General features: G+C 36.7%; 13 protein-coding genes and 5 non-coding genes across 23 annotated transcripts in view; 9 read left to right on the top strand and 9 right to left on the bottom strand.

The window, feature by feature from the left end:
- The window catches only part of ZTL (Galactose oxidase/kelch repeat superfamily protein), a 7,780-nt gene extending 5,226 nt beyond the window's left edge, over positions 1 to 2,554 (top strand). The window contains exon 2 of the mRNA XM_023681714.2: positions 301 to 2,554. Coding sequence (XP_023537482.2) covers positions 301 to 1,909 — 1,609 coding nt within the window. The 3' untranslated portion in view covers positions 1,910 to 2,554. The remainder of the gene's footprint in view (positions 1 to 300) is intronic.
- A 1,420-nt stretch (positions 2,555 to 3,974) lies between these two features.
- On the bottom strand, positions 3,975 to 6,897 carry LOC111799232 (small ribosomal subunit protein eS8). 2 transcript variants are annotated; one of them, XM_023682692.2, is made up of 6 exons: positions 6,799 to 6,897; positions 5,801 to 5,849; positions 5,638 to 5,710; positions 4,721 to 5,051; positions 4,434 to 4,603; positions 3,975 to 4,305 (listed from the first exon to the last, which is right to left on the bottom strand). In XM_023682692.2, exons 2-6 carry the CDS (start codon positions 5,802 to 5,804, stop codon positions 4,224 to 4,226), a joined length of 660 nt encoding a protein of 219 aa, XP_023538460.2. In that variant the 5' UTR covers positions 5,805 to 5,849; positions 6,799 to 6,897; the 3' UTR covers positions 3,975 to 4,223. The 2 variants fall into 2 exon arrangements, with proteins under 2 accessions (XP_023538460.2, XP_086981261.1); XM_087125135.1 differs by lacking the exon at positions 6,799 to 6,897 and adding an exon at positions 5,932 to 5,979 and having other exon boundaries at positions 5,801 to 5,812.
- Positions 6,898 to 7,751: 854 nt separating this feature from the next.
- TRNAA-CGC (transfer RNA alanine (anticodon CGC)) lies at positions 7,752 to 7,824 on the top strand. The gene has a single exon. It is a non-coding gene; the product is annotated as a tRNA-Ala (tRNA).
- A 1,059-nt stretch (positions 7,825 to 8,883) lies between these two features.
- On the bottom strand, positions 8,884 to 23,974 carry LOC111799125 (transcription initiation factor TFIID subunit 4b-like). The gene is made up of 14 exons (XM_023682533.2): positions 23,340 to 23,974; positions 23,132 to 23,240; positions 21,981 to 22,501; positions 21,508 to 21,603; positions 20,505 to 21,380; positions 20,008 to 20,129; positions 19,794 to 19,881; positions 19,578 to 19,710; positions 11,949 to 12,004; positions 11,817 to 11,873; positions 11,559 to 11,699; positions 11,064 to 11,129; positions 10,756 to 10,981; positions 8,884 to 9,359 (listed from the first exon to the last, which is right to left on the bottom strand). Exons 1-14 carry the CDS (start codon positions 23,376 to 23,378, stop codon positions 9,187 to 9,189), a joined length of 2,703 nt encoding a protein of 900 aa, XP_023538301.2. The 5' UTR covers positions 23,379 to 23,974; the 3' UTR covers positions 8,884 to 9,186.
- Positions 23,975 to 25,952: 1,978 nt separating this feature from the next.
- LOC147792007 (uncharacterized) lies at positions 25,953 to 26,709 on the bottom strand. The gene is given in 1 exon segment (XM_087125589.1): positions 25,953 to 26,709. A coding segment is annotated over 1 exon segment (555 nt). The 5' UTR covers positions 26,508 to 26,709.
- A 1,327-nt stretch (positions 26,710 to 28,036) lies between these two features.
- LOC111799132 (Afadin/alpha-actinin-binding protein) lies at positions 28,037 to 36,354 on the bottom strand. 2 transcript variants are annotated; one of them, XM_023682543.2, is made up of 17 exons: positions 36,137 to 36,354; positions 35,988 to 36,016; positions 35,707 to 35,818; positions 35,500 to 35,597; positions 34,823 to 34,919; positions 34,655 to 34,744; positions 34,497 to 34,559; positions 34,336 to 34,410; positions 34,192 to 34,257; positions 34,024 to 34,101; positions 32,936 to 33,046; positions 32,784 to 32,861; positions 32,586 to 32,705; positions 31,667 to 31,710; positions 31,534 to 31,591; positions 29,543 to 29,616; positions 28,037 to 28,361 (listed from the first exon to the last, which is right to left on the bottom strand). In XM_023682543.2, the coding sequence occupies exons 1-16, from the start codon at positions 36,167 to 36,169 to the stop codon at positions 29,584 to 29,586; spliced, it is 1,185 nt and encodes a 394-aa protein (XP_023538311.2). In that variant the 5' UTR covers positions 36,170 to 36,354; the 3' UTR covers positions 28,037 to 28,361; positions 29,543 to 29,583. The 2 variants fall into 2 exon arrangements, with proteins under 2 accessions (XP_023538311.2, XP_023538310.2); XM_023682542.2 differs by lacking the exon at positions 28,037 to 28,361 and having other exon boundaries at positions 29,348 to 29,616.
- A 5,397-nt stretch (positions 36,355 to 41,751) lies between these two features.
- Positions 41,752 to 49,700, top strand: LOC111799127 (NADPH--cytochrome P450 reductase). Of its 2 annotated transcripts, XM_087125244.1 has the most exons (19): positions 41,752 to 41,943; positions 42,013 to 42,354; positions 42,483 to 42,542; positions 42,675 to 42,751; positions 42,865 to 42,922; positions 43,052 to 43,135; positions 43,221 to 43,257; positions 45,192 to 45,261; positions 45,373 to 45,567; positions 45,639 to 45,731; positions 45,905 to 46,130; positions 46,227 to 46,310; positions 46,399 to 46,550; positions 47,351 to 47,447; positions 47,717 to 47,866; positions 47,961 to 48,038; positions 48,196 to 48,318; positions 48,403 to 48,516; positions 49,542 to 49,700. In XM_087125244.1, exons 2-19 carry the CDS (start codon positions 42,028 to 42,030, stop codon positions 49,620 to 49,622), a joined length of 2,106 nt encoding a protein of 701 aa, XP_086981370.1. In that variant the 5' UTR covers positions 41,752 to 41,943; positions 42,013 to 42,027; the 3' UTR covers positions 49,623 to 49,700. The 2 variants fall into 2 exon arrangements, with proteins under 2 accessions (XP_086981370.1, XP_023538302.2); XM_023682534.2 differs by having other exon boundaries at positions 41,753 to 42,354.
- Positions 49,701 to 60,208: 10,508 nt separating this feature from the next.
- Positions 60,209 to 62,290, top strand: IAA33 (indole-3-acetic acid inducible 33). Its single transcript, XM_023682550.2, has 2 exons — positions 60,209 to 60,681; positions 62,055 to 62,290. Exons 1-2 carry the CDS (start codon positions 60,260 to 60,262, stop codon positions 62,131 to 62,133), a joined length of 501 nt encoding a protein of 166 aa, XP_023538318.2. The 5' UTR covers positions 60,209 to 60,259; the 3' UTR covers positions 62,134 to 62,290.
- A 6,238-nt stretch (positions 62,291 to 68,528) lies between these two features.
- LOC147792006 (uncharacterized) lies at positions 68,529 to 68,891 on the top strand. Its single transcript, XM_087125588.1, has one exon. The coding sequence runs from the start codon at positions 68,529 to 68,531 to the stop codon at positions 68,889 to 68,891; it is 363 nt and encodes a 120-aa protein (XP_086981714.1).
- A 9,537-nt stretch (positions 68,892 to 78,428) lies between these two features.
- XRCC3 (homolog of X-ray repair cross complementing 3 (XRCC3)) lies at positions 78,429 to 79,551 on the top strand. The gene has a single exon (XM_023682549.2). It carries the CDS (start codon positions 78,568 to 78,570, stop codon positions 79,447 to 79,449), a length of 882 nt encoding a protein of 293 aa, XP_023538317.2. The 5' UTR covers positions 78,429 to 78,567; the 3' UTR covers positions 79,450 to 79,551.
- A 1,491-nt stretch (positions 79,552 to 81,042) lies between these two features.
- On the bottom strand, positions 81,043 to 86,396 carry LOC111799134 (uncharacterized). 2 transcript variants are annotated; one of them, XM_023682547.2, is made up of 6 exons: positions 86,055 to 86,396; positions 84,939 to 85,053; positions 84,128 to 84,736; positions 82,914 to 83,019; positions 82,571 to 82,638; positions 81,043 to 81,259 (listed from the first exon to the last, which is right to left on the bottom strand). In XM_023682547.2, exons 1-5 carry the CDS (start codon positions 86,135 to 86,137, stop codon positions 82,574 to 82,576), a joined length of 978 nt encoding a protein of 325 aa, XP_023538315.2. In that variant the 5' UTR covers positions 86,138 to 86,396; the 3' UTR covers positions 81,043 to 81,259; positions 82,571 to 82,573. The 2 variants fall into 2 exon arrangements, 1 of the variants encoding a protein (XP_023538315.2); XR_015421590.1 differs by lacking the exon at positions 81,043 to 81,259 and having other exon boundaries at positions 82,605 to 82,638; positions 84,099 to 84,736.
- A 1,193-nt stretch (positions 86,397 to 87,589) lies between these two features.
- Positions 87,590 to 87,663, bottom strand: TRNAV-CAC (transfer RNA valine (anticodon CAC)). Its single transcript has one exon. It is a non-coding gene; the product is annotated as a tRNA-Val (tRNA).
- Positions 87,664 to 88,508: 845 nt separating this feature from the next.
- TRNAV-CAC (transfer RNA valine (anticodon CAC)) lies at positions 88,509 to 88,582 on the bottom strand. Its single transcript has one exon. It is a non-coding gene; the product is annotated as a tRNA-Val (tRNA).
- Positions 88,583 to 94,790: 6,208 nt separating this feature from the next.
- On the bottom strand, positions 94,791 to 109,712 carry LOC111799128 (SET domain-containing protein). 2 transcript variants are annotated; one of them, XM_023682535.2, is made up of 12 exons: positions 109,573 to 109,712; positions 108,486 to 108,575; positions 107,299 to 107,427; positions 106,707 to 107,004; positions 106,424 to 106,542; positions 105,438 to 105,570; positions 98,311 to 98,387; positions 97,043 to 97,240; positions 95,993 to 96,182; positions 95,712 to 95,884; positions 95,509 to 95,606; positions 94,791 to 95,393 (listed from the first exon to the last, which is right to left on the bottom strand). In XM_023682535.2, the coding sequence occupies exons 1-12, from the start codon at positions 109,588 to 109,590 to the stop codon at positions 95,243 to 95,245; spliced, it is 1,674 nt and encodes a 557-aa protein (XP_023538303.2). In that variant the 5' UTR covers positions 109,591 to 109,712; the 3' UTR covers positions 94,791 to 95,242. The 2 variants fall into 2 exon arrangements, with proteins under 2 accessions (XP_023538303.2, XP_023538304.2); XM_023682536.2 differs by having other exon boundaries at positions 95,509 to 95,600.
- TRNAV-CAC (transfer RNA valine (anticodon CAC)) lies at positions 102,692 to 102,765 on the top strand. The gene has a single exon. It is a non-coding gene; the product is annotated as a tRNA-Val (tRNA).
- Positions 103,031 to 103,104, top strand: TRNAV-CAC (transfer RNA valine (anticodon CAC)). Its single transcript has one exon. It is a non-coding gene; the product is annotated as a tRNA-Val (tRNA).
- A 941-nt stretch (positions 109,713 to 110,653) lies between the features above and the next one.
- LOC111799137 (uncharacterized) lies at positions 110,654 to 115,220 on the top strand. Its single transcript, XM_087125118.1, has 5 exons — positions 110,654 to 110,906; positions 113,204 to 113,288; positions 113,609 to 113,722; positions 113,829 to 113,930; positions 114,957 to 115,220. Exons 1-5 carry the CDS (start codon positions 110,824 to 110,826, stop codon positions 114,999 to 115,001), a joined length of 429 nt encoding a protein of 142 aa, XP_086981244.1. The 5' UTR covers positions 110,654 to 110,823; the 3' UTR covers positions 115,002 to 115,220.
- Positions 115,221 to 128,303: 13,083 nt separating this feature from the next.
- LOC111799124 (protein SUPPRESSOR OF MAX2 1) lies at positions 128,304 to 132,501 on the bottom strand. The gene is made up of 3 exons (XM_023682532.2): positions 130,763 to 132,501; positions 130,050 to 130,359; positions 128,304 to 129,961 (listed from the first exon to the last, which is right to left on the bottom strand). The coding sequence occupies exons 1-3, from the start codon at positions 131,971 to 131,973 to the stop codon at positions 128,378 to 128,380; spliced, it is 3,105 nt and encodes a 1,034-aa protein (XP_023538300.2). The 5' UTR covers positions 131,974 to 132,501; the 3' UTR covers positions 128,304 to 128,377.
- Between the last annotated feature and the right edge of the window lie 9,616 nt (positions 132,502 to 142,117).

The following is a 142,117-nucleotide window of genomic DNA, read 5'->3' as shown; positions in this document are numbered from 1 at the left end:
GATGAGTGGAAGAAGAAAAAAGGAAGGGCGGGTAGTCTTCAAGTTGAACCTAAGTGTGCTTTGTGATGGTGATAGTGTTTTCTTTGATGCCATCCTCCTAAGGATGTGATGGAAGGTGGAGAAAGTGGATTCAAGGATATCTTGTGTGGACAAATTTTTCATTTTTGTTAGTAGGAAGCCCGGAGGAAAAATTTCTCCGTCTGCCTGTATTTTATCGTTACTAACCATGGTGATCTTTTCTATTCATACATATTATACACTAGATACTTGATTATTAACACATTTGGGACGTTCTTGCAGTCGATTCTTGCAATGTAGAGGTCCATTTGCAAAAAGAAGGCATCCACTGGTCGACTCTTCTGTGGTTTCAGAAATCAGAAGATGTCTAGAGGATGGTACTGAATTTCAAGGAGAGTTGTTGAACTTTAGGAAAGATGGAACCCCATTGATGAATAAATTGAGGTTAACACCTATCTATGGAGATGATGAAACAGTAACTCATGTTATTGGTATCCAATTCTTCACTGAAGCAGATATTGATCTGGGACCTGTGACCAGTTCTACAACAAAGGAATTAGCGAAGTCATCTGATAGGTTTCGGTCTGGCCTTTCATCTTTTCGCGTTACATCTGTTGGCGACCGAAATATTTGTCGTGGTGTATGTGGTATTTTTCAAATAAGTGATGAGGTGATATCCTTGAAAATACTTTCACGGTTGACACCCAGAGATATTGCGTCGGTGGGATCTGTTTGTAGGCGGTTTTATGAGCTGACAAAGAATGAGGATCTCTGGAGAATGGTCTGCCAAAATGCCTGGGGTAGTGAAACAACACGTGTTCTAGAGACAGTGCCTGGTGCGAAAACTCTTGGCTGGGGCCGGTTAGCGAGAGAATTGACAACTCTTGAAGCTGCTGCCTGGAGGAAGCTGACCGTTGGGGGATCTGTCGAACCCTCACGATGCAACTTTAGTGCATGTGCAGTTGGTAATAGAGTTGTACTATTCGGTGGGGAGGGTGTTAATATGCAACCGATGAACGATACCTTTGTACTCGATTTAAATTCTAGTAAACCAGAATGGCAGCATGTTCAAGTTAGTTCTCCACCTCCTGGTAGATGGGGTCATACTCTTTCTTGTGTAAATGGTTCTCATTTAGTCGTCTTTGGAGGTTGTGGAAGACAGGGCTTGCTTAATGATGTTTTCTTGTTGGATTTGGACGCAAATCCTCCTGCCTGGCGTGAAATATCTGGATTGGCTCCTCCGCTTCCGAGATCATGGCATAGCTCCTGCACTCTCGATGGCACGAAACTGATAGTCTCCGGTGGATGTGCAGATTCAGGAGTACTCCTTAGTGATACCTTTCTGCTTGACCTCTCAATGGAGAAACCCATATGGAGGGAGATACCTGTATCTTGGACTCCTCCCTCTCGGTTGGGGCACACGTTATCTGTGTATGGTGGGCGGAAGATTTTGATGTTTGGGGGTTTAGCAAAAAGTGGACCTCTTCGGTTTCGATCAAGCGACGTCTTCACAATGGACTTAAGTGAGGAGGAACCATGTTGGAGATGCGTAACTGGAAGCGGAGTACCGGGTGCTGGAAACCCAGGAGGGGTAGCACCTCCGCCTAGACTGGACCATGTTGCTGTGAGCCTCCCACGTGGAAGAATACTGATCTTTGGCGGGTCAGTTGCGGGTCTTCACTCAGCATCACAGCTTTATCTGCTGGACCCAACAGAAGAGAAACCAACATGGAGGATATTGAAAGTACCTGGACGGCCTCCGAGGTTCGCATGGGGACACAGCACATGCGTCGTAGGGGGATCAAGAGCAATAGTCCTGGGAGGTCAAACTGGAGAGGAGTGGATGCTAAGTGAGCTTCATGAGCTATCATTGGCAAGTTCTGTGATCTGAACTGATGAATGAAAGAGACATGAATTGAGAGATTGGCAGAAATGTTGTTGGTCTGGTCAGGACTCTGTATTAAAAATGTATGTTCCAAAAGTGCTGCATCATATTCTTGTAAGGAAGGAATTGTTCTGACTCAGAATAAAACTTTAAATTCAGGTTGAAATGAGCGAGTGGATAGCGGTTCGTGTGATCTGTGTATGAAGTATATTCTTGTTCTTCTTCCATAGTAAGTAGTAGGGGGTTAGAAGATAGGTTTCAATGATCATATTCTTATTGTTATAAGAAGAATGTTTTGGTCCAATTCAGATTCAATAGGGATTTGGAAGAAAGAGGGATTGAGTGAGTGAGTGAGTGTGTGAGTGAGTGAGTGAGTCCATGTCGATCATGTCTTGTCTGTAATAACTTTGTGCTCAGGTTGGCCATCTTCTTCTTATTCATGACCTCAACAAAGAAGATCTGTAATAACTTTTCTGCTTTGCTGGTAGAGAGAGCCATTGAAGGAAGAAGGAAGAAGCTGTAAAAGTAAAGTAACAACAACAACAACAACACTCTGCTTATCTTATTTATATATCTTGCTTTTTAGCGCAGGGCCTGTAATCGACCTTTTATCTACCTTTTCTCTATATACAACTCACAATCATCAGCCCTCTTCTAAACTTTCTAACCAAAACTTCATTTTTAATCTTTTTTTCATATCGACCAGCTTACACGCAACTCAACTCATATCACCGAACATTGTCTGATCTTATTACGATTAATTTATATGGAAATTTGTAGAAAATTAAATCTTAGGTAGGTGACTACTTTGAATCCATATTTCCTCTAATTTTTTAAAGAGTAGATTTTCTTTAATATGATCATTGATGCTGGGAGTTCGGATAACATATTGTCCATGAGGATGGTGGATCAGTTAGGGCAGCTGCCGTTTTAAGTTAGGGGGCTCTGACTCCGGAAGAGCCCTATCGAATTAGACCAAAAAGGGCATAAGCTGTGGCAGCTACCCTTTTAAAGCTTTTAAGTCAGGGGCTCTGGCTCTGCAAGAGCCCTATCGAATTAGACCTAAAAGGGCATAAGCTGTGGCAGCTACCCTTTTAAAGCTTTTAAGTCAGGGGCTCTGGCTCTGCAAGAGCCCTATCGAATCAGACCAAAAAGTTGTGGGCTTTTTTATAGATGTTGAGGAGGTGAGTCAAATGGTGAGAAGGTGAGTCCGGGCTTTTTTATAGAGGTGAGAAGGTGCCCCCTTGGAGATGGGGAAGTAAAAGTCGGACTCTTGTGTGACGTCGTCGGACGTATTACATATCCTACTCGGAAGACCATTGTTATACAGGTAGTGTGTTACCTGTGTAGGGAGAAGACCGATTGACTTTTAATGGCAAACGCGGTTATTTCTATCATCAAACTTTGGTTGTTTAAGGAAAAAACATGTTGGCATACCATTTTTGGATGTGGTGAAAGAGTCCATAGAATGCTATGTTTTGATAGCAAAGGCCACTAGCAGAGACGATGCGAGGATCGATGGAGCTTTAAGAGAGAGGAACAGAGTCTTTGATATCAATCATATATATAATTGACATATATAATTGTATTGAGACTTTGATATCAATCATATATAATTGACATATGTTGGGTAACTATTTTTCTGTATATTGTTTCATGAAATTTCAAAATCATAAAGCAATCAAGCGATCATGTGACACTAGTGCTCGTGTAAATCACACAACTCAAACTCAAACCATTAGTGACACAAAAACTCCTTAAAAACCATTTTTTAGAAAACTGGGTTAGAAAAAGTTCTGAAAAAAAAATGTTTTGGAAAACATTATGAGAAGGTAAATGTCATACGCAAATATAATAATACATTATGAGCCAAATTGTATTTGGAAAGTATAAAATCAAAAGTGGCTAGTAGTCTTGCACCAACAAATATATAAAGAAACAAAATAAAAGAGGTGCAACCACAAGTTATAGGGCTTATATTATACATTCACTTTTGAATTAAAAACAAATTAGTCATAAATTCTTTCTTTATGCGGAATTTCCAAGTCCATGCATTACAATTGAAACCGACTAAAAAAATACTGTGATGAATTAATTGAAAAGCGTCATGCATAGGAGTATTGTAAACAATTAAACTTTAAAGCTTTTAAAGCTAATAAACAAACTGTTGTTAACATGAAAATCACTAAGTATTGTAATTAAACTATTACCAGCAAAACTGAAGTTCCAAAATAGCAGTTTCATCTCAGCTGCAATCATTGGCGTCCTACGAAGAATTAGGAACAAGAAACTCGAGCCGAAAAGAACTCGACAACAAAATCTATGAAGCACCAGCTCCTTTACCCTTCTTCCTTTGGAGCTTCTTCATGTAGAATTCAAGCTCCTTGCCTTCCAAAATATATCTGTCAAAAATTTGCAAAGCCTCAGGCAACATAAACCAAAAACTCTTCCCCACGTTCAATGATTTTGCTCAACATGTTTGAAAGAACACAAGAGAATCAAGAATCGTTATGAGATTCATAATGCTTACCCATCTGCTCGGCCACATTGACCAGGTCTTGATGAGATACACGCCATCAAACGACCACTGTTGAATTGTTCTTCGATGTGTGGCTCAAGGTTACGGTCCTGCTGACGTTTCTCTATTTTGCGCTGCACGTGGTTACTCTTCTTTACCTCCTCAGTGGCAGCATCAGCTTCCTATAAACCATTAAAATTAAGTTGTATTTTGGAACAAGTTTTGTATCATAAATATTAAGAATGTCGTATAATTATCCATCAAAATTAGGTTGTATTTTGGATCAAGTGTTGCTCTACCTCTTCCTTCTTAGAAGATGTTGTGGTCTTCTTCTTACGTCCAATATCCACTCCATAATGCTGAAGATACCACTGTTTAAATGGTGCTGCATCAACTTGAACGATGGCACTCTTCACCAAAGTTTGAGTACGAACAAGCTCATTATTAGATGCATTGTAGACCACATCAAGAATACGGGACTTTCTAGTCACAGCCTCACTACCCCAAGAGTAGTTTCCAGTATCAAGCCTAAAAGCTCGCCACTTCACATTTCCCCCACGAACTCTAATCCTCCGGATTGATTTATCACTGGATATCTTGGTGTTGGCAGGTTGCCTGCCGAGCTCATACCTTTACAAACAAAGGGAAAGATGCAATATCAAAAGGACTGCAAACATGAAGAGAAAATGAAAGTTGTACCTTGAATCAACATAAATTTTTCTGTGATGGTTGAACTTTCAGTACCAAAGCATAATAAATATAACTTACTGAAGGAAACATTTCGACTTTTACATTGTAAAACATCAAACTGTAACACAGCACAAATATTCAAAGAAACTAGGTTTCTACATCTATAGGAGAAATTATGCTGTTCATTAAACAAATGTGAAAATGTAACATGGGACGAGCAATTTATTTAGAACAGAAATATACAAAATTCAACCAGAAGAGATTAGATAAAGAATGCAGATTAATCGAGATTACTGAAATATATATTGGAAAAGATAACAAACAACGAACTCTTGCCACCACTTACTTCACCAGTTATCCACAAAAATAATAATAATAATAAATATCTCAGCTAAACCTACAAATTACCGCAAAAACCAAGAATAGAAAGAAAAGTACAAAATTTTTGTTGATCAGTTGGCAAAAAATGTGATAAAAGCAAAAACTGATATCAAATTGCACCCGGCTAAACATAAGTGGTAATTACTTTCTCTTCTTCCTCCAGGCTTTCTTCTTGCCTCCTGTGGCACGCCTCTTGTGCATAGAATCACGAGAAATACCTAACAACAAAAAGTCCTCCAAGATTAATAAAAAGAAACAACGAAAAATTGAGATATGTAGAACAATGAGGAAAGTTGTGTTTAACATACCCATCTTGGCAAGATGAGAGCTCTTGTCGTGAAGAGCTGTCTAGGGTTCCTGAAACAAACATCAAATAGCTCTCAAACCCTAAAACCATACACTTCCAAGGAAAACAAGAAAGATATAAAGAGCGGGGAAAATCTATATGAGATGAGTTCAGATTTGAGGACAAAAGTAGATTTCCTGAAGAGGCTATAGGCCTCCATATATTTTTCATTTCATAATCTATATTCTTAGATTGGCCAAATATTTTCTAGGGTTTAGTTCTACAGTATAAGAGGTCTTTGTTATATTGGGTCAAGAATGCTTTCATTGATTACTAAGGCTTTACACAGGTTAGATTAGATTCGTCTGGGAATATAAACATGATCGAACCGTTTATAGCAAACCGATGTCCCAACCCAACCCAAAATCAAACCCACACATTACAGTAAGCCTTCTCTTAAAGCTCCAAATATCAGAAACACCAGAGAGCACTAATAACTATTACCAAACTTAAAAAGTTCTCCAACTTCATTAAGTCCATCAAATTAGTAGTTACCTCGGAAGTTATAAAAGTTCTTACATCTTCAGAATAATAACCTCCGATAATACAACCAAACTAACAAAAGCTAAGGAGAAACTAATCAGATCTCTGGAAAGTTGATAATCCTAGAACCAGTCTAAAGCTGGAAATCAATAAGGAAAATGAACAATTGCAAAGAGTATCCAGAATGTCAAAAACAGAAGAATTAAACCAGGCATTCGCCAAAACCACCATTCTCAGTCTGGACAAAGTACTAAACACCAAATTACCTAAAATCGCATCGGTATTAAAACGAAGCAGCGATAATAACCATCAAATGACACCGATTACTAATAAATCTCCAATATTTAACATTGAAACAACATTCTAAAACAGTGAGAATGAGAGACGGAGCAAAACAAACATCCAATTGTGATTGCAACAACAGAAATCCAATAAAAAAACTTGAAAAGAACAAAACGCATTCAATCACGAACAAACCTTGAGCGACCGAGAGAAGCCGAGAGAGAGAGACGGAAGAGAGATTGAGAGGGGTTTTGATGCGGCGTGGGTTAGGTTTAATTAGCCTTCGGTTTGGGTTCACTCTGTTCTTTTCTGAATGGGCTGGGCTTTCCGTCTATCTACGCTTTCGGGCCTTTCAAAGTCAAAGTCAAAGTCAAAGTCAAATCTTGATAGAGATGTTCATTTACTTCACAGCCCGGTCTCGGTCTTGGTCTCGAGTAGAGAATTTCCATTTAAATGGGCAACGAGTAAAGGAATAGGGAGCGATTTCTCTTCGTTAGACAAACTGGGTTAGGGATGGAGATTGTATTCTTCATCCCGTCCACCTTTTTTTCCTATACAAATAATTGTATATTTCTTTATTATAAATTATAATAAATCAATTTTTTTTATATTTTCTTGATATTACGGCTTATTATACTTTATTTTGGCTAATAAATTTAAATTTAAAGTTTGTGAAATTTGGGTTAAAACCATGAATCGTGTGAGTTTCTTATAAAATATTATTGCATCTATCGTTTTAAAACTATGATTGAAATTATGTGCAAAACTATATTGTAATACTAAAAATGGATAATATATTACGTTATATTTTTATTTACATTTTCTTTATATTATAAAATAGAAATTATGAACAACTTTTTTTTATAATATATATATAATTCTATGTGAGTACTTGATCCCACCAAAATAAATGGAGAATTTCACGAGAATATTTATTCATCTCTACTTAATATTTTTTAGATTTTTTAAAAAAGATTAAAGATATTAATTAAACGTTGAAATGTTTAAGGTATTTTTATTAAATTAGCATATATTTTATTCGAAAAAACATTAAATCATATATTTATTTAACTTCCATGGATTGGAAATATTGCCATTCAAAATTTATTATATTATAAAAATGTATAAATTTAATAAAATGAACAAAAGGGGGTGTAGCTCATATGGTAGAGCGCTCGCTTCGCATGTGAGAGGCACGGGGTTCGATTCCCCGCACCTCCAGAATTTTTACTTTTTACTTTTTATTTTCACATTTTTCTTGTACTAATTTAATTACGTTCCATTTAATTAATGCGGCGTGTCGCGCACGTGCAGCGAAACATACAAGACGTTAATTAATTAATTTATTCATTTTTTTTCTTTTAAAATATCAATTTCAGTGCAAGGAGACGTTAATAACTTGAATAAAAAAATAAATAAATTATAAAACGTTATTGGAAGAAGATCATTTTTTTCTGGTTTAATTTTGTTTTAGAATTAAAAGTTTAATTTCTCAATTTTCATTTATTTTTGTTTAGGGTTGTCAAATAAATATTTAATTTTCAATTGTGTCTATATGTTATTAACCCATTCAACTAATTTTATTAAACATAAAATTCAATTTTACATCTTACCTATCAATTAATCTAAGTTTGACAAAGTTATAAATCGGGAAAAAAAAAAAAAAAGTTAGTTATTTCTTTTTTCATTTTTTTACCTAAAAGATTGAAGAGATAAGTCAATTTTTACACTAGATTTAAGACTTCATAATAATATAATACAAATGTTTTGTTTGTGTTTATTACTATTATTATTATTTTTATTACAAATTTTATAACACAAAAATAAGACTTAATAATAATATAATACAAAGGAACAAAAGTATTATTTTTGTTACAAATTTTAGTTCATAAGATAAATTTTCATTCATAAAATTTGACAACTTTTTTGAAACGTGACGGAAGGATTTTTCAATGCATTTTGCAAATAATAACCAAAATAAATATATTTTTAAAAATACAAACAAGTTAAATATACAATCATCAAAATAATATCTAAAATAATAATACAAATAAAGTTATGATCTCCAAATTTATAATTTTTTTTTTTTTTAATTAGGAAAACTATTTTGACTTTTTTTCTTCGTGTGATACAGTTTTTTTCTAAGTAGATTACTTCCGTTCTTGCTACCTATGTTTACAAAAAAAATATATATGTATAGTAAAATTGTAAAGGAGTGCGTGTAAAAAATGGAGTGATAGAGAACCTCGAGAGAAAGAATAGATGTCAATTACAATTGAACCATTTTAGTCGTATTAGTGGACTAGAGTAGGTGCTAAAAGGTTTACAAAGATGACTTTTTTTTCTTCTTAATAGAGTGTTCCCAAACTCCACTTTTTATTGATTCAAAGGAACTTTTTTCCCCTTTCCTTTGAAAGATCTGCGCAAACTCTGAACAAGAGTCTCTTTAATCTGCACAAGATCTTGAGAAAGTCCTTTTGTGATTGTTATAGCAGCAGTTATCAACTTAAGCAGTTACCAAGTTTATCATTATATGAGTACCTCAATTCTGCAAGGATGCTAGTTTCCTCATTGTAGTCGATTCTATTCGTCGGTTGCTTCAGCACGAACTCTGTTGTATGAACGATACAATGTGGTGGATCTACACATCTGGGGTTCTCTTTGTAGAACAGCAATGAGATCTTTGACAGAAATACTACGAGCCACCCTAGTTTGAGTTTCATTGATTTGGGTGCTACCAAAGCTTCTGCTAGTTCCTGAGCAAAATCAAGATGGATGGAGTTAGAAAGATGAGACACTCTAAAGCACGAGAAAACTACATTGGTCCCCTCTAACGGGGATGGATGAAATTTAGAAACATTCTCCCGCATTGATGGAACCTAGACACATTCAAGGCAATAGGTGATTGCTTTGGGGGTTTTGTGGACTATGCACATCAAAACTCTTCCCTTATTGTATGCTTAGAAGTTGCAATTAAAGTGCGTTAGAGATTTTGAGAACTTGGGAGAATGAACCAGAGGGAGTAGGGGGAAGTTTGTGAAGACAAACAAGATATTGAGGTTATCTCATGAAGATAGTCTCATGGAACGTTAGAGATCTTAGTGCTCCCTTCAAAGAGCACTTGTTAAGGAGTTCTTAATTAAAGTTAACCCCGGATGTTGTGATTTTTCAAGAAACCAAACGAAGGGAGGTTGATAGGAGGCTAGTGAAATCAGAGTGGTCTTCTAGAAGAATTGATTGGGTTGTCCTAGATGGAATTCGCTCTTCAGGGTATCTTAATCATGTGAAAAGAGGATTTGCTATAGTTGAAGGATGTTGTCCTAGATAGAGTAACAAAAGGAATGAGGTTCAATGATTTCATTCATAGCCTTAAGTTGTTTGATTTTCTTGGTCCAGACAAGGGGCTAGGCCCCTCGAGCTACAGAAAATATTGATTCCTAGACGTGGTTGGGTTGGCTTAAGCTGTTGGCTTTTCTTGATTTGCACACTTGCCTTCCCAATAAGGTGGATGATTGGTTGTTGGAATCTTTGGATGGCTGGAGGCTAAAAGACAAAGCTGGGATCCTTTGGAGATTCGCTTCAAGAGCTCTTTTGTGGAGTTTGTGGCTGGAGAGAAATAGAAGACTTTTGAAGATAAGTCTTCGTCTTTTGAGTTTTTTTGGGATTGTGTACAGTTAAATACCTCTCGGAGGTTTCATAGCTATAGCAAATTCTTTTGTAATATCCCTCTCTCCATTCTTTGGATTGGCAAGCTAATTGTATGTAGTTCCTTGGGTGGGGGCTTCCTCATCCAAATGGGAATTCATGATTGTTGTCTCTAAAAACAAACCTAGTTATAATGGTTGGATGATGAAAGTCCCATATCGGCTAATTTAGAGAATGATCATGGGTTTATAATCAAAGAATACTCTCTCCATGGATATGAGGCCATTTGGGGAAGCCCAAAGCAAAGCCATGAGAGCTTATGGTCAAAGTGGACAATATCATACCATTGTGGAGAGTAGTGTTCATCTAACAATAAATTCCACATCATTTTATGATGTCCCATGCGATAACTGTGGTCCTTTCTTTTTTTCTTTTTCTTTTTTGGATTACATGGGTGGCAAAGTGGACTATATAAGCATGTGACTTTAAGGTGTGACCTTTTCTCACCTTCTTGGTTGTCCTTCCTACGTCTTCCTGCTGCTGATGAAAACTTACGGACAGCATCATTCCCTGACTGAGAACCAGATGCTGAATTCATTCTACCTTCACGTTTCTGTCGTGCCTGCTCAGCCATAAGTTGCCATTTTGATAGCATGTCATCTCCTCCAAAAGCAGCACGGGCAGCAACATTTGCTGCTGTTGTCCGCATTTTATCGTCCTCCTCTTTGTTTGCCTAAACCACAAAAGAAATCAACACAAGATTCCTAATCAATCAAAAGGTCATAGTTTAGTCTCAAGTGGTAAACTCTCAATACCTTAACTGATTTCATTCGACCTTCATCTTTCTCCTTGTCACCAGCAACCCTCTGATCATCCTCAGGCTGCATCAGAAAAGAAAAAAAGTTACAATCTTGCAACTGAAAAAGAAGTAGAAGAAGAAGAAGAACACATCCCGAGGTAGAAAGGGAAAGAAAACTCTTTTCAACCACACTTGCTGGAAATTATGCTTGGTACAATTATTATATTGTCTTTTGACATACCACATCCCATAAATATTTGACAAACGAGCTTCGCTTTGCAAAACTATAGGCAATATTTTTTTCAATAAAAAAAATAGAGAAATGATTTTTGAAAAAAATGAAGATAGAGAATTAAAAACCTACATCAAACAAATAGAGACAGGCTCATCAAATGTACTGCAGTTTTTCCTAAATCCTACGTTTGATAGCTATACCACGTTCTTCACATGAAGGATGCAACTGTACAGCCCTGGTTAGACTGTAAGCAGGGAAAGCAAAAGAAATGCTAACATCATTAAGCCTTCGGAGTTCTTCTCCTTCACCCCGTTTCTTCTCCCATTCTTCTCTGGCCTTTTGGTTAGCTAACGTGATTTGTTGTCGAACATCTGAAGTAACAAGTGTTCGGTGCCTTGGTTTCTCGGCGTCCACTCGCTAGAGAGATCAATAAAAAGTATGAACATGCAATAACATACAGCTTCCGGTAATATAGTACAAAACTGAGGGAAGCACAAGAAAAATAGAGTTGGAAATGAAAGAAAACACACCGACCTGCTTAGACAGCCTGATTAGATTACTAATAATCCCACGTAATCTTTCCTCCACACACTGAATATACAGTTACCGTCTTTAAGGCTGTTAATACTTCACCTGAAAAAATGATCAGAGCGACTAGCATCTTACCAATGAGAGACATCTCTCAACCTCATTGTTCATGCCCTTCAAACCGCATTTAGCAACTGCCACATACAAACACACCAATTAGCATTTAATCAACCACTGTAAGAATGATGTTCATTCTGCTCAGTTAATGCAAATAATATATATGTGAGACAATTTGATTGATGTTTGAAATTTACAAAAAAAAAAAAAAAGTGTTATCTATGATGCTGATAAAAGATCTTCCCAATTAACAATGAGGGAGGTGTGCTTATACACCAAGAAATAGCATGGTAAACAATGTTGTCGAAGAGCCAAGTATGAGTTTGTGTCTTTTCCGTGAAAACTTTGATTTCACTCCTTCCAAAGATTTCAAAAGAAAGCCATAATGCGGTTGGACTATAACATAATCTTTGGATTTTTAAAAGGATGGTACGTTGAGTAAATCTTTGACCTCCCTAGAAAAAGTAAGGTGTCATCTACAAGTGTTGAGAATATTTAACCAAAAGTTTAAGCATAAGTACATTGCATAAACAGATAATTTTGTGATTCAATGTCTCGCTTGAATAAAAGGCACCAATTGGGAAATAGAGTCAGGACATTCTTTTTTTCTTTTTTTTTTTGTAGATTTTCATTTATGCCTAATGGCTTTGTGTACAATTTTCCGTTGGGAAAACTTCATCTTTTTTCGTTGATTTCATTTCAATATTGTCTTGCTAGTGTGGGGTTTATGAAATTTGACTTTTCCTCCATATCCATCATCAAGAGTCCAGAGTCCGTCAGCACTAAGAAGTCATTTCGATGAGTCTACTTCTTGGGATAGCACTATTGGGGCAAGGTCAAGGCTTAATTCAACTCACTCTAATGCTTCGTTGTCTTTTAGAATCCTACCAAGTTGTAGGTCTCAAAATTTGTTGTCACCTTTCCATAGTTCTTTAATTGTAACCACCTTGCAATGTGAGAATCTGTACAAAAGAGGATACCGCAATGATAGCGTGGTGTTGTCGATTCAAGGGTTAGTCCAAAAATATGTATTTCCTTCATCTCCCACCCTATGGCGAATCCAGTTGGTGATGAATTTTTGGTGCTTTCTTATAAACTTCCATTGTTCTTTTGCCGAAGGAAGGGGATCAATTTGTACACGAAGTAGGAGAATATTCCGTTGTTATAAGAACAAGGTGGTGCCTTCATGGAAATACATCCATATCCATTTGGTGAGGAGGCCTCTATTTTTCTCCTTCATCGAATATAGACCAAAACCTCCCTTGTCTGGCAAGGGGTTGATGATAATGAAGTAGTTTGTGGAAGAAATGAAGCCTTTTATCCACCCCTTCCATTTTGAACCAAAACCTTTTGTTACAAGAATGTTTCAAGAAAAACCAAAAAGCTCATTTGTCGAAGGCTTTTTCTATGTCAAGTTGAATGATTGTATCTTTTGGTTTCTCATTTTCCATTCATCGATAAGCTCATTTGCCAGAAGGGATGCATCTAGGATCTGACGTCCCTCTACAAAAATGGTTTGTTGTCTAGTGATCATGTAGGGAGGATCCTTTAGAGGCGTTCTGAAAGAACCCTTGCTATAATTTTGTAAAGGCCGGTCGTAAAACTTATGGGCAAAAATCAGCAACAGAATCGACATCTATTTTCTTCAAGATCAAACATATATATATATATTGAAAATTCCATTATGAAGAAAAAAAAAATCCTAAAACACTCTCATGATATCGACTATTAGAACGTTCCAACATTTTTTAAATAATTATGAGGTAAAACCATCCGAGAGTTATGTCAGTGTCCAACAACTTTACTGCCTTCCAAACCTCTTCTTCAGTGAATGCAACCACAAGGGAAGCTGATTGGCGGTAATCGATTGGGCTCCAATCAAGATCGTGGGAAAATTCAGTGAGGGAATCGACTTTTGAATGTAAGGAATTATAAAAGAACACAAACTTTGAGACAATCTCATCCTCGTTAACTAAGCTTTTGCCACATATCAAAAGAATTTACATAATAGTACTCTTTTGTTTGTTTTCTGCCATGAAGTGATGGAAAAATCCGTAGTTTATATCACCCTCCCCAAGCCATCTTTGTTCACATTTTTGTCTGCAAGATTGTTCTTCCTTTTCTGCCAATGGTATGAGTTCGACTTTCATGAGCTTCTTGTGTGTGTATTGAGCTAGTGTAATAGGGTCGGTTTCCTCCATTTGGTCAAGAAGAGCTTTTTGTAAGGATCTGGTTTCTTTTTCTAGAAATACAATGAAGACCTTATTGTTTCATTTCTCGATGAATTCTTTGAGCCCTTCGAGTTTGTTAAAGAATTTGTGCTCCATACACAAACGAAGGGGCGTGTTCTTCCACCAGTATTCAACCATGGGCAAAAAATCAGTCTGCTCTAACCACATATCAAAATGGAAGGGCGAAGGGCCTCATTTGAATCAACCCATAGAAAGCACAATGGAAAAATGATCTAATGTCGGTCTGTTAAGTCATTGGACTCCTACATTACTAAACTTTCCTAGGAGACCTAACCAAAAACTTGTTAATGAGTGCCAGGGTGGACAGGGATCTGTTATCCAGCCAAGAATAAAGACCATACTAAGTGGAAGATAAATGAGATCAGCTTCTCTTATGAAATTATTGAAAAGTCTCAATCCCCTTATAACTTTTCCACTAAATTTTTCATGTGCCCATCGATAGGTATTGAAGTCACTGGCCAACATTCAACTTTTGGGCAAAAGCAAGAAAGGTCCTACAATTCCTACCAAAAGACAGGTGCTTCTTGGTATCTGCAGGGATCATAGATCCTATGGCCCCTGATCCATAACTGTAACCGTCACCCAAAGAAACATGTGTGGTTAGAGTGTACAGACATTTGGCGATTTTGGAGATGATCAAAGTTGGATTATTCCACATCATTAAGATCCCCTTGATGTTTGGAAGTATCCAAAGATGTCCTACCTATATGTCTAGCACACCAAAGGAATTTAACAATCAACGGTTGACAAAATTCAATTTTGTTTCTTGAAGAATCTCATTGTAGGATTGAATTTGAGGAGGGTCTTGATTGTTAGACGAACACGACTCTCCACAATGGTATGATATTGTCCACTTTAAGCATAAACTCTCATGACTTTCCTTTGGGCTTCCCCAAAAGGCCTCATTACCAATGGAGAGGGTATTCTTTGTTTATAAACCCATGATCATTCCTTAAATTAGTCGATGTGAGACTTTGATCATCCAACATTGATAAGGACTCTCCTGCCCGTCTCCCAAGCATTTAACATTTCAAGAGATGATAATATAAAAAATAGTCTGGGTCACTCGATTGAGTCATGTTGGATTTATCATAATTGACGTTCGAGAGGAGGCCCACAATCTCTATAGTCAATTTGGCTCTGTTTCTTGACTGTAGTGGGCCTTTTCTTTGTAGATGGCATTAAGCTCATGCCGTGTTCTTTTAGGCATGGTGCCAGAATTTAGATGGTTGCTATTGTTGTGAGTTTCACTGAGATCAGAGGACTTCTTATGCCTCTGTTTCGCTCTATTTTTCTAGAAGAACAGTGTCAAGCTCTGTATTTAAGAGGATAATCTCTGGCGGTGGGAGAGAATGATTGGATAATCCCGCAAAATGAGATGGAGGGGAGTGGGCGTACTCCTCGTTGGAGTCTAGGTGAGGCCAAGGGTGGAAAATTTTGTTCCTCGGACTAGGAAAGTTTTTTGGTTTTTAATGGTGATGATGTCACAACTTGTGGATTGGGAAAGAAAGAGGTAATAAATGTTGGAAAGAGGGATAGTGAAAGAGATAGGAATGGATAAATTAGATGAGTGCTGCAGTGCTCTATTATTGTCTACTGACTTGGATGCTTAGAGGGTTACACAATTCCAGTATAGCTAATACACTGTACCAGAAATAGTAAATCATGCAAATCTAGATAAATTCAAATCTACTAACAATCTCCTAAAATCTCCTAAAATCTTGGTAGTTTGAATATTTGAATCATATCTCAACTACTTCAAATCATATCTTCATTTTGAATACTTTGAATCATATCTCAACACTCCCCCATGATTCAAAGTTGCAGATGTAAGTACAGAGCTTTTCTTCTGACAAGGCCTTCGTAAGTATGTCTGCTTTAACCCGTACATTGTCTGTCTCAGCTTGTATACCTTTGTTTCTTTGTCTTCCTTTATTAACCCGTACATTGTCTGTCTCAGCTCGTAAGTATGTCTCCTTTATGAATCCCATGTTTCATCTTTCTTAAAGGACTGCATCTCTACTGCCATGGCTTTCTTCCCGTCTTCTTTTTCAGTTGCTTCTTCATAATTCATAGGGTCTGAAACAGTAAGAGCAAATTGACATGATGCATATATGTCAGCTAAAGATTTATACTTCCTTGGAGGTGTCTCATCTGAAAGTTTTTCAAGAGAAGAATTACTGTTCAGTGATTTTGAAGATGATGAATTTGACACACTTTGTGTTGCAGTGGATGCACTGGGAGATGCACTGGAGTTGACCCTTGTCTCTTCATTTGGGGAAATTTCAACTGTAATATTTTGCTGCTCCTGTTCTTTACTCCAATCCCAACTCACACTTTCATTAAATATATATTTTGCTGCTCCTGTTCTTTACTCCAATCCCAACTCACACTTTCATTAAATATTACATCCCTTCTAACTAAAATCTTTTCACTGATGGGGTTGGGGGTTGTATAATTTATATGCCTTTGATTGAGTACAATAGCCAATGAAAATGCATTTTTCAGATTTTTCATCAAGCTTTTGACGAATTTGAGGATGTTTCAAAGTATAAGCAACACAACCAAAGATTCGTAAATGACTTACAGATGGTTTCCTTCCATGCCATGCTTCATAAGGAGTTCGATTCATAACCGCCTTTGTTGGTGAGATGTTTAATAGATAAACAGATGTTGCTACGGGTTCGGCCCAAAATTGGTTTGGAAGTCTCCTTGCTTGTAACATACTTCTTGCTATCTCCACAATAGTTCGATTTTTTCGTTCAGCGATTTCATTCTGTTCTGGAGTGTAGGGAGCTGTTAATTCTCTTTGGATGCCCTCTTCTTCACAAAAGAGATTGAAATCTTTAGATATGAACTCGCCACCTCTGTCTGTGCGAAGAACTTTAATGTGACAGCCACTTTGGTTCTCTACCATAGCTTTAAAAATCTGGAACTTCTGAAAAGTTTCTGACTTATGCCGTAGGAAGTAAACCCAGCTCATGCGACTATAGTCATCAACGAATAGTAAAAAGTATATACTTCCACCCAAGGACTTTGTTTGCATTGGCCCACATAAATCAGCATGAATTAGTTCTAGATAATGTGAAGCTCTTTTAGCTTTTCCAACCGGAAAGGACTTCCTAGTCTGCTTGCCATAAATGCATCCTTCACATAAATTAGTTGAGTCAATTCTTGGTAATCCGAAAACCATACCTTTATCCCTGAGTATTATCAGGCCGTTCATATGAAGATGTCCATATCTGAGATGCCATAATGTTGAGTCATCTTTCGTGCTAGCAGTAAGAGCAAAATCCTCCATGTTAGAAATATCAAGTGGAAACATCTTATTTAAAGTCATGTCAATTTGAACTTTATGGCCTGATTTCTTATGCGTAATGACACAAGTGTTGTCATCAAATAGAACAGAATGCCCTCTGGTCATCAATTGCCCAACACTCAATAAATTGTACCCTAAATCAGGTACAAATTGAACATTATCTAATTGTTTCATCTTACCATGACTGGTTTCGACATTTACCGTACCTTTTCCTTCAACTTGCATCTGTTTTGTATTTCCAAGTTGCACCTTAATCTTTTGCGTCTCATCAAGCTCTTTGAATAAGGATTTTGTGCCTGTCATATGGTTCGAGCATCCGCTATCAACAAACCATAAGTCACCTTTTTGCGGATTAGTATCCATGCACGCCACAAACAACTTTTCTTCTTCTTCTTCATTCTCTGCCGCAAAATTCATTCGTTGATTTTTATACCAACAATCAGATTTTGTGTGCCCATACCTTCTACAATGGTAACATTGTATGACATTCCTTTGTTCATTGAATTGTCTCTGTCCATCACTTCTCCATCTACCCCTGTTATCACGACCACCATGGAAGCTGCGAAATCCTCCTCTTCCACGACTTCTACCTGCTAAATGAATATTTTCTCTTTCGTTGTTTTCGTTGTTGGTTGTCTCCTTCACTTGTAGTGCCTTTTCTTCGTTCCTTTCTGATGCTCTATTGATTCTTGCCTCATGAGCCTGAAGTGAGCCCAGCAGTTCATCAACGGAGAGTATGGATAGATCCTTAGCTTCTTCTATGGCAGCCACCACATGGTCAAACTTTGGATCCTTCACTTGTAGTGCCTTTTCTTCGTTCCTTTCTGATGCTCTATTGATTCTTGCCTCATGAGCCTGAAGTGAGCCCAGCAGTTCATCAACGGAGAGTATGGATAGATCCTTAGCTTCTTCTATGGCAGCCACCACATGGTCAAACTTTGGAGTTAAGCTTCTCAACACCTTTGCAACAATTGTTTCGTCTGAAATTTTCTCTCCATAGGTGCGCATCTGACTGACTATTGTCATTGTTCTGGAAAAATCAGCAATTGATTCGCCATTCGTCATGAGCAGAGTTTCAAAATCACGTCTTAGAGATTGCAACTTCACTATTATGACTTTTGAATCTCCCTGAAACTCTTTCTGCAGAATTGACCATGCTTGCTTTGATGTGGTTGCTGCTGCAATTCGTGAAAAGATAGTCTCATGAACTGCTTGCTGAATAATGAATAGAGCCTTGGCATCGTTTTTCTTGGTTTCTCTTAGTCTCTCCTTTTCTTCTATTGTGGGTTCTAATAGATCAACAAACCCGTGCTCCACCAAGTCCCATAGCTCCTGCGATCTGAGCAAGGTCTTCATCTTGATGCTCCACCAGTCATATTTCTCACCATTAAATTCTTGGTTTCTCCTAGTCTCTCCTTTTCTTCTATTGTGGGTTCTAATAGATCAACAAACCCGTGCTCCACCAAGTCCCATAGCTCCTGCGATCTGAGCAAGGTCTTCATCTTGATGCTCCACCACTCATATTTCTCACCATTAAAGATTGGTAACAACGGTGCAGAGGAAGAAAAACCAGCTACTGCCATTTTTGTTTTGTGAAAGAAAATAATCACTCGCCCTCGTGTCGAACGAACCTGGCTCTGATACCAAAATTGTTGGAAAGAGGGATAGTGAAAGAGATAGGAATGGATAAATTAGATGAATGCTACAGTGCTCTATTATTGTCTACTGACTTGGATGCTTAGAGGGTTACACAATTCCAGTATTTATAGCTAATACACTGTACCAGAAATAGTAAATCATGCAAATCTAGATAAATTCAAATCTACTAACAATTTCCTAAAATCTTGGTAGTTTGAATATTTGAATCATCTCAACTACTTCAAATCATATCTTCATTTTGAATACTTTGAATCATATCTTCATTTTGAATACTTTGAATCATATCTCAACAATAAATAGTATGTTAAGATGTGTGGTTGTGAAGATCGAATAGTGAGGTGGGGAACGGTGGCCTTTGGGTTGGGCGGGGGAGGTGAACAGAACAACAACTGAATATTAATTAAAGAATTGGACACTCACTGATTTCCACCAGCATTTTCTGCAATGGGCCTTTCTGAAATAGTAGTCTCTCTTCTTCTTGTACAACCTTTCGTGATGCTTCAAAAGCTCGACTATTTTCCTTTGCACTAGAAAATAGTTGTTCTTCTTCTTCCTGGTCAAAACCAGACATTTTTTAAGGATTCATGTTTTTTAGTACCAACTGCAACTAACCATTCATGAAATATGAGATTGTACCTCAATATTAACTCCACTGACTACAGTGACATCGTTAAGTTGTTCGATGCTTTGATCCGAAAATGCCCCAGATAGTTTTTGCTTCTTACTGTTGGGTACACGTCAATTGTATTTGAAAAGATTGATGTTAATTGTGAATAATGACCCATTTATTTTTAAATGTTCCAAAACAATTTTCACTTCCTGGATTTAAGACGAGAAAAAGCAGATTCACCTTGGTAGGGGTGGTGAAGAGCCAAGTGTTTCAAGAGGCTTCTTCTGGCCAACGACTGCTTTTATTTGAGGTCCCCTATTTTGCATTCCAGGAGTAGCTGCAGAAGGCACCTGAGAGCTTAACTGCAAAATAAAATAATAATAATAAAAGATTTAATTAGTCTACAAACAGCTGATACATCATAAGAGCAAGCCAGGAGCATAAGATTGAGCGATGTACATTCTTCACGAAGATATATAAAGACAAAGCAGATCAGGTACATATTCAACCATTTAATACATAACTTAAATAATTTATTGCAACAGAGAAGATTATGCTAGGAAATGGATGAACCAGGTAAAGAAAGTTATAACATGGAAAATGAAATATTAGGACAGAGATTCAAAAAGGGATAAGATTACTGCCTGTCATAAGAAATATACAGTCGAACATAAGCATGCAATTTTGACTTTTACATAACTAAATGTAGGACCAACGTACAATCTAGCAATGCATACCACAGCATTAGAGTCATGTAGAGAACTGGCATCAGAAGAAATGAAATTTGCCGTGTTGGAAGATGTTAGAGGCATAATATTGTTTATAGGAAAACCCATTTTAGAAGTTTGTTTGTCAAGAGCGTCCTTCCCAATTCCAGGGGTTGTTTTAACGTGTTCAGCCTGCATGCTAGAAACAGAAGACAATCCCTGCAAATTTGAAAGTTGGGGTTTGTTCTGCTCAGAAACCTGACCAGAAGATTGTTGTTTAATGTAACTCATCGATGACAAAGGGCCTGTATTCTGCTCTTTACTTATTGAGGATTTCCAAGAAACTGAATTTTGCTGTGCAGTTAAGTTGTTGTGCAAGTGTGGAACATTTCCACCCTGCACTCGCTTGGAATCATTTATGGTAACTTGCCTGCCAAGATTAGGAGCCTGCTGGGGAATTTGCTTCACGTGACCCTCATGAGTTTGGGGTTTAGAAGACAATGAAGAGGCATTTATGCTAGACCCAGTATACGGGTGGTAATTACCACTGTTTCCATACATGGAAAACGATTTCTGTTGTAAGTGTAGCTTCTGCTTCTCGAGTCCTGAAACAGGAACTGAGGAGCGTTTCCTTTCCTGAATGGTGCCTGAACTAGATGAAGTCCATTGATTTACACCATCAGGTCGCTGTTCGACTTCTCGTAAAGATTTTATATTCTTGTCTATGGCAGGGTTCCATGAACTACTCTGCCCTTGGGATGCTGAAGAAGGTATGTACGATTGAACTGCAGGAGAATTCATGCCTTTCTGATGAAGTCGTGCAAATGGTCGTGAATCAGAGAAATTTGGTGCACCGGGACCCATAGATGGCATTCTAGGAGCAGGTTGCCTTACTGAAGGTGGAGGCTGTAAATGAAAAGGTTTAAGACAGGAACCTGAGGAAGGTAACAAAACTTACGGACAGACTCTGATTTAAAGTAATCAATATATACATAATAAAACCCTCATGACAATAAATCAAGTTAGTGCTGACCTGAGATTGTACTTGACTAACTGCTAATCTAAGCATCTGATTGCCCACAACACTCCTGATGCACCGGACAAAATCATCTTTGTTCATTTCATTCCTCTAAAATACAAGTTACAATTATATGAGGCAGCCTATACAACAAAGAATTATCCAACCATTTTTTAAGATATGTCAGAATTTAAAAAGATAGAAAAGAGAAAGGCACCATCACACGAACAAGACCCCATGTATAGAGTATATTCTGAGGGTACGTACCAATAGACTCAATATTGAACGATGCATTTATAAAGAGTTGACTTAAAACCTGCATACTACGAAGGAATATGAAATGACACAGATCAATGTGGTAAATAACAACCCTACTACTTCTCCAGTTAGTCCTTCGCTTAGGGCGGATTCTTAACATCAAACTTAAATTTTACATGTGACGTGACAGTTATAAGCAATAACAGAATGTCCTCTACTCGTGTACTTACTTTCAATTTGTTGAATAAACTCTGAAGTTGCATGCCTCTGTCTTTATCAAGCTGAGGCATCAATACAGGCATCAACGAGGCAAAAGGTACCTGTTTGCTACGACTTAATGAGTTATTTGCCTGTTCCGAGACCATTGCGTCCTGATTACTCATCTTTTGTAACTTCAAGTATTGAGATTCATTGTCCGGGTACTGCATTCTGTTTGAGTTATTCATGAGGATTGGAACTTGTTCAGAAACTTGCAGTTCTTCTGTTTGAGAAAAGTGAGCAGAAACTTGTTCTGCCTCCACTTGTTCACGATCTGCATGGGGTTGGTTCTTTGAAGCTCGGAGGGGGGCAGCATTGTGTTGCTGCTGATTTTCAGGTACTGATGTACATCGCTCTGGTTCCATCAGAGATGAATGTTGTTCTTGCTTCAAACGAAAATTTTGATCTAGTTGGACATGAGATTCAGTATTTTTATTTTGACTAGAAGCTTGTAGCAAGAGGCCAGAAGAACCATTGTTCCCTCCAGAGAAGGCTACATATTTAGTCACAGATATCAGATCAATTTCAATATGAACACCCAAAGCCACTCAATGGAAAGTTTTATGCTTGGGTTCAAGCACATTTTTTTATTACAGTTAGTGCAAATTTTCATCATTTACTGGGAAAAAGAAGTGCAGTTTGAGCAAATATATGACAGCCAGTATAAGATTGGAGGAATTGAAAAGCCAGAAGAAAGCTCATTATAAGAAAATGCGTGAAAAAAAGTGGGAACCTAAAATTGCAACATTTCAAAATCAATGGTAACTGTGAAATCTTCCCAAAAGTTTCCACCAAAACAATACTAAAGCGGCCATTTTCTCGCTGATTTGATATCCAACTCATTGGAACCAAGACATGAATCATTTTAACTTGAGAAATAGCAATTTATATACCACAGGAAAGGCATTATACGTGTATTTAACAAGAAACAATTGGATATCCAGGTAAAACAAAATTTGAACCTCCAAATAATTAAAATCATAGAAAATTTCTTTCATAGACAGCACATTTCCGCAAATGCACATTTTGATATGATCTCTACGAGTCTTAGCCTCTCTTGTTATTTATTCTGACCAAGATCTATGTACAAAAGTTCAACTTCTAAGTTTATGCTGAAGTATACCTGTATCTGATGCATTAGTCTGGGAAACGGTCGGAACATCACCTTCTATCTCTCTATTCGAGGCAGCCTGAAAAGCCGCCACAGCTGCACCTGAATGCATTGTTTCATCCTGTTCATAGCCAAATGTCCAATATGATAAAGATTTACAAATGATATCCCCTCAATCCTAGGATAAACATTTACACACAAGCAATAAAAGATACAAAACCTCGTCATCTTCCAGAAGCTTCATAATATAGGGGTCCATAACAAGCTATATGTGCAATCAACCGGGGTCACTTTACCTTGCTAGCAGGAAATCCAACAATATAACTTCTAAAAATTGCTTAGAAGATACTGCTTTGAAAAGTGCCTTACACAACAACAAATCTACTTTCTCTGAGGAAGAAAGACAAGATTAAACAAATTAGGATGATACTAAAAACGAAACCTAGTTATTTCTATTCATCCCATTGCCATTAGATAGAAAACCAAGTTAGCTAGCTTGATCTGGTTTATATAATTACAATTGAATTTCCAGTTGATTAGCAACATTTGCAGTTTAACATAATACAAGTTTAGATACCCTGAGTTTATACCATCACAAGAAGAGTGCTCAATTTAATCCCGTGATGCCAAAAGAAGAAAATTGCTAGGAATCTTAGTAGGGTAAAATTAGGAACATCAAAAAGCCAAGTCATTAGTTAAGGAGTTTGTCAATAGAATGATAAATAGAGTATGTTAGAGGCTTTCGGCAAGCAAATTTGAACGGAGAGAATTCAACCACTTGAATGCTTGGCCCTTATATTATTCTTCGGATTCTTGGTATGCTATTTCTTCCATGAAGCAATAATATATTTCTAATTCCTCTCCAACTTTTTTCTGAGTTACCATTTCCAATTCAGGTTATTTCTATCAAATTGGTAATAAAGCGTGCCAGTCCTTGAGAATGGATTCAGAATCTAGAAACACATCGCTGGAATAGTGCAATATGCGAAGGAATTCTTCAGATATTTAACATCAATCAAATTGAATAAAACAGAGGCAATGACAGCTTTCACAAAAGATTGAAAGCAGCTAGAAGAAACCTGTGTTAAACGAACACGACTCTCTACAATGGTATGATATTGTCCACTTTGAGCATAAGCTCTCATAGCTTTACTTTGGATTTCCCCAAAAGGCCTCATACCAGTGGAGATAGTATTATTTGATTATAAACTCATGATCCATCCTAAATTAGCTGAGGTGGGACTTTCATCAACCACATGTATTCTTCAAGAAAAGAAACTCCAATTGGAGAAGTGAAGTGTAATCACTACTCTTCAAGAAGACAACCAAATCAGCGAAGTGAAACACAGATGAGATAGAAGGACGAAGGTGAAAGAGAACAAAGTGATTCACAATGGTAAAAAGAAGAAACACGCTGAAGAACAACAGAAAGATTTGAAGGAAAACAAGCGAAAAGGAGAAATAATCAATCGATGATCAAACAACTAAACGCAAAGAAGAAGAAAAAGAACCAGAATTCCGCATAGGAAAATTCAAAACCAGCCATAATCTAGAGCGAGTCCAGAGAAAACAAGCAATAGGAGCACATGGCTGACATGAATATTAAGAATCAAAATCGAACGGCCTGGAAGAAAAAGAGTTGAATCTTCAGAAGAAATGGAGATACCAGCGGCGGAGGGAGAGAAAGATCCGAGACGCTTCCCCGTGTTTGCAGAAATGGAACCACCATTGCAGTTTGCAGAAGAAGAAGAAGAGCTTCTCGCGCCAAATTTCTCCACTATTAAAAAATGACATCTTAATAAATTTAATAATATTTTTTAAAAAATATATAATATAATATTTAACTTAATTTCTAAATATTTAAAAGATTAATTAATAAAAAAAATTTGTATTTTATAATACCTTTAAATTTTAAAAAAATAAATAAATAAATAATATCTATACATTTAATTTTAGAAAACTATTAAATTTGTTTCAAAATACTCTTTAGTCAAAGAGCTTTAATTTTGTTAAAAAATTAAAAAAAAAAATACTTTTATGCTCAGTTACGGTTCAAAAAATACTCATGAAAATTTAAAAGTTAAAAAAAAAAATTATTATCGTTGATGTCGGTTAAAGAGGAGAACAAAACATCATTTTATAAGAGTGCGAAACCTTCTCTTAGCAGATGACAATATCTACTCGCGGTGGATCTGGGTTGTTATAAATGGTATCAGAGCCAGACACTGGACGATGTGTCAGCCTTCTCGTTGTTCCCTGAAAGGGGGTAGATACGAGGCGGTGTGCTAGTAAGGACGCTGGGCCTCGAAGGGGGTGAATTTGGTGGCGGTCACACATTGATTGGAGGAAGGAAAGAGTGCCGGACGCTGGGCCCGAGTGGGGTGGATTGTGATGTCCCACATTGGTTAGGGATTGTGATATCTCACATTGGTTGGAGAGAAGAACAAAACATCATTTACAAGTGTGTGGAAACATTCCCCTAGCAGACGCGTTTCAAAGCAAGCCTTGAGTGGAAGCCCGAATGAGAAAGTCCAAAGATAACAATATCTGTTAATGGTGGATCGTTACAATTACGGATAGAATTGATATTAACTTCAAAAAAAAAATATTATTGCTACTATTTTCATTAACATATTCGGTTTTCTCAATATTCATACCAATATCTACGAGTTCAAGATATTTTTCTTACTATATCTATAAATGAAACATGAGTATAATTCAACTAGCTAAGATATATATATCTTCGACCAAAATGTCCAACAAAAGTGTGGGTTTTTATGGCAACATCAAGCCAAAAGACAAGAATTTTATTGATTGATATTCTAAATGTTTCCTAGCAATGATAACACGCTAGAATTCGGTTAATTTGCCAACCATTACAACTCAGACGTCGTCGTACAGTCAACGACTCGAGGAACGATGATGGTTATGAAGAAGAAGACAAAGACAACGACGGCGACGACGACATAGAATCCCGAGACGACGTCATGAACTCACAAACAGAGCTAAGAAACGAAAACGTCTCCAACTTATCAGAGTGACCAAAACGATCTTCATTACTATAGTCAATAGTTCTAGCTCGGGCATCTCTCCTACCATTCTTCTTGCTTCTCCTCCAAAACCGAAGCCTTATCAGGGGTCGAGGTCGGGTTTTCGGTTGTTCGATGCACGGTTTCGGTAACCCGAGACTGAGAACCGCCGGGGGAGGGGTGAGGGGCGGAAGCATGTCTTGAGGGGGTGGATGTTTGGGAGTTCCTGGCTGTGTTTCCCATTTGAAAGGGACACCTTCAGGTGTTCCACAATAGTAAATGCTGCGAGATGAACAACCAATTGAAGATGTTCTTGATATCACTTTGTTCGTCACATCCCAATGAAAAGTTGTATCCATTTTCTCTTCTTTTCCCAAGAAAATGAACAGAATTTGATTGAATTTGTGTGGGGATTTGGTTTGTTTTATGGGAATTTGAGTTGTTTTTCAAATTTTTTGTGAGATCAAGGGACTGTTCTTGGTGTTCTTTATATAGAGAAATGTGGATTCAATTGGAAGAGGCTGATTTTAAGGATTTTGGTGAAGTTTCGAGGCACATGATCATGTTCTTATGAGGATTAATTTGTAAGTTATAACATGTGTAAAGTTTAGTTTCTTCCGAATTTTTTCTCTTTTCGGAATTTTAATTTCGACCCTAAAAATAAAATTTGACGTTTGACTTTTGTGATCACGTTTCTCGATAAATCAATCATCTAAGGCTATAATTTTATATCATTTAAAAAAATACTATAATCAATTTTTAGTCTAGAACTTAAGTGTATCAATTTAGACCCTTCATTGAATTTCGTCGAAAAAACGTTAGTTCACACGTGAAAATTTATAACGTTATCAACGGAACCCATAAACTGTCATGAGTCAATAAATTTAGGCTCTCAGTTTGAGAATCGTTCATGCATTAATTATCATGCTCGACCCTGGAGGAGCATAGGGAATGCGTAGAGAATTTTTGGTGGAGCGGTGAAATGCGTAGAGATCGAAAAAAACACCAACGGCGAAAGCACTCTGCTGAGCCGACACTGAGAGACGAAAGCTAAGGGAGTGAATGGAATTAGATACCCCAGTAGTCCTAGTAAACGATAGATACTAGAACCTAAATTTGAAAATCGTCTAAAATACATTAAACTTAAAAAAAAAAAAAAAAAAAAAAAAAAAGTTAAAAAATCTAGAACCTAAATTTGTAAACTTCTTAAAATATCTTTGAACTTAAGTGTTTAAAAAAACACCCTTAGTTTCAAAAATATCTTTAGGGTTGTACCATATTTATAAAATAGATATAAAATTTTAAAAGTAGTATTAACAATTTTACGTTTATAAAAAGTTCAAAAAAATTTTCATTATGGACAAAAACCGTTTAATGACACCTCATATTATATCCAAACTTTTTAATGTTACTTTTGAAAATTAATAAGTATTTTCGAAAGATAGTATTGATAGTAAAAATAGTTATGAATTAAAAAAAAAAATTAAGGGTATTTTAGAAGATTTTAAAGAATATATTTAATGATATTAATGAAACTTTTAAAAACTAAAAAATACGCTCAACTTTTTAACACAAAATGTTAACGGTTTCCCTCCAAAAGTAACGGTAATAATATTTTTGAAATTTTTTTAAGTTTAAGAAAGTTTAAAGATATTTTTATTAATTTAACCTTTAAAACTTGTCCCAAAACAACCCTACATTCCTGAATAATATTAGCTCGCAATTACTCAAATACTTCACACCTAAAATTGGATATTAATTAACTTAGCAATCAAAGGTTGAAAATTTGAACCTCAACTAAGTGTTAGCATTTCCTAAGTATCTTATTAAAACAAAATAACCTTAATTTGTAATATAAAAATCTAGATTTCATAAGCATAAACTTAAGTTATAAACCAAATACTACCTATATATTAACGTCTTTCCTTACGCAAAGGCTCAAAATAAGGTCGAGTCGGTCACCGAAGAGGAAATTTTTAATGGTTGACCTTCATGGGTTTTGACTTTCAAATGTTTGAAAGTTGATTAGGTTAGATGTAAGAGTCAAGAATTTAAAAAGGCCAAAAGGAAAGTGGAAGAAGAAATGACCTAAAACCAAAGCAACCCTTACTTACTTTTTCATATTATATTGGAGACCCTTCTTCTTCTAGTTAAACCATAAAGCTTCAAATGTCTGTCTAAATGCATCCGTTTTCCATTTCCTTCACGAAGGCCTTGAAGAAAATCAATATGCATTAAAATCAAATACATAAAAGTACAAAATTTCACAAAAATAGTGCATTCCAAATCAATATTTATGTTTATTAAAAAAAAAAAAAAAAAAAAAAAATTGTGATGTTTTTTAATTTTTATATTTAGGAAAGGAATAAAAGTATATTAATTACTTGGGTTTAACCTTTTTTTTTTTTCTTTTCTTTTTTATCTAGATTTTTAGGAACTTTATGAAACTCTAAATTTCTGTACCTTAAATATTCTATTTCTAATTTAATGATATTTTGTGATGTCCCGCATTGGTTGGGAAGGAGAACAAACCACCATTTATAAGGGTGTGAAAACTTTTTCCTAGCAGACGTGTTTTAAAGCCTTGAGGGGAAGCTCGAAAGGAAAAGCCCGAAAAGGATAATATCTGCTGGTGGTGGGATCTAGGTCGTTACATATTCAAAACCCAAAATTTTATCCATTTAATACGGATAGGCTGGCATCTACCCATAAGGTAAATGAAAAAAAAAAAGACACCATCATCCAATTATTGCTAAATAATCTATGCAAAATGGGTAACAGAGAAAAAAAAACAAACAAACAAACAAACAAACCCATTTTTTAAAATTAAGCTTATAAGCGAATTTCTTTGTTTTATTATTTATTTTCAAGTGTTTTAAAATTCAAACAAAGTTTCGAAAGTTTAAAAAATAGTTTAGAATTTGAAATTCAAATATTTTTTTTCATAAAGATAAAAACCAATTTAAAGAGATAGGTGAAAAAAAAAAAGCGCATAAAAATAAAAAATCAAATGATCATCGAACCGAACTTAAACAATAGAACAAAATGAACTCAAATCAGAGAACGGGACTATAAACCGAGAAACCGAGCCACCGATGGTTATGTTAGTTGTTCATCCCCATTTCTAAGCATCCTATACAAGTAACAAGGCTCTTCTAAAAGGCTTACTTTCATGGTTTGTCCTATAAAATTTAGGAAATGGATCAAACAAAAACGAAAAAAATAATTTAGATGAAAATCGTGAGGAAGTCGGGAGCATTAATAATTTAAAAGGGGGAAGCCACATACTAATTACACTAGTAATTAAGGTTAGAGCTATATATGACTTTACTGTGTGTATCAATCAAACAAGTAGAACAGGTTAAGAATTGTTATTCAGTAAGATAGCTCTTACTCGTTTGCTTGTCCCTGCGGCCACTCAACTCTACAAATACTCTATAGCCGCTGAGCTTGTTTGTTTCCTACTCCCTGCACGTGTGACCACAAAGAAAGAGACCAGTTATGCAAGCAAAAACCAAAGCTAAAGAATGTGAGAGGTTTAAAGGGCCAACAGAAATACAAACGAGCGCTAATTACAAATCAGTGATTTCGATTCTCTATAAAGGACCAGAAATGCCTTGCTTACGTATAAGATACACTAGAAATACTAGAAATACAAATGAGTGGGGAGAAGACATCGTCTATAAGATATACTAGAAATACAAACGAGTGCGGAGAAGATATCGTCTATAAGATATACTAGAAATACAAACGTGTGGAGAAGATATCGTCTATAAGATTATACTAGAAATACAAATGAGTGAGAAGAAGACATCGTCTATAAGATATACTAGAAATACAAACGAGTGCAGAAAAGACATCATCTATAAGATGTACTAGTAAACGGTTGGGTTGCAACGATGAGAACTATGGCATCAACTATGTTCCGGGAATTTGAATCTCATCAGGTAACAAACATTCCCACATCTTGTAATAACTATAACTATACGACGTTATTGATATCGAAATAATTTCAGTTCATTCACAAAGCACATTTGCTAACTATGCATAGACACGTAACTTGTCGCTGTAGCTAAATCATCTATCATCTAAATTAATCTCATGGGACAACAGTATGATACCACGTTTGGTTGCCAAAAAACTGGCAAGATATTAAAATCTAGGTAGATATCTACCATGGACTGAATTCGTTCTCGATCTCGTGGCTCTTATTGACAAGTCAAAGTTTGGTTTCTTCAAAAAAGAAAAAAAAAAAAACCTATACTTGAAATTTACTCCATCTTGAGCCCCAAAATCAATTCTTGTCCACTTGATTCCTCCTACCCACAGAAATCAAGCCCACAACTTAATATTTATACATCCTCTCTTAGAAATGAAGTAGGCTAAGTTGCCACCTCTATCCCTCACTTCTATCACTGAATAAGTCGAGAAACGGTATGAATAAAGCCATTGAAAAAGAATCTTGCAACTAGGAGAAGGGATTAGTGCTGCCACGTGAACCGAACTTAGGCTTACCAAACTACGTGCTTGTTTGGAATGACTTTCTAACTGCACTGATCTTTTTTGTTTCACTTAAAATACCTTTTTAAGCACTTAAACAGTTCTTCCAAACAGACTCTCTATCTCAAATATCACTAAAAACTGAAGATGGCGCCAATGCACATATAGTCATGGAATTCAATGCAAATCTGGAAGATGAGGGGTCAAGAGGTTTTCATTCCAGGGTAACACATTCCCTTAAATACTGACTGCTGAGGCTATCAATGCCGTGTATGGGTTCGAAGATTATGTGGATAAATGCTCTCACTTTGTGAAAGTTGTGATTTAGGATTGGGAAGAAGTTCTAGGTTGTAGAGCTGTAGAAGTGGAAAAATAAAAGCCCCAAGGTGGGGTTCATTTTACACCTTTTTCTATCATGCAGCTTTGCCACAAGACTTCCGAAAACTTGTTTTCCATTTTTGTATGGGAAATGGCAAAGGCGAAACAGATGGTAGATTTATTGATGTTTGTAACTGATAAACATACTTTTAGAAATAAGGCAATGGTAAAGTATTACCATAAAATATATGTTAAGAAAGAAATAATAGAATTATCAAATGGGATGATAGATGGTTTAAGATTTTGTGGGAGATCAGTTTTCTTTCCTTCTTGGAACCCCATACAAGTGTTGTTTTATAACTATAATCTCTTATCTATTAGTACCAAATGAAGGCATCTATTGAAACTCTTTTGATCTTTTGCATGAACAGCTCATTTGATAAATGAAATGGTACCCTTTTTTCTTAAAATATATGTGCACACAATGAAATCAAATACTAGTTGGGTTTTAAATTTGAAGAAAGAACCACGAAAAATTTGTCTGGTTGAAAAGAATCTGAGTGATACCTCATTGGGGGATGAAATGATGGATTCTCTGCCAGAATCAAAAGGGCCATTGAGACTCCTGCAAAAGTGTTGGTGGTACATCAATTTAAGCCCAAACTACATTAAGAAGAAGTATGAGGAAATGTATGAATACCTTGGCCTCTCAGACTTGGCAAGATGTTTAGACATAATTGATGCCTGAAATAAAAGCCAATTTGTACAGCTAGTGAGTACTAAAACTTTAGCTTCTCCAAAAAGGATATGAATATTTTGGTTTGATAAGATGGATAAAGGAAAAGTATATGGCATAGCACAAATTAGGCAGAAGAAAGAAAGTCCAAACATTATCTTTATGACCTAAATATTCAGAGAAAATTGCAGTCTAAATGCTAGTGTAAAAGAATCTCTTCTATTTCCAGACGAGCAGCAGCTTTACCAGCACACCAAATGCAGAGAAACATAAATTGCACTGATTTGGGTAATGTAAATAGCTTTTCACGCTACACGAACAGTAAAAAATGAAGAGGCAAGGCCTCAAAATATTCAAATCGCAAATCTTATAATTTACGATCAAGTCATTCAATATTTTCTTTTTTAGAGGATAAATTACCACATTTAAATTATGTGTCAGATGTATTAATCCCCTATCCCCTTCATCTGGAAATTTTAGTTCAAATCCTTCGTTCCGGGGTGAAAGATGCCTCTTCTTTTCATTTATTACGGTTCTTTTTTCACGAGTATTGTAATTGGAATGGTCTTGGTACTTCGAGAAAATTGATTTCTTTTTTTTTTTTTTCAAAAAGAAATCAAAGATTAGTCCGGTTCCTATATAATTATTATGTATGAGAATATGAATCCATTTTCCTTTTTCTACGTAACCAATCTTCTCATATACGATTAACTTCTTATAGGGCCCTTTTGAATGAATATATTTCTATAGTGTCATAAAAACATTAACAGATATACAAAGTCTAAAAATCTTCACTTTTTTTTTTTTTTTTTTTTCTCTCTTGAGAAACATACAAGTTAGGCGCATACAAATTCTAATTTGCTGAGAAATAAAAATAGAGTACCTGCTCCTGGATTATGCTCCTTGCCTCTACAAGTTGTGCTTCTAACTCAAGTTCCCTCTCGGTAGCTTCAGAAGTAACTTCAGATTCTTTCTGAGCATCATGCAGCTGACCCATCCGCTCCTTCAAATTTCAAAATACTATTACTAACAAGCACTCGCCTGTCTAGAAGATAGTGATGTAGAAGGAAAAACAAATCACCTTTATAGAAGCCATCTTATTTCGAAGGTTCTCTTCAATTTTATCTCTTGCCATATGAAAGGGAAGGTCAAATACATCCTGCAATAAAACAATACAAGTGTTATTACCAATGCACCAATCAAGTGAGCACATAAGCATAGTTCAGCCCATACCGTCCTCCCACCAAATGGAGACTGTGCACCTTCACTTTCAACTCTTTCATTAACTGTAAGGGGCTGCTTCGGTAGTCCATTTGGAGCATTTAGGAAATCCCGCATATCGACCTGCAAATCAATGCACAAGATAAACTGAACTCCCATTGGCTTATACGTCAAAAATACATATGGAAGACACAAAAGCATAACTCAAAAAACATACCAAAAAAGAAAAGAAAAAAACAGAATATATGAGTGTAACCAACTAAAAAGATGTATGTTACGAATTCAGAAAATAAGGAACATGGAATTATCAATAGAAGGGAGAAATAAAACGAACTAGCAGAAGTATTTTAGAAATCAACTAAAATAAGTGGTGTACACACACAAACTACCATCATTTATAATTTTTCTTCTTTCTATTTTGAAGAGATGCCAAGTTTTCATTTTAAATGAAAGAATACAAAAAACAGAAGATTCATGAGCATACAAAATACAGACTACACCAAAGGAGCCAAGAAACTAGCCATACAAAAAAGGAATCCAATCCCAAATAATAAGACCAAACAAGTAATTACAAAAATCCTCGGAGACTTGCACCCAAACAGAAGGGTTAAGCCTCACTAGCGACACCTCCAAAGCCAAAGACCCCAAAGGGTAGCAAAGAAACCAATCTGCCACAAACCCAACCTATAGCATGAAATGGTGATGTAAGAGAGGGACTCCATCATAAAACTGCACTCCCTGCTTCTGACAATGCTAACATCAAAAAGCTGGAAAAGACTATCCTAGCACCACTCTCGGTCCACCACTGCAGATCCAAAAAGGTCCACCACTCTTCTTGTCTCACACAAACTACTATCATAGTGATCCAAAAAGGTCAGATGTCCTGTATATACCAATGAGGTTCAAAAGTACTAGACCAGCCATACACTTATATAAAAGATCAAAAGAATGACTGACAACCTCAGTATTATAAAAACCAGCATAACAAATTGTAGACGTATTTTGTGCCCTTATCTTATTGCATGCGCACCATTTCAAAATTTATCGGATAAGAAGTTCAGTAAACTAATAGTACAAATAGTTATGAAATGGCTGCAAACCTGCATTGAACGCAACAATGCCTTTAAATCAGCATTCTCTGACATCAGTTCTTGATTTTTTACTTCATAAGCATCCACCTGAAGGAGAAATATTTGTAAGAATATTAAATCACTAAAATTCAAATCAAGCTCTTGTCCAAATCTTTTAAAAAGAAGAAGTTCACATACTATCTTTTTATAGAAATCATTATCAGTCTTCTTTCCATTCCATGTTCCTCGTTGTCGTCCTTCTTTCTGCTCATATCATAAAAGCCATTGAGTGACTGAAATGATCCATTATCTCTACATCATTAATAAATAATTAAAATATACCTGTAGCAAATTCATTATCTCCATTCCTGATCTAGATTCTTTCTTTTTCTCCATTAAAACTTGGTTTAGCCTTTCCTGCAGACATACAACAGCTTCTCTTTGTAAATATTAATCTTCTCCAAAAAATCAAGGACTGAAAAACACCATAGAGCCTATCCCACCTGCAATTTGATATACTCTTTTTCTTTCTTCTTCATCTCATGTACTTGTTGAGTCCTTACTTGCTTTGGCCATATAAACAGAAAGTATATTTCCTCATCAATACTTACATTATCACATAAAAACCAGTATCTATCTCACAGTATCCAACTACCCTAACCTGATTGCCAATAACCATTCTTTGAAACTCATCCTTTTCCTGCTGTAGCTTTTCGATTTGGGCTTTAAAAGCAGCCTTCGCTTTGGCTTCCTAATGAGAAAGAATTTCCTTGTAAAATAAGAATAAGAAAGAGAAATGATATAATTCAAAGAAGTTCTGAGATTGTACTGTTCGCGTGATTGTGGCAATCTCCCTATCTTTAGCTTGTATTACTGAATCCAGCCTCTCAACTTTAGTCTCCAATCTTGATATGTCTGAAAGTAGTCTGTCACAAGAGATATAAACAAATAGAAAGATAAGCTGATAACAGTATTTCAAGGGGTCATGAAGTGAATTAGAATAAGATATTCCATTTCATATAATGGACATAAAAAGTCGTCAAAATTTAGAATGAAGACAAGATAAAGATTAGATGCAAAGATGTGGATATCCTCTGGGTGAAAATATTGAATAATAAGGAGCTAACCACTTCAAATGATTTATAACTACATAAACAGAAAGCTTTCTAGACCATTTCAAATGACTTGATAAAGTAAGGAATGTGTTGACTATATGAGATTATTGTCTTTTTATTTTCTCTTCTAGGGTTTTGGTATGTAAATCTTTCAGTAATTGTGAGCTATCTCTGAAATGTACCAATTGGAGGAATCTTTTGTTAACTCTTTTGGTTTCGTAAGTTGATACTAGTTCCATTTCATTTATCAATTAAAATGTTTCCTATTAAAGCAAAAGTACTACCAAACAGAGCATCTTTTGATAAATTTCACAGAGACATATCAATATATTCATTAATTGAAGCGCTTGGCGATGTCAGACGCTATACCGACTCCACAAAATGCCATTACCTTTGTCTCTGTTCATTAGCAGATTCCCTAAACTCAATGTCACGCTGCCTCTGCTGAAGCAAGAAATATATACAATTGCACGTCCTCGCAATCGACACCTACAGATTTCAGTACGCATATTAACCGCAAGACAATAGCGCTAAACAAGCCAAAAAAAACTGGAAAAACAACGAAACCAGCTTATTGACTAAAAGGTCCAAAACAAACCGGATCATTCGAGAACAGATCGAGTGAAGCCGGAAATCCAAATGTGATAAGCGTCTGGTTCAAATACTTTGAACAATGGTCCAAGTTAGTGACATCCGCAAACGTATGGTCACTAAAGCACACACAAAACCAAACATCAACAAATTCCGCCAAAACACTAGTCACATCAGCAAAAATCGTGAATTAGACAAAAAATAAACAACACAGAGAACAATATGCACGTATAAACAAGTTCCGCAACAAAAACGAAGTAAAAGCCCTAAAATGCAGAGGAAACTCACCCGACCGAGTAGATAGACTGCGGAGATTGCTGTAAAAGAAGAAGAAAAACACATAAAAAGCCAGAAACAGAGTTACAAAAAACAAAGAAAAAAAAGAAAGGAAAATACAACTGGTGTATCGCAATGTGAGAGTTTGCGGAGGATCTTACTCTGAGATCGAAGTCTGTTTCGGTCGCTGCCATTGTTGAGAGCTTCTAGAGAGAGAGAGAGAGAGAGAATTATTGGACTCGTCGGAACATGGAAGGAGGAGGAGGAGGAAGATGGGATCAGGTGGATAGATCCATGGCGGGGCAGTGGAGGAATTTTAAAGAGAGAAACATGAATTATGGAGTTTGAAATGAAATGAGGGGCTGGTAAAATTTTCCGTTAACGGACATCGTTTCCTTTTCTAGTTGTACTACACCGTGGGTATGGGGTTTCAAATTATCATGTGCGGTCACATTCACTGTCTTATCCTACACCTCATTGCTTCATCTTCATTTCGCAAGTTGGGGCTAAAAATAACAGTTAGTTGAAGATAGAAACCAAATATTTTTTTATAAGGGTACGGTAACATCTTCCTAACATACCTATTTTTAAGACGTCATATTAACAGCGATATGTAATGGGTCCGAACGGATAATATCTGCTAGCGGTGAGCTTGGATTATTACAAATGGTATCAGAGCTAGCCCCCGAATGGTGTGTTAGCGAGGACGTTGAGATCCAAAGAGGGTGGATTGTGAGATCCCACATCGGTACAAGGGTGTGGAAACCTCTCCGTAGCAAACGCATTTTAAAATTGTCAGATTGACGGCGATATGTAACCGGGTCAAAGCGGACAATATCTGCTAGCGGTAGGCTTTGGTTATTACAAATGGTATTAGAGCTAGCCCCTGAGAGGTGTGTCAGAGAGGACATTGAGCTCCGAAGAGGGTGGATTGTGAGATCTCAAATTGATTGGAGAGAGAAACGAGTCATAGTGAGGGCGATGGGCCTCGAAAGGGAGAGTGGATTGTGAGATCCCACATCGGTACAAGGGTGTGGGAACCTCTCCGTAGCAGACGCGTTTTAAAATTGTGGGGTTGACGACGATATGTAACAAGCCGAAGTGGACAATATTTACTAGCGATGGGCTTGAGTTATTACAAATGGTATCAGAGTTAGCCCTCGAGCGGTGTGCCAACGAGGACATTGAGCTCCGAAGAGGATGGATTGTAAGATCTAACGAGTCATAGTGAAGGCGATGGGCCCCGAAGGGGAGAGTGGATTGTGAGATCCCACATCGGTACAAGGGTGTAGAAACCTCTCCGTAACAACGCGTTTTAAAATTGTGGGGTTGACGACGATATGGCGAGTCAAAGCTGACAATATTTGCTAGCGGTGAACTTGGGTTGTTACATCTTGTGAGATTTTTTTTTAAAAAAAACATGTGAGTGAGAACAAAGTATTAAGAATTCACATCTATTTGTGAGGATAGTTTTCAGAAATAATTATTATAATAATTTTGTTTAATTAAAGAATAATTTTAATAATGTTCGTTATTATTAATTTAACTATACCATTTCTTTAATGAGATTAAACCATATTAAAATTAATTAAAATCATGTTCATTTAATATGAAGAAATTTATTGGAGGATGAAAGTGAAATCAATATTAAATATTAAACTTTGTGCGGGAATTAAATTATAAAAATTATTACAAATTTGACACTTGATGACCCTGACATCCTCCTATGACATGATTAAAAATTTCAAGAGATCACCCAATATAAAATTACTTCAATTAAAACACGTTTAACTATGAAGTTTTTATGATTGAACGGTCGAAAAAGGAAGGTAATTTTGTTGATATTGATATTAACTTTTCGTTCTTCTAAGCTTTTTTTTAGTCATCTTATCCTCAAGATCACTCTCGTTTAGATGTGATGTTCATTTAATCGTGTATCCCTCATTTACTCAGTATCACAATAAAATTTTTATTTTTAAAATATAGAAACTAAATTCTTTTTTTTATATTAAATTTATAATTTAACATTAAAAAAATGTTTATAATATGGATTAGAGTTAATTAGCCATATATATTTTAAAAATGATTGGTAGATGGAGAGGCAACAATGAATGCAGCCCACGTGGAAGAATAAGTTTATATATATATATATATATATAGATATAGATATATATTTGGGAAAAAAAACAATTTTGTACATCGACCTTTTTTTATTAGTTTAATTAATTTAGATCGAACAAATTTTTGTCTTCAAATTAAATTTGGGATGCACGTAAATACATTTGAATAAATGAGAGATATGTAATGAATTGAAATCACATGTGAATAATAAGAGGATAGAATAATTAAAAAATACTAAAAATAATTGAAAGTCACTATCTATATCAATAAAGAGCACGTTATTTTTCGATAACTCAACCATAGGAACTACATGGTTAAACGTTTTTTACTTTGAGCAATTTTACGTCGAATGACCTCCTAAATGACTCGTGTTGTTATGTTGGGATAATCTTCACTCTCAATAAGTGAAGAGTAGGTAACGTAATTTATCGTAAAAGATACAAGAGAATGCTAGGCCATCAAGTGGAATCTCGGGACATCAGGTGACAACTTTAATCCCAAATGTCGAGGTCATCAAATAGAATGTCAGGACCATCAAGTGACAACTTCAAATCTCAAATACTGATCTAAATATCTAAATACTCGTCTGGTTAGTTACAAAAAAATAAATAAATAATAATAATAATAATAAAAGCACCTATCCACCACGTGTTGTTACAATTAATAATAATAATAATAATAATAATTAAAGATTAATTATTAAAGCAGCCATAATACGGTGGAGGGAATTTCAACGGGGTAGTAGTGCGTTATAAACCATAATTCAACCCTTCCTTCAAAGTAATGTTCCGCATATCTCATTATTAAATTTAAAATATTTTCAAACTATAAATTAAAACAAAAGCAATCACAAAAAAATAATAATAATAATAATACAAAAGGTTACGTTTTATTAATTACAATGTTACAAATTAAATAAAATTATATATTAAAGTTAAATACTCACTCCAAACTAACACAGATCTTTCCAACATGTTTTGTCTTAACTCACGGTCTTTTTTATGAAATTTTTTCACAGGTCGTATAACATAAGATTATTGCAAATGTAACAGTTCAAGTTCACTATTAGCAGACATTGTCCGCTTTTACCCGTTACGTATTGCCATCAGCCTCACGGTTTTAAAACGTGTCTACTCATGAGAGATTTCCACAATCTTATAAGGAATGTTCTGCTCTACTCTCAAATTGATGTGGGATCTCACACTTCACAATCCACCTCTCTTGAGGGTCTAACATCCTCACTGACACACCGCTCGGTGTTTGACTTTGATATCTTTTGTAATAATTCAAGTCCACTGCTAATAAATATTGTCTGTTTTGGCCCGTTACGTATTGCCGTCAGCCTCAAAGTTTTAAAATGTGTGTACTATGAAGCGATTTTTACACTTTTATAAGAAATATTTCACCGAACATAGATTAATTTACTCTATTTTAGAAATATCATAAGAAATGAGAGGAGAATATTAAAAAAAATGATATTTGATAGGATTGGTAAATGGCGCCAAAAAAAACACGTAAAAAGAAGCGAAGAATAGGGTTAATTTTTTTTAAAAGGAGTTACCAGACCCGCTTTTCCGGTAAACGAGGCACCAAAAAAGCCCAAATTTCTTTTTTAAAAGTCATCTCCACGTCTTTTTCTCCTTTCTTCTTTTCCACTCGTTTACCGGCTACCGGTTATTTATCCTGTTTTGTTTTCACTCCTGGTCCAATTTCTGCCCATCCATATGGTTAAATTATGGTCTCCTTTCGGTAAATATCTTTTTTAACGTAAGGTTAAAAAAAATATATTTTTAGGGTTAAATTTTGAATGAAAAACTTTGATTAATATTGTAACAATAATTTTAAAAAATATTAGAAAAATATTTTGAACCAACCTTTTATTTTTAGGTTGAGTTGGGTGGTCGGGTTGTTTTTTTAATTATTTAAAATTTGTTAATTATCTACCGTGCATATTACATCAATAACTAAAATCTCATAAAATCTAAATATCACACAATACTATCATTAACATTAATTACAAATATTAAATATTTTTAATTTTTATAACAATTTTAAAAGTAAACTTGGGTTAACCCGACTAAAAAAGTGTGAATAAGTGTAAGTATACTGATCGATACAGAAAAAATAATTATTAACGAGTCTTAAATTCTCATATTTACATATTTTAAAAAATTATATTGATTCTTTTTAGAAAAAATAATGATTTGTTGTATAATTAAAATGTGTTTTTGAGGGTTTGAAATAAGAGCCTAAATGACTTGATGTTAACGTGAGCATAACTCAATTCTAATTTACATGTATTATTTCTCTTGAAATTGAAAGTTTAAATCTTCGTCTACAAAAAAGTTTTATGTTTATAAGCATTTATAGAGGAAAAAAAATTTTTTACTCTAATTTTGTCTTGGTTTCAATTTTGAGTATTAAGGTTAGACTTAGTTTTAATTTAATCTCGCTAATTTAAAATTTTGATTAAGTTTTTTTTTGTAATGACTCAGGCACACCGCTAGCAGATATTGTTCTTTCCTTTTCGGACTTCCCCTCAAGGCTTTAAAACGCATATGCTAGTGAAAGGTTTCTACACCTTTGGGTGTTTAGTTCTTCTCCCTAATCAATGTGGGATTCTCACAATATGTCCAAAGAGGACAATATCGGCTAGCGGTGGGCTTGAGCGTTTACAAATGGTATCAAAGCCAGACACTGGATGATGTGCCAACGAGGAGGCTGTTCCTCGAAGGGGATAGACACGAGGTGGTGTGCCAGTAAGGATGCTGGGTTCCGAAGGGGAGTGGATTTGGTGAGGGTCCCACATCAATTGGAGAAAGAAACAAGTGTCCGTGGGGACGCTGGTCCCAAAGGGGGTAGATTGTGAGAATCCCACATTGGTTGGGGAGGGGGAATGAAACACCATTTATAAGGGTGTGAAAACCTTTCCCTAGCAGACTCGTTTTAAAGCTTTGAGGGGAAGCCCGAAAGGAAAAGCCCAAAAAGGACAATATTTGTTAGCGGTGGGGCTGAGGCGTTACAAATGGTATCAGAGCTAGCAAGGAGACTCTTTCCCAAAGGGAGGTAGACACAAGGTCCATTAAGGACGTTGGCCCGAAAGGGGTGGACCCAAAGGAGGTAGACACGAGACAGTGTGCCATTAAGGATGCTGACCCACTCCTTCCCAAAGGAGGTAGACATGAGATAGTGTGCCATTAAGGACGCTGGCCTCAAAGGGGGTGGGGACCCAAAGAGAGGTAGACACCACCAAACAGACATGCGAGTAAGGACGTTGGCCCCAAAGGAGGTGGGGATCACGTAGACACCAGACAGACAGTGTGCCAGTAAATAAGCTGGCCCAAACTTTCTAAACTTATTGCTATTTTTAAAAAAAAATATTAACCAATTTCCTTCCAATTAATAGAGTATATTTAAATGTTTTTGAATAATGTTTAAAATTTTATTATATTTGTGGGTGGAAATTCAATAATTATCAAATCATTTTCTTGATCGGAATGGACGGATCTCGGTCGGACGGATTGCGATTGGCCCATTCCTTGGAGTTTACCGATAGTGGTTGGGTCGGTTTGACTCCTCCGGTTTGGTAAGCGCTTCTTAATTCGGTTCACGAGCGCGATCCTAATAAACCCATCGTTCTCTCTCTCCCCCATTTCTCTCTCTCCTCTCTCTCTCTCTCTCTCTCTCTCTACGTACAGCCAACGACCGGGGGAGAGAAGAAGAGAAAGGAAGTTTCATCGTTCTTCCTCTGTTTCTCCGGCCACTGTTTTGCCCTCAGTTTGTAGCTCTTTTTCAGTTTCTCGTTGGAATCCGGTGCTATTATCTTCTCGTCTACCGGATTCCGCAGGTTTTTTTTTTTTTTGTTTTTGATTTTCTTCGTTTCGTCTATTTCCGGTGTTGTTTTGGCTGTATGCAGTCGGAATCCAGGTCGATGAAAGTCTCTACGTTGGAGCTTATATCGGCAATAATCAGGAAGGCGATGGATCCGTCGCAGGATTCGTCTGAATCGGTTAAGGAAGTAGCTACTCTAATGATGGAGAACAGAGAGTTCGTCATGATCGCGACTACCTCGATTGCTGTTTTGATCGGCTGCGTTGTGGTTCTTGTTTGGAAGAGATCCAGTAGTCAGAAGCTTAAATCGTTCGAGCCGCCTAAGCAGTTGATAGTCAAAGAGCCTGAGCCTGAAGTTGAGGATGGCAAGAAGAAGGTCACTGTCTTTTTCGGCACGCAGACTGGCACTGCTGAAGGCTTTGCAAAGGTGTGCTGGTAGAAACACGTGTTTGTACACCGAATATGGATTTTCTTTTTTCTTTTTTGGGGATTTGGATTGAATTGTTAGGTTATGCTACTGCTGATGGTTGATTTTGATCTGATTTTGGTAATTAGGCTCTTGCTGAGGAAGCGAAAGCTCGATATGAGAAGGCGACTTTTAGAGTTGTTGATTTGGTATGCATGACCTGTTTTTTTTTTTTTTTTTTTTTTTTTTTCGTTTTCTGTCAGTCTTCGACTGACATTTTCTAGATTCTGATTAGCTCAAATTTACACGTTGCTCATTTTGGAGCTGAACTTTTTTCTCAGGATGACTATGCAGCCGATGATGATGAGTACGAAGAAAAGTTGAGAAAAGAGACTATAACTATTTTCTTCTTGGCGACGTGAGTTTCAACTTTCAACAGCACTTTCCTGTCGTTTGTGTTTCTTTTCCTTCTTTTTGAATCTTCCGTTGGGCTTTTTAATTTCCCTTCCTTATAGTTATCCGCGCCTGCAGATATGGGGATGGGGAGCCAACGGATAATGCAGCAAGGTTCTATAAATGGTTCTCTGAGGTATATTCTTTTCTTTCCCTTAACTTTTTGTTTGTTTGGTTGATTTTGCATTATTCTACTCTTCAAAGTTTGATTCAATCATTTGTGTGTGTCTTCTAGAGCTACTGTTGATTTTACTTTATGTATCAGGGGAAGGAGAAGGGAGAATGGATTTCAAATCTTCAATATGCAGTATTTGGCCTTGGTAACCGGCAATATGAGCATTTCAATAAGGTTCACTAGCATGAAAATGTTCAATTTTGGTATCTTTGTTTAATGAATTTGGAGGCTCTCCCTTGATTCGTTTCGGTTGAAACAGATTGCATTAGTGGTGGATGAACAGCTTGCCGAGCAGGGTAAATTACCATTTCCTTTTAACTCCCTTTAGTCAAATACATGTGTTAATAAAGTACAGAAGCATCTTTCTGTCAGAAATAAAAGGCAGAGAAATCTTAGTCTTATGTAATGGAAAATGTGTTACTCAAATTATCTTGTGGTTGAGAGGGTTTGTGTTGCTCTTTCATGCAAAAATTGTTTTCAAATCCACCACTATTGTTTAACCAACAAAACATCAATGTACCTTCTCTAAATAAAAGGTCACCATCTCAGCTAATTCATCGAAGAACACCAAGGTAGAAGTGAATCTCACCAATGTCTTGAGGCTATAATTCACAAGTAGCAAAGCAAGTGCGAACACCTGACACCTATCACTATAATGTTGGCAATGTAAATAGAATGTAAAGTTCAGGAAGTTGATACCCTCTAAATATAAATGGCGCCTCTCAAGCTAGGCATTTGGTGGCTATCTAAGTCCAAATGAATCAATTTGATTGTTTTGAAGGTCATGCCATACATTCATTTGGGCCTTATCATAGTATAGCTGCACACCCATTCTATTTTTGACTTAAAGAGGACTCGTTTCCTAGAGTGGAAATTGTGGTCAAACAAGACGATACCATTCCTTTTAGAAATTTTGCTCTGAGTGGGGAATAGATCAACTTAAATGTGAGCCTATTAGAATAGTGATACCATATTAGAGAATGAATAATCTGTCTTAGTGAGTACTGCAGATATAATCAATCCATGTGCTATTTATGAAATAAATAAAACGTACAAGAGAAACTATGAGAGAAAGGCAGCCCAACAGCTAATGGTGGTTACAAGAAATCCCTCCAATTTGGCCAAAATATCAGTTGACATCAGTTGAAGAGTAGTTACATAAAGATCTACTTAGCATACCCAAAAAGTTGTTAAAAAGAGGATGCTGTTCCGAAAAAAAAAGAAAAAGATCTCTTTTTTAGAGAAAAAAATCTGCCATTCTTTTGGATTCAAGTGCTCTAGAGGAAGCTTACAATAAAATTGAGCCAGAAGACTTTGGCTTTCTTCTTAAATTGATGATTTAGACAATGAGAGGCAAGTTAGGCATTCCTTGAAATCCAATACACCAAATCAGCCAATAGAAAACAACAAATTCCAGAACTTTGCGTCTTGATCACAGTGAACCAGGAGATGATGTTGAGATTCCTCATCTTTCTTACTGATGAAATATGGAGGGATGCTGAGGTGAGATTTATCCTTTGTAATTTATCACAAGGCTTCATACTTTCAAGGAGAATTTCCCAGATTAAGAATTTCACCTTTTTGGGTAGCTACTGTTCCAAATGATAGAGCATAAAGGGGTATCTAACACTCTTTTTGGAAGAGTTAAGATCTTGGAGGAGGGAATTAATTTTTCATTTCTTAAGCTCCAGATCTGCAATGTCCACCTACAGCACGTCTATTGAACTGCTTAGTACATAACTGCCGTAGATAGGATAGTTATTGATTAACATAATATGTAAGTGTAACTACACCACCATGGATTAATCTAATAATCAAAGAGCTGTAGCTTGAATGTCTTTATGAAGTAGTAGTAAACTCATATCCCTTTGGGGTCTTTGGATTCATAGTTTGTCAGTTGCCTACTTTGGATATGAACCATATATGAGTTTCTTGATGGTACATGGAAGATGATCAATCGTATGAAAAATTTTCAAAAAATGAGTCAGGTTTAGAGGCTTATGATTGGAGGAAAAGTAAAAGAATGTCTAATTATAACTAGTCTAATCAAACTTGCAGTATCATATAAGCATGCGTCCACAACCTATCAAACTTACAAACCAATGAAAGTTGAACTGAAAAAATAGTCTTGAAATTTGATGGCTGTCTAATTTCACGATGTATTACATATTTTGGAGCTCTTTGGCACTTTCTGCATGAGAAGCGTAATATATTTTGTGTGTATTTGCAGGTGGAAAGCGTCTTGTCCCAGTGGGTCTAGGAGATGACGATCAGTGCATTGAGGATGATTTCACTGCTTGGTATTAGGAAACACCAATAATTGACTATTACCTCATAGCAGTTGACATTCCTCTTTATTCTGTTTTCATGTATTGGAAAATGACCCAGTTCACTGATTCCTGTTCTCTTAGGCGTGAAGCATTATGGCCTGAGCTGGATAAGTTACTTCGAGACGAGGATGACTCTACAACTGCTTCTACCCCATATACTGCTGCTGTATTGGAGTACAGGGTTGTATTCTATGATGCTGCAGATGTACCTGGAGGGGACAAGAGATGGTCTTTTGCAAATGGTCACTCTGTTTATGATGCCCAACATCCATGCAGGTACGTTATAAGTGAATACTTTGGATTTGTTTTTGCGACTATCATCTTACTTACGGTATTACCATCTGCAGGTCTAATGTGGCCGTGAGAAAGGAACTTCATACTCCTGCATCAGACAGGTCTTGCACCCATCTGGAGTTTGATATTTCTGGCACTGGATTGACGTAAGTTATCTTGCTTGATATATATTTAAATATGTATTTCTATTATTTGCCTAAAACCAATGCTGATTGTTCTGATTTATTGGGAGCTAACATAAAAGAAGAAAATTAGTTGTAGTACGAGATATTACATTGTCATATATTGACTCTATTGTGATGTTTTTTTTCTTCATCAGATATGAAACTGGAGATCATGTGGGCGTTTTTTGTGAGAATTTGGATGAAGTTGTGGAAGAGGCTCTTCGTTTACTTGGTCTTTCACCTGAAACATACTTCTCTATCCATGCTGATAAGGAAGATGGCACACCGTTAAGTGGAAGTTCATTGCCGCCACTATTTGCACCCTGCACTTTAAGGACTGCATTGACTCAATATGCAGACCTCTTGAGTTCACCCAAAAAGGTTTTGATTTGGAGCTCTTGCTTTATGATTTCTAATTGTTACTTTTTCTTCTTTATTTTCTTTTCTTACTTAATTTTTTTTTCTCTCTTTTTGCAGTCTGCCTTGGTTGCTCTAGCTGCTCATGCTTCTGACCCAGCTGAAGCTGATCGATTAAGGCATCTTTCATCACCTGCTGGAAAAGTACCCTACAAGTAGTTTGATTGTGTTGGAATCTTCTCTAGTACTATTCATTCATAGATGTGTTACCTTTTCTTTTCAACTTTAATAGGATGAGTATTCTCAATGGATAATCGCGAGTCAGAGAAGTCTACTTGAAGTTATGGCTGAATTTCCATCTGCGAGGCCACCACTTGGTGTTTTTTTTGCTGCAGTTGCCCCACGCTTGCAGCCTCGATATTACTCTATATCTTCTTCTCCAAGGTACAAATTTTAAGGTTGAAAGATCTTATTACTGCTTCATTTAATGATAAAAGGCAGAAAGTAGCTCTAACTCGAAATGGATAAAAGGTGAAATATGTTTTTGTGAAGTACGCCATGTTCCATTCTAGTCATTAGGTTGTGGTAATTATTTTGTAGGTGAACCTAGCTTGGTTCTTTATATTTTCATTGTTAAAATTCGAGAAAAAGAGGACAAAGAACTTGATAAGCATGAATGGTGTTTGAAGCTGTGTATAAAACATTTAATATTACTCAAGGGGGCAGAGCTTGGAATCTTCACAAAATTGTGGTCATGTTATGTGTGTATACTGCTATGCATGAAAGATCGTAATAAGCAAATGAAGATTTTTATGCTTACATAAGATAAGCTATTTGAATTAATGAGATGATAATTGAAATAAGTGGTATTTATTGCTTCTCTTACTACATAGAAAAAACTGCTGCCTTGCATGTCCCTAAAAGCATTGAAATTATAGTTATGGACAAGAGGCTGTTTATTTCAAAGTGTTGTCTCGACTACTCCATAACATCAATCTACAATAAGTAGTGATACCTGCTTGGGGGCCTTTTCACTTTCCGTTACTACATTGCGTAAAATGGGTCCGTAGACATTGGAAACACCTCTAGAGCACGAATAATTCGTAGAAATTAAATTCATACTTTTACATAAAGATGCTTCGAAACTTATATTAGTATACTATTTTCAATTTTATATTAGTATTTCTTTCCTTTCCCCTGCATTTTTCTTTTTTTAATTGAACGTTCTGGAAATATATTCACAGGATGGCGCCATCTAGAATTCATGTAACTTGTGCATTGGTCAATGACAAAACACCAACAGGACGAATTCACAAAGGTGTTTGCTCGACTTGGATGAAGGTACTTCAATTGATTTTTTTTAAAAATTATTATTAGTATTTTGTTGAGATGAAGATAAGAAAGAAACAGGCTAACTGCAGGGGAAGAGAAAACACCTGTCCCTGGGGGAAAAAAGTCCTTACAATCACGAATAATCATGGAGAAGAAATTATAATAAAAACTTTTACTATTTCTTTAATGTGGATATGAATTTTAAGTGAAGAAAAACCACTGCTTATGTTTAGCATACATTGGGGAAGGGATATATTTCTGATAATATTTCTACGCAGAGTGCTGTTTCACTGGAGGAGAGCCAAGCATGCAGTTGGGCACCCATTTATGTTAGGCAATCGAACTTCAAGCTTCCCACAGATTCTAAATTGCCCATTATTATGATTGGTCCTGGAACGGGGTTGGCTCCTTTCAGGGGGTTCTTGCAGGTTTCCATTATTGCACTTGTTTTTATTTACTGAATTGATCTTCATGCTATACGCTGTTAGTTTGTATGAACCTATTATCACAATTCGCTTGCAGGAAAGGTTAGCTCTTAAAGAAGCTGGTGTAGAATTAGGACACTCCATACTGTTCTTTGGATGCAGGAACAGAAAAATGGTAAGTGATGCTCGAATTGATTTCAAGACAGCTCCACCATTGTATTGGATTCATGGTATATGTATTTCGGATCGATAACGAGTTTATATAAACCCACTATTCTCTTAAGGATTGCATCTATGAGTACAAGCTGATATAAACTGACTGTTCTCTCTAGGATTACATCTATGAATACGAGCTGAACAACTTTGTTGAAACTGGTGCACTTTCTGAGCTGATTGTTGCCTTCTCACGTGAGGGACCCTATAAGGAATATGTGCAGCATAAAATGGTTGAAAAGGTGAACTTCAAAACCCCTTTCTACCTTATTCAAGAGTACTGAGTATGCCGTTAGAGCTACATGCTAAACCTTCTTGTTCTTCAGGCATCGGAAATCTGGAATCTATTATCTCAGGGGGCTTACATTTATGTTTGTGGTGATGCGAAGGGCATGGCTAGAGACGTCCACCGAACGCTTCATAACATTGTGCAAGAACAGGTTTCTTCATTACACTCCCTTATTTATTCTGTTTACTGTTTTGATCAAAACATATGATGAAAATTGAGCCACTACTAATATGAATGTGACCTCCAACTTTATTTGTTCCCCTTTTGCACACTTGTTTGGCCATAATAAGAGCTCAACTGCTCAAGAGTTACATTTCTATAGCCTTGACTAGTTCCTCATCTTGTCTATCTCAATGAAATCTTTTGTTTCTTATTAAATAAAAGATTACCTGCATATATTTTGAAAGATCAGTCCAGTTAGGATCTTATTTAGTTCCCTGGACCGAAACGATCAAACTATTGAGATCTGGACCATCTCTTACTATTAAGAAGCTTGATCTTGTTATTTTGAAGTTATTCTTTCTCGATATCCTTTGTCCGAAGATTAAAGAAGTGATTGTTAGGAACCACGACCTCCACAATGATATGATATTGTCCCCACTTTGAGCATAAACTCTCATGGTTTTGCTTTTGGTTTTCCCAAAGGGCCTCATTTCAATGGCGATAGTATTTCTTACTTGTAAACCCCATAATATTCCCCCTTTAATTAGCCAACGTGGGACTACTTCTCACAATAATCTTCAACAGTGATGAGATAGGATGCAGACTGAGATCAACTAGTCCACGAATTTTCGTTGAGTCAGGAGAGGGTGCAGGAAATAGAAATGGCCAATGCTTTTCCCCTCGGAGCCAAAATCTTTCTTTCTTCCCCATAGCAAAGGTCTTTCGTACAAATTACCCAAAAGTTCGTTATAATCCGATCCAACAATAGGGATTCGTAGTAAAACTAGAGATCCTCTAGAGATGTAGAAAGATGCAAGACACTATGCCAATCATGATGTGAAAGTTAAACTCGTCCCGTGGTCTTCATTTCCTAAGGAACTCTCTCAATCACAATTTTCCGCCTTCCTCGTTCCCCTGGACCTAATCCAATCGACATCGGGATATTCATGATTTTACTTTGTAGATTTGTGTTTTTAACTCTTTCTAATCAAATTTACTTGTACAATCTTCCAGGGATCTCTTGACAGCTCCAAGGCAGAGAGCATGGTTAAAAATCTTCAGATGAGTGGCAGGTATCTCCGTGATGTGTGGTAAAAAAAAAAATTCAATTCGTGTAAGCTTTGGATGGATGTGAAAATTATGGAAATTAAAAAAAAAAAAAAAAAAAAAAAACTATTATCTGTGTCAAGTAAATGAGTTCTTGGAACAAAAATAAAAAATAAAACAAGAAAAGAAAAGAAAAAAGAAGGTGCCTTCCCGTGCTTATTGAAGGGCGTAATTAAGGTAAAGCCTTAAGAAGCTGCTCATTATCATGGCAGATATGTCCGTGATTCATTTTTTTTCTTCCCTTTTGTTAACTCTTCTCTCCTTAGGATTCTTTTGTTCTTCTAATTTATAGACATAATAAGAGTATTATGAGTAGTAATAGTCCATGAACTCCTGATTTTCCATGTGAGAACCAACTAAGATGGTTCTCAAATGACACACACATATCTATTAAGCTCAAATTTACTCAATCGTGCTGAATCATAATTGCATATACTTATTATTTCTTTGAAGTTCTCGTGTTACAAAATAATGTTGCTTGTTGTGTTTTTATCATTACTCAACAATAATTGACATATACTTGTTTCTTTGAAGTTGTTGTGTTAAAAAATAGTGCTGCTTGTAGTGTTGTTTGGCAGAGCTCAACAATAATTGACATGTACTTATTTCTTTGAAGTTAGAGGTATATTCCATATTTGTCGGGTTAAAAAAAAGTGCTGCATATCAACGTCTCTTAAGAACACTCGGATCTCGTCTTTACATTGTCTATGTTTTGGTCAGAAAATATCTTGGTTTTCGATTCCGTGTTATTTTTTTCTCGATAGTTTGTCAGCCATCTTATATCATTTCTTGCATACTTTTAAGTAAGTTAATGGGGGCATTTACTTGATCCGACCCTAGACACTTGCTTCACTCTACAACATTTGATATTGGAATTCTTTGTAGAAATTTAATATCTAAATTTTTGGATTAAATTAGAGATAGAATTTGATAAAATATTCATTCCACTGTTTTTGGTTTCTGTTTTTCATTAAAAAAAAAAAAAAAAAAAAAAAGAAGAAGAAGAAATAGACATGTTTTATATATATTCAATTTTGGATGCTCATGTAAATTCCAAGATTTTACAGTGAAATATTTACCTTATAAATTGTTGAATTTTTAGTGAAATAATTTGGTTGTAAAGTTCGTCATGTAAGAGACGTCAACACACAGAAGCCAACACGTGAAGTCTTAATTAGCATCAGATTGACAAACCTCCAAACTCTTGACATTGACAACCCCACTGTGTCATCATTTTTAAATAGAAAATACGTGGTGTTCGTTCGAGAAAGCTGTCGACAATAATACTCTAATTAGAGCGTATTAAAGCATTGTAGTTTATAGGTTATTTAACGTTAAACTCGAGCAATATGATCGTGTTTTTATATGAATTGAATAGTAAGACAAAACATAATTTTAGTCTTTAGACGTTCATATAAGTAACCATTTAGTTCAATATTAAAAAAATCGTAATAATTTAATCATTTCTCATGAAAAATAACATCAAAATTAAGGGTTAGTTCGTGAATAGGTAAAAAACTTCCGGCCTTTATGGTTTATAAACACATATTTTTGTCTATAATCAATTTATTAATCTAAATTTACATCGAAAAATAAAAAATTAATTTATTATAGAGTTGAAAGTACATCAATTCAGGGATAAATTAATAAAATGTCCATAACTTTATACTTTTATCTAAAAAAAAAAAAATATTCTTAAATTTTGAGGAGTTTCGAGTTTGGTGGAGAGAATTGAAAAGAAGGAAAGATAATGGGATGGATAATATGGGCGAAGATAACAAAACAAAGAGTGATGAACTAGCTGGAGGCCTAGTTGATAGGTGTCTAGTGCAATAAATAAATCACAGAGGGAGTAAAGTGCAATAAAGGAACCACACAGGGAGTAAAGTGCAATTAGGGTTGGGACTGTTTTAATTAAGAGAATAGAGGCCACACCCATGTGGCCCTTTTCTCAACCCGAACACGTTTCATCACAACATAAATCAAAGTCGTTACTACATGCATATTAAAACCAATCATAAGACATTTTACGGTGAAAATGTGTTGTTAAATCTAAAACAAAGTTCCACATGGACTTGTCGTTATGATTATCTGATTAGATAGTGCACTTTATTTCATGCTTTAATTTTTCGATGCGTCTTTGCTCTATATCAAAGTTCTACGACCGGCTACTACTTCACGTCAGTATTCTTTTTGATAGGTTTTTTCGTGATATAAGTAGATTGCGTTAGTGATTGGAACGTTGCTTTGGTGCATGGAATCCATTCGTTTAGCAAACTTTAATTCTTTCAACTTGGTCAAGGTCATCCTATTCAGAACCTTATAAATGGACGTTGTTATTGGCTCAAACTTAATACTAAAATCAATTTCTCATTTGAGTAATCTTGAAAATTCCTTAGGGAATACATCTAGTGCCGGTGATACTAGTCAACATCATCCGAACACCTTGATAGATCAACATCATTGTTTTCAATGTAGAAACCATCTTAATAACAGCTTTACCCCTCGTCCCTTAAACTTGAAGCTCAGTTGGGTTGATAGTTTAAACGCCACCCTTTTATGATAATAATCGATGTTGGTCTAGTTCTCAGTCAATCAATCAATTTCTAAGATTACGACGAAATCGCTTGTATTGAAGACTAACGATGTCACATTGAGTTCTCAACCTATCGACATGTGGTGGAAAAAACACTCTTCCTTGTTGATTTTGTGTTAATCTAGACGTCTGAGTGGGACTGGTACCACCCATTGAACTCATATGTCAACAATCAATAGTCAAGTGGTCTTCCATTCCACATGAATAACATACCATGCTTCCAAATATACATTGTCTTAAATAGACACGATCTACCATACTGACTGCCCTATTGATAGTACTACACCTATCTTTATGCTGTGAGCTCGAAGCTACTTGATCAAACTTTCTTTTCTACCCAAATGAGAAGCTGTTCAAGTGGACGCCTTAGCAACTCCCTCGACTCTGACTCAGTTCGTGTGGCTTCCTTCTACTTGACTTGGCTAAATAACTCTGAATGGAGTTTTAGACACTATTCTACCATTTTGAACCGTTATAAAACCATTTTTGACAAATTTGGAAGCATTTGAGGTCAAGATGGCTAACAAATTTGTACAAACGTGTACACCATGATGTGATACACGTTCCTTTCTTTTCATTGGTTTATGAGCGTATGGGCATGCACTAGCCGTAGCTCGTAGTTCAATAACAACTCATTTATCTAAGTGTAAAATAACCGATTGTTACAATAAACTGAAAAACTCGAATTTGTGAATAAGATTTTTAAATATTATTTTGAATTAACACGTAAAAAACGGACATTGATAATATTATTCAATACAGTAACGATTCTTATTAAAATTCAGTTCATTTAATAACGTTTCTATTGTTTCATGCATTATTATTGTCATTTTATAAGTCCAAAAATTAGAATATAGCCAAAATCATATAAAATACATATATTTTGTATTGATTACTTCATATTATATTTAATATAATTTTTATTTATGTATTTATATATGTAATTAATTTTTTGTTTTTTTTTAAGTAGCAAAATGAGACAAATCCACCAATATGGTGATTGCCCAAAGCAAAAGGCAATTCAAACTCAAACAAAAATAGGTTCCTACATTACATGTGTATCTTTTTGTATTTATGTGCCTTATTATAAACCGAGCATAATTCAATTGCTTAACATATATACCATTAACTAAGAGGATCATATGTTAGTTTACAAGCCTTTTCTTTTATAATACTTAAAATAGGGATGTTTAAAAAATTCGATTATGTGAAAAACTCGATCAACTTAAACTCATATTGTGATGTCCCGGAGTGGTTGGGGAGGAGAACAAAACACCCTTTATAACAGTGTGGAAACCTTCCCCTAGTAGACGCGTTTTAAAACCTCGAGGAGAAGGTCGAAAGGGAAAAGCCCAAAGAGGACAATATCTACTAGCAAGCAGTGGACCTGGGTCGTTACAAATGGTATCAGAGCCAGACACCGGACCATGTGCCAGTAAGGACGTTGGGCCTCAAAGGGGGTGGATTTGGAGAAAGGAAAGAGCGCCCACGAAGACGCTAGGTTCCTAAGGGGGTGGATTCCCCTAGCAGACGCGTTTTAAAGCCTTGAGTGGAAGCCCAAAAAGATAAGCCCAGTGGACCTGAATCGTTAAACATATATTTGAGTTAGATTATAAATTTATTGAGTTAAGTTACATGGTAAAATATATATATTTATACCTATATTTATTTTACTTTTATTTAATTTCATAATAATTTTTTTTTATTATTTGTTCTCTAACCATTTTTAAAAACAATTTTTTACTTATAAAAAAACAGGTAGTTTTTCAAAATATATACGGAAATTAAGTTACAAATTTTAATTAAATATTTGAAAATAAAATAAATAAATATATTTTTAGGAACCACGGTTCACTTTTCTTTAAAAAAAAAAAAAAAAAAAAAATTGAATAAATGACTAAAACCTATATTTGGTGCACAGGAACGAGTCTAGCCAATTACCGGCTTAGGCTTTTTCGAGAACACCAGTAGGCACGCCTAAGTGGGTTCTCCCATATTTTCGGGCGACTAAACTTTGGTAGGTCTAAACACCAGAAACAACATGCAATAGACCAATAAGTGAAGCCTTGTCGGAACATCGGGTTGGATGAAATACCATATAGATGAAGGCTAGAAATTGCCGAACCAAATGCTCCTCCAGAATGACCAGTAAAACTCGAACCAACACAACCCAAAAAACTTATGATTGAGTTGAGTTTGAATTTAATATTCAATAAAAATTATTTGAAATGAGAAATCTACCGGTCGAACAATTAGGATGAGTTTCAAAAATATATGAACCCAACTCGACCCAACCCACAAACACCCTTATTACTGGTAGATTAAATTAAAATTATAAAAATTAAAAAAATTAAAAAAATTAAAAAAAAAATATAAAAAATATATAAAAAATCAAAATTAAAAAAATAAAATTAAAAAATTGGATTCCATCCCCGACCGTGTATTGTAAAGGTCAAAGTACGAACCGTTCGGCGACCGCAACGGAGCTATCTCATCATCTCCTCTCATGCATTTTATTTTAATAATTTTATTTATTTATTTTATATATTTATTAATTAATATTTTCATTAATTACTTTTGCTTTTCCTTCACGCACTTTGCTACAAATCCCATAATAATATATATATTTTTTTATTAATTATAATAATAATTTTCAAATTAATAACAGATTCGCCGTACACAATTTCATTTAAAATAACAAATCCACTTATTATTTAATTAATTTTATCTACAAATTAATAATAATAATAAAAAAAAAAAAAAAAAAAAAAAACAAAAGAGATCAATTCGTGTCTAATCTAGACAACCATTGGTGACTCTACGATGGAGTACATGAATATGAGACAATATAATAAAATAATAATAATAATTAATGTGTGTTATTATATCAACTCGGTGAACTTTCCGTTCGATCCGTAACGTATTCACCATTCCCAAAAAGTTTCATGTTTCATATGAAATAATTATTAATTTGTTATGCAAGCTAGCTCTTTGAAAATTTTCGTAGGACACCGAAAAGATAATGTGTATTGAAATCTAGAGCTCCATAGTCTTGTATCATGAGCTCGAGACATAGGTTCGGTTGACTGTGTTGGGTTGAGTTGTGAACCTATTTGGGTTTTTTGGGTTTAGGGTTGGGTTGGGTTGGGTTGGGTTGGGTCGGTCGGGTTGTATAATATATGTTACATAATAACTAAAATTTTATAAAACTCAAATATCAAACATTCGTGATTCACAACATATAAGTGAAACTTGTTAAACGTCAAATATTTTTAATCTGCATGACAATCTTAAAAGTAGGGTAGATTATGTTGAACTGTAAACCCTTCAACTCGACCAAAATAGTTCCAAGAACCAATTCAAATTTTTTATTTATAAAATATTCAACTCAACTTAAACCGAAATATATATAACCCAACCCTTATGGTTTAGGTTGAGTAGTTTGAATTGTTCAGATCATCCTATCCCCCTACCTGATAGTTATATGTTGTAAGCCGTTGTTGTTGCCTTTTTGCTTGCATTACATATAACACCAATTTCAATCTCTTAAATCTTGCTTTCAAAACTCTCTTTCGAAATCTCTCTACCCTCGTTTTCTAAAACTTTCTTCTTGAACTGGGGCGAGAGGCTGAGCATACGTCGCTTGGCCGTAGGCGCTTAACTCACTTGTTGCTGGGAAGTGAGTGCCACACAATCGCAAGTTCGCTGTAATCAAAAGTATGATTGTGTAGTCATATGAACATTTCTACTTTTTGGACTATATTTGTACGACTTAATTTGGTTGCATCCAAACTTTTGTCGTATAAATTGAGTTATGTTCATATTGACATTTTCTGCTCATCTTAATTAGATTTGAGTGAAGTGAACGATTATTTTAATATATTGTTGGTTAGAGATTTTAGGTAATATATTATTTTATTTTTGGACAACCTTTTTAATTAGTTGTTAATTAATTTTAGTATTAAATTAATTAAAAAACAGCCTATTTTGCATTCACAAGCAAACATACTTTCATCCACCCTTCTTTTTGTATAATATTATATGATATATAATATGATATAATATGACTACTTAGCTGTCACATGTTCAAGATTTTTTTTTTTTTTTTTAAATTTTTTATTTTATTTACTTTCCCCATGATTTTTAAATATTATAATAGTAATAAATAAGTATAGAGTTATGATGGAGTTCAAATAATTTATTAGTTTATTAAAATAAATAAACATGATATGCAATTTTACTTCGTATTGTTCTCGATCAAAATTTAGAATCTAGATTCGGTACCTGATTGTTAAGAGTGAAGAATATCCACATGTTCATGCACCTGACTCTCAAGCTTGCTCTCATTCGGTTGTGGTATCGGTTCATTCATGTTCATTTGCTTTACTCGAGTGTCACATTTATGTTGGAATTTTGAAATTAGAACCATCCAACACCTCCCCTCGAACAAAGTACGCCTCCTATTTCTTTTGGATTCTATTGACATGGCTAAGTTTAGGGAATGACTCTGATACCATGTTAGATGAACACGACTCTCCACAATGGTATGATTATTGCCCACTTTGAGCATAAGCTCTCATGGCTTTGCTTTGGGTTTCCCCAAAAGGTCTCGTACCAATGGAGAGACTATTATTTGATTATAAACCCATGATCATTCCCTAAATTAGCTGATGTGAGACTTTCATCAAACAAATATAAATATGGTGACCTTATTGGTTCTATTAGAGCCCTAATCTCTGAAAGCCCTAATTTATGACTGAACCACATATGTATCTTAATTGGATCAAGCACGAGATTGCTCTCCCATGTTTATGATTATATATGTGTCTCGCCACATAATTAGGTTTCTACGATGGGGCTTTAGAGGGTCTCTAAGTAACTTCTATTAACGGTGAGTTTATTATGATTGACTCACATATGTATCTTAGTTGGTTCAGGCATGAGGTCGTTTCCCTCTTGTTTGTGATGTTCTTAAGTTGTCGTAACGAGGTTATTAAAGGGTTGACAACTAACCATTAGGGTGAGGAGTCTATTATGACTGCCCTAAATTACGTGTCTTAGTTGGTTAAATAGTAAACTAGCTAATTGTACATCTAGATCAGTTAAGCCTATATAAAGTAGCTTTTATGTTTCATGATAAGTATGAATGGACGCTTTAAGACCCGTAATAAAAGGCAACAATGTTATTTTTAAGTAATTGTGACCATTGAGTATGGCATGTGACAAAGGTGATGGGTCATTGGGGACACCGATAGACTAGTGGTTCGTGCTAGGTTAGTGGTATTTATCTATGTTTTTCTATTATACTTACTTTTTCATTTTATAAATATAACGATGTAAAATCTTATATAAATTATCACCTATGATTTTAGTTGTTTTAACGATATTCTAAACTTTAAATGTGATGATAATCTGAGTCATATAATGAAAGGTAATGTGACCATGTCGTAGGGGAATGTCGAGGCTATCAGGTGTCAAATCCATCGTTTTCACTCTTAAGAAGTAGGAAGTAAATAACGTGACCATGTCGCAAAGGAATGTCGGGGCTTCGTAGGGGAATGCTGGGGTCATCAGGTGCCCTTCACTCTTACGAAGTAAGGAGTAAGTAATGTGATCATGTTGTAGGGAAATGTCGGGGCCTCACAAGGGAACGCCGGGGCCATCAGATGCCAAATCCATAGTCTTCACTCTTAAGAAGCAAAGAGTAGGTAACGTGACCATGTCACACGGAAATGTCAGGGTCATCAGGTGTCAAATCCAAATTCTTCATTATATATATATATATATTTTTTTAACACACTTTTTGTGGAATGTTAACAAGTATTAATGCACCATGAAATGTAGGGAGAAACGTGACCTAGAAACTGAGTTTTGCACTTTAGATCACCAATTGGTTTGTTTAAACTATAGTTTAGATAAACTTATTGTTTCGTTTCATTTAGATCTGTTTGGTTCGATTCAACTGGATTAGTTTGAATTCCATGTTAAGGTCGGTTTACTCCGATTTTCCTTGTTGTAAGCAAAAATTATATAGGATGAGACTCAGTTTAAGGAGGATTAGAACGGTGTACCTGTTGTTTCTCTCTGATTCGAGGTAAGACACTTTTCTGTCAGGCCGTTAGGTATGTGTACATGTGGTTGTTCTATGTATCGTATTGTAATTTTTCATGATGTCATGCATACTCGTAAATGATATTTTAAATATGGTGGGATATTTTTCATGTATGAAAACTTCAAACAATTACCCGTGCATGAGAATTGTACCACATCTTTCTCATATCTTATTGGAGATTGTGCTACTGTATTGCGATCTTTACTTAGACTTCTCATCTGTGTGTCCGAGAGTTGACCAATTTTGAACGGTTTATCGGTTCCAAACATAACATTAATTTATGTACTTATATTTCAACCATTTTTATTGACCATGTCATTAATGAGCATTAAGCATAGTATTTTCATTTTGATGTGTTTTTGGGAGTTGACTAAGTGAACTAGGGTTTGTTGGTGTTGAATTAAAAAGGCAAAGAAAAGTAAAATGGTTTCTTTCAAAACCCTCGGCCTCAATTAGAGTAAAGTCTAGTAGTATTCTACGTAGTTTTTTTTGTATTCTATTATCGATTGATCTTAATAAAGAGTGCAAGTGTTTACCACAAAGAGTTGTGTTCAATACTAATAGAATCCTCACGTATCGACTAAAGAAGCTGTGAGCCTCAAAGGTATTGTCAAAAGTAACTCAAATGTCGAACAAATGGTGTATTTTGTTTGAAAACTCAAGAGAAGGAGTCGAGCCTCGATTAAGAGGGGGCTGTTCAAGGATTCCATAGGCCTCAAGGGAGGCTTTATGGTGTATTATGTTCGAGAGGAGGACGGTTGAGGATTGTTGGGAGAGGAGTCCCACATTGACTAATTAAGGAGAAGATTATAGGTTTACAAGTAAAGAATGCTATCTCCATTAGTACGAGGTCTTTTAGGAAAACCAAAAGCAAAATAATGAGATGCTAAATGTTCGTTAATTTATGCTTCACTAAATAACAAATTTAACCGTCCTTCAAAATTATTTTTAATAGAGGTGTTCAAAAAATTTAATGACTCAAAGAATACGATGAACTCAACCTAATTCAACCCATATGGTTCGATTTAGATCATGAACTTATTTTGTGTTGGGTTGAATTCAAATAAATGAAACTTTATGGATTGAATTGAACTAAACCAACCCAAATTTATTGTTAATTTTAAAAAATATATATTTTTTTTCAAATCACCGTTGTGTCCAACCTCGGTCTTTTTTGCACAACACAAAATAGTTAATTGAACCGCTTTGGCATGACGTACGCATGGGAAGGTTAGCAAGGAAAGGAGAAGACGAGGGATGTTGAGTATTATGGTCTAATGGAGAACTCAGACGAGAACATTGGAGGAACAAAACTCAATATCTCGTTACACTTCAATGACGCTACAAATATTGAGTAAGAAAGATGAGAGAAAAATGGCTGGCAAGGTCACTTTCTTATCCGAAAACGAACGCCACTAGTTCTACTACGAGCTTGCGTCTTACACCAAGAAGAATGTCGTTTACACGCTAAACTTGCATTGACAACGTCATATCCAACTAAGAAAAGGAATGCCACTAGTCAACCAATCTTAGTTGCGATAAACGCTCTCTTGCACCTATCTTTATTTCTACTTTAACTCTTTTATACATACACATACCCGAAACTATTCTATATACGTATATTTATTTAATTTTATAATTATTTATTCTTCCTATAGTAAATTTTAATTAAATATTTAAAAATAAATAAATAAAAGAAAGGTTGAGAATTACTTGGGGAGGTTTGAAAAATTGGGTCGGTTTCCGACACCTGTCTGACTCCTTCCCGACATTTGTGCTCTCTCTCTCTAAAAACCCCATTTTGCCCTTTCTCTCTCTTGTGAAAACCCCTTTTTGCCCTTACTCTCTCTATAAAAACCCTTTTTTGCCCTTCACTAAACGAACCCATTTCTTCATTTTCTCTCACAAGCTAAACCCATGAACACCTTCCACTCTCACACACAATCCCCAGCCGCCGCCGCCGCCGCCGCCGCCGAGTATTTCAAGATGAGGCGGTGGCCGGAGACCCAACTGGGTCCTCCTCCGCTGCAGCAGCAGCAGCAGCAGCAGATGGAGGAGGAGGAGGAGGAGGAGGAGGAGGAGGAGGATTTCGCGGCGGTGATTCCGCCCGTGACGGTGGTTCTTGAAGGGAGAGCGATCTGCCAGCGGATCAGCCTCCACAAACATGCAAGCTATGAGAGCCTTGCTAAGGCTCTTAGAAGGATGTTCGTTGACGACGATGACGGTGGCGAACCCTCCGGTGACCGGCAGCTGGACTTGGCTAACGCGGTTCCCGGTCATCTTGTTGCTTATGAAGATATTGAAAATGATCTTCTTCTTGCCGGTGATCTCAATTGGAAGTCAGTACTCTCAATTTCTCTGAATTTATTTATTTATTTATTGTTTAATAAAAAATGGGATTTTTAGAATTAAAATTTTATATAATACATTAACAAATTTTTATTTTAAAAAATTCTAAATTTTAACAAATTTTCTCTATTTATAGATGTGCTTTAAATTAGGGTAATCTAAGGAATTATTTGATAAAGGATTTAATTTTTTATTTTTAAAAACTCAGATGTTTGTTATAAAATTTCTTAATTCTTTTAGATTATTATTGAAATTTAATTTAAGATTTTAAAATACCTATAAAAACTCATAGAAACTACTCCAAATTCTAATTTTCACCTATATTATTCATAAAATAGTCTTATGGTTAGAAATTAGTAAGAGATTGAGGCCGTGAAACAAAGTCCAAAAAAGACCATATCTCCCTAGGGAGGGTCTCGTCACAAATAGTATCAGAGCATTGAGGAGGCTGTTTCCCAAAGGGTAGACATGAGGCAGTGTGCCAGGAAGGACACTGTCTCCAAAGGGGTGGATTTAGTACACGAGGCAGTGTGCCAGTAAGGACACTGTCCCCCAAGGGGGTAGATTTAGTACACGAGGCAGTGTGCTAGTAAGGATATTGGCCCCAAAGGGGGTGGATTTAGTACACGAGGCAGCGTGCCATGTCCCGTGCCAGTAAGGACACTGGCCCCAAAGGGGATGGATTTAATGGGGTCTCACATCGATTGGAGAAAGAAACGAGTGCTAGCGAGGGGTGAGCTCTGAAGAGGGTGGATTGTAATGTCGCACATTGGTTGGGGAGGAGAATAAAACATCCTCTATAGGGGTGTGAAAACCTTTCCTGGCAAATCCAAAGACAACAATATCTGCGAGTGGTGGGCCTGGGTCGTTATTAGAGCATCGAGTAGGCTGTTCTCCAAAGAGGGTAGACACGAGGCAGTGTGCAAGTAAAGACGCTGGTCCCAAAAGGGGTGAAATTTGGTGGGAGTCCCACATCGATTGGAGAAAAGAGTGCGAGCGAGGACGTTGAGCCCCGAAAGGGTGGATTGTGATGTCTCACATTTAGAAGTGTGAAAACCTTCCCCTACCAAACCGTTTTAAAGCATTCTCGAAAGGGAAAGCCAAAAAGTACAATATCTCCTAGCAGTGGACCTAAGCCGTTACAATATCAATAATGTCATTTTTTTTTGTGTTTAAACGATTATGTGAATGAAGTACGGGTTGAAAATTGGCTAATTAATGCAACTTCTTCGTCTTAATCTACAAAATCTCGACCCTTTTATCGACACATGGATAGCTAATTATCACATAAATTGATTAATTTAAAAATAATGTAAATAAAGAGAATAATTAATAACATGAAATTTATGTGTGTGTGTGACAGTGATTTCGTGCGGGTGGCGAAGAGAATTCGAATACTTCCAATAAAAGCAAATTCAAGGAGGGGAAGAGGAAATAATTAAATTATATATTTTATGACAAACCCATCTCTATTATTTAAATATTATCTTATATAATTATCATTTCTTTCATAAAATATGAAAGAAAATAATAATATCTTTTTTTTTTTTTATTTTAAATTAAAAATGTTATTGAATGCTTCCTTGTAACCAATCTCTGAGCATAATATATTATAATATATAATTTTATATTTTTGTATTTTAGTTTTTTTAATGGTTTAAGTGTATATATAGATTATTTTTCTTAATTTATTTTTTTTTAAATTAGGATAATGACGTAATAAATATTTCTGAATTTGGATAAAGGGTTTCAAATCTTTTCTCGAGAAAATTAATAGAACTGTTCTAGGTAAAACAAACTTAATTTTTAGAGTTATTGAGTTACTAGAAATAACGATGTATTTTGTTGATATAGATAGTAACTTTTCATTCTTTTTAAGCTTTTATTAGTCATTTTATCGTTAGGATCGCTCTCGATGTGGTTCTAGTTCATTCATGTAAACCTCCTTCACGGGTCACGTCGTTTTTTTTATTTGAAAGTTAATAGGTTGGTCTATAACATTTAATGAACTAATTAAGCTTTATTAATAAGTAGAACATAAAGAAGGCCACCCTAAGTAATTCTACCGAGTCTAATAATTAAATTTGAAACATATTTAATTAAACATATATGTTTTTAGGTAAGCATTTTAAAAATCTTGAACGGAAGCTTGAAAGAGAGTCTAAAGAGGACAACATCTGCTGGCGGTGGATTTGGGCCGTTACAACCATACTTGTAATTGTAATATATGTCATCCACGCTCAAGCATGAGATTTCGTACTTGATTTTTTGTGCGAACAATAATGCATGCACTAACAATTCTATACACATACAATATACATCAGTTGTCACGTAATATGAATCAAATCTATCCTATCTGGTCTTAACGTCGTCCATTAGAAGAGCTATTAGAAGAGCTACTTACATTTAAAAACGACCACAAAATAAAATTGGATCGTGCACTAGGTTCTTGCACAGAAAGTGATTACTATCGAATGATGTCATACCCCATGATGCACAGAAAGTGATTACTATCGAATGGTGTCATAGCTTTGTTGGCCAAGAGGATTAATCAATAGTTAGTTCCACTCTTTATGTTTGAACCTTAGTAGGTACGGAGGGAGATGCCAAGTTAACTCCGTAAATTGTGAAAATGACCAAAATGCCCCTCATAGATGACTCTTACTTTTTTTTTTTTTTCACTATTTTGTTATTTTTTTAAAAAAAATCTAAAAAACAAAGATCGAAAACTATTTTTGAGTACAATTTATGAATCAATGAACAGAAAAAAGTGATAATTTGGTTAGAAAAAAACAAAATTTGAGACTCCCAAACAGAGAATAAGGATAAGCATAGCATGTGCTTTAAATATATATACTGTGGATTTGTACGTATATAAACAGCCTTTTAATTCTCAACTTATAAATGTTTGCTTCCCATTTCCATCTAATTATTTATTTCATTAATTGTTTGTATGTGGATCTTATAGCCTCCTTTTTCTTTTCATCCCAAATGCTATTATTGCAAAATAATACATAAAAATGCTCCGAACCTTAAACAACCAACATGAGTATAGCTCATCAGTGATTATGCATTAATTCTTTGACACTCGAGTAAATGAGGGATATATGAATGAATCGAAGACCGCATCCGGATGAGGGCAGTTTTGAGAATATGATGACTAAGAAGAACTTGAAAGAATTGAAATAAGTTACATCTTCATATTTAAGTATCCTTAGCTCGGAGCAATTTTATGTTAGGTGACCGTCTATGAGAGTAATCTTCACTCTTAGAAGCGAGAAGTAACGTGACCATGTCTCAGGTCAATGCTAGGGCCAATAGGTGTCAAACCTGAATTCTGAATCCCGAGCATGAGTCGTTACAAATTCATTTCAACGTCATTGAATTGGAGAAAGTCTTTCTTTAATCAATCAAACCTAACTAGTAAAAAACGATAAATTGTTGTGCTAAAAACATGAAAGAAAACTCCTTTTTCACTGTTAGAAGCGGGAGTACGTAATGAGACCATGCCTCAGGAAAATGTTAGGGCCAGCCATCCGGTGTCAAATCTGAATTCCGAATCCTGAGCGTAGGCCCTTACAAATTTATTTCACTGTCATTGAATTATAGAAATTATTTCTTTAATCAATCGAACCTAGCTAGTAAATAAACAATAAGTTGTACTAAAAACATGAAAGAAAAGTCATTTTATACTCGTAGAAGCGAGGAGTAAGTAACGTGACTATATCTCAGAGAAATAGTGGGTCGTCAGATGTCAAATCAATTATTGCATACTAAACTATTATTTAAATTATTATAAAATTGAAAGTAAAAGAAGGACTAATTAGCAAAGTATTTCAAATTTCAAGGAACACAAAAGATGGTTCCTATAATATAATATAAAAAGAGGGAGAGGAGGTGCCTAAATTTGTATGCCCAAGAGATAATTAAAGTTGTGGTCCTTCTAAAGTTATTAATTCAACTTTTCCCCATTATTATTTTTAATACATTACAAAAGACAAATGGCTGTTCATTTTGTGGTGGAGGTTCTTTTGGGTGGCCATTTTTCATCCATACGTAAACTATTTCGAGGGGTAAAATAGTCTTTTTTTCAAATCACAAATCACCGTCCTTCGGGTCCTAGCGTTCTTATTGGCACACCGCCTCATGTCTACCCCCTTCAAGGAACAACGAGAAGGCTGACACATCGTTCGGTGTCTAGCTTTGATACCATTTGTAATGACCCAAGCCCACCACTAGCAGATACTGTCCTCTTTGGAGTTTCCCTTTCGGGGTTCTCCTCAAGGCTTTAAAACATGTCTGCTTGGGGGAAGGTTTCCACACCGTTATAAAGGGTGTTTTGCTCTCCCCCAACTAATGTGGGACATCACACTAAAACTCTATCGTGACTATTCTATGGCCTCCATAGCAAATATTGTCAATCCTTGAATTTACATGACTACGGTGGGATCTAAAACCTAAAATTGGATTCATTTTTTTCGATGTGCATCACTTCAATACACATAGTTTTATGTACATCACTTTCAAGCACACATAAACCTACTACACAAGCATCCCTTTCATAACTCCTTAAGCCTCACTGGGTAATGTCACTTTACAATCAAACTTATCAAAACTTGATTGAATGACTTGGATGCAATCTACAACAAGAATTGCTTGAAAACTAAGAAATGACAAAGATAATGCTCAAATTTCTAAGGGTAAGGGTGAAAGTCTCAATTTGAGAGTTTAAAAAATCTATTTTTACGTACTAATTTGTTGGTATTTATAGTCTCTATAAAATAAACCTCCAACTCTTCAAATGTCCATTAAAAGAATTTAGTATGAATTACTCTATTATATGTAAAAGGAGAACAATAGTGGGTACTATGAGTGGTACTAGTAGGTGGATTAAATCCATAAATAACTTAAAAACGAAAACCATGAGTAGTACTATGAATTGTTCTCTTATATGCAAAGTCTACCAATGACGAATATTTGTCCCAAGACTAATATTCTTATACATAATAGCCCTAAGCAATGCTACCAATATTCTATTAACCACCTCGCCCCATCAATTTGAGGATGACATGTAGTTGAAAACAACAATCTCGTACCCAAAAGTGGCTTAAAATTTTAAATCTTACTGCTTTCCTCAAGAATAAGCTAACAACATATTTCCTATCATTGGTTTTGTTACTGCAATAAAACAAGTCATTTTACTAAATTTGTCTACAACAACAAGAATACTCTTTACACATAGGATGTCGCAAACCAATTCATAGATATATTAGTCCAAGATTTATTAGGTACAGTATACAATTCATTTGGTTGTGATCTAAACTTAGCTTTTTTACATTTAAAACATTGACTAAAAAACTTATGAACATCGTGCTTCATTTCCGGCTAAAAGTAGTGTTCATGCAGTATATTATAAGTTTTATTAATTCTAAAAAGTCCCATTAAGTCACCTCCATATGCTTTTTTTACAAACAAATCTCCTATAGAGCATTCAGAAATATAAAACTTACTTTTCTTAAATAAACACATAGCAATCATTCACCGCTTTTTTCGCGAGACAAGTTGCATAAATAGTTCCAAAGTCTTGGTTATCTCTGTATAACTCTTTAATATTCTAAAATCCAATAATTTTTGCACTCAAAGAAGTAAAGAGATTGTACATTATAGCTACCATATTATCTTTACCTTCCTTATATTTGATGACATACAAAAATGTATCAATAAACTTCATCAACTTTGCATGCCTACGATTTAGTTTGCTTTGACCCCTAAGTTACTTCAAGCATTCATGATTAGAATAGGTCACAAACTCTCTCGGCCACAAGTATTGCCACACCTGAATGTACGAACGGAAGCAAACAAATTTTTATCATAGGTATGGTAGTTCATGTTGCTCCATTTAATTTTTTACTAAAATAGATTAAGGGCTTTCCATCTTGCATCAAAACAACACCTATGCCGTCGCACTCGATTTCAAAAGTTTTATTAAAGTTAGGCAAGACCAAGCAATGGTGCATTGATTAATTTCTTCTTAAGCTTATTGAATGCATTCTCTTGCATTTTCCCTCATTTAAAAACAACATTCTTTTTCACTAAATCATTCAATGGTGCAACTATGATGCCCAAATCTTTTATAAATCTCTTAGAGAAGCTAACTAAACCATGAAAATTCTGAACTTCACTTACATTTTTTGATGTTGGTCAATCCCTAATTGCTTTAACTTTCTCTATTTTTACTTCTACTCCATTTTTACCAACTATGAAACCAAGAACATTAATTTTTTGCATGATTAAAATGAGCATAAAGTTTCTCTTTTCTAAGTATATGAAAACTGACTTAACATGCTCCATGTCACAATCGCCCTTTCTTGGCGGATTTGGCGATTGTGCGGCACTCACCCTCAACACAGAGTGAGTCAAGCCAACTTCGGACCACGTTGCCTACAGTCGGACAACGCGCGTTTAAACCTTGGGTCCCGTTTTGAAGAGAAGATTTTAGAAAACGAGGGAGAGAGGTTTAGGAAAAATAGTTTTGACAGCAAAAATGCAACAACAACGGCTTAAAAAGTATATAACTTTTCTGGTAGGAAGAATTTGACAACTAGTCGTGTCCCCCCTATAGTACATTTTGAGGCATTTCATGTCTACCAGGCGTAGCCATGATTTCGCCGAAACGTCATACTCTTCAAGAAAACAAGAAAGAAATAATACAACATGAAAGCGGTAAAAGAAAGTAGTAAATTAGTACAAGACAAGGGTTTCGGCGTGTCACGGGCATGCGGCCATGGGCGACTTGGCTTGGTTGTCTACCACATACTATTTCAAAAGGGATTTTTTCTGTCGACGAGCTTTGTTGGCAATTGAAGCTAAACTGAGCAACATCAAGCATCTGTACTCAATTCTTCTGTCGCGCATTGATGAAATGACGTAGGAACTCCTCAAGCATATTGTTGAACCTTTCAGTTTGTCCGTCAGTTTGGGGGTGATAACTCGAAGAGACATTTAGGCTCGACCCCAATAGCTTGAACAACTCTCTCCAAAAGGTCCCTGTGAATCACGGATCGCGATCGTTAACAATGCTGGTGGGAATGCCCCACAACTTGACTAGGTGTCGAAAGAATAGTTGTGTGGTCGTTTCAGCAGAGCATGACTTAGGGGTTGTTCGTTATAAACTTGTTTTTTTTTTATTTTTTATTTTGCTCCATAAGCTTTTGGTTAAAAATAGCTATTAGTATTTATTTTATTTTTGTTGTTTATTTCGGCATAAAAAAAGCTGGAAATAAAGGAAGAGTTGGTGGAAGACTGGAACTAGTTTCTAGGGAGTGAAATTAGTTAAAGAGTGGTTGCTGATTTGTAAGTAGCAAGAAATGTGTTATTTTTTATATAAGGAAAATGGTGTGAAGTTAGTAAAACACCACAAAAAGAAGATAAAATTAATTTGTGTCTTCTCTCTTTCTCTCCTTCTGTTATTTTCTTTCATTTGGTATCAGAGCTACAAGATCAAGACCTGTTTTGTCAAGAAGGGAGAGAGATAAAAAAAATGAGACAGGAATCGAGTGACAGGAGCCAAAGCACCGGTGCGATAGAAGATGATGCCTCAAACGGAGTGAGTGTACGGATTCAAAAAAAGGAGGGATTTGTCACACTCAAATACCGGATGTTGAGCGATTAAGATGGAGGTATTTATGATGGCACAAGGTGTTTGGGAGGCAATTGAATCACCTAAAACAATAGATAACCACAAAGATAAGTGGCTTTAGCAGCTATTTATCAAAGTATTGGAGAAGATACGTTGCTAGAGTTGGGTGCTAAGAAAACGGCCAAAGAAGCCTGGATCATGTTGAAAAATATGAATCTAGGTGCAGAAAGAGTGAAAGAAGTTAGAACGCAGACTCTCTGGCGGGAGTTTGAAGTGTTGAAGATGGGTGATTCAGAAAGTATTGATGAGTATTCTGGAAAACTCACAATTATTGTCAACAAATTGAGAGGCCTCGGCAATGCTGTGGATGATGTCCAAATAGTTAAGAAACTTCTACGATCCACCTCTGAAAAGTTTCTTCAAATCACTTCAACGATTGAGGAGTTTAGTGATCTCAAAGCGAAATCCGTTGATGAGATTATTGGACCACTCAAGGCACATGAAGAAAGGTTGCAAGGGTTTGGAGAAAAAGATGAAACAGTTCTCCTCACTCGTGCATAAAGAAAGGGATGAGAGAATGCAAAATCCTCAAAGAAAGAATGGAAGGATCAAGGCAGTTCCAGAGGAGGCAGGGGACGGGGTCGTGGAAGATGGAGAGGTCGTGGGAGAAGCGACTGGCATCGAGGAGATGAAGGAGAGTCACAAACTCAGAAGAAGAAATTTGAAAAAAGTAAAATTAAATGTTACAGGTGTCAGTAGATGGGACACTTTGCATCAGAGTGTTCCACAAAAGACAAACAACTCAACTTGATAGAGATGCAAAAGGATGAGGAGTCTTCATTGCTTATGATAGAGGCGTGTGAAATTAGAACTACACATGACAAAGAGGCTGATTTTGTGATGTTGAATGAAACTATAGTGCCGCCACTCGCCAATATTGGAGCTGAAAATTCCTGGTACCTAGATACTGGAGCAAGCAACCACATGTCAGGAGAAAGGAGGGTGTTTCGTGAGCTCGCACATCTATTGTTAGAAAGGTACGTTTCAGTGATAACTCTGTAATAGACATTTGTGGTCGAGGAATAGTGCTCTTCAAATGTAAAACTGATGAGCACTTGATCTTATCACAAGTCTATTACATACCTGTTTTCAAAAGCAATATAATAAGTTACGGACAACTGGACGAGAGTGGAAATAAAATTTTCATAGAGGACAATGTGATGAAGATATATGACAAGGCCAAGAGCTTGATTATTATGGTGACAGAAAATCCACAGATTGTATGAAGCAAAGTTGAAGCTTGCGTATTAGGTGTGTTTAATGGCAAATATCAGTAACAGTGGTTGGCTCTGGCATGCGAGGTATGGACACCTTAATTTTCACTCTTTAAAGCAATTAAATGACAAAAGAATGGTTGACGGGTTGCCGAAAATCACCCAGGTCAATCAATTCTGTGATGGGTGTTTAATTGGAAAGCAGCATGCGACTCATTTTCCGCGAACAACATATCGTGTGAAGGAGTCATTGGATCTTATCCATGGAGATCTATGTGGACCTATTTTGCCCATGACTTATGGAGGTAACAGATATTTTATGTTACTGGTTGATGATTTTTCACGATTTATGTGGGTGTTTTTGTTGAAAAACAAGAATGAAACACTGGTGGTATTTAAAAAGTTCAAGATTAGTGTGGAGGTAGAGAAAGGCAAGAAGATTAAGAGCTTTAGAACGGACCGTGGAGGAAAGTTCGTATCTATTGCTTTTAAAGACTATTGCAAGAATGAAGGCATGAAGAGATTTCTTACTGCCCCATTTTCACCACAGCAAAATGGCATAGTAGAAAGGCGTAATCGAACGGTTGTAGAGATGACCAGATGTATGTTAAAGAGCAAAGAAATGTCTACAAAATTTTAGGAAGAAGCTGTCAAAACTGCCGTGTATATTCTAAATAGATCTCCAACAAAAGGAGTTGTAGATGGTACACCGTATCAAGCTTGGTTTGACAAGACACCGAAGGTTTATCACTTTAAAATCTTCGGGTGTCTTTCTCATGCCAATAATACATATTCACACCTTCCTAAACTTGCTAATAGGAGTGTGAAGACAATTATGTTGGGATTTGAAGATGGAACCAAAGCTTACAAACTATTGGATCCACAAAAGAACAGAATTATGGTGAGCAGGGATGTGTTGTACGAAGAGGAGAAAAGTGGTGTTGGGAAGAAATCACAAATGGTGATGATGAACAAAGAGAAACTTTCACCGTTCAAATTTCAGAAAAACAGAGGAGAACAGAGGAGAGGAATATTGAACAAATCGAAGTTGATCTAGATGAAAGGCAAAGGAAAAATTCATCCTGAACTTTATCAACGCTAGACAGTACCTCAAATGCATCATCATCAAGCTCATCGACGCTGAAAAAGTTCAGGTCAGTTCAGGTCTCTAGGATGGAGTGGGCCTTTGCTTTCTTTCTATAGAGGAACCAACCTCATATGAGGAAGATGCTAAGAATGAAAACTGGAGGAATGCCATGAAGTTGGAAATTCTCTCCATTGAAAAGAACAGAACATGGGAACTCACATATTTTTCGAAGAATCATAAAGCAATCGACATCGAATGGATTTTCAAATTAAAGAACAATCCAGATGGAGAAATCATGAAACATAAGACGAGACTCGTGGCAAAGGGATATGCAAGCAGTTTGGTGTAGATTACAGTGAAGTATTTGCACCAGTGGCCAGGTTAGAAACAGTGAGATTAATTCTTGACTTTGCAGCTGTTATTTTCCGATAATCGGCGAGGGAAATCCTTTTCTTTTCGGTGAGAGGAAGTCGTTGATGGGAAGTTGTTGGAAGAAAATAAAACGCGTAAAATAACAAAGATAACAAAGAGAGAGAATTGCTGAAATTTTGACTGTGCTTAAAATCAGGTGGTGAAATCTTGATTTACCTATTTAAATATAACTTATCCTAAAAATGGCGGGAGAGTGGCAACTAAATCTATGCCACTTCCTACAAAATTGCCATCTAAAACTTTGGTAATCCATTCGACGTGTTTGTCAAATGTTCTTAGGAGGTATTCAATCAACTAATGAAATCGTGTGAATCTAAATAAGGAAAAACTCAGGTTTTATCTAACAGCAGCCAAGCACAATAGCATCTCCACCATCTTGCACAGCCAGAGCACAGATCCAAACCAACTGACTTGATGATTATTTGGAATATACTTCCCTCCCATCGATCTCTTGGGAAATTGATGTCGCCGTAACAGTCAGGAAAGACTAAAGATTCATGAGAGTGAACTGTCAGTCAGTCCTCAACATTCTTTCTCGTGAACTGGAAGTCAAGACTATCTGATTGATTGAATTATAGATTCTACTTGAAAGCCTAGAACGGGGAAATACATCACATGGATGTGAAGACAGCTGTTCTGAATGGCGAGTTAGAAGAGGAGGTGTATGTTGGTCAACCAGAAGGGTTCGTTGACAAGGAAAATCCAAACATGGTATTAAAACTACATAAAGCCTTGTATGGATTAAAACACGCTCCGAGGGCTTGGAATTTTGAACTTGAGCAATGTTTGCAGTAACTTGGTTTTGTTAGATGTCCACAGGAATATGCTCTCTACAAGAAAATTAATGAAGTTGAAGCAATGATAATCGGCACATATGTGGATGACTTAATCATAGCCGGCTCAAACAAACAAGTTATAACTCAGTTCAAAGAAGAGATGCAGCAGAAATTTGAGATGAACGATCTTAGACTTTTGAGCTATTACTTGGGTATTGAGGTACGACAAAGTAGTGAATCAATCACTTTATGTTAGGCTGGATATGTAATAAAGATCCTAGAGAAGCTAGGAATGGGGGAGTGCAATCCTTGTTCGATTCCCATGGAACCAAGAATGATGATGAGCAAACATGGGAATGGAGAACTTGCGGTTGACAAAACACTTTACAGAAGTGTTATTGGAAGCTTACGCTATCTGGTTAATACCCAGCCCGACATAGCCTGCTCAGTTGGTGTGATGAGGAGATACATGCAGGCACCAACAACTTCACATCTCACAGCAATAAAACAAATATTGAGGTATGTGAAATGTACTCTAAGTTTTGGTTGTGCTTATAAGAAGCTATCGAATGTGGAGCTGGTAGGATTTAGCGACAGTGATATGGCTGGGGATATTGATGATAGGAAGAGTACAACTGGAGTGTTGTATTATTTGAGAGTAAATCCAATCACCTGGGTATCACAGAAGCAGAAGGTGGTGGCTTTGTCGCCATGCGAGGTTGAGTATATAGCCGCAACTGCTGGAACGTGTCAAGGAGTATGGTTGGGCAGGATTTTGAGTTACATCAGTCAACTGCAAGTAAAACTCAAGCTTAATGTTGACAACAAGTCAGCTATAGCGTTGGCAAAAAATTCTGTTTACCATGATCGAAGTAAACACATTGATACCAGGTTCCATTTTATTCGTCAATGTGTGCAAACTGAAGCTATTGAATTGGAATATGTAACACAATGAACAGTTGGTGGATATTCTGACAAAGTCGTTAGCAAGACAACGGTTCCTGGAGTTAAGAGAGAAGATTGGCGTGAAGAAAGTCGATTCAGCATAGTTAAACAAGTTTAGAGGAGTGATTGTTGGTTATAAACTTGTTTTTTTTTTTTTTTATAATTTATTTTGCTTCATAGTTTTTGGTTAAAAATAGCTGTTAGTATTTATTTTATTTTTGTTGTTTATTTCTCCATAAAAAAGGCTGGAGATATCGTGACGGGAAGAGTAGAAGCAGTGGAAGAGTGGAACTAGTTTTTAGGGAGTGGAATTAGTTAAAGGAGTGGTTGCGGATTTGTAGCAAGAAATGTGTTGTTTTTTTATATAAGGAAAATGGTGTCAAGTTAGTAAAACACCACAAAAAGAATATAAAATTAATTTGTGTGCCTTTGCTCCTTCTCTCCTTCTGATATTTTCTTTCAAGGGTTGGGATAAATGTGTCATATTTGGAGAATTTGTCAATGATGACCAAGATGGACTCCATTTCTCCTACCTTGGGGAGGTGTGTGATAGAACCTAGAGAAATATTTTCCAACGATTGGGACAGGACCGGTAGAGGTTCCAGCAGTTCCGCAATTTTGTTTCGTTCAACATTGTCTTGTTGGCAGATAAGACAGGTCTTTGTGAACTGTGTCGCATTGTCGCGGAGGTTCGACCAATAGTACCCTTTTTTAGGAGGACGTAGGTTCTCTGCCACCCATTGTGGCCCGTCCACAGTGTGTTGTGGCATTCTTTAAGTAGGAGTCTCCTCAAGTTCCTCGGACGAGGACGTAAAGACGATTTCCTTTGGTGAAAAGTAAATTGTCTTCGACCCAAAACTGGCGAGTCTTCCCCTCTCTGGCTAGCTGCATGATGGCCTGGGCGGCCGTGTCTTTGGCTAGGTGTTCTTCGATACTTTCTCGTATCATTTCACTCAGCTTACTTGCTTTTAGATGATCAAACATGCACAGGACCGCATGTTCGCTCTTCTGACTTAGGGCATTTGCAGCTTGATTTGTTTTACTTAGCCTATGATCGAACCAAAAGTCAAATTCGGACACACATTCTTGCCAACGCGCTTGTTTTGACGATAACTTGGGTTGATCAAAGAAGTGGCATATGGAACTGTTTTTCTGTCTTGACTACAAACTTAGCTCCAATGAGGTACTGTCTCCAAGCTCATAAACAGTGGACAACGGCTAGCATTTTTTTCCTGGATGTTGCGTACCTTTTTTCTGCCTCATTTAGCTTTCGACTCTTGGATGCAATCGGGTGTCCCTCTTGCAGTAGGGCGCCCTTTAGGGCAAAGTATGACACATCCATCTCGACTTCAAAGGGTTTCGTCACGTCGACAATCCCTAAAACTGACCATTCCATCATGGTGTTCTTAAGGTTGTCGAAGGCTTCTTGACAACGTGAAGTCCAACTCAACTTGTTTCCCTTCTTTAGTAGTTCGGTCAAGGGCTCTGCGTGCTTCGAGAATCCTTCAACGAACCGCTAATAGTAATTTGCTAACCCAAGGAAGGATCGCACTTCTGTCACTGAGGAGGAGGTCTTCCACTCCTTGATGACTTTGACTTTCTCCTCTTCGATACCTACCTTACCTACTTCTATTATGTGTCCAAGAAAGTTGATTCGCTGTTGCGCAAACACGCATTTTTCCCTCTTCACATATAGTTGGTGTTCTCTCAGCTTTTCGAAAACTAACCGCAGGCGGTGTTCATGCTTTTCCATGATGAACCTGTAGACCACTATGTCGTCCAAATAGACTACCACAAACTTATCGAGATACTCGTAGAAGACTTGGTTCATCAAGGTGCAGAATGTGGGAGGGGCATTAGTCAATCCAAAAGGCATGACTAGGAATTCAAAAGCCCCATATCTAGTGACGCAAGTTGTTTTGGGTTGATTTCCCTCTGCAATCTGAACTTGATAGTATCCCGACCTTAGGTCGAGTTTTGAGAAGTACTTCGCGCTATGTAGTCGATTAAACAAGTCGGTAATGATGGGTAGAGAGTACTTATTCTTGACAGTGATTTTGTTTAGGGTGCGGTAGTCTATGCATAGGTGAAGACTCCCATCCTTCTTCTTCTAAAATAACACTGGGGCTCTGTAGGGGGCTTTCACAGGTATGATGAACCCGGCAGTAAGTAGTTCATCCAGTTGCTTTCGTAGCTCTGCTAACTCAGGTGGAGCCATTCTATAGGCGTTCTTTGCTGAGGGTTTCGACCCCGGTATCAGTTCAATCTCGTGGTCTATGCCTCGACGAGGTGGTAAGGTTTTTGGTAGGCTCTCTGACATTACTTCGCGGTACTCTTCTAGTACGTGCTGTATTTCTATGGGAACAAATTCAATCGTTCCTTCAGTTTAAACCACAGGGATGACCATGAACATTGGTTCGTTACGTGCAAGACCACTTTTAAATTGGAGCGCTGAAATCATCTTGATTCCATCGGACTGTTTGATGCTTGTCTAGACAATAGTCGAGGTTGACCCTGTTATGACTAGGCATTTAGCCAAGGGCATGGGGATCACCAAGTTCCAATAGGAATTCCATCCTGAGTACCACATCAAAGTTGTCCATTTTCACAATTACAAAGTCCACCGAGCTACTCCATGTTCCTAACTTAAGTGTAATCTTTCTCACTATTCCGAGAATCGGTAAGCCCACAAAGTTGATGACCTTCATCTTCCCTGAGTCTCGATGTCATTTGATGTTCAACCGATTAGCTTCAGTCTCGGTCATGAAGTTGTGGGTGACTCTTGAATCGACCATCGTACTCTTGGCCAACTTGTGATTCACCCACGCTTCCACATACATGAGACCTTGTTCGATCGACTCTCTTTGCTCCCCGGTCTATTTTTGAAGTGCGAATAAGAACTTTAGGGCTCCAATCAAAGGGGTTTCTACGTTCAGCATTTTTTTTGGCTTCTTCGCCCTCGGATTTTGCATCTGCGTCTGAGTCCAATGCGGCTTGAATTGCCTGTAGTGATACCCTCTTTGGACATTCATACACCCTGTGGTTCCCTCTACATAGGAAACAAGAGAGAGGTGGTCGATTGAAGTGGTTCTGAGTGTGAGTCCCCTTGCCTAAGACACCAGTCCCTTGTTGGGGTTGTCTTGTCTCTCGTCCTCCGGTCTTCGATTTGTCTCCTCCTACCATTCTGGAGGGATTAGAGGTATGGTTGCAATTACCTCCACTCGATGAGGTTTGGTTTCGCCTTGTCTCTTGGGACTGTTTGTTGTTCAGATTGAACAGTCGTTCAACCGTAGCATAGGCCGTGGAGAGATCTTCTATGTCGTGTTCATATAGTTTGGAATTTGCCCATGGCTTCAGTCCTTCTGTGAACTGGAAGATCTTATCTAGCTCGGACATCTGTCGAATGTCCAACATGAGTAACGAGAACTGTTTGACATACTCTCGAATGCTACTCGTGTGTTTAAAGTCTCGTAATTTCCTTCTGGCCATGATCTCAACATTCCTTGGGAGAAATTAAGACCGAAGCTCCTGTTATAGTCTCTCCCAAGTGTCTATTGTGCATCAGCCCTCTTGGATGTCCACGTACTTCGAAATCCACCACAATTTCGCATCTTCAGCCAGATGCATGGTGGCTACGATGATCTTTTCTTCCTCTGTCTTAGTGTCAGTCGCCTTAAAGTACTGCTCAAGGTCAAAGATGTAGTTCTCTAAGGACTTCGCATCACGAGCCCCAGAGAAGGGCTTGGGCTCAGGAAGTTTGACCTTGTTGGGTCGCGTTGTCCTCCGAGCAGGGTCTAGATTCTCTACCGCCCTTACAACAACGTTTACTTTGGCGCTAATGTCCGACATTTCTACCCTAACTACGTCGAGAGCTGCCTTCACATCTTCAAATAGCTCAGTGACCATCTGAAACATCCCTTTTTGGGAGCTATCTAAGCCATGGACTCACTCCTCAATCAGGCCAGCAGAGTTTGTCGAATTGTCTTCTCGCTCGAAACCACCATTCTTTGTGGTTTTTGTTTCTAGGTTTTCTATTCGGTACATTATTTCTTAAATGGGCAATCCATCTAACTGACCTGTTATTGCATCAATGACGAGGGTCTTGTCAGCAAGTTCCTTCACTCGCTTTGTCTAGAAATCGAATATTGTCGGGGACTTCCCGCAAGTATTACGTCTGTTCTTCTATCTCGACTAACCTGTCGACGTGGGACTTATTCGACTACTTGGTCATAGACATGTCTACCGATTACTTTGGAGCCAACTAGGCTCTGATACCAACTGTCACAATCGCCCTTTCTTGGCAGCGGATTTGGCAATTGTGCGGCACTCACCCTCAACACTGAGTGAATCAAGCCAACTTCAAACCACGTTGCCTACAGTCGGGCAACGTGTGTTCGAACCTCGGGTCCCGTTTTGAAGAGAAGATTTTAGAAAACGGGAGAGAGAAGTTTAGGAAAAAGAGTTTTGAAAGCAAGAATGAGAGAGAGATTGAGAGTGGTGTTATATAGCATGCAAGCAAAAAGGCAACAACAATGACTTAAACATTATATAAATTTTCAGGTAGGGAGAATTTGACAACTAGTCGCATCCCCCTATAGTACATTTTGAGGCATTTCATGTCTACAAGGCATAGCCATGACTTCGCCGAAACGTCATACTCTTAAAGAAAACAAGAAAGAAATAATACAACATGAAAGCAGTAAAAGAAAGCAGTAAAGTAGTACAAGGCAAGGGTTTCGGCGTGTCACGGGCATGCGGCCATGGGCGACATGCCTTGGTCAAGCATGACCATGACACTCCACATGCTCAAGCAAAGTCTTTGAATAAATTAAAATATCATCAAAATATACACTAACATATTTTTCCAAATATTATCCAAAAACGTGATTAGATTAATTGATAAAAATTGAAATTGTATTCCAACTCTAAGCATCAATACAATTTTGTAAAATTGGGGCGGAAGAGGAGAAAACAAGACCTTGTAGACATGATCCCATAAAAAAAATTATGTCATTATCAAACTCTTGTTAGAATATGCGATATCACAATCCACCCACTTCGGGGCCCAGTGTGCTCACTGGCACTCTTTCCTTTCTCTAATCGATATGGGACCACCCCCAATCCACCACCCTTTGGGGCCAGCGTCCTTACTGGCACACCACCTTGTGTCTACCCCCTGGCTCTGATACCATTTGTAACGACTCAGGCCCACCGCTAGCAGATACTGTCCTCTTTGGGCTTTCCCTTTCGGGCTTCCCCTCAAGGTTTTAAAATGCGGAAGGTTTCCACACCCTTATAAATGATGGTTTGTTATCCTCCCCAACCAATGTGGGACATCATATAAGATATGAACAATCTATAAATAAAAAAAAATACGTGTGGATAAGAAGATAAAGAGATTTCCAAGTAAGACTCATGACAAAGAATTGAACTTCTTAAGAAGGTAGACCGAAGATATTCTTAAATTATTATTTTTTATATGATAAATAAATATTCAGAACTTTCTTTATGAAAATAAATCTAAAAATTAAGTATCAATTTTTATTATATTATGACAAAATATAATCGTTACCAACTAAAATTTAGAAATTAATAAATTGGCGCTAAAACAGAAATTTATAAATTGAAAAAATAAAAACAAAAATATATCATTATGAAATGGAGGGAGCCCAAAATTCAAACCAAACCCGAGCTCCGCCCTCTCGCCCTTTCCAGAATCTGAAATGACGCCGGAAAATCTCCTCCATCTCCTTCAAACCACTCAAAAGTGCACCTTTGGATGTCCGATCATCGACCGCTCCGTCGGCGGCGGCGTCGTTTGCAACTCCCTCACCGAGATTGTCTCCGAGAGCGGCTGCGGTAAAACCCAGCTCTGCCTCCAACTCTGCCACTGCGCTCAGCTCCCCCGTTCCCTCGGCGGCCTCAACGCCTCCTCTCTCTACATCCACACCGAATTCCCTTTCCCCTTCCGCCGTCTTCAACAGTTCTCCCAAGCCTTTTCCTCTTCATACCCCCAATTTCCCAATCCCTCCGATCACATATTTGTCGAACCTGTTCACTCTGCACAACAACTGTTCGACATAATGCCTAAGATAGAATTCTTCCTTGCAAATCGAGATTCCCCTTTGCCCACCAGGCTCATTGTGATAGATTCGATCGCAGCATTGTTTCGGTCTGATTTCGATAACACCCCGTCTGATCTCAAGCGGAGATCGGCTCTGTTCTTCAAGATTTCTGGGAAGTTGAAGCTGTTGGCTAAGAGGTATTCTTTGGCTGTGGTGTTGACAAATCAGGTAGTTGATTTGATGGATTCATCTGATGGTATAAGTGCATTGAGAATTGGGAATTTGAAGTCTCTATGTTCATCGGGACGACGAGTTTGCCCGGCGTTGGGGATCGCTTGGGCTAATTGTGTTAATTCGAGATTGTTTTTGTCAAGAAATGAGGAAGTTGTTGGAGAAGGTGATGGGGTGGTGAATGGTGGTGAATTAGCACAAAGAAGAACAAGAAGATGGCTTCATGTTGTTTTTGCACCTCACTTACCTAAATCATCTTGTGAGTATGTAATCAATAGACAAGGAGTTGTGGGAGTTGAAAGCCAATGACCTCTTCCTTTCCTCCTTTCAACTTGATGGAAAGCTAGTTTTGTATGATCCATGTTTAGATTGTGTAAAGTGATTGAGTTATAAAAATTTAGATTTGTTTTCTATTCGTAAGTTGATGAAGGTTAAGTCAAAAGTATGATAATAAGGAGAGAGAAAGTACTATTACGTATAAATCTTCTTAGACAAGGTAAAGGCCACGCCTACTTTAAGCAAATATTGTCTTCTTTGTGGTGTCCTGCTTTTTCACTTTAAAATGCGTCTGCTACGAAAAAGGTTTCACACCCAAAAACATCCTTATCGTTCTCCTCCCCAACCAATGTGAGATTCTCACAATCCATCCATCTTCGAGGTCCAACGTCTTCGTCGACACTTGTTTCTTTCTCCAATCGATGTGAGACCCCACCAAATCCATTCCCTTTGGGGCCCAGCTTCCTTACTAGCACACCGTCTCATGTTTACTCCTTCGGGGAACAGCTTCTTCGCTGGCACATCGTCCGGTGTCTGGCTCTGATACCATTTGTAATGGCCCAGGTGAGACCCCCACTAAATCCACTCCCTTCAGGGCCAGCTTCCTTACTAGCACACCGCCTCGTGTCTACCCCTTCGAGGAACAACTTTCTCGCTAGCGCTGGCACATCGTCCGGTGTCTAGCTCTGATACCATTTGTAATGGCCCAGACTCACCACTAGCAGATATTGTCCATCGTCCGGTGTCTGGCTCTGATACAACTTGTAACGGCCCAGACTCACCACTAGCAAATATTGTTATCTTTGGACTACTTTCCCCTCAAGGCTTTAAAACGTGTTTACTGAGGAAAGGTTTCCACACGCTTAAGAGTGTTTCATTCTCCTCCCCAACCCAATTATGAGCGAGAAATGTGAGAATCTAAAGACAATGGAAAGCGGAAGATGAGAGAAAAATAAAATAATTCTTTTTTGTCAAAATCGATCTTGTCATCAACTCAACTAGGAGTTCCTAATTGAAAAGGTACGTCGATGACCTTATTTTTATGAAAATAATGATACATCGATAGAGGAATTAAAAAAAAAAAGTGATGACGCAAAAGTTCGTAATGAGCTCAATTTCATTCCATCTAAAATCAGACTTTTACATGCAAATCACGAGTAATTCATCTACTTCGACGACTTAGGATACCACTTTTTTCTTTCATATAGAAAAAGAAACTTCCTTAAGTTAAAACGCCGTTGAGACTTTTTTCAACTATGCCACCTTGTAAGTAATTTAACTATTCTCACGAGACAATTAACTAATTACCAAAACGACTGGCGACATTGATCCTAAGTAGGTGGTCGTCATGACTTAAACTAACGTTCCCTTAAAACTTTTTATTATTTATATGACTCTTATTAATCGTAGTTTCAAGCCTTTCGATCGTGATTAAAGCCCACTATCATTCTCATTCAATCTTGTTTCTACGTTAGGTTAAGAAATTAGACAATAATCGTTCATCCCCACCTCACGTTTACTCTATTTTTCAAAACGTTAAAAAAATAAAAAGAAACAAACGGAATTGACTATCAAATAAGTTAGTTCTTCGACAAACGAAAAACGAGAACATTATCAAATGGGTCCGGTGGCAAAATAAATAATTGCATAAGCCTGAATCCTTATTTACACTGGCAAGTTCAATGTAATATTTAACCATTCATCCAGACATTTGCACTTTACAGCCACAACAATAATGAATACATACCTTATTTTCATGAATTTTGAGGTTAGGCATGGCACGGAAGAGCTCAGAAGAACATGAATGTGTTATGTTATCATTCCCCAAACGCCTGTTCAACACCTGTAGAGAAGCTCCAGTTCATGAAAATAAACATAATGGGCTCAATTCAGAGGATGAAAATGGATGTAAGTAATACATTGATCATGAATATCAATTCAAGAATCACGGAACAATCGCTTCCTTTCAGATGGATGAGTCTAGACTCGAAAAGGATTCAAACGTGCACACGTGTTCGAAACAAAGGCGGGTTGTCAGATGGTTAATGGTTGGTGATGGGGAAGCCGGTGGTCGGTGAATTGTGGCTTTCTTCTTGTGTACCTCACCAGAGTATCCAGATATGTGAGATCTCACATTGGTTGGAGATGAGAATGAAGCATTTCTTATAAGGGTGTGAAAATCTCTCTCTAGTAGACGTGTTTAAAACCTTGAGGGAGAGCCCAGAAGGGAAAATCCAAAGAGGACAATATCGGCTAGCGTTGATGGGCTTGGACTGTTACAAATGGTATAAGAGCCAAACACCGAGCGGTGTGCCAGTGAGGACGTTATGCGGGGTAGATTGTCAGCTCTCACATTGGTTGGAGGGGAGAACGAAGCATTTCTTATAAAGGTGTGAAAAACTCTCCTTAGTAGACGTGTTTTTAAACCTTGAGGGGAAGCTTAGAAGGGGAAGCTTAGAAGGGAAAGCCCAAAGAGGACAATATCTGCTAGCGGTGGGCTTAAGCTGTTACAAATGGTATCAGAGCCAAACACCGGGCGGTGTGCCAGCGAGGACGTTATGCCCCCAAGGGGGGTAGATTGTCAGCTCCCACATTGGTTGGAGAGGAAAACGAAGCATTCCTTATAAAAGTGTGAAAGCTTCTCCCTAATAGTAGACGCATTTTAAAACCGCGAGAGGAAGCCATAAAGGAAAGCCCAAAGAGAACAATATCGGTTAGCAATGGGCTTGGACTGTTACAAGATATTAAAGAGTAGAGGGAGAACCAGCCACGTATCTTGTTTTCGGAAGTGAATAAAGCGGGTTTCTACATCTTTGTTCCAAGAAGAATTTGTAGGAAAAAGGCTCATATGCTAGAGTTTAGAAGGAAGTGGCCAGCCAATTGAGAGCGTTCCAAGTTATGAACAGGCTAAGGGACGCTGTTCGCATCGGCTACCATGGTAGCAGGTCGAAGGCTATCGAAAAGGTTTCATGGTCTATGACGATTGCTCATTTCAAGACATGGGCAATCATAATTCTTGTTCGTCAACGACGATTCGATAGTGACTAATAACAGCTACAATAGCACAATACCAATAACATCTCTCTTAAATTATTCAAATACTTACAATATGGAGAGGAATTTATTAAGCTCTAAGACAAAAATAAGTACATACCTGTTACGATCGAAAATGTTGCGTGTACAATGGACTCGAAGCTCCAGCCGAGTAAAAAACAATGGGCACTGCAAAGGAAACCATCATCAGCAAGATTTGCATAAGGAAACCGAAGCCATTTACGTACGTACAAATCTCATAACCAAAGATTAAAATATCGATGTCGATATCAATATCAATTTCGAACAACACAACTAATATACTTAAATTTTGTAACTGTGGAGATATCCGTTAATCTTTATATCGATATCGAACCCTCCCAAGTATAAATATCTACATGTAAATAACATACTTAAATTTTGTAACTGAATGCTTCGTATCCTCGAGAAAATTAGAAACTCACCGATCAAGAATATAGTCAACATCAAAGCAAGCGTAAATCGAATAGAACATGTAAGCTGAAGATGCCAGGGTCGGTATATTTGTCGCTGCTGACTCCAACCGAAGAGCTGAAACAAAATGTAGTTACAGTTACATTTCATTTGGAACCCATAAGTGCACAATTACAATGAATATTTGGAAAGGGATATGTTATTCTCAACCCATAATGCAAATAAAATGGAAGAATATGAGTTCATGCCTCATAATTTCATACAATAGTATGGGTAACCTTTCTGTAACAGCCAAGCGAAGCTGATATTGTTCTAGTTGGGCTTTCCCTTCTGGGCTTCCCCTCAAAGTTTTAAAACGCGTCTGCTAGAGAGAGGTTTCCATACCCTTATAAGGAATGTTTCGTTCTCCTCTCCAACCGATGTGGGATCTCACAATCTACCCTTCTTGGGAGCCCAACGTCCTCGCTGGCACACCGCCTCGTGCCTAGCTCTGATACCATTTGTAACAGCCCAAGCCCACCGCTAGTGGATATTGTCTTATTTGGTCTTTCCCTTTCGGGCTTCCCCTTAAGGTTTTAAAACGCGTCTGCTAGGGAGAGGTTTCCATGCCCTTAGAAGGAATGTTTCGTTCTCCTCTCCAACTGATGTAGGATCTCACAATCCACCCCCCTTGGGAGCCCAACGTCCTTGCTGGCACACTGCCTGGTACCTGGCTCTAACACCATTTGTAACAGCTCAAACCCACCGCTAACAAATATTGTCCTATTTGGACTTTCCCTTCCGGGTTTCCCCTCAAGGTTTTAAAACGCATTTGCTAGGGAGAAGTTTCCACACCCTTATAAAGGAGTGTTTCGTTCTCCTCTCCAACCGATGTGGGATCTAACAATCCACCCCCCTTGGGGGCCATCGTCCTCGCTGGCACACCGCCCGATGCCTGGTTCTGATACCAGATATTGTCCTATTTGGGCTTTCTATTCTGGGCTTCCCTCAAGGTTTTAAAACGCGTCTGCTAGGGAAAGGTTTCCCACACCCTTATAAACCGACGTGGGATCTCACACTTTTTTCCATTGCAAGAAGAACTTATAGCCCTATCAGTTTCATTATAAAGATAACAGACAAAAAAACAACTAAAAATTCTGTTTCCTATCAGAAAAGAAATTTAAAAACTAACAAACAAACAAACAGAACCACGTTACCAGATTCAAGCAGCTCCCTGAATGCTCACCTGGGAAAATTTTCCACATCCTCTCTTCAAGAAGCCCGATCCCGATTTTCCTTTTTTTGTAACTTCTAAACTCGAAAAAGACCGTTTTCTTTCGTGATTTTCATTCGTAATTACAATTCGCAGGTCAGGAGCAGTCGGTGGGCTTGCCCGTCTTGCCTTCGTGGTTGTATCCATTTTGCATAGTGCATCATCTACTCCACCAAGACTTTCTTTCATATCTACAGAATTAGCAAATTTGCCACCCTTCATTTTAAAGGAATTACTCGAGCTGCAGGAAGAAGTACGATTAATTTCTTCAGTTGCTCGTTCACGTGTCTCAAACGTGTAACTTTTTGCTGAAGACCTACACACAGAGGATTCGGTTTTCGCACTATGTGGTACTTGGGATATTCCAGAGAGAAATGCAGCCAAATCATTACATTCTTCTTTATTTAGATTTACCCATCGAAGAGGCCGCTTGCCAACTTTGTCATAAGATTCTCTTAAAACAGCTTCAACATGGGAAATTTGATTTCCAATGGCTGCAATACACATTCTATGTCGTTCCAACGCATGTTCTTCACTTCTAGAACGATAGCTAACTCCGACAGCTTTTTCAAACTCTTCCAGCTAATTGGCGACAGGAAAAACAACACAGAATTATGATTATAAATCAGTGTATAAACATTGTTTCACTAGAAAATATGACTCGTGCATATCATTTTAAGAATCCTAATTACCATCCCATTGGATTTTGGAAGATATATCAGAGTTTATGATGGCAGTAAAAGATAGAACAGATGCATTTGTTGAGTTCAATTCAGTATCCAACCTGCCATTTGGCTGTGCCAAGAGCCGTTTGTACCTCCCGGCGGAGTTCATCCAAATCATCAGAATTTAGCCCCTCTCTTTTCTCTCTTACCCATGTCCTGAATGCAAACTCCATTCTGAAATAAGAAACCAATAGAAGCATCAATACACGAGAAAGAAGCAATAAAGAGCCACGGCACAACCCAAGCCCACCTCTAGCAGATATTGTCCTCTTTGAGCTTTCCCTTTCAGGGTTCCCCTCAAGGTTTTTAAAACGCGTCTGCTAGAGAGAGGTTTCCACACCCTTATAAAGAATGTTTCATTCTCCTCCCCAACCGATGTGGGATCTCACAATCCACCTCCCTTCGGGGCCCAGCTTCCTTGCTAGTACTCGTTCCCTTCTCCAATCGATGTGGGACCCCCCAATCCACACCCTTCGAAGCCCAGCATCCTTGCTGGCACACCGCCTCGTGTCCAACCTCCTTCGGAGCTCAGCCTCCTCGTTGGCACATCGTCTGGTGTCTGGCTCTGATACTATTTGTAACGGCGCAATCCCACTGCTAGCAGATATTGACCTCTTTGGGTTTTCCTTTTCAAGCTTTCCCTCAAGGTTTTAAAACGCGTTTGATAGGGAGAAGTTTCCACATCCTTATAAAGAATGCTTCGTTCTCCTCCCAACCGAGGTGGAATCTCACGGTCATCTTTTTTACTAACCGAGGTGGAATCTCACGGTCATCTTTTTTACTAGCTAAAGTTTAATGGCCTAGGAAATGGTTGAACAAATTAAGAAAGCAGTAGGTTCCCCCCAAAACCCCAGTAAGCATAGGGCACCTTCCCAAATGCAGCAAACAGAGAAGAAAACTTCGTTGCTGGATTAATTTAGAATCATGAACCAACCATCACTATTGTAGAAACTCAACAAAAACACAGAACATAAGCTTCATCCTCTTGAAAAACATACACAGAGAGAAGAAGAAGAAGAAGAAACTAAAATTAAGAACACAAAACAACCGAAAAAGATCATACACAGACAATTCCAAACTCACATAACCATTTCCAGAATCCTAAAAAATTCCACAACAAATCAATCAGACATCGGCGGAAAAACCCCAAATCAAACGAAAATTGAAAAACGTACGTATCGGCGGATTCTTGGACTTGCTCGGCGGCAGAAAAGAGCCCATCCTTCTTCCACAAATCGAAGCGATTTGCATCTAACATTTGTGGGGGGAAAAAACAGAGCAAAGATGATGAAACAACGAAGAATAAGGTGTAGAAATTCAAATATCAAAATCCCAACATCAAATTCTGTAGCAGTAAAAAGCAAAAGGTGTTGATCGTTGAGCAATTCCTCTGATCGGTGCTTGAGCGAAGCAAGAACAGAGACGAATACAAAGAGCCAAGGCTCACACAGACGTGAGACAACAATGGAGCTCTCTCGGTTGTTGATTCTTTCCCGCACAATTCCCCACCCCACTTTCTAAAAAAAGCTAATAATTAATAAAAAGAGACTGAAATTTATAAATAAATAGCTCCATAATAGTCCTCTGTGTACGGACTTAGCTCTCATGGGTTTGCTCTGTTACAAACCTAGATAATATTCCAAAATTAGCTTTCATCATTCAACACACTTAGCTCTCATGGGTTTGCTCTGTGACACTTAGCTCTCATGGGTTTGCTCTGTGACAAACGTAGATAATATTCATAAATTAGCCAATGTGAATGGCACTGTGAATTTAACTTTAATTATAAATTTTATTTATTAAATATGATTCGAAATTAGCTTTCATCATTCAACACACTTAGCTCTCATGGGTTTGCTCTGTGACACTTAGCTCTCATGGGTTTGCTCTGTGACAAACGTAGATAATATTCATAAATTAGCCAATGTGAATGGCACTGTGAATTTAACTTTAATTATAAATTTTATTTATTAAATATGATTCGATATACCGTAACAAAGTCAACACGAACATTATAAATTTTTTTTTCAAATATGAGAGTATGAATTAATGCTTTGAACTGGAATCACATTAGTGTTTTTATAAATGTTTGAGCCAGACCTCTCCAGTTGAGACCTTAGTGTAAGTGTAAAGTGATGTGATAATCAACTACACCACCCGAGTATTTAGAAATTTTATAAATGTCGGAGCCCAGGTTCAAACTGGGGGCCTCTAGTATGTGAGACTGCACACGACCTACACGAGGTGAAAGTTTGAATTAATGCTATAATGCTTTGAGCTCGACAGGTTCGAACTGTGGGCCTCTAGTGTGTGAGTCCGATCCAACTACACCACCCAGAAAGGTGAAAGTTTGAATTATTGCATTGAACTCGAATCAACACTCTTATTTAGAAAAGAAGGTGAAAGTCCGATTAGAAAACCAAACCTCATTTTCTTAATGTCTGAGCCCAAGTTCGAACTGGGGACCTCTAGTGTGTGAGACTAGCGTGATAACCAACTACACCACCCAGACCGGTGAATTATTTAGAAAAGAAGGTGAAAGTCCAAATTAAAAACTAAACCTCATTTTCTTAATGTATGAGCCCAGGTTCGAACTAGGGACTCTTAATGTGTGAGACTAGCGTGATAACCAACTACACCACCCAGAGGGTGAATTATTTAGAAAAGAAGGTGAAAGTACAAATTAGAAAACCAAACCTCATTTTCTTAATGTCTGAGCCCAGGTTCGAACTGGGGATCTCTAGTGTGTGAGACTAGCGTGATAACCAACTACACCACCCAGACAGGTGAAAAATTGGGGACCTCTAGTGTGTGAACTACACCACCCAGACAGGTGCACCACCCAGACAGGTGAAAAACTGGGGACCTCTAGTGTGTGAGACTGACTAGCGTGATAACCAACTACACCACCCAGAAAGTCTGAATTATTGCTTTGAACTCTGAATCAACAGTCCTTTTCTATGAACTCTGAATCAACAGTCCTATTTAGAAAAGAACCTTTGATACTTAAATTGGAATTTGCAACAACTACAAATGAAATACAAAGGTGAAAGTCCAAATTAAAAACTAAACCTCATTTTCTTAATGTATGAGCCCAGGTTCGAACTAGGGACTCCTAATGTGTGAGACTATCATTGTGAAACTAGCATGATAACCAACTACACCACCCAGACAGGTGAAAGTTTGAATTATTGCTTGAGCCCAGGTTCGAACTGGGGACCTCTAGTGTGTGAGACCAACACTCTTATTTAGAAAAGAAGGTGAAAGTCAGAATTAGAAAACCAAACACTCTTATTTAGAAAAGAAGGTGAAAGTCAGAATTAGAAAACCAAACACTCTTATTTAGAAAAGAAGGTGAAAGTCAGAATTAGAAAACCAAATATCATTTTCTAATGTCTGAGCCCAGGTTCGAACTGGGGACCTCTAGTGTGTGAGACTAGCATGATAACCAACTACACCACCCAGGTGAAAGTTTGAATTATTGCATTGAACTCAAATCAACACTCTTATTTAGAAAAGAAGGTGAAATAGAAACTCTTATTTAGAAAAGAAGGTGAAATAGAAACTCTTATTTAGAGAAGGTGAAAGTCCGAATTAGAAAACCAAACTTCATTTTCTTATTTTCTTAATGTCTGAGCCCAGGTTCGAACTAGGGACCTCTAGTGTGTGAGACTAGCGTGATAACCAACTACACCACCCAGACAGGTTAAAGTTTGAATTATTGCTTTGAACTCGAATCAACACTCTTATTTAAAAAAGAAGGTGAAAGTCCAAATTAGAAAACAAAACCTCATTTTCTTAATGTGTCTGAGCCCAGGTTCAAACTGGGGACCTCTAGTGTGTGAGACTAACGTGATAACCAACTACACCACACAGACAGGTAAAAACTTGGGGACCTCTAGTGTGTGAGAGTAGCGTGATAACCAACTACACCAACTAGGCAGGTGAAAGTTTGAATTATTGCAGAAAAGAAGGTGAAAGTCCGAATTAGAAAACCAAACCTCATTTTCTTAATGTCTGAGCCTAGGTTCGAACTGGGGACTTATAGTGTGTGAGACTAGCGTGATAACCAACTACACCACCCAGACAGGTGAAAGTTTGAATTATTGCATTGAACTCGAATCAACACTCTTATTTAGAAAAGAAGGTGAAAGTACGAATTAGAAAACCAAACCTCATTTTTTTAATGTCTGAGCCCAAGTTCAAACTGGGGACCTCTAGTGTGTGAGAGTGTGAGACTAGCGTGATAACCAACTACACCACCAGTGAGCGTGATAACCAACTACACCACCCAGACAGGTGAGCGTGAAAATCAACACTCTTATTTAGAAAAGAAGGTGAAAGTCCAAATTGGGCCCAGGTTCGAACTGGGGACCTCTAGTGTGTGAGACTAGCGTGATAACCAACTACACCACCCAAACAGGTGAATGTCTGAATTATTGCTTTGAACTCGAATCAACACTCTTATTTAGAAAAGAAGGTGAAAGTCTGAATTAGAAAACCAAACCTCATTTTCTTAATGTCTGAGTCCAGGTTCGAACTGGGGACCTCTAATGTGTGAGACTAGCGTGATAACCAACTACACCACCTAGAACTCGAATCAACACTCTTATTTAGAAAAGAAGGTGAAAGTCCAAATTAAAAACTAATAGTGTGTGAGACTAGCGTACACCACCCAGACAGGTGAAAGTCTGAATTATTGCTTTGAACTCGAATTTGAAAACCAAACCAAACCTCATGTGAAAGTCCGAATTTGAAAACCAAACCAAACCTCATTTTCTTAATGTCTGAGCTCAGGTTCGAACTGGGGACCTCTAGTGTGTGAGACTAGCGTGATAACCAACTACACCACCCAGACAGGTGAAAACTTGGGGAGCTCTAGTGTGTGAGAGTAGCGTGATAACCAACTACACCACCCAAACAGGTGAAAGTCTAAATTATTGCTTTGAACTCGAATCAACACTCTTATTTCGAACTGAGGATCTCTAGTGTGATAACCAACTCACCACCCAGAGGTAAAAGTCTGAATTAATGTTCTCTAGTGTGATAGCCAACTCACCACCCAGACGACGAGGTAAAAGTCTGAATTAATGTTATGAACTTGAATCAACACTCATATTTAGAAAACTAAACCTAATTTTATTAATGTCTGTGCCCAGGTTCAAACTGGGACCTTTAATGTGTGAGACTAGCGTGATAACCAACTACACCACCTTGAGATTCGAAAATAACGCTTTGAACTCAAATTAACACTCATATTTCCGGAAACTTCTAAAAGTGAAAATGTTGTTAAGAAAAAAGTAAAACATAATTTGAAAAATGTTGGGAACTGATAACCAACTACACCACCCTGATAAGATGAGACATAATTATAATTTAAAAACATAATTAATGCTTTGAACTCCAATCATCACTCATATTTCATAAAACTTCTTAAAGTGAGAGTGTTGTGAGAAAAAAGTTAGAACATAATTTTCAAAATATCTAAGCCCGGGTTTAAATCGAGGTCCTCTAGTGTGTAAGACTAGCATGATAACCAAATACACCACCCAGACAAGGTAAGAATTTGAACTAACGCTTCGAACTCGAATCAACACTCATATTTCGGAAAACTTCATAAAGCGAGAGTGTTGTAAGAAACCTCTAATGTGTGAGAGTAGCGTAATAACCAACTATACCACCCAAACAAGGTAAGAATCTAAATTAATGCTTCGAACTCGAATCAACACTCATATTTCGGAAAACTTCTTAAAGATAGAGGTTGGAAGAAGAAAAAGTAAGAACATAAAACAATAACATAATAAGTCAATTTCATTTTTAATATCAAAAAAATTTCATACTAAAACAATAATATGAATTTCTATTTATAGCCTTGAAAATAAACCGATGATGAAGAGCATAGTGGTCACTAACTAATTGTAACTTATAATTTAATCATCCAAGACATGATCAAGACACCTTGTTTCATATCATATAATCTTGTTCTTTTCCCTACTCAACTCAATTGCTATTTCGCAGCCACATCGTCTACCATATGAACTTGTGTTGTGCACAATTTAATACTTGGTTAGCACATGTCTCATCTAACCTTCAACTTTTTTTTTTTTTTTTTTTTTTTTTTTTTTTTTGCTTACAATCATTGACACTATTCCTTTATGTGAATGGTTCTTTCAAAGGCACCCTACTTGGTATACCTTCTAACCATATGTTGCCCATTTGGAACTCAAGTTCTTGGCAAATGAGCTTGGTTCATGTTTCATTGACGGGTAAGACTCTTCCTCGAGAGTCTAGCTTCAACCCACAAAGTTGTTCTCGAATCTGACTCACAATCATCCTGCCCAATCTGGTACTCATGACACACTTGTGAAGTCTTCATTCAACCATCGACTTTATTTCCTAACTTTCTTGATCGATTTAGACACACAAAGTGTTGCTCTGATACCAACTGTCACCGTCATACTTTTTCAACTGTGTGACATCATGATCTTAATACGCTTAAGACATTTCTTAAGGGAAATATTCTCCTTTGCCTGACTATGTAGCTTTATCGAATCTTAGGCTATATTCTCATCTGTCGACCGAACACAACTAATGTAGAATCTAAGCTTGTTTGGCCACACACGTCGCCCATGCGTGCATGTTCTATCATCTACGACTCTTGCCGACTTACCTCTAGTCTAGGTCAAGACATGCGGCTCAACTTTACCTCTACTACAGGCCAAGATCCCTCATGTGCAACATCGCATCTCGATCATCATCTTGATTTCCTACACCATGACCCATGCATCGTGATGTCATCCCTGGCTTCGACCATCATAGCCTACTCGAACATGTCTATTAAATTGATCCATGTGTCAATCATATCGTCGGGGCATCCCGTGCAACATCCATCCAGGCTTTATCATGGGATGAACCCTCCCATGTCCATGCAATGCCATGTACGGAAACTATACTGGACAGTGGGTGTACATACCAACCTCCGACACATGGGTTAGGGTGCAATGTCGGCACATTCGTGTCATCCAACATTTTCCTTGAAAATTTTATTCCAAAGGAAGTCGTTTGAAACCCATCTCACAACGCTCGCCCACATTGTGACACACATATGTGCCCACATGGCAGCTCACTTAGGCCACAAAGTCTAGGGGCAGTAGAGAGTTGACACCATACCTCCCCTATAGTACATTTTAGGGCATATTTGATCAGTATATGTGATTTAGAAAGCGGTCATACGTCCCCATGGAGTGTCCGATTGACACCAAATTTGGTGAGGTTTCATCTTTTATATAGACAGACTTAACTTCATAGCCACATGTCAAAACTCATTGAAATCCTGACTTCTAACGTTATGGCCTAGGGTTCTACCCAACCCTCTTCAAACTTGTCTTCGACACTCATGTTGCCATCATTTCCTCCAACTTTCCTTATGCCTCAGCTTAGCTTTAACGTACACTTTTCTTGGTGTGTTGGAGAGACACCGTCTTTCTCGATTCCATCATGACACTTATCTATTTCGGCCCTCACGTGGTCAAATGGGCATCACTTGCCAATTTAAATTAGAGATTTGGTGTAGTAAGAATTTTAAAGAGTTTGATAAGACTTTCTATCTATATAGGTTCTTTTCTCTCATGTGAAAAATTAGGTCATCAATAAACAAAGTAGGGAACTACAAACTTAGAGCATCCATACTCGTGCATGGCTGAATTTCCTTCATTTTCCTTCATTGTTCAGCCTGTTCTCTTATGCTTTCCTTAGTTTTGTTTTTGAATTCTCTTTCTTTTATCAACTTTGTTCTTTTAGTTAAAAATTACTCATAACAACTATCAAATTGCATGGCTAGTGACAAATGAGAACAAAGTATGATCAAGTATAATTAGGGATGTACAGTCAACTCGACAACTTGGACTAACTCAACTCGAATTGTAAGGGTTGGGTTAGGTTGGATTATCATTTCGAGTAGGGTTGGTTTCATTTTTCTAAACCCGAACTGAATCGGTTCGATTTTGGGTTCGTGGGATAAAACGTTCGGGTTGACTCGAGCCAAATAAAAATATATTTATTTGTTGCAACCTTATTATATCACAATTTATATATATATTTATTTTTCTAATAGTTTAAGGCTCTCTGGCTTGATAAAAGTGACGTATAAATAAGCATATTTCAATTAAAATATTTTTATAGTACTTTTTATTTTTGTTATATACAATATCTTTAAACTAATCATTTTTATTGTTTATTTAATTTCATGATCTATCCTTATATTTTTCTTACTTTAACCAATTCTCAGAAATGTCGTATTTAGTTGTCTTTGGTTTTATGACAATGTTAAATATGTTAATATGTTACAATTTTGGCTTGTTTTATTGATTTTTTTTTTTTTTGGAATAATTATGGATTGATTTGGGTTTGTCTTTTGAACTTTTAATATATTTTATCTAAGGTTCTATCCGAACAATTATAAATTGTGGATAAATAATTTTTTTTTTTTTTTTTTTTTTGACAACCGGACAACCCAACCCGAAAATAGAGGGTTGGGTTGGGTTGTGAAAATTTTCGGGTTAGGTTGGGTTACCAACCCAACCAACCCGCGTTGAGTCAAAAAAATCACTCAACCCAACTCAACCCGAACCATGTACACCCCTAAATATAACCAAACAAAGTTCCTATCCAAGCTGAAAAAATGTAAGTGAAGTATGGTTCAATCTCCTCATCTTAATAGTATTCACAAGACTCATTCCTACCATATATGTATCTAATTTGACAAAGGATTATCATCCATTAGACTTCATTTAATTGCCAATATGAACATAACTTAACTAATTTAGACATTACAACTTTAATCTAACTCAACAAATAAAATGCTAACGGGACTCGTTTTCTATAAGCAAATTCAAGAGAAACATTTCCATGCATTCGAACTTTTTTTTATTATGTTCGATACATTTATATGTCCATAACTTGAAGATGAAGAAAACAGCTCCAAAATGAAAAACCAATAGAATTATAGCATCCACAACGGATTTCAGTGAGCCCTGAAAATAAGATGATTCCGAAAAGAATTTAAATGTCCATAACATGAAGATGAAGAAAACAGCTCCAAAATGAAAAACCAATAGAATTATAGCATCCACAACGGATTTCAGTGAGCCTTGAAAATAAGATGATTCCGAAAAGAATTTTTATCCAAACATTAATTGGTCGTGTATTACCGGACGATATATATATGGGCCCGTGATGCATTGGCATACGAAATCAAGATATTGGTATTGGACTTATCAATCGATTCATAACCTTTCAAACACAACCGATATCTATTCGGACTCTCTTTACTTGTAGGAGTACATCTTGGATCTGCCGATTATGTTATAGACGAAGTCCTACTCATGGGGACCTAGTCGAATTAAGTATCATTATCTATGCTCAAAATGATTTAAACATCCATTCAACAAATTCAAAACATTACAGCTTCTCTAGCTACCCCCTTTGTATGTGTGGAGTCCGAATTTGTTGAGGGTTGTTGGGAGGAGTCTCACGTCAGGAGTTGATCATAGATTTATAATTAAGAAATAGATCTCAAGTGGTATGAGGCCTTTTGGGAAGCCCAATACAAAGCCATGAGAGCTTATGCTCAAAGTGGACAATGTAATACCATTGTGGAGAGTCAAAAGTTGTACTTTGTTTAAGGACTCCAGAGAAAGGAGTCGAGCCTCAATCAAGGAAGGTTGTTTGAGGTCTACATAGGCAGAGAAAGAAGTCGAGCCTCAATTAAGGGAGGTTGTTCGAGGTCTACATAGGCAGAGAGTCGTGATTCCTAACCAAATTTCCATAGAAAAGAAGCAATTGAAATGCCTCAATCAAAATTGCATTCCAGTAACACAAGAATTACTTTTATAACAGAACAATTCAGAAGATAAAGAAGTATCGTTAATTTCTTCATACTCGTTCCAAGTTCGAAGTACCATTTGTACAAATAAGAACCCCCTTTGTTACATGATTTCTTCTTCATATAGATAGATATAGGATCTATCGAGCAATTACTTAGAAGTATATTTTGTGCAACAGCCCTTCTAATCTGATAGAAAAGGATCCCATGATCCTGAACCAATCTTACCTGGGATCGCAAATCTCAAGTTTGTCTATGAAAAGCAGATCTAATTATATTTGTGTCTAATCTAAGTCCACGCAGCTTACATCACACATATCCAAGTAAAAGCTCACAACATGATCGGATCAGTCAATCCCACCTTTTGGGGCCTAATTTTGATACAAAAACTCTTATCTACTTACAAGACACTAGCAATCTGCTGTGATAAAATCTCAAAACTGGCTTACCTGGAACGAGCATGTCTGACCGCTCGTGTTTTTAGCCTCGAGTGTCCTCTTCCATGCATTCGTATAATGCAAGTTCGACCGTCTTCAAACCAGCATGACATGAATTCAGACATGAGGAAACTATCCTCCTTTGAAGATCTTTATAGTTCAATGCTAACTTTATATCCCATTCTGTACTGCTCCTGCAAGGACCAAAACTTTCAAGTTTATTCCATGGAAAAGCGTTGTTTCGAGACGACGTTGCTTTCGGAATTGTATAGTTTATACTCTATTACAGTTTCGAAAATGCTTCATTACCTGTCTTCATTCACATCCTCAAGATTTTCCATCATTCCATCAAAGATTGAGAGGAGATCATTAAGGACTTCCATTTCAATTTCCAAGCTTCCCTGCAGCTACGAAGTTAAGATAAACAAGTAATAATAACTGATAAACAAAATCCTGTACCCTTGACCTACAACGTTACGATTGAGAAATGAACAAAACGAGATAAGAATTACCTTGAGTTTGGTGCGTAATTCAGGGCATCGAGCTTTACGTAAACACTCTAATAACGGTGAGGGCAGACCATAATGGAATATGCTTTGGTTCTTTGACAACCATGTTCCCCTCACCATATGAGTACTCCAGTCTGATGTGATGCTATTGCTAGCATCGTCACCGAAGTCGATGTCTGCACGCGACAAATAAACAACAGTGATATAAGAAAGTCATACATAGATCACATATTAAAGTAAAGAAAGCATCCTTCAATTGTCCACTAGACAGAACAAGAGAATACCTAATGGAATGACATCATTTACGTTGTCTCCTTCGGGTAAAAATCCATAAAAAGCAACCAGATGAGAAGCAGAGTAATTTCCATAACTAAGATAACATTCTTCTCCTGCACGGCATGGTCTTGATAGGCGGAATTTCAATGAATTTGTATCTGAATCAGCTTTGCTATAGTGTAGTATGTGTGGATGCAACTGGACCAAGGAACCATGTAACAATGAAGCAAAGGAAAATGGAACTCAATTTCTAAATAGTAAAGTAAATACTTACAATCGAAGAAATACGGAATCAGAATGCATCTGAGTTTAATGTTGAAAATTACTTTCTGCCAAGTCTACCGCTAGCAGATATTGTCTTGTTTGGGCTTTCCCTTTCGGGGTTCCCTCGAGGTTTTTAAAACTCGTTTGCTAGGGAGAGGTTTCCACACTCTTATAAAGAGTGTTTCGTTCTCCTCACCAACCAATGTGGGATCTCACAATCCACCTTCCTTTAGGGCCCAGCGTCCTCGCTGACACTCATTCCTTCCTCCAATCAATGTGGGACCCCTACCAAATCCACCCCCTTCGAGGCCCAGCGTCCTTGCTGGCACATTGCCTCGTGTCTACCCCCTTCGGGGAAGAGCCTCCTCGCTGGCACATCGTCTGGTGCCTGGCTCTGATATCATTTATAACAGCCCAAGCCCACCGCTAGTAGATATTGTCCTCTTTGAGTTTTCCCTTTTGGGCTTCCTCTCAAGGTTTTTAAAACGCGTCTGATAGGGAGAGGTTTCCACACCCTTATAAAAGGTGTTTCGTTCTCCTCTCCTCTCAACCGACGTGGGATCTCACAGAAACTATGGTCAGCAGCTAAGTCACAAATTTGGAAGCTATTGACCGTCATGTAACTAGAGGAAATCAACTTGACGTAAGAACAGAGGTTACAGCAGATACCAAACAAGGAAGGGATTCCTAGTTCAAGTGAATTACACTACTTTTCGTACAATTTTCTCAAACTAAACTCATCCCCCATCCACGAAGCAGGACTCTGGTAGGGGACTGACACTACAGTAACATACCGAGTGATTGAGAAAACCTGCAATCGGAACCAAGCAGGTTCTAAGACTTCCATCAGAAAACATGATTTTCATGCTATTTGAATACCAAAGTTCACAAGCCCATAAGAACTTCTCCCATGAGTAGTACTCCTCAGGGAAAACGTCAGGATGGTTGTTACATAACGCAGGAAATAACTCATTGTATTGTTCCCGCAAGTGCTGCAAACAAGTCAACGTTACATATAAATATAAGTTTGAAAATCGAATAAAGATATTCAAAATCAAACCATCAAAATGAAATAGAAATCATTGGAAAAATGAGCCAAGTACCTAACCATAAAAAGTGAACCAGAGGAGAAATGGTTTTTGTAACAACCCAGGCCCACCGCCGGTGTTTGGCTCTGATACCATTTGTAACAACCCAGGCCCACCACTAGTAGATATTGTTCTCTTTAGACTTTTCCTTTCGGGCTTCCCCTCAAGACTTTAAAACAGGTTTCTCAAAGTTACACAGTGGAATCGGATGTCCCACATTGGTTGGGGAGGAGAACAAAACACCCTGTATAAGGGTGTGAACCTTCTCCTAGCAGACGCGTTTTAAAGCCGTAAGGGGAAGCCGAAAGGGAAAGCCCAAAGAGGACAATACCTACTAGCTGTGGGTCTAGGTTGTTACAGTTTTATCATTTTCACTTTATTCCTATGCCACGGGAGGAGAACAAAACACTTGTGGAACCTTCCCATAGCAAACGCGTTTTAAAGAGAACAAAACACCCTTTATAAGGGTGTGGAACCTTCCCCTAGCAGACACGTTTTAAAGCCTTAAGGGGAAGCCGAAAGGGAAAGCCAAAAGAGGACAATATCTCCTAGCGGTGGGCCTGGGTTGGTACAGTTTTATCATTTTCACTTTAGTTCTATTAATGTTCAATGCCATAAAAAATAATGAGAAAAATGTAGTGAGATTACCTTTTAACAACATAATTAGAGGAAACAATAATTCATGCTAGCCCCAAGAGGTTGTCTTAATAAATAAATCTTGAATGTATAAGTGAAAGTTAGATGAACACGACTCTCCACAATGGTATGATATTGTCCACTTTGAGCATAAGCTCTCGTGGCTTTGCTTTGGGCTTCCCCAAAAGACCTCATACCAATGGAGATAGTATTCTTTGATTATAAACCCATGATCATTCCCTAAATTAGCCGATGTGGGACTTTCATCCAACACATGCTAGCCCCTAAAGGTTGTCTTAACAAATAAATATTGACGAACAAGATATGTGAGAACTAACCTCTTTTGCTTGCATTATCTCACCGAAAAGCAGGGTTCCGTCCAAAGTCATCATTGCACCAACTCCAAAACTCAACCCTGAGAACTTGTAAAATATTAGACCAGGAAAATAAAAATTACTTCATGCACGTGTCAGCACATGGTTAGTGTTCAGATTATTCAAACATAACTATTGTCTTGTCATTTTCCCACTTTAGTGCTCAAAAGTCAGATAGTCATAATGATAATATTGATTACAAAGGAAAGGTTACAACATGTGAGATAAAAAGTATGCACCTCAATTACTATGGTCCTAAAGTATGAAGGTATGACTCATGAAATGCCTCGTAGAAGTTCAAGAATTTTCATTTTGAGGCTATACAAAGTCATGTATGTTATATTTGTAAAGTAGACTAGGGAAAATGTAGTAAAAAGAGTATTTGTACTTTCCTTTAGCCAATGACTAAGTTTTTTTACAATTCTATGTAGTTTAGGCTGCATGTGATCGATTTTGCTTGTGGAGTGATTCGAATCTCAAACAAGTGTTCTTGTCTAGAGATATTTGATCAACAAAGTAATCCAAATCTTACTTTCCCTTGTAATAATTCCTTATCACCTTCAACCCATCTGATTATCATACCAACCCAACAGAAAAAACTTCCTCAAATGGTCTCAAATTGTGGGGACGTACCTTAAAAAAGGGAAAACTCCAACACCTCATTGGACCAAGACCAGCAAAGACGGATCCTAGATTTACTACATGGGACGAGGAAGACTCCAGATAATGTCATGGCTTTGAGATTCTAACACGAGCCATATGAGATTTTATTCATTGCATTTACTCCAAGGCTAGAGATGCTACTTAGATCTATGAAATTTAAAATCAAGACGAGAGCTATGAAGCAAGAAGTAAAAACTGTCACTGAATATGCCAATGTCTTACCAACATCGTGGCAGGAACTCTGATTATTATCATTTATTCAAGATGAATTGCACTGCAGATGCTACAATCCTAAGGAGAATATTTCCCTTAAGAAATGTCTTAAGCCTAAGGTCTGATAAAGCTACATCCTCAGGCGAATGAGAATATTTCTTAAGGAGAATATTTCCCTTGAGAAATGTCTGAAGCGTGTTAAGATCATAATGTCACACAGTTGAAAAGGTATGACTGTGACAGTTGGTATCAGAGCCATACTTTATGTGTCTAAATCAATCAAGACAGTTAGGAAATAAAGTCGATGGTTGAATGAAGACTTCACAAGTGTGTCACGAGTGCCAGATTGGGCAGGATGATTGTGAGTCAGATTCGAGAATAGCTTTGTGGGTTGAAGCTAGACTCCTGAGGAAGAGTCTTACCCATCAATGTAGCATGAACCAAGCTCATTTGCCAAGAGCTTGGGAGTTCCAAATGGGCAACATATGGTTAGAAGGTATACTGAGTAGGGTGCCTTTGAAAGAACCATTCACATAAGAGGAATAGTGTCAATAGTTGTAAACAAAAAAGTCGAAGGTTAGATGAGACATGTGCTAGCCCAGTTCTAAATTGTGCACAACGCAAGTTCATATGGTAGACGACGTGGCTGCAAGATAACAATTGAGTTGAGTAGGGAAAAGACCAAGAAAATGTGATACAAAACAAGGTGTCTTAATCATGTCACAGATGATTTAGATTTAAGAAACTTTTATTGTATTTTTTAAGTTTTAGAGAATTATCTTTGAATTATAAGTTACAATTGGTTAGTCGTCATTATGGTATTGATGGCCATGAAAGTTAGTAGGAAGATTTTTGGGTATTAAAAATGAAGTTGGCATATTATGTTTCTTAAGCCGTTAGTTTGTTACTTTGCATTTCAAGTAGTTTTGATCCAACTATCTTATGGAGTCATTTGAATCACGAGTTTAGAAACGAATTCACTTTACTTTTGATCTTGATTATTAAGGTAATCCGTTCCAAAACTTTCCCTTGGGTTGATTCCTTATCGTTCTTGGGGTTCTTGGATAATTTAGATCTAAAGATTTTGTTTTTCAACAAGATTATTAATAAAATTCCAAAAGTTTCATATCATTTTAATCTGGTTGAAAAAAAATCTTTACATCTAAGTTATTCGATAACACCAAGAAGTATAAGGAATCATCCAAGGAAAAGTTTTTGAACGGATTACCTTGATAACCAAGTTCAAGAGTAAAAAGTTCTAAACTCGTCTTACAACAATCTCACTTTAAGAAGTCACACAAAGTATGAGTGTGAGTGTTGATTTGAGTTCAAAGCGTTATTCTGGATTCTCACCTTGTCTTGGTGGTGTAGTTGGTTATCACATTAGTCTCAAACACACTAGAAGCCCCAAGTTTAAACCTATGCTCACACATATTTTAAATTATATTTTAACACTTTTTACTTGCAACATTCTCACTTTAAGAAGTCTCGCAAAATATGAGTATTGATTTGAGTTCAAAGCGGTAATTTAAATTTGTATCTTGTCTAGGTGGTGTAGCTGGTTATCACGCTAGTGCATACATTAGAAGTCCTCAATCTTAAACATTTTTAAAATTATGTTTAAATTTTTTTCTTAAAACACTCTCACTTTAATAAGTTTTCCGAAATATGAGTATTCATTCGAGTTCAAAGTAGTTCAAATTTTTATCTTGTTTGGGCGGTGTAGTTCGTTATCACGCTAATTTCACACACTAAAGATCCCTAATTCAAACTTGGGCTCAGACATTTTTAAAATTTATGTTTTTAACTTTTTCCTCAACAACATTCTCACTGTTGATTTGAATTCATTTACAATCTTACATTGTTTGGGTGGTGTAGTTGGTTATCACAGTAGTCTCACACACGAGGTCTCCAATTCGAACTTGGGTTCAGACATTATTAAAATTATGTTTTCACTTTTTCCTTAACGACATTTTCACTGTTGATTCGACTTTAAATCGTTATTTTGAAATCTCACCTTGTCTGGGTGGTGTAGTTGGTTATCACACTAGTCTCACACACTAGAGGTTCCGGTTCGAACCTGGGCTTAGACACTATTAAAATTATGTTTATACTTTTTCCATAACACCATTTTCACTGTTGATTCGAGCTCACATCGTTATTTTAGAATTTAACCTTGTCTGGATGGTGTAGTTGGTTATCACGCTAGTCTCACACACTAAAGGTCCTCAATTCGAACCTAGGCGCTAGTCTCACACACTAAAGGTCCCCAATTCGAACCTAGGCTCAGATATTATTAAAATTATGTTTTTAACCTAGGCTCAGACATTATTAAAATTATGTTTTTACTTTTTCCATAACACCATTTTCACATCGTTATTTTGGAATCTCACCTTGTATCACGCTAGTCTCACACACTAGAGGTCCCTAGTTCGAACCTGGGCTCAGACATTATTAAAATTATGTTTTTACTTTTTCCTTAACACCATTTTCACTGTTGAGTCCCTAGTTCGAACCTGGGCTCAGACATTATTAAAATTATGTTTTTACTTTTTCCTTAACACCATTTTCACTGTTGATTCGAGTTCACATCGTTATTTTGGAATCTCACCTTGTCTGGTAGTTGGTTATCACGCTAGTCTCATACACTAGAGGTCCCCAATTCGAACCTGGGCTCAGACATTATAAAAATTATGTTTTTACTTTTTCGAGGTCCCCAATTTGTTGATTCGAGTTCAAATCGTTATTTCGAAATCTCATAGGTGTAGTTGGTTATCACGCTAGTCTCACACACTAGAGGTAGAGGTCCCCAGTTCGAACCTGGGCCTCAGACATTATGTTTTTACTTTTTCCTTAACACCATTTTCACTGTTGATTCGAGTTCACATCATTATTTTGAAATCTTACCTTGTCTGGGTGGTGTAGTTGGTTATCACGCTAGTCTCACACAACTAGAGGTCCCCAGTTCGAACTTGGGCTTAGACATTATCAGAATTATGTTTTTACTTTTTCCTTAACAACATTTTCACTTATGTTTTTACTTTCCTTAACAACATTTTCACTGTTGATTCAAGTTCAAATCGTTATTTTGGAATCTCTTGTTTGGGTAGTGTAGTTGGTTATCATGCTAGTCTCACACATTAGAGGCCCTCAGTTCGAACCTGGGTTTAGACATTATTAAAATTATGTTTATACAACATCCTTAAAACCATTTTTACTGTTGATTCGAGTTCACATCGTTATTTTGGAATCTTACCATGTCTGGGTGGTGTAGTTGATTCAAGTTCAAATCGTTATTTTGGAATCTCTTGTTTGGGTGGTGTAGTTGGTTATCATGCTAGTCTCACACATTAGAGGCCCTCAGTTCGAACCTGGGTTTAGACATTATTAAAATTATGTTTATACAACATCCTTAAAACCATTTTTACTGTTGATTCGAGTTCACATCGTTATTTTGGAATCTTACCATGTCTGGGTGGTGTAGTTGGTTATCATGCTAGTCTCACACACTAGAGGTCCCTAGTTCGAACCTAGGCTCAGACATTATTAAAATTATGTTTTAACTTTTTCCTTAACACCATTTTCACTGTTGATTCGAGTTCACATCGTTATTTTAGATTCTCACCTTGTTTGGGTGGTGTAGTTGGTTATCACGCTAGTCTCACACACTAGAGGTCTAGTCTCACACACTAGAGGTCCCTAGTTCGAACCTTGGCTCAGACATTATTAAAATTATGTTTTTACTTTTTCCTTAACAACATTTTCACTGTTGGTTCGAGTTCAAATCGTTATTTTGGAATCTCACCTTGTCTGGGTGGTGTAGTTGGTTATCACGCTAGTCTCACACACTAGAGGTCCCCAGTTCGAACCTGGGCTTAGACATTATTAGAATTATGTTTTTACTTAGATCCTCAGTTCGAACCTGGGCTCAGACATTATCAGAATTATGTTTTTACTTTTTCCTTAACAACATTTTCACTGTTGATTCGCTCAGACATTATCAGAATTATGTTTTTACTTTTTCCTTAACAACATTTTCACTGTTGATTCGTTATTTTGGAATCTCATCTTGTCTGGGTGGTGTAGTTGGTTATTCACACATTAGAGGTCCGAACTTGGGCTCAGACATTATTAAAATTATGTTTTTACTTTTTCCTTAACACCATTTTCACTGTTGATTCGAGTTCACATCGTTATTTTGGAATCTCACCTTGTCTGGGTGGTGTAGTTGGTTATCATGCTAGTCTCACACACTAGAGGTCCTTGGTTCAAACCTGAGCTCGTTCATTCAAGTTTGATGAAGCATTACCCTAGAAGAAACAATTTCCATTATTAGAGCAGGTGAAGCCTTATGCTTGATAAACAACCCAATATAGATGCAACAGCTTTTGCTACAGAGAAAGATACATACAAAAGCGACAACCAATGGAAGAGTAATATAGATAATTTATGGTGTACCCACGGTAAGAAACCGCGACACACGGTGGAGAGTTGTTGGAAGTTGAATTGAAAACCTCCCAACCATGAATGGAGAAATCGAGGAGGCTCACAAAACCGTGGTTGGATAAACAAGGGAGACATGTCGAAGGAATGAGCGTGGATTCAATAATGAAGAGGTTGAGAGGTTGAGGGTATTATTGGACTCCCTCCACAAAACATCAAGTTCAAATGACTCGACAATCTTAGGTAAATCTTCATTCAGCTTTTGTATAAATTCTTCAGAGATGAACAAGGATAATTCTTGGATTAGACTCCAATGCAACGGATCACATGACTCCATATTCACAATATTTTAAAACATATAAACCATGCCCGTGTAATCAAATACTTATAATAGCAAATGGAACCAGTGCCACCATTGCAGAAGCCAGTGATATAATCATCTCTTGCCCTTACACTAAAAAAATGTCCTATACGTCCCAAAACTATCTAATAGTCTAATCTTCATAAAAAAGCTTACCCATGACGGCCACTATAGAGTTATATTTTATTCTCATCATGTTTTGTTTTTTCAGGATCAAGTCTCGAGATAGACGATTGGATTTGTTAAGGAATTGAATGGTCTAGAACCATGATCATATTTCTGTAAGCCACCATTTCGATTCTGCTTCCTGGGATGCTCTTTTTCAGGCATTTGGAAGGACCACCCCATTGCACAGGAATGTTGTGATTAACAAACACACTATTATGGTAGCTTCACCCCTACAAAAAGCAATCAAAATCTCTATGGTTGAACTTGATCACAGTCCTCCTTTGAACCACTTGGCTTGAGAGGAGTATGGAAGGAAAGTAGTGAAACTACACTTATTTGATCTTAGTTTGCACACAGAAGCCACTTGGTGGAAGCAAAGAATTTTTGTTCTTTGTAATCACTCGCTAAGTGATACTTGTGCTCCAACTGAAAGGGCTTTTCCCTACCCCACTAATGTTTTGTAAACTTCATTACATAATTGAAATTCCATTTCCCTCTCAAAGGAAAAAGAAAGCACAGTTATTTCCTTACTCGTACATAAAGAGAAAAAATAATGTACGCATGGCAAGAGACATAAAAAGATCATCGGTGCTAACGGCTAACTGAAGATTCTACAAGCATGCAACAAAAAGAAAAATAAACCATTTGATAAATGTGATTATGATGAAAGTCTCACATCGGCTAATTTAGGGAATGATAATGAGTTTATAATCAAGGAATACTATCTCTATTGGCATGAGGCCTTTTGGGAAAGCCCAAAGAAAAGCCATGAAAGCTTATGCTCAAAGTGGACAATATCATACCATTGTGGAGAGTCGTGTTTGTCTAACATGGTATCAGAGCCATGCCCTAAACTTAGTCATGCCAATAGAATCCTCAAATGTCGAACAAAGGACTCCTCGAAGGCATAGTAAAAAATGACTAAGACTCCAAAAGAAAAAGGAGTCGAGCCTCGATTAAGGGGAGGCGTACTTAGTTCGAGGGGAGGTGTTGGATGATAAAAGTCCCATATCGGCTAATTTAGGGAATGATCATGAGTTTATAATCAAGGAATACTATCTCCATTGGCATGAGGCCTTTTGGGGAAGCCCAAAGCAAAGCCATGAGAGCTTATGCTCAAAGTGGACAATATCATACCATTGTGGAGAGTCGTGTTCGTCTAACACTTTCAAGTTCTCGTTCTAAACATAATGATAGCCCCAAAAGTCAGTCAGAACGATCTAATAAAGGTAAGGGTAAATACCAGTATTAAACGCTTCTGGGAGAGTATCGAAGTAGACCTTGAATTTGGAATCGGCAATGTGCTTCTCCTTCATGCTCCATATCAATAGCATTGTCTCAGACGACATGCCTTCGATCTTTGATAATATGGGATACTGAAATTTACGAATAAAGTCATGATGGCTCTACTTTCTATTTGTAATCATTCCTTACAAACTTCTCTCTCCACATTAATGCTACAAATTAAATATTAATATTAATATAAATAAATAAATAAATCATTCTATTGAAATCTGTACCATGGGCATTCACTTCAAATAGCACTTCTAACTACCACAGTCGGATTGCTCACTGTGATTACATATCCAAAAGACCATTTAAAGACAAGTGGGGTATGCAATGATGTCTCCAAATGAAAATGTCTGTCTGGAACTATACCTTATCTAGGTCATAGCACAAGCACTAATCTCACCGGTCTCTCCAAAGGAATTAACTAGCACTTACATCAACAAAAAGTAACCAACGTGAATACAATTGTGCATGCTCGTTATAAGAATGGAATTTACTGTGATGCGAGGAAACACTGATCCTAATTGCAACAGATACCCAGATAGAGAAGTATTTTACACAGAACTGGCGCACCTTGAACCATACCACTAAACTTATTGTAATCAATTGTTAAAGCATGCATGCTTAGAGGGAACAATGTAACGTCAATGCATCCCACGGCTGGTGGGGAGAAAAATAATCTTCTTAGCATCATTGTATGATAAAAAATTCTTGAAAATATAAAATCGCTAGAAATTCAACCAACTTTAACTCTAGACATAAGCACTCAATTATCAATGTGCAACAGAGCATTGTTAAAGATGAGACGGGGAATTGAACAACAGTATGTGTATGAAGGCCAAGATTGTAATTCTTTTAATATCATTTTCTGTCAGGAAAGTTCTAGAAGATTGAAGTTCTAAGATGGCAACTACAACAGATTCTTAGCGATGAATTTACCATGGTGGTCTTCTGCACAAGTTCCTCAGAAATAACAATATCCAGAGGGATCTCCAATACGGTGTCACCAACGTTTAGATCTTCTTTGGCTATGGCTCCTCTACCAGCACCTTCAACATCTATATGAAGAATAAAGCATACAAATTACAATTGCTTGGTATTGAAAAACTTACGGTGCACCTCCAATATTTCAGGCTTTCCATTATGCTATTATTCAAAATCAAGCATCAATAGATGTAGATAACAAGAATATTGCCAAGAAACTAAGATGGAAAAAACTTACAAGCTATCTTCAAGCTTGTCCTGACGCCATTGCTCTCACCCCACTGTAACAAAGAATTTTCTTTCACACAGCTGTCTCCCAAAGTTTTAGCATCCATACTGTATACATCTCCATACTTATGGATCATACGAATAGCTGCTTTCCGTAGCTCTTGCAGGACATTAAGCTGGACAGGCTTACAACTAGAGAGACAGATGTCAACAAGAGAAATTATTGTATTGAGGGCCTCCATTTCATTCCTGGGGCTGTAGGAATCTGCTGGTGTACATGCGTCATCTTCTCCAAAATACATTTCAGGCTGCAGCTCAATCATTAAAGTAGCTATCAATATCTATTACTTATGTTAAATGGATTTCAGACTAAAATACAAATTAATGCTATTTGTTTCCCGTCTTATTTCCCCAACAAAAAGAAAAAAAAAAACTAGAATGCAAATGAATCTCAGTTAAGCACACCCAAGTACCAAAATTACTTGGCATTCCTTCCAATTTATTACGAGATATACAACATTCCTGCGCAGCGGTGTAGCAGTAACTTAAATATCTCCAGAAACGACAGGAAAACATTGACCTAAAGAAATTCTTCAGGTTACCTCATTTAAGTGAATAATTCTTGCAATTTGTACCAACTCTTTCAGAACAGTATCTACTTCCTCAGGACACAGAGAGCACTTCAAGTAAATGCAATTCTCAGACTTGAAACCCTGTTTTTCTAATAATTTCTACAGAAAAAAGAAATGTACAAAATGATAAGAGATAGTAAATTGACAGTAAGTTAGAATATTATAAGCTGTCCACCAAACTAAATGACGTCCAAAAGATCAAAATGCATAGATTCTCAAGGAAATATATATAAATGAGATAAATGGAGTCCTAGTTTGATTGCATAGATTAAGCTTCCTAAGTTGATTGTTAATTGTACTTTTGTCAGGAGGGATAAATGACAATGGAAACTCTCTCTTAATCAACAAGTCTAAAACCATGCGGGACATTTCCTTGCACTTCCTTTATGTGGGAACACTTCCCAAATGGGTTTGGCATCTCCGAGCCTTATAACCCAAATTGTGAGGTTTAGAAAGGATACTAGAACAATAATTTAGGGAAAAGGTTTCTTTTGCCTATCAAAGTTATGTAATTACTTGGGAAATGTAGATCAAAAGGATTACATGTAAATGGTTAAAAGACAAAGAAAATGAAAATGATTCACCACTTGAATGTTAGCATGGGGCTTAGTTAGTACAGTTTGGGAGCATGCCAATTTTGATCATTAAAACTGGGAAGGATAGTATTGCAACAAATATGAACTCCTATTCATTTGGATTCCCTTTATTCTTAACATGGTTTAATGTACGGGTTTATCCAGTGGGGTTGGATTCCTTGTCCAACTTTTTTCCTACACTTCCTGCTTACGGAAGTCCTTGTTTCTTGCTAAAAAATAATTGTATTGCAGCTAGCAAGGGAATTTGGTCAAAATCGCCTGTTTTATGTAACTGCTGGTTCGTTATTATAACTTAATCTGTGAGCATAAATCATAATCAACTTCATTATTCACTTGAATGTAGCATTCTTATCAGTACTGACTATCACTCAAAAAGTTAGAATGCCGACTAATGGAGAAAAAAGATAAGCCAAAATTATCTATAAATAAAGGTAGTAAATTCCAAATTATGCGATCCTTGCTATTCAAATTTTTCTGAAAATTTAATAGAGACTCTCACTCTCTACACTTTCCTGATCAAGAGAGCAGCGTAGAAGCAAAATGTGGGTATCCATATTTCACCTTCTTTTTGCTGAAAAGATGGTCATTTTGGTTCAATGCAAGACATATTGAGCAATCGTTGACATCTCTTACTTCATCAGATGCAGAAGGCTGCAACAAAATTAAATGCAACAAACAGTTAAGAACCAATTGTCTACTTCCTTTAATATACTACACCGCATGAGGGGTGGGAGGATACGAATATTTGAGAGAAAGTAGAAATACTTTAGTTGCTACGCTAAGCTCATATTGAACTAAACATCTTATCAAATTATAGACATATTAGAATAGAGTTACATGAATAAGGAACAGTAGGGAGCAATCAAATCTCAAACAGTTTCTCAATGCGGTGTTTATCATATTGAATAGATTTTTTTCTTTATTTTTTCTTTTAATTTTTACAATTTTCAAATCTCTCAGTTGACAATATTTTCACAGGATCCATGGTATAGCAATTTAAACCAAGGTTTTTCCCCTCTGATTCAATGGTAAACATTAAAGAAACAACTAAAAAAATGCCGCGATTAACAAAGAGAACGAGAAGATGAAAATAAACCTTGTTCCTTTTCGCGGACAAAGTAAGAAACGAAATCAGAAAAGAAGAAACAGTGAAGAACAAAACTAACATGACGAACTGAAATAAAAATCGTACTAGGAAAACAAGATAATCCATCAAACCAAAGAGAATACACATTTCCTAAAACTCCAAGACCCGAAAACCAACATTCCGGCACTAAATCATACTAGCAAAGCTCGACAAAACAAAGAAAAACAGTAACAGGAGAAATCACACTAGAATCCAAACAAATAAGAACTGCAGGGAACAAAAATTCAAGCAATAAACTCAAAAACACTAACTCCTTCACAATCCAACAGCAATGAAAGCGCAAAACAAAGGACACGCGGATATCAATGAAATCATACTAGCAAAGCTCAACAAAACAAAGAAAAACAGTAACAGGAGAAATCGCACAAGAATCCAAACAAATAAGAACTGCAGGGAACAAAAATTCAAGCAATAAGTTCAGAAACACTAACTCCTTCACAATCCAACAGCAATGAAAGCGCAAAACAAAGGACGCGAATATCAATGATAAAGTTTGTTTACCAGATTGTCAATCTCCATTGCAACACAGAAGTTGAAGTAGCAAGTGAGCGAGGGAGTAGGAATTGAGCGGCAGAATTTGTAGAACGGGTTTATTTAAAGCTCGGCGCATTTTTCTCCTTCTCTCTTCATTTTCAAGTCTTTTTTTTTAGGTAAATATAACCATTCAAAACATAAATAAATAAATAAATAAATAAATAAAATTCAAGAACCACAATCTCCCCATTCATTGAGGGTAAGCTCTGTAACTTTGTTTTGGACTTCTCCAAAAGACCTAGATAAATAAATATGTATTTCTTACCTATAAACCTATTATTATTTCCTAAATTAGTCAATATGGGACTTTCTCTCAATAATCCTCAAAAGAAACAAGCCTACAATACTAATTTATTATTGATTCTTTCGAGAGTTTAAGCGAATTATTAACTCATTTAACTGTTATGTTGATAACTCTTATGCTAGTTGATTTCGTCTCTCGGTATCCCTATTGAATCACTAAAGCTTCTTAGCTTCGGTCAATACAAGCACGAGCTCAACTTACGAAGAAAAGACTAACTAAAATGTGAAAACAAAATGAGGTTCAGCTTTTTGGAGAAATAACTCTCGTCCAATCCTTCTTTTTCTCTTTTTTAAAAATCAGGTGTCTCCGTCACATCACTAGAAAAATGTGAACCACCTCCTTTGAATCCAAAGTGAGTCCATGAGCAACTTAAGTATTGCTCGAAACTTTAAGGCATTTCAGATGCTTAGGTAGCCGTTGAGGCTAGGCTTGAAACTTCCTAAAGCTTAAAGTAAAAATTGTGGCTACCTACCCGGTTAAGAATGGGAGAGAGCCTACAAGTAGGTTGCTACTCAATAGTTATATGAGCTGTTTGTTGTTGTCTTTTGCTTACATTCCCATGTAACACCACTTTTAACTTCTCAAATCTTGCTTTCAAAACTCTCTAGTGGCTCGAGCATTGTGAGATTTTTTATTATTAAAATGTTTAAAAAATTAAAGATATTAATTCAGTATTTTAAAACTTTTTTTATCCTTTCCATATTAGAGCGTTGAGACAAGTCAAAATCCCAATCAGATAGATACGAATGGATCAAAACAAGCTCTGTTTCAGCGATGAGAGCCACTACAAAACCGTCCCTCTCTGCAAGATAAGTGTGGATGTGGCCAACCGAAATCTGTTACTAATTCCATATAACAATGCTTTACTTCACCAATAGATAAGGGTTCTTGTGAAGAAGCGTTGGATTTTGAAGATGGCTTCCACTGCGCTGATTCTCCCCATCCATGGAGGAAACCTCTCTTTCCGCCATACCCACCCTTCTGCAACATTTTCCAGGTAATTTCACCTTCTTCCTCGAATACCTGTTTATGTTTATCTCATGCGATTCTATTAGTATAATCGGATGTTCTAAGAGATTAAGAGATGATTGACTGTTTTCTTGCGCCGATCGGCGGTGTATCTCCTTGTTTTTCTTCTTTATTAGGTTTGAATTTCTTTGTTGAATTGGGGCTTTGTGTCTAGACTTCGTATGTTGTAGATGGCTTCTGTAAAACTTTACAAGCTACAGAGTGATAAATAAAAGCTTCTATTTTCTTCCTTTGGGTTGATTAGAGTTGGAACTGCTGGTCGATGATAAGTGCCAAGATTTTGCAAGGCTAGAGATCCTTCTAAAATCCTTGCAAAATTTCACAAATAAAGCTAACTTAACTAATGACGAATAACTCTTAGATCAAATTTGGAATCTATGATGGTCACTCTTAGATCCCAAAACAATTCAGAAGTAGATCTGACTAATCCAATGAGTTGATTTTACAAAGAAACATTAGTTTTTATTATTCTACCATGATTTCAATCTTGAATATTACATGCGTTTAAATAGGCAAAAAAGAGAATCCAAATATAATGGTAATTCAGTCTTAATTGGTAGTTCAACTCTCGATATTTATTGCTACTCCATTCTTTTTTTGATTTGAGACTTAAATCTTCTTTACCTTACTTCTTGTAATTGCTCCTTCGAGTACATGCAATTGATTAGTGGTTAGATTCATATCAGTCGACGTTTTAGAATTTGTGTGTATCACGTTCTGGATATTAGTTAAGACAATTAGATTTGGCTCGTTCTGATTAGGTCGTTATGCTGTGAGAAGTTTGGTGCGTACTTTCATGAGTTAGCGACCTGGCCTAATGCTTAAGCTTCTTGAATATATGGTATTTTCTCTCTCTATATGTCTGGTTGTGAAGTTTTCTGTTTAATAACCGGGTGATGGAGCTTCACTCCTTGCCATGAAAACTTGCTCCGGCCAAAAACAATGGTTTTGAGTTCTTAAGTAAGTTTTAGCCCTAGGGATGCAAATCCAAAACCTTGGAGGGTATGTCTAAATAGGGAAAATTTTTGGTACTACGGGAATATGGATACTCATGTTTGAAACATGCTTACTTGTTACGACGTTTTCCAATCAATTTTGATCTAGATTAGGTTGTTGTTGTACGTTATTAGAAAGAATATGATCTCACTGAATTGAGTTCATATAGGATCAATACTAGTCACCAAGAAACATATAAAAAGAACTAAATTAGTGTTAAAAACCATTACTGCTAGCTTGGTCGTCTCGTGTTGTGGTTCTTCACAGCTCTGTCCTACTGTAACCCTTTCTTTATTCATTTACTTCGTGCTCCTCCTTTTTCTCTTTGTATATTTGTAACAGCCCAAGCCCACCGCTAGCAGATATTATCCTCTTTGGGTTTTCCCTTTTGAGCTTCCCCTCAAGGTTTTTAAAACACGTCTGCTAGGGAGAGGTTTCCATACACTTATAAGGAATACTTCGTTCTCCTTTCCCACCGATGTGGGGATCTCAAAAGTCACCCTAGTGTCCTCGCTGGCACACTGCCCAATGTCTAACTCTGATACCATTTGTAACAGCCCAAGCCCATCGATAGCAGATATTGTCTTCTTTGGGCTTCCCCTCAAGGTTTTAAAACGCGTCCACTAGGGAAAGGTTTCCACACCCTTATAAAGAATGTTTCGTTCTCCCCACCAATGTGGGATCTCACAATATTTCTTCCGTAAAAGGATCCCTTTTGTTCTCTAGCCGGTGGTTATAAATATAAAGCATACTGATGAAGGCTCTCCAGAATTTCGAGCTGAACTCACACACGTCCTACACTATTCTTGTTGAAAAAGACGAGCGACTTTCCTTAAATTTTTCTTATAGCTAAGACCTATATAGGCAATGAAATGAGTTCTAAACTACTGTCTCATTTACTTTTGAGCCACGTATCCAAAAATATGCCTATTGATTTGTTACTAACTGTTCCAAATCATAGCCTAAAAGCTGAATTTATATATTTTTTGCTCTTCTCTGTTATAGTTGATGACTAGCAAAAGAACTTAAATAGTTGGATACAAGTTTCGACACATTACATGGTGCATAATATTGTAGTAATAGTTTCAGTCATCGGAAATCTTAGAACTCTACCTTTTGAAGTATTATTTGACAAATAGTTAGAATCCAAGACCTAGAAAGGAAATGAAACAGTATTCAACAATTTTTCCCCATCTTGATCCTTTACCTTGGGTGTATTCTTTTTAATCACGAAACAGTATTTACCTTGGGTGTTTCTTTTCCTTCCAGGTGGGGTTGGAATAGGGATCAAGACGTCGGAAAGAGTACACACAGAACGAGGGGTCAAGCATTCCGAATTTTGGCCAACCCTAATGTACGCTTCAACTCAAGGCTTCTGCATGTTTAATGGCAATATATTTGGTTTGAATATGGTCAAAGATTTTGTAGGTATGTTATTAGAAATTAATTAGTGGATGCATATATTCAGAGAATTCACACCTGCCCCCATTCGGATTTGAATAGAACCAATCTTTCAGCATCTCTTATGACTGAAATGAATTTGATTGTGTTGTCTGTCTGATCCATCATTATTATCTTGATTGGTTTTGGTTTTGTTCTCTCAATGAAAACCATATTCTAAGTTGTTTATGGGCTTTTGTTTTGCAACAAACACATATCATGTCAATTGTATAGGTCTCTCCCGGGAAAGATAACTTAATTAAGCAGGTGATTATGGTTGATCCTTTGGAAGCCAAACGTTTGGCTGCAAAAGAAATGGAAAAAATCAAAGCAAAAGAGAAGTTCAAGGTATGGGAAGCAATCATCAGTGATGCAAAACTTGTTTAATAAACCATATGGATAGTTTCTCCAAATTCTTTCTGGAGAAGAGTAATGTTGTGAAATGTGATTGCAGAGACGACGTCAAATAGAAGCGATAAATGGAGCGTGGGCAATGATTGGTTTGACGGCAGGGCTCATAGTTGAAGGTCAAACTGGAAAAGGCATTCTAGCACAGGTGAGAAGTTATAGTGTTTTACGTTCTTTTATATTCGTGCCATATCTTTAACATTCTTTTGAACAAACTGATTGGTTTAGAACATTTGTTTATTCCTATATGCCTCAGAGTGATAGCTTAAGAAAGTTACTACGAGCGGTTCTTTAACTGCTTGTTAAATACAACAAGAACTCATGGGTTCGGCCGCTTCATTTAGATAGGTTATTAACTACCAAATTTTATAAGGTTAGAACGTAGTTAGTGAGCGAACGAACTTGATTTTTACGAAGAAAGATACTAAAATAAAAATGAAAATATAATGATATGGGACCTTACAGTACAGACACGAGACGACCAACCTAAACATAGTTAGGTGGATAAAAAGTAACAGATCTTTCTTCCTATTAAGTTTTTGTTTTTGGTATTTTGTGAGGTGTTTGGCTTGAGAGAAACAACGTGTAACGGCCCAAGCCTACCGCTAGCAGATATTGTCCTCTTTGGGCTTTCCTTTCGGGCTTCCCCTCAAGGCTTTAAAAAGCGTCTGTTAGGAGAAGGTTTCCACACCCTTATAAATGGTGTTTGGTTCTCCTCTCCAACCAATGTGGGACATCACAATCCACCCCCCTTCGGGGCCCAGCGTCCTTGCTGGTACTCGTTCCTTTCTCCAATCAATGTGGGACCGCCACCAAATCCACCCTCCTTTGGGGTCCAGCATCCTTACTGGCACACTGCCTCGTGTCTACCTCCCCTCGTTGGCACATAGTCCGGTGTCTAGCTCTGATACCATTTTTAGAGTGGAGAGGTCGTGTGGCGAGGGCCAAGAGGAGGTGAAGTTTAATGGCTCATTGTGAGCTTCGGTCGCTTAGCTTTTCTTAGTTATGATCTTGGTTTGATTTTGTTGGATTCGAGTCCTTTTCGATAGCCTGTTCTTTGGGATTCTCTTCTATCGAGCTTATTTTTTGTATGCACTTGTCGTTTTTTCTCGATGAAAGTTTAGTTTTTTACCGTAAATCTCTTACACAACGTTGTTTTTCTCTTATTTTCCAGTTGGCCGGCTACTTGGCCGCGGTTGTGAACTTCTTTGTACGGTAGACATCTTCAAGGGCAAAAGGACTTGAAACTTCAGTATGTTAAATATTTTCGAGCTAAGTCTTATTGTTTGTTCATCGTTTTATACCTAAACAAAAGGATGTTTCCATCCTAAGAAACTGAAGTCTGATTCTTTCTTCTTTTCAAGACTGATTTCTTCACATTTCATGTACAGAATTGGCATTTGACTGTGAAACAGTGTATTGAGATGGTTTGTTGCAATCGATATCTTACCATAACTCTCCTAATTCTGTATTTCTTGGGTAAGGAATTCTTTTGATCCCCAACTTCCATGTAAGTTACCTTTTAATCTTTTAAGTTCGTGTTAGGAACATGGATGTCCATGAGTTGGACTCGGTCAGGTTGATCAAATGGACCTCCCAGAAGGTAATTTTAATGTGGCCAACATTTTTTAAGCTCAACTCAATTATTTAGATGGTAAATTTTTTAACCCAACTAATCCAGTTCAGTCAAAGCCAACCATGACATTTCATGCATATGACCCTATTGTTGGAGTCGGTATAACATGTATTATGACCGTTGAGATCTTATGTCATACTTTCTTTTCTGCTGATGGTTAGATGTATAGAACTTCTCTACACATGGTCAAAACAAAGCATGTGCATGTGGGCGCGTACACTCATATAGTAAAAAATCAATGAAAAAGAAACAAATGCAAATGTGTGTAACTATCTTTATCGCTTCGGTTGGGCATGGTTGATTAAGTTCATTGGGTCGATCAGATCTAGTTTGAAACAATCTTGTATTTTCAAATTTGTAACAATTTAATCTTTCATTAAATTTTTTATCAAAATTAAGATATCAAATTTAATCAACATTTCATTTTTTTTTAAGCAAATGTTATTATGTGATATTAAAATATAAATTTTTGAATATTTTATCAATACATTCTTATTACTTCAAGGCCCAAGCCCACTACTAATGTTTGGGCCCCGCGGAGGGTCATTATGAGACCAACTATAATAGGGGAATTGGACCGACGGACCAAAAAAAGGGATGATTTAAGGGAAAAAAAAAAAGAAAAAAAAAAGAAGATTGAAAAGCCAAGCGTGGGATTGCACATCGGTTGGAGAGGTAAACAAATCATTCCTTATAAGGGTGTAGAAACCTCTCCTTAATAGACTCGTTTTAAAACCGTGAGGTTGACGACTATATGTAATGGGCAAAAATAGACAATATCTGCTAGTGGTGGGTTTGGACTATTATAAATCATACCAAAGCCAGACACCGGGCGGTGTGCTAGCGAGAACGCTGGCCCCCAAGGGATAGGTGTGTCAGCGAGAACGCTGGCCCTCAAGGGAGTAGATTGTGAGATCTCGTCGTTAGATGGAGAAGGGGGCGAAACATTCCTGCCCCCAAAGGAGTAGATTATGAGATCCTGTCATCAAATGAAGAAGGGAGCGAAACATTCCTGCCCCCAAGGGAGTAGATTGTGAGATCCCACGTCGAATGGAGAAGGGAACGAAACATTCCTTACAAGGGTGTGAAAATATCGTGAGGCTGATGACGATATGTAATAGGCCAAAGTGGACAATATCTGCTGGGACTCTTACACCAAGAATGATACCTTTTACTATTGGTGCTTCGTTTGAACCCTACCATACTAAATTTGATCTCATAATACCAAGGGTTAAGGATAATCAACGAGACAAGCGAGCACACTACAAGGAAGTATATTTGCATACCTAAGTTTTAGAATTCCAATCCCAAATTCATTCATTCACGTTCATTCGTATACTTCTGACCAACAGGTCAAAATATACGAGTTAAGTCGGTGAACCCAACTTACGTCGACTAAATAATTGTAAACTGAATGACAACGTGGTATGTCTAATAAATACATCTACAAGAAAGTGTGGTACACAAAACGTCTTTTTCGAAGAAACACATTAAATTTTTATATCAACCATATCACTTTAATTTGTCCTACTATTATTATTATACATATGGAAACAATAATTGAGGTAAGCAGTGTTTGTGTCTTTTTTATTTTTGTTGAAAAAAGGAGTAAATTGATGACATGGTTGGTTGTAATTCTATTTATTTGGAAGTTAGTGAAGAACATTTATGAAATCATAGGGTCTTAATTGGGAAAAGTGGTGACATTCTTTAATGCAATTAAGAAAATGTTGAGGAAAAAAAGGTGAGAAAAAAATTATTAAGTTAGTTGAATTATTAAAAGCCTCCAAATCTTGCACAAATATTACTCAATTTGTTTTCTTTTAATAATGAAGAGAATAGGAAGGTATGATTAATAGTAATTGATATGTATTCTCGATCAAGAGGAGAAATAATCGTCTTAGCTGTAACGATCCGAAATTTTCTACTTAATTTAAGGTTGCTACTGTATACTTACCATAAACATTGAATGCGGAAGACTTCATTTAAATTCAATAAAACATAACTTTTATTTTAAAACACAGCCATAGACTTACGTATTTCGAAAACACCTTTAAAACGACACAACAAAATGCTAAATTAAATAAATAAACATTTAAATTAAAAACATTATATTCTAGCAAGTCTAAGAAACTAAATACCACTACCATATGCATGTGCCATGGTCTCGAATTGCGATACTGTTGTCAACCGAAATGTCTTGCCTAAACCTGAAAAATGTAGTAGCACATGACTTGAGTATTTAAAGAAATAGTCGGTAAGTGATCCTACTATTGGGGTTAAATGTAAGAACATGCGAATGCAATGACGGACCTATCTTTTCAATCTATTTTTCTATGGTACTGTCCTAACGGGTAACTTGGATGTGTACCATATACTCTACACGTAGCCCATATGTGCAAGTATGGACTCACCAGTCAGTTTGCACACCGCTGGGTCACTTTCCTTGTCAGGCGAGCATACTCTGGGAGCTCCTTAGGTCAGACACCCGTTAGAACTAGTAACCACCATGACAACATTATGTAAAACAAAATGATCGTACCCCTGCCCATCGTGATGAAACAGGGGTATCCCCCAATGCATGAGCACACATAATACATGAGGTCCCAATAGTTTTCCATTTTCGACATTATCAGATATAACCCCGCTATCGTTTTACATTCATGTCATATCTTTTCTCATTTTTCAGTTCTCATATCATGCATAATTCTAACGGGGTTATATTTCATTTCATTTATCGTAATATCATGTCATTTATAACATGTTGTATACATACAATTTAGAAAACATAACATAACGCTTCATGCTTTTAACATGTCATTTCATAACGTGCAATTCATACAACAATTACCTCAATGGTCACACAAAACAATCTAAACATAACATGTCACATCACAATATATCGTATCATAAACATGTCATATCGTAAACACTTCGTGGTCATATCCTTCCTTAATTTATCATTGCCTTAACGTTCTCATACCTATCATAGTCATATCGTTACGTGAACGTACCTTAGTCATATCATTACAAGAACGTATCCTAACGCTATCGTTCTATCAATCTATCACAAATCTATCCCTTTCTACCCATAACCTAACCGTATTTTTTCATCAATCTCTCCTATCCATAGCACTCTGGTATGTAACCTAACTTTTACATTTCATGAACGGATCTTACTCCTATCGTTACATTTCATTTTGTGCATTCTTATCGTATCGTATCTCAAACATATCATTGAACACATCGTACCGTAATTATTATCATACAATTCACATATTATAACATATACATAACATATAGGAAGCATATCGATCCACAGACAATTCACACACATCAATATATGTGACACGTGCAGAACCACGGGGCACATGTCAACATCAAATATAACCATGCCGATAGTAAGGCCACTTACCTGATTAGCTTAGGTTGATGTCCCGACGTTATCCTTAATGAAAGTCCATTGAAATCCAAGTCAACTTATGTGAGTCCATGACATCAGTTTCAAGTTTGAACTTCCACAAAATTGTTTCTCTAATTTATATTAATCCATGTGTTATACTTCATGCGAACGTTAGAGTCTTTGTATGAGTTAAGCCTTTAAATATTTATATATGTTTGTTTTAGTATTATTTTCATACAAACCATTTAATACCCATTAACATTTTCTAGATATTCTATTTTCTCTTACTATGTTTAATACCCTTTAACATTTTCTAGATAATTTCAATTATATTTACAATTTCCATCTGTGTCTGTGTTTCCTTTCTTTAACAGCCCACTGCTAACAGATATTGTCTGCTTCGGATCGTTGCGTATTGTCGTCAACCTCACAATTTTAAAATGCATCTACTAAGGAGAAGTTCCCACGCACTTATAAAGAATGTTTCATCACACACACGTATGTATATACATATGTATGTATGTATTTTGTTAGCATTGCACAACTCACACATATCAAATATCAAAGATCAAAAACATGAAGAGCAAAAGAAAAAAGATAATTTAAATGATTGGAAATTTAAATAATTTAAATTAAGATAGCTAACTTTAGAATTTAGTTATTGTTCCATATAAGTGTCAAACATGGTTTACAATCGACTCTCGTGAATTCCTTGCAACAACACACGTTTGACAATGTTAATGAAACCTGAACCACGAACGATGATGGGGTACAATAAGTGCTTTATCAAGAGTGCAACGATGGTGACATGTTTTGAGAAGAACTTAGACAACGTACAACTGTCCCTCTATTCAGTGTTTGGCTACCACGCTCCAATGACCTCACATCCAACGACCTCATTCTACATAATTTTATGTGTTTAACAACCTATTAAGATTTATGTTCTAAAGTCTTGCAGTTAATTATTTAATTTTTAATAATATTATTCATCAAATGAAAAATTCAAGATTATTAGTATAAACTTGAACAGTATCTGATTGACATATAAGAGGATTACGTTCAATTAATAATCTAAAGGGTCTATAGTATATAAATAATGTTGGGTGCTTTGTCTTGGTAACATTATTTATACGACTCACCTTGTAATTGTTACAAATGATTTGATTCAAATCATTTATGTGGAGACATGTGAATGGAGTATCATATATCCTGAGTTTGTATATGATTGGATCACGAAATATTTAATATATATATATATATTTATTTTATAAATATATCAATTGAGAAAATCAATATTTTATAAAAGGATCATATGCGACTCGATTTTAATCTTGAGTGAGTTATGAAGTGTTGCCGATAAAGGTTTTTCTTTTGATTTGTAGGATGAGAATGACTTTTGTAGCCAATTCAATATGCCTACCATTTTTGGACTTAAGAAGTTGGGAATATAATATTACTACATGAAATTCACTCGGTAGAGAAAGTAGATGAATAGTTCCAAATTGATGATTTCAAGACTTTGAACAATGAAGTCTCACTCTCTTATTGGCCTGAGAGGGTTTAATTTATAGTTGGATCATAAAAAAAATTGTTCATTAGACAATTTACGTACTTGTTGGATGAATCCACATTGACTAATTTAGGGAATAATCATGGGTTTATAACCAAGGAATACTATCCATTGGTATGAGACCTTTTGGGGAAGCCCAACGTAACGATCTGAAAACACCTTTAAAACGACTAAATAAAATAAATAAACGTTTAAATCCTACTCAGTAAGTGACCCCACCAGACAAGAACATGCGAGTATGGACACATCGCTAATAAACGTTTAAATCCTACTCAGTAAGTGACCGCACCAGACAAGAACATGCGAGTATGGGCACATCGCTGGGCCCCCTTTCTTGTCGGGTGAGCCTACACTACAAAGGACTCCAAGAGAAGAACATGCGAGTATGGGCACATCGCTGGCCCCCTTTTTTGTCGGGTGAGCCTACACTACAAAGGACTCCAAGAGAAAAGGAGTCGAGTCTCTCTCGATTAGCATCATGTAAAACATAACGATACTACGCATCTGTACCCTCGTGATGGAATAGGGGTATCCCCCAGATCCCAACATTTTTTCATTTTTATTATCATTTAATACAACCCAACATTTTTTCATTTTTATTATCATTTAATACAACCCCGCATTTTTTTTATATCATTTCACGTATCGTTCATCATTCATATCATATCTTATTTTTCAGTTTTCATATCATACATAATTCTAACGAGGTTATATTTCATGTCACGCCTGCCTAATGGATGTACGCATCCGTACCCTTGTGATGGAATAGCCTAATGGATGTACGCATCCGTACCCTTGTGATGGAATAGGGATATCCCCCAATGCATGAGCACACATAATGCATGAGGTCCCAACATTTTTCCATTTTCATTATCATTTAATACAACTCAGCTAGCGTTCTGTACATATCATATCGTTTTTCATATCATTTCATGTATCGCTCATCATTCATATCATATCGTTTCTTATTATTCAGTTCTCATATCATACATAATTCTAACGGGGTTATATTTCATGTCATTTATCATCATTTCATGTCATTTATCGTGTTGTATACACACAATTTAGGAGACATAACATAACGTCCCATGCTTTTAACATAACATTTCATCATATACATATCATACCGTAATAGATTGCATCAGAATATGCCATATCATAAGCATGTCAATTTATCACATATCTCGTACCATAACATATTTCATATCATTTTCATATCATATGACAACATATATATATATATATATCTCTGTCATTCACATGTTATATCATAATTATATCATATCGTAAACACTTCGTGGTCATATCGTTTCCTAACTTATCATAGCCTTAACGTTTTTATACTTATCACAGTCATGTCGTTATATGAACGTATCTTAGTCATATCATCACAGGAACATATCTTAGTCATATTATCACAAGAACGTATCTTAGTCATATCATCATAAGAACGTATCCTAACACTATCGTTCTATCAATCTATCACACACCTATCTCTTTCTACCCATAACCTAACCGTATTCTTTTATCCATCTCTCATATCCATAGTACTTCGGTATATAACCTAACCTTAACGTTTCATGAACGTATCTTACTCCTATCGTTATATTTCGTTTTGTGCGTCCTTCTCGTATCCTATCTCAAATATATCATTGAACACATCGTCCATAATTATTATCATACAATTCACATACTATAGCATATATATAACATATCATAAGCACATCGATCCACAAACAATTCACACATATCAATATATATGACACGTGCAAAACCACAGGGCACGTGTCAACATCAAATATAACCATGCCGATAGTAAGACCACTTACCTGATTAGTTTAGGCTGGTGTCATCAATTTATGCTCAAGAAAGTTCGATTTTACCCTTTGTATCCAAGTCAATCTATATGAATCATGACATCAATTTTAATTTCAATTTTCTAGATTTTATAATGGTCCATGTGTTGAACCTCACGTGAGCATTAAAGACTTTATGAGTAGAGTCTTGAAATGTTATTTTCACCACTTATCTTATTTTCTATTCTTATTGAATATATTGTTATAGACAAAATTTACTCGAGTTTCTTTGGCGTTTGACATTTCCAGTTTTATTTTTAAATTCTGTTCACCAAATCTTTCCTCAATCTTCCCTCTGTCTTTGTGATTATTTTTAAACAAATATTCATTATCTAAACAAATATTACTCTTCATCAGTATCAGAGCCATGCGCTAAACTTAGTCATGTCAATAGAATCCTCAAATGTCGAACAAAGTATTGTGAGCCTCGAAGGCATAGTCAAAAAGTGACTAAAGTATCGAAGAAATAGTGTACTTTGTTCGAAGACTCCAAAAGAAAGAAAAAAAAAAAGAGTCACTTTGTTCTAAGACTCCAAAAGAAAGAAAATAAGGAGTCGAGCCTCGATTAAGGAAAAAAAGGAGTCACTTGGTTCGAAGACACTCCAAAAGAAAGAAAGAAAAAAAAAAGAGTAAAAAAGTGACTAAAGTATCGAACAAAGGGTGTACTTTGTTCGAAGACTCCAAAAGAAAAAAAAAAAAAAAAAAAAGTCGAGCCTTGATTAAGGAGAGGTGTTAGATGAAAGTCCCACATCGGCTAATTTAGAGAATAATCATTGGTTTATAATCAAAGGAATACTATTTCCATCCAAGGAAGTTCAAAGCAAAGACATACTCATCATGACTTTCCTTCCTTTTCGAACATCATGTACTCCTATTTTACTCGAACATCACAGCTAAAAGAAAAAATATAACCCAATTTGATTACGTTTTTGAGAGGGAGCATTGGTTTGATATAAGACAATATCTATCCATCAAACAAACATGTTAAGCTTTTAAGTCACATCTCTATTATTAATGTTTTTTTTTTTTTGTTTTTTTTTGTTTTTTTTTGTAATAATAGATGGATAACAACAAAGCATTTATGGTCACATCACATCCACACAACTAAATCAAACATGTAACAATAGTAATAATATATATATATATAAGTTTTGATTTTTTGATTTTTTGATTTTTTGATTTTTTGATTTTTTTTTTTTTTTTTGCAATTTATGTTGAGAAGGTTTTCAAGAAAATCAAAACTTATTGCTTGTAGTTAGCTTGCCATTTTTATTATATTGTTTTTTGTGCGAGTGATATATGTATTATTTTATATTATTTTTTAGGAACTTGTTCTAAGCCTTAAATTAAATATATTTCATTTTCATAAATATTACTATTTTTTAATGACATCTTTGTAATTAACTTTCCCCATAAAATAATTTTCTTATAGTTAACAAGTTATATGTGTTTTTAAATTAAAAATGAGATTTATGTCTATTAATCTTGGATTGAAAAAAAAAAAAAAAACTTTTGAACTAACCCAAAATTTTAGGTTGGTTGGATAAGTAACTCCAGCAAACAGAATTCAAGAATTGGGTTAGATTGGATTGTTGAGTTGTTCTGTTTTTAGTTATTTAAAAAAACTCTATCCATCCACAACAAATGTTAGATCAATAATCAAAATTTCATAAAATTTAAATATCAAATATTTACAAGACTGAATTTTATCACTAACATTATTTTACAAACGTTAAATATTATTAATTTTTTTCACGAGTAGGTAGGGTTAGATTAGGTTGTAACTCTATTTTCGAGTTGGTCGAGTTGACTCGACCAAAAAAATGTCAGCCCACAAACCGAACTGAATTTTTGACTTTTAAGAAAATCAACCAAACCCAAACAAAAAAAATCAACTTAATCCAACTTTTATGATTTGGATGGGCTGATTTAGGTTGATTGAGTTATCAGGTTACACGAACACTCCAAATTTTTATATCATTCATATAACCATATTTAGCCAAAATAAAGATGAATGTGTTTCATGTGGATAAACTTTATGAACAAAGTCTAGTAAAAAAATGAGTCCCGTTAAATTTGTATATTGATAGGTTGTATAGAAATTAGACGATCCTATTTAATCTAATAGCTCTCGTAATAAACAATTGATCAATCAAACATGTATAGTTTTTGTTCTACACTGTAGAATTAAATTAACGGATAAAAAAAAGAGTCTTCATTCAAATCTCTTCAGGGTATGCGAAAGCACAGTCTGGAGGACAGATCGGATCTTTCGAATGAAACCTGGCGAACAAAAAAGAAGTGAATACTTCGAGACTTGACCTTTACTTAGAGAGGGGCTGCGGTACCACACTCTTCCGTGTTCGTAGGTTGACTTCCGATAGGGAGAGAGAGGAGTGAAAGTCAGTTCTTCAATTTACGTTCCGAATAATTTTTTGAAAAGGATCATAATGTAGTGGGGCCGATCATTTATTAGAGAGAAATGTATTAAAATGAAGGAGAACACATGCATGGTTGGGTTGAAAGGGGGACTTAGGCACATTTATTTCTTTAATGAAATGATTGGAATTTTTTTGGCTACAATATGATAATGGGTGTTTGGATATATACATTATCTTTTCATTACCATAAAGTATTGACCATATTATTTGTGAATATTTTAAGCAATGTGACAATGTTTAGCTTTATTTATTAGAATATTATTAAATAGAGTCTCATGTTTACCATAATATAACTTTATTATATATTTTAATGATAGATTTTTTAAAAATAATATAAAGTCTTAAAGATTAATTAATTATATAATTAAATCCTTAAAGTCCCTTTTAGAATTGCCTTGTTCAAGAAAAAAGGATTAGAAAATGTAATTACCTTTTCAACTTGCTTTGGCTTTAGTTAGAGATTAGAAAACATTAGAAAACACGCAAAGGTGGCCATCTTTATATGAATTATTATAAAAATTTAATGTTACAATCTGAATTCTAAAATATGACTACTAAGGACAGAGTAGGTTGTGACCCGCACATGTAGACAGACAAAGTGATGACACTCAAGTAGTGTCCATCAAACCTATGGGGGTCAAGATAGGCAGCTGCCATGATACGATTCAAAAAGAGAGTGCATCATCCAACTATTATGAAAAGTGTGTATTGAAGTCAAGTTGAGGCATAAGCAAGACAAAGATAAAGGATAGACAAGAGTGTTATAGACAGGCTTGAAGAATGGCTGAGTAGGACACTGAGCTTTAACTTCAAAAGATTTGACATATGAATTTTGAGTTAAGTCCGTCTATATGAAATATGAATGCTCACTAAATTTGGTGTTACTCAGACACTTGACAGGCGCTCCATGAGAGTGTATGACCGTTCGCCAAAATCACATTTACTCCTACTGTACAAAAAAGTGTCTCAAAATGTCCTAGAGGGAGAAATAATAGTGTTAGCTCTCCACCACCCCTAAGCCATGTGACCTAAGTAAGCTACCTTGTGGCACATACATGTGTCAAGATGTGGGTGAGTATTGCAAGACGAATGTCTTGGACGTCTTCCTTTGAAAATGATTTTTTTCGAGGACAGTGTTGGACAACATAGGTGGGCCGACATTGCACCCTAGACCATGTGTTGGAGTTGATATAGGCACCCACTATCTGTTACGGTATCCATAAATGACTCGTAGTGGATACGGGAGGGTTCATACCTCGATAGAATCCGAATAGATGAATCTTCGAGATGTCTCCAGATATAGTTGACTCATGGGGCAGTTTTTCATAAGCATGCCTAAGTGAGCAACAAGGTCCTGGTACTTATAAGGGCAGCACGATACGTGAGTATTGTTAGAAATCAAGATGATGAGGTGAGAAATGATGATAAAGGAAGAAGTCAGCAAGGAATTGCACAGCCTGGGAGAGCTCAGAAGAATGACAATAAGAATTCTTAAGAAAAGAGATTTGAAAGTATTTATTACAATTGCGGGAAGAAGGGCTACATATCCAAGGATTGTTAGTCTAGGAAAAATTCGTCGAAAGCAATGTGGCAACCTCCAAAAAGAAGATGGAGGATGAATGGGATGCAAATGTACTATGTGGAATAGATGAAGACGAGGTAGCACTTATGGCAATGATGAGAGAGCATATCAATAACAATAATGACTAAATCATTGATTCAGGATGCTCAAACCACATGACTGATAATCACAGTGGTGCAATGGAGGGACGACCCTCAAAGAAGAAAGTATTATAGACTTGGACAACATTGAAGAAATTCTACTACAAATGACGAGGGGAGCAAACTGTACACATTTTGTAAAGTATTGATGCGCATGAAGATCCAAGTGACACTGATGTTGATGAGCAAGAAGTGACTCAACCAAGCAAACTTAGTGAAAAGATAATGGCACATCAACAACTTAGACGGTCAGAAAGAATCCAAAAGTCAAATCTAAAGTATGCCGATGCAGCTATTATAGAAGAGGAAGTTAAACGCAAGAGACGTATGAAGAAGCATCACAAAATACGGTTTGACAGAAGGCAATGGAGGAAAAATTTATAGCCTTGGAGAAAAATTAAACCACAGAATTAGTGTCATGACTTGAAGATGTCACACCTATCTTTTGTAAGTGGGTATACAAAATAAAGCGTCCCTTAGATGAATCTGTTGAATGATACTGTAGCTCCAGAGTTCTCTCTAACAATATGGATTAAACTTGGATGAAATGTTTAGTCTAGTGGCGAAGATCACTATTATACAGGTCATGCCAGCACTTCAGATAAATAAAGATTGAAAATTATAACATATAGATATGAAGAATGCTTTATTGCATGAAGCACAGATCTTGTGATATGTCAAAGGTACAATCGACTATGGTCTTGTATACAAAAAAAAAGCGAAGACCATAAGCTAGCAGGATACTGTAATGCTGACTATGTAGGATGTCACGATAATTGAAGATCAAACATTGAGTTTGTGTTAAATCTCGGTTTGGGAACAACTTCTTAGTATAAAGCCAACCAAAAGTATCGTAGTCAAATATAGAAGCAGAGTATAGAGTACGGGCTGAAGCAATTCAAGAATGTACATAGTTGAAACTCTTAACGGGATTTGTACCAGAAAAGTGACTATCCACAACCAATATGCGGTTCACCTAGTAGAAGTCCGATGTTTCATGCTAGAAAATATGCAGTTCACCTAGTAGAAATCCGGTGTTTCATGCTAGAAAAAAATCAAGTACACCTCCCCTTAATCGAGGCTCGACTCCTTTGTTTGACATGACTAAGTTTAGGGCATGGCTCTGTTAACAAGTTAGATGAACACGACTCTCCACAATGGTATGATATTGTCCACTTCGAGCATCAGCTCTCATGGCTTTGCTTTGGGCTTCCCGAAAAGCCTCACACCAATGAAAATAATATTATTTGATTATAAACCTATGATCATTCTCTAAATGAGCAGATGTGAGACTTTCATCCAACAACACAAACGACCCGTTTTACTTAGAGTACTCCATGTCAGTTGTTTGATAAATACTCTCACGTTCCTTCTAAAGTTTAAGTTTTTAAAATTTACGGTCGGTCGACTCCTCCAAAAGCAAAAATACAATTTAATGAGAGATATCTAACTTTTTTAATTTAGTTGACTTGGCTCCACGACCCATTCAAAATTCTTATCTCAATAATTAGAGCGTCTTTTCAACTTACACGAAATTTAAAACGACATTTATAATTTATTTTTTAAAAAACTCTACTTTAATAAAGAGTTATGTCACATCCAACCAAATTAATCAAAATTAATTTGATTATAATGTCATAATAGTATACTATTATTAATGTTGACATGTACAAAGGCAAAGAATATAATTGAATTTTTTTTATAATTAAAAATAAAATGACATGTATCCAAATAAATTATAAATTGGAAGCAAAATGACAATTTTACCCTTCATATTTTTTGGAATAAATGTTAACCCTTCACTAAAATTATTAATTCAATAAAATAATATATATATAATTCTTTAAACATAAATATATCAAATAATTTAACGAAAAAAAAAATAGTATACTCTTTTAAATTTTTTTTTTTTTTTTTGGATTTTTTTCTTTACGGTTTTACCCTTTCATTGAAGCATATTTACATCTCTATCCAACAAAAGTTACAAAATGACAACTGCTATTAACCTCAGGTATCTCACAGTTTTCCCCCACAACCACCTTGATGCTACAAGGAAGCTGATCTTCTGAGCCCCGACCACCTGAACTATCATCGGTGTCGAGCCTAACCGCCATGGAATCGAAGGCATCGAAGCTTGGAAGACTAGCCTTGAGCTCCTTCAAGCTCGGTACGAGGACTTTCTCAATCCATTCGTCGACATTCATGTTACCGAGCCATACCCCACTCGTGATCTTCTCAAGAGCGTTCTCGTGTAGTTCAAGGGAGATCTTTTCTCCAACAATGGATGAAAACTTCTTGTTGATGGAGCTTGTGATGTTGTGCTTGATCGAGGTAAAGTCAACTGGTTTGAAGATAATTGCATCGTCAACTCTCTCGAACATGTCTTGTGATTTTGATGGAGATGGGAACGATAATTGTTGGATGTTGAGACCATGTTCGGTTTCGTGTTCGATTGTTACATCACTTGAGTTCAGTGATCCGTCTGTTTTTTCATCCTCCGTATCTGCAGTCTCATTGAGATCAAATGATATGGTTGAACTAGTTTCGGTTCTCGGTTTCGAACATCGCTCTTCACCATGTGCCCGTTCGAGTCGACGTTTAATCGTCCTCTTGCTAAGGGATAGTTTCAACTCCCAAGTGCTTCTTGCTAAACTAGCAAACTTCTCTTCCTCCAGAGGATTACCATCAGACAAGTGTTTCATATCATTTGGTATCCAGTTCGATGTAAGGATGAAGACGATATTACCGAGACTGATTTCACGACCGTGAGAATCAGTGAACCGACCTCTCTCCATTGCCTTTTTTATGCTTCCATGAACCTGTAGATCCGATTCGTCGAAATCATCCAACACAATAACCGAAAAACGATTCCTTCTAACGGCCTCTGATATTCTATCTAACACGGTTCTACCACGGATACCTCCATCACTATGTTTTGAGCCGAGACAAATGGTTACAGGATTGGACCCAGATACCAGCTCTGCAAGAGCAGTTGCCATCTTCTTCTTTCCAACTCGGTCGGGACCTAAGAACAAGAGCCACATGTCTCCTTTTCGAATCGTACCGCGACGTTTTCCATTTCCCAATTTGAATTGAGTCACACTTGTAGCCAAAGCAGATGCTGCTTCTTGCTGCCACCATACCTTCTCTAGTATACCTTTAAAGAGCCTCTTGTACGAGTCGATATCCGACGCGTTAAGAAATTTACCACTTCGCAATTCGCATACTTTGCTTTCGGGTTCGGAAGATATGCAACCCAGAAAGTCCTTCACTTGCTCTTTATGTGTTTGCTCGGCCGAGTTGTCGTTGTCGTTCATTCGCCCAAGAGCCAACTCCGTCCTTACCGGGCTTCCTGGTTGCAAACTCGAAAGTACTTTTTCCCCAAATGCTTTATTTTGTTGCAACTTTGGTTGAGAAAGTTGATGCCCGAGCAAGTTCGGACCGAACTTGTTTAGATTATGGAAATTAGGATGAAGGCGCAAGCATGTATCGTGCCATTTCTTCTCGAGTTCTCGAGTCTTATGCTTTCGTATTTGTTCTTCGTCCAAGCTCTAAACACAAGAAAGATCGTTCATTTTACAAATGCAAATTATCAAGAGAAACACGAACAAGTTAACAAAGAATCACAATAGAATTCACCTCGATTGTTGCTTCGTGTTTCTTCGAATGTTCGTCTTCGGCCTTCGCGTTCTGCAGCCACAAAGGGAGAGGTAATGCTTTGCCTCCTTCCAATTTAAGTACTGAAGATGGCTTGTCAAGCTCATTGGCCACCAGTTTTTCAAGCTCCTGTTCGTAATTATGCATGCATCGAGCGCAACAACTTGTTTTTCGAGATGAATCCAGGTTCCCGAGCGCCACCGATCCTATCGGAACGGTGGCCTTAGTTGAAAATCCTTTGATCATGGATAACGATTCAACCGGGCGATTAAGAACACCAGTGGTACCAAGCCTAATGAAAATGGATATCAATTTTGAAGAACTCAGAAGTGAACAAACCATAAACTAATAGCAGAATTTGAGAACTTCAGTTGTTCTAAAGCATTCTAAGTAGAACAAGCAATCAATTTGCAGACAACATTGGCATAACTTAGAACAATTCATTCAATCATAAACGGGTCGAAATCGATCTAAGAACGTAAATTATGAGATCCCAATTCGGTTCGAGAGAAGAACGAAACATTTCTTATAATAGTGTGGAAACCTCTCCCTACTGGACGCCCTGGAAGGGAACGTTCGCTTCCAAACTTCCCCTAAAGGTTTTAAAACGCGTTTAATAGGAGAAATTTTCACACCCATATAAGGAATGTTTCGTTCCCGTCTCCAACTGACGTAGGATCTTACACAAAGAGTACCTTGGGAACAATCCGGGAAGAGGAGCTCGGGCCGTAACGGGCAGAGCCTGCAAGTCCCAGTCATTCTCCATGGAAGGATGATAGACTTGACACCTTAAATATGTCTCACAAGTAGCAGTACCTATCAACCAGAGCCGACCACCATCACCATTACCATGTTTAGCAAGTAGCTTCCCTATCTCCGCCACCGCAGCCCGCCCGCCTTCTGAAACAACCGGTTGTGGCACCGTGCCCGACCCCGAGCCACCCCGAGTCGCAGTCTGCTGCTGAACCAGCCATTTCAAATTCCCCATATCAAGAACAACCCCTCCACCACCATTCAAATTCTCCATTCTACTCTCCACCAAATGCTTAATTCTAGCACCAATCTGCAATCTATCATTACCACAAATCTCCTTCTCCAAATGAATGACCTGAGCTTTACACAATGCTCCATCCCCTAATTCTCCATTCTCAATCCTCCTCAACAATTCCTTCACCACAGCCTCCGGTTCCGACTCCCCAACAAGCACCGGATTCCTCTTCCTCGACCGGAGCAGTATATCGATTACCCTCCCGACTTCCTCCCCTCGATGCTGCTGCAGCGATGGGGCAACAATGCTCCCCTGCTGCTGCATCCGGGGATTCAAATACAAATTCCTCGGCGGTCCGGCCGGAGAATGTTGAAATCCCAATCCCCCAACCGGTGAAGAACTCGCCGGGGCAGATGAATTCAACGATTGTTCAATGGTGGCCTTGACAGCCGGGCTAGAAAAGCTCGCCTCCCTCATAACACGGCTAACACTAGGATCATCAAGAATCGAAATAATCAACTGTTCCAGCTCAACTTTCACGGCCAAGAGCGGCTGCTGCTGTTGCTCAGGGCAGCCCCGGCGTTGGTGGGCTTGAGCACGCTTTAGAGCAGCCATAAGCGCGTTGGAAATGGGCGGCTCAGTGCCAGGACTAGCGGTTTGAGCCGTCGGAAGCCGCTCAAGGGCGACGCTAAAACAGAGCTCGAGAGCTCTGCACTGAAGTGGATGAGAGGAGTTCGGGTGGGATTTGATACAAGCTTGCCGGAGAAACCCATTAGACGAGGAGAGAAGCGTCGCCGCCACATGAAGCGGCGTCGTTTGACCATGATTCCGACGACCAGCTTCGACGATGGAGTGATTCAGCACACTCGCCGCCTCCGGCGTAAGAGTTTGCTGAATCGTACTCAACCCAGCTCTCATTTATAGCCAAAAATCAAAACCCAAATCCCAAAATCCCTAAAAAACCACAGAAATCAAAGAACGAACACCAAAATCCCTAAAAAATCACAGAAATCAAAGAACGAACAAAACCCAGATGGAGAAGGTCAATGAGAATCAGAAATCGAGAACAAAAATAGAAAAAAACCCATTTCTAAGAAATGAAAATCAAATCTCATTACAAAGAATCCAAACATCTATCAATAAATCAATGAATCCATCAAATTGTGTAGCCATTTGCAATCAATCACAGCAAGTGTAAGAAAAAGAAGAACAGAGAAAGAGGGGAAAGAAGAGATCGCGTAAAATTCAGAACAGAGAGAGCATTAATCAAAAGAACGAGAGAATTTCTGGGAAATCAGGAAGTTGGAAGTACTGAATGATCAGTTGCAAGGATTTCTGGAAAATGCTTTTTGGGCATTAATTTTCTTTTTAATTTAAAAAAAAAAAAAGAAAAAAAATATATATTCTTGAATGTAAGGGAAGAAGCTTTTTTAAACCAGTTTTGTCTCAATATATTAAGAGATAATTGAGAAGGGGGTCAGACGCTGCCTTTTTAGACAGGGAATTTAGTTTTTTTTTAAATAAATTTTAGAATGTACACGGTCCCACGTCGATCGTAGAAGAGAATGAGTATCAATGAGAACGCTTAACCTCGAAAGAGGGTAAATTGCAAGATCCCACATGGGTTCGGGAGGAGAACGAAACATTCTTCATAAATGTAAGAAAACCTCTCAGACTCGTTTTAACAAATGGCAAGCTCAACACGTATCTGAACAGTGCGAGCACGAGTTGACGACGAAAACATCCACTGCAGGGTATCCCACGCCTCCTTGGACGTAGTAGCTACAACCACATCGTGAAGGATCTCCTCAAACATAGAGGAGAGAAGGCGGCTAAGGACATGTTGATCCTGATCATCAACCGCAGTTGAGGAAGGGACTAGCTTGGCAGGTGCGACAATGGTGCCATCGAGGTAGCCCATAAACTTCGTACTCCATAGATAGGGAAGGAGCTGGGCGCGCCATATGATGAAGTTGTTTTTGGTGAGATGGATTGTGACAACATGGTAAAGAGGGATTGGGCCAAAAGTCGACGACATGGTAGTTGAGATCGTGTTGGAGATAGTATCAGAGCCAAGATTTACAATATCTATCACATCTTCTTCCTCCTCCTCAAGCTAAAAATAAAATAATATATGCTAGCGGTGCACTTGGACTCATATATATTAAATATTTATTTTTTTTATTTTTAAGTTTTTTTTTTTTTTGTAATATATTTATTTCACATTATTATTGAAATTAAATTATAAATTTTAATTTAAGATTTAAAAATAAATAGATAATATTAGATTTAAGTAATTTGATTTAAAATAGGTGATGATAATAATTAGAAGTCCTAATCTCACGCGCTATTTGTTTGGGAGTGAGGTGCGTGGTTAGACGCGCTGAATTATAATTTAAAATTAAAATTAATAATTATTATTACTTTTTTTATATGGGTACCAATATTCAGCTTTTCACACGCAATCGCTGCAAGGGTAATGCACGGGTTTCGCCTTTTCATACCTACACTCTCTTTTTTAACTCCCTCTCACTTTTTCTCTCTCCTAATCATATCATTTTTAAGTTTTATTGTCAATAATTTATTGATGATGTGTAGAAAAATTTATATATACAAATTAAATTATAAAATGTTCGTTGAATTTTGTATTTGATGAATAGTTTAGATTTTGAAAGGGTCGATCGTTGTTGAGGACAATTATATTGTAATGATCTCGTTGGGTAGTTTTATGCGAGCGTTCCTAGGTTAGATTGGATTAGGTTAAGACTTTTTTTTTTAGACTTGACTCAGTTGTTCGGACGGTAAATTTTTCAATTCAGAATATCTTTTATTAACTAATGAATTCAACCCAACTCAACCATTAATTTTTTTGGGTTGGGTTAGTTCCGATGCAAGGAAAATATTGAGGGAAACCTTACTAGTGATGGCCCTTTGAATCGTGTTTCTTATTCATAATGAGATTAAATTTTGTTTCTAAACCAACTGAGAGAGAACATCTACCTGTTCATCGTAGACTAAACGGTGCATTGATGGTTTGAGGCTAGTTGTTGATAGAGTAACAATGATGAACGGAGCTAGGCAACATGGGCTGCTAGTCAAAGAGCAGAAGGCAAATTCTAAGGGAGACGAGTGACGAAAAGAGATTGAGAGACAACCTCTGGTGTACTTACTCAATGATCAGCGACCATATGTGTGTTAGCGACAAGTGCCACTAACAAGAGTAGAGAAAAACGTCACAAGCAATGATCAGCCAGTCCCTTTATCTGAAATTCAATATCCCTATCTCCCGTAAAGACTAATCACTTTCTTGAGTGGCTACTTGAATCTCAGCTTACCACCATCCTGTCAAGTGAAGAAAGATCAGACCAGAGACCAAGCGCATCGGACTACATCTGAGGGGTTCTCTTGGTCTAACTTTCAGTCCGGAAAGAGATAGAGTACTGAGAGGGAGGCATATACGGTCGGGAGAATGATATGACGTGATGAGATGGGTTCGACAAAAAATCGAGAGCGAGAGAGTGTCAGTTTTCAAACTTTTTTTACTTTGATATTTTTTTCTTCCAATCATTACGTTTTTTTTGTTCAACCACGTCATAAATTTAATCCGTTGATCTATAAGTAAAATTATTATTATTTTTTTATGAATGTCAAATTAATTAATATTTTTATTTATTTAAATTTGTTTAATTTTATAGAAATAGTCTTCTTCAATTCCTTTTCAACTTTTCCTTTTCAATTCCCTCAAACTACGTACCATTCACGTCTCTTCCCTCTCCTTAAATGCTTCTCCAATAAATATAATATATTTCATTTCTATTTTTTTAATTCAACAAAAAATTTAAAATTATCCGTGACACGTACATTCGATACTTAATGATCCCGATATTTCTCTGCAACTGCTGCGACATGATCACGTTACTGGTGAAAACTATCCCCACAGATTAGAAATCATCACCCAACATAAAATTACTCCAAGCAAAATACAGTCGATTTTGGCGTTTCTGTGATTGAGTTACCGAAAAAGAACGTACCCCTTGTTAGCATAGGTAATAATTATTCTTAGGATTACCCTTTTATTACTCGGGTGTCACATCATAAATTTGAGCATAGTTCAATTGAATAAGACAGTATATCATTAACTAAAGAGGTTAAAATTTTAAATCCTTTGTCGCACGTGGTTTATTAATAGTGAAGTTCTATTTATTTATATACTAAAGTCAACATCTTATTTATGTATATTTATTTAATATCCTATGGTTGATTATGTAATCTTGGAAGGTTCATTATCCTAAGCCATACTTTTATATTTTAAAAAAATTATTATTATAATATAAACTCAATCATGCTTACATTCCTTCATTTAAATATTATTTTATAAAAAGGGCATTTCACTAGAGGACAATGGTATGATGTTTATTAATGATAATTACACTTTCTTCGGGATTCCAAACTCCTAATTAATTAATTTTTCTTTTTCAATAATTAATTAATATTAATAATTAAGACGTTTAATTGCCTATGTGAGCTGCATTTAAGTATATTTTTATACTCATTCGTGCTACTCTTTTTTAGGTAGCGTTCGAGCTTGCACGACTAATGTCAATAGAACACTAGAGCTGAGAAGTAGTGAATCTATAAGGATTAGAACTCTAAATTGTATATGTTAGATGCGCGACATACCATCTAGAAAAACTTCACTGTAAATTTATAGATATAAAAAGGGGTGTTCTTATGACTCGAGAACCCGACCAACTCGGACTACTCAATCCAAACCATAAACGTTGGGTTGGGTAGGGTTAGAGTTTTTTGGTTTAGGTTAGCGTGAATTTTTAGAAGGTTCGTAGGTTGACATTTTTTTAGTTGGGTCGGTGCGGTCAACTTAAAAGATAGGGTTACAACACAACTCTACCTTGTAATAGATAAGTAAATTTATTTAAATAATTTTTTTTTAAGAACAAACTTGATGTAACAGCCCAGACCCACCAACTAGCAAATATTGTCCAAATGTAACGGCCCAGATCCACCGCTAGCACATATTGTCCTATTTGGGTTTTCCGTTTCGAGCTTCTCCTCAATGCTTTAAAACGCGTCTGCTGGAAGAAGGTTTTCACTGATATGTTCTCCTCCCCAACCAATGTAAGATCATACAACGAAAGCGGGTGGATTGTGATATCCCACATTGGTTGGGGAGGAGAACAAAAACACTATTTATAAGGGTGTGAAAACCTTCATCTAGCAGACACGTTTTAAAGTCTTGAGGGAAAGCCCAAAAGAAAAAGCTCAAAGAGGACAATATTTGCTCACGGTGGATCTGAGTCGTCACACTTGACAACTCAACCCTCTCTAAAAATCGAGAGTTTCGAGTTGCTAGTGTCACCAACCCGAAATTTCAATGGATCATAAAGTCACCACGTCTCATTCTACATTTAATCCTTTTTAAAAAAGGAAAAAAAAAAAAGAATATCTATAAAATATTAATTAAAGCTATGAGTATTATTTGGGGCATCTATAGTCAAATTTTCATAATTCAAAATTATATATATATATATATTCCAAGTAAAACATTACATGGAATTTGAAAATATTGATTATTTTTTCCCAAGTAATGAATAAAATTCAATATTATTATAATTAGAAAATACTAAATTTCAAATCTTATTTCCATTATTAAATTGGTCAATATATGTTTAATTTATTTTTTCTTATTATATTTTAAAAAAATATATTCATTTATGTAATAATTCGGGCGAACAATAATATTTTAATTGATTTCAAATGAATTATTAGAAAATAGTAATATGAATTATGGTTGAAATTAATTAACTTTTAAAATTCTAGGATTTTAATTCATTCAACGTAGGAAATCCAAAAAATTAATAATCTAACATGTTCGACATATACTTGTTCATTTTATTGACCGATTTTAGGTTAAAATATCATTGGTGGGTCTCGGTATTCCATTTTAATCCCTTTGTGACACCGGACTAAAGAAAAAGCACATGAAAGGCTACATCGGATTGAGAGTGATCTGAGGATAGGATAACTAAAAATATTTAAAAGAATTAAAAGTTACTATCTATATCAACAAGGTGCACCCTATGTTCGGTGACATCCTAGAAATTTTCGTAAGATGCATGTGAGTAAAGACAACATTAATAGATCATTGATTAGTATGATTAGTGTCACGGTCATGTTTGTCTAAAGTGTGTTGTCTATGCCCGTATGTCGGATGTCCCGATCATGTTTGTCTAGAACTTATTGTTCATGGCCACATGCTCGTTCCAAACCCCTTTTCCAGGCTTTCATTTTAGATAAGCCTGTGCTATTTTATGGTGTATCAATACAGGGGTGTCTGAACTATTCACCAAAATCATGTCTACAAGAGAATATAACTAGTTGTCACTTCTTCCTACCCCGGGTTATATGCTATCAAAGGCGTTGTTGCCTAATCACTTTTAGCTTATAACATTGTTTTTTTTCAAATTGTATTCAACGTATTTCCTCCCTCACGTTTTCTAAAACATTTCTCTCAAACGTGATTTGAGACTCCACCATACATCGACGTTATCTGTGAAGTCTGAATTTTTCACGACTGATTTGTTCATTAGGTTAGAACAAATGTTACACAATCGTTGTCCCATTGTAGTAAAATTTCGATTGTGACAATTAACATATCTACTAGCAAGCTGGAGAGACAAAGACCGTCGTAGAGGTGCCTTAACCTATACTAGAGAGAAAACACCTGAAGAAGTTCATTATATATATAAAGTGATAGTTTTATGGTTCCTTGGTGAGGAAAAAGTTGTACCCTACGAAGAAAAACCCCAAGTCTTCTTAAACAATTCTTAGCCAAAACCCATACAATGATGGGTAGTAGAGTGAACCATAATTCACAAAATGAATATCATACAAAAATGCAAACCCCAAAATCCCCCGAGTATCGGGACTAAATTAATAAGTTCTTTAAACTAAAAAATGTAACGGTCCAAGCCCACCGCTAGCAGATATTGTTCTTTTTGAGATTTCTCTTTCGAGCTTTCCTTTAAGTTTTTAAAACGCGTCTGTTAGAGAGAAGTTTCCACACTATTATAAAAGGTGTTTAGTTCTCCTCCCAAACTGACGTGGGATTTCACAAAAACTTAAAGTCTCATTCCATAACCATTTGAATTTTTTATTTACAAATATGAAATCTACTGTAAACAAACACGAAATTTATTTACAACTGAAAGCTAAAATCGAAATTGTTATCGACCATAACGTAAATAAATTAAAAAAAAAAACGTACACGAACAAATTACACCAACATAAATATAACTTTAAGAAAAAATATATTTTTTCATTAGGAAAATTTATTTATTTTGGCTAAAAGTGAAAATTTGAAATGGATGAAAAGGGTAATTGATGAAGAGAAAGTGCTTTTAAGTAATGCAAGAAAAGTCCCACCAAAGTCATATATATATATATATACATATATATATACATATATATATATATATATATATACATATATATATACATATACATATACATATATATATATATATAATCATGTCATGTAAGGTCAAACTTTAAGCAAAAAAAATCTCATTTCTATAAAGTTTTGGTAGCTTCTTGTGATTAAAGCAACAAGACTTTTTCTTGCCATCTCTTTCTTCTCTCACTTCCCTTTTTTTTTTTTTTTTTTTTTTTTTCCTTTTCTAAGCTTTAGAATAAAGGAAGGTAGGGTTGCTTTCGAATCGAGTAGAAGAAGCACCAATCAAGTAAAATACGACTATTGGTTCCCGCTTTATGATAAAAGTTTACTCGTACTATTATCCTCTCGCTAAAAAGCTTTCTTTTTCCCTTTCCTCTCTCGTTGCCTATCTCGATAACTATAAATGCAATGTTGTATGCATATATACGTGCATACGAAGTTTTCGTTCGGTTCCTTAGATGGTAACTTATTGTTCATTCAATAACGTCTAGCAAGTAAATGGATAAGGATGAAAGATCATTCTTGCATATGATGGAACTAGACATATTCATGACATATGTGCGCCTATTGAGCTTAAAATATCTTGTTTTCCTGTTGAATAGAATTAGGGGCGTTCGTATGACTTGATAACCCGACCAGCTCCGGTTATTCAATCCAAACCATAAAAGTTGAGTTGAGTTAAGTTTTTTTTTTTTTTTTTTTAATGGGTTGAGTTGAAATTTCAAAAAATTGAAAATTTGAGTTGGTTTGTGGGGGTTGACATTTCTTTGGTTTTGTTACCAATGTCAGTGATGTATTGTGACTCGTGAATGTTTGATATTTAAAGTTTATGATTTTTTAATTATTAATGTAATTTGTGTTGTGGATAAGTTGAAGAAAGAAAAAAAAAAAAACGAACCATCCAACCTAACCCAATAGAAAATAGAGGGTTGGATTGAGTTATGAACTTTACTCGGGTTGCTCGAGCCACCAACCCAACCGTATATACACTTGTAATTAGAGGAAAACAAGGTTTTGAGGAAATGGTGTCGTAGGGTTTGGGAGATCGCTCTCTTTATCAAACATTTAATACGAATTAGTTATATTCTTAAAACTTATATAATCTCATAATGCCAAACTCAAATTCTTAAAACATCCATTTTAGAAGTTTATTTAAAGTATAATCAAGTATTATTAGGATGTTGTTTTCAAACTTTAACTATTCAAATGAGGCAATATAATGATCTACATCTTTAAATTACATTATTAGCAATCACAAGATATATATTATTAATGAATCAAATCAATTAATGAATACTCGTGTAATTATCTTGAATATCAAAGGCCGAAAGATAACAAGGTTATCATAAATTAATGTGTAGCCCAAAAAGTCACGAGGTGTAACCTAGTTGAACCCTAAAAGCGCTGACCTATTCGATGGATCCCTCAAAGAGTTAGCAAAAAGCCCCAAAAGGTCGACCTCTTGAACAGTTGGCCTAGGCCGATTTGACTTACCCTACAAGGGGTCAACTAGCTTGGCTCGCTAGAAGGTCGACTTGTAGCGTCTTCAACTTGGATCTCATTTACAACATTGTCAACATAATTCACGAGGCACCACGTTGGTAAGGCTTGGATTCATTGATTGAGTTCAAATTTCTATCTGTCGGAGTAAAGTCTCCCAAAACTTCCACCTATAACACCAGAGTATATTTGTTGAGTTAAAAATTCACGAACTCAAATGTAACCAAATCTATACGTCAGATTGTCACTGTCCTTTACTTTTAATTATTATGATGTAAAGTTAAAATATGGGGTAGATGCATAGGCTAGAAGACTAAGGCGTATATTAAATGCAATGGCCCTATAGTCTTGAATGTTAGCATTTGCATTTAAGTTTGAATGACACAATTTCAACTATACCCATAAATGTTCCCTTTGGATATCATCCCTTTGAACAGAGCATTTTAGTTGGTGAGACATTCAATGCTTGATATCGTCATGTTCTAAAGAGCCATAATGTTCATCCCATACAAATACTCATTTATGTTGTGCTAATATTATACAACTATCTTACAAGTCTTTAATAAATTAAAACAACATTCATATGATTTTGTTATTTTAAGGTTTCAATATTATAAATTCTCTATGTTGTCATCGATAGTCTTTAGCATGCTCGATTTTAGAGAATGAGAGAAGAGAGAAACGTAAGTCATTGACCTACTCAACTTTAAAAGCCGAGTGAGGTTGGCTCCTCGTTCATTTGCACATGTGTAGTAGCCAATTGTTGTGGAGGGTTCGTTGCCATCAATCATCTAGCATTGACCACTACTTCATCGTCTTACTTAGACCCGATCGTTGCACCTCTACCACCTGTCATCGACGCTATAAGGACGACTTCGACAACTGTGTTCTCTCTCTCCCCCTCTTTGTCTCCCCCTTCCTCCCGCAAAATTTTGTAGTTGTAGTTGTTGGGTCGTTGTTAGTATCATCATATCACGTCATATCTGTGAGTCAATAAGCTTGAGTTAGAAAAAGAAGTTATTAACTTGAAAAATGTTAGTAGTTATTAGTTCATGAAAATTGTTAGTAGTTATTAACTCTCATTTTAAATAGTCTTCACATGAGCCCCTTATCCACAACACCAAAAAGAATTGAAAAGCATAGTGCTTAACGATTTTTAGTTTCCTTAAGAAACAAAAAGAATTAAAAAGCACAGTGCTTAAGGATTTTTAGTTCAAAGGTACTCTCCCCTTAAGTCCTTATTTCTGCCTTAGTTATTTGTTTCATTGTACTTAGATCAAGGGTAATATCTAACATCTAGTATCAGAGTTAGAATGCAGAAACAAATATCTTCACCATAGAAAGTCGCCGAAGGAGATATGATGATGATAAATAGCAGAAAAGGGGAATGTAACACTCCAGTACATGTTACTCATGAAGAATAACTATGCAACATGGTCGATATGATGCATGTTACCTTACAGGCACAAGATGTGTGGGACGCCATTGAGCATGGTGACAACGTTGAGGAGCATAGGGACATGATGACTTATGCTGCCATCTACCAAGCTGTCCTCGAGGATATCCTTCTCTTGTTGGTAGAGAAGGACTCGACAAAGTAGCGTGAGAGATGCTGCAAACAATGCATGTGAGCGTGAAATGGGTCAAGGAAGCAATGGTGCAAACCTTGAAGAGTGAGCTTGAGGCTATTTGTATGAAGAATGGTGAGTCAATAGACAACTTTGTCATGAAGTTGACGACGATCGTTAGGCGATAAGGTGGAGGAGATCACAACTGTCAAAAAGTTCCTTCAAGTTAGACATTGATTTTGGTGACTGGTCATACACCCCGGTATTGTCTCATCAATAATAGTAAATGGCTATCTAAGGTGAAAGCGAGTAAAATAAGTTTGGAATGGGCGTGCGACCATGGAAACATGTCATAGACAAGCATGATCGAGATACTTGACATGCAACCACAGGAAACACGCCTTGGACGAGTGAATGTGCATCCTACACAAACCTGACTGGGAGACTAAGCTCCCAGTTTTGTTGAGTATTGTCACGCCCCGAAATTCGAGGTTTTGAAACCCGAATCCAGACTAAAAAG

This window comes from Cucurbita pepo, chromosome 7 (genome assembly GCF_057944985.1).
Source record: "Cucurbita pepo subsp. pepo isolate OVF chromosome 7, ASM5794498v1, whole genome shotgun sequence".
Taxonomy (NCBI): Eukaryota; Viridiplantae; Streptophyta; class Magnoliopsida; order Cucurbitales; family Cucurbitaceae; genus Cucurbita; species Cucurbita pepo.
The sequence above is the reverse complement of the archived record's forward strand: the minus strand, read 5'-3'. Positions and strand labels throughout refer to the sequence as shown.

Coding starts and splice junctions, on each gene's coding strand:
- LOC111799128 (XM_023682535.2), bottom strand. Junction 107,005..107,298: donor GAATTATTCACTTAAATGAG/GTAACCTGAAGA, acceptor ATTGAGCTGCAG/CCTGAAATGTATTTTGGAGA. Junction 97,241..98,310: donor AGATAATGCAAGCAAAAGAG/GTTAGTTCTCAC, acceptor ACTTGTTTGCAG/CACTTGCGGGAACAATACAA.
- LOC147792006 (XM_087125588.1), top strand. CDS start 68,529: ATGTTGAAAAATATGAATCTAGGTGCAGAAAGAGTGAAAGAAGTTAGA.
- LOC111799134 (XM_023682547.2), bottom strand. CDS start 86,137: ATGTTAGATGCAAATCGCTTCGATTTGTGGAAGAAGGATGGGCTCTTT. Junction 85,054..86,054: donor GTCCAAGAATCCGCCGATAC/GTACGTTTTTCA, acceptor TTCTTATTTCAG/AATGGAGTTTGCATTCAGGA. Junction 83,020..84,127: donor GATGTGGAAAATTTTCCCAG/GTGAGCATTCAG, acceptor ATTTTGTTTCAG/CTCTTCGGTTGGAGTCAGCA.
- LOC111799232 (XM_023682692.2), bottom strand. Junction 5,052..5,637: donor GCCTGGAGGAAGAAGAGAAA/GTAATTACCACT, acceptor TTGTTTGTAAAG/GTATGAGCTCGGCAGGCAAC. Junction 4,604..4,720: donor CATCTTCTAAGAAGGAAGAG/GTAGAGCAACAC, acceptor AATGGTTTATAG/GAAGCTGATGCTGCCACTGA.
- XRCC3 (XM_023682549.2), top strand. CDS start 78,568: ATGACGCCGGAAAATCTCCTCCATCTCCTTCAAACCACTCAAAAGTGC.
- LOC111799127 (XM_023682534.2), top strand. CDS start 42,007: ATGCAGTCGGAATCCAGGTCGATGAAAGTCTCTACGTTGGAGCTTATA. Junction 46,551..47,350: donor TCTATATCTTCTTCTCCAAG/GTACAAATTTTA, acceptor ATATATTCACAG/GATGGCGCCATCTAGAATTC. Junction 48,517..49,541: donor ATAACATTGTGCAAGAACAG/GTTTCTTCATTA, acceptor ACAATCTTCCAG/GGATCTCTTGACAGCTCCAA.
- LOC111799137 (XM_087125118.1), top strand. CDS start 110,824: ATGGCTTCCACTGCGCTGATTCTCCCCATCCATGGAGGAAACCTCTCT. Junction 113,289..113,608: donor GAATTTTGGCCAACCCTAAT/GTACGCTTCAAC, acceptor TCAATTGTATAG/GTCTCTCCCGGGAAAGATAA. Junction 113,931..114,956: donor GAAAAGGCATTCTAGCACAG/GTGAGAAGTTAT, acceptor CTTATTTTCCAG/TTGGCCGGCTACTTGGCCGC.
- LOC111799132 (XM_023682543.2), bottom strand. CDS start 36,169: ATGGCAGCGACCGAAACAGACTTCGATCTCAGA. Junction 34,560..34,654: donor GAATGGTTATTGGCAATCAG/GTTAGGGTAGTT, acceptor ATATGGCCAAAG/CAAGTAAGGACTCAACAAGT. Junction 31,592..31,666: donor GCCAAGTCTGAGAGGCCAAG/GTATTCATACAT, acceptor ACACTTTTGCAG/GAGTCTCAATGGCCCTTTTG.
- LOC111799124 (XM_023682532.2), bottom strand. CDS start 131,973: ATGAGAGCTGGGTTGAGTACGATTCAGCAAACTCTTACGCCGGAGGCG. Junction 130,360..130,762: donor CTTCCCGGATTGTTCCCAAG/GTACTCTTTGTG, acceptor CATTTTCATTAG/GCTTGGTACCACTGGTGTTC. Junction 129,962..130,049: donor AACACGAAGCAACAATCGAG/GTGAATTCTATT, acceptor TCTTGTGTTTAG/AGCTTGGACGAAGAACAAAT.
- IAA33 (XM_023682550.2), top strand. CDS start 60,260: ATGAACACCTTCCACTCTCACACACAATCCCCAGCCGCCGCCGCCGCC. Junction 60,682..62,054: donor GCCGGTGATCTCAATTGGAA/GTCAGTACTCTC, acceptor TGTGTGTGACAG/TGATTTCGTGCGGGTGGCGA.
- LOC111799125 (XM_023682533.2), bottom strand. CDS start 23,378: ATGGACCCCTATATTATGAAGCTTCTGGAAGATGACGAG. Junction 21,604..21,980: donor GTTTATTCAACAAATTGAAA/GTAAGTACACGA, acceptor CTTGTATTTTAG/AGGAATGAAATGAACAAAGA. Junction 21,381..21,507: donor TTAGTCAAGTACAATCTCAG/GTCAGCACTAAC, acceptor TTTCATTTACAG/CCTCCACCTTCAGTAAGGCA.